A 144,179-nucleotide genomic window follows, 5' to 3' on the forward strand; every position below is an offset into this window, starting at 1 on the left:
TCTAACAAAGTAATCAAACCTGATGAGGGAAGCATGGAAACCCTGATTTATAGCTGGTCAGTCAGAAGCACACATCACAACCTGGGATTTGTCATTGGCATCTGGAGTGGGGGGCAGTCTTGTGGAACTGAGGCCTCAACTTGTGGGATCTAATGCTATCTCCAGTTAGGCAAGAGTTGGAATTGAATTGAACTGAAATGAATTGAAGTGAATAAGAGGACATCAAGCTGGTATCTGCTGGAGACTCTGATATCAGAAGTGTTGTGTTGAGTAACTGAGAATAGGACAATACAGCTTGTTTTTTGCACTTTGCTTTTTCTCTATATATCTCTACCAATCCCCTTCAGCACATTTGAGAACTACCTACAAGTTACTTAGTAAGTGTGATATTTAGTTACTATCATTTGATGCAATCTATGAAGACAATCTTACTCCCTTTGCAGCTGGTAAGCAAATTCCCCGCAGGGAGAGCTGCTTCTTTCTGGGAGGCTATGCAGGGTAAAACCCTGTCAGGGATGAAGGTGGCCTCCAAGCTAGGGGGTGCTGACTGGCTGTAGGGGCTGCTACTTATGGTGCATGCTCAGGAAAGCTCAAATGGTGTGGGTAAGGACCTTGGCAAAGGGCAGACTCTGAGAGATCAGGGCGAGGAGGAGGAAGAGCAATGTGATAGGTGTGATAGCCCAAGGCTAGGGTGGAGCATGGTGAGTGCTCTCCCCAGGAATCGTCATATCACTAGTCAATTTATACATTCAGGAACCTGCACCACATCTTTTGGAAACTGATGAAGGTGGTGGTATTCAGGTCACCAGCCCCCTACAGACACAGAAGTGGCAACATGGGCACCAGGAGGATGTAAAAAGTGGGGGCGGTAAATGTTTTCTTTCTTTCTTTTTTTTTTTTTTTTTTGAGACAGGATCTCACTCTGTCACCCAGCCTGGAGTGCAGTGGTACGATCTTGGCTCATTGCGACCTCTGCGTCCCTGGTTCAAGCAATTCTCCTGCCTCAGCCTCCCAAGTAGCTGGGATTGCAGACATGTACCACCATGCCCAGCTAATTTTTGTATTTTTGGTAGAGATGGGTTTTCACCATGTTGGCCAGGCTGGTCTCGAACTTCTGGCCTCAAGTGATCTGCTCGCCTTGGCCTCCCAAAATGCTGAGATAATAGGTGTGAACCACTGTGTCCAGCTGATGCTTTCTTACTGAGCAAAAACTAAATACTAAAATATATATATAAAATATACAGATATATACATATATGTGTACACACACACACACACACACACACACACACACTAGGCCACATAGAATTCCTCAATAAATTCCAAAAGGAACAATATCATTATATCATCTATACTATGTTCTCTGACCATAATTGTCAATAAAATTAGAAATCAATAACAGAAAACATTCATTATGTATGGAGTATGAAGGTCCCTCAACAAATTAGAAATAGAACTACCATATTATCTATGAATCCCACTTCTGGGTATATATTCAAAAGAAATAAAATCAGTATGTTAAAAAGGCATATGTGCCCTCAGGTTTATTGCAGCACTATTCACAATGGCCAAGATATGGGACCAACCTGTGTCCATCAATGGATGAATGGATAAAGAAAATGTGGTACATATACATAGTGGAGTATTATTCAGCCTTCAAAAAGAAGGAAATTCTGTCATTTGGAACAACATGAATGAACTTGGAGGATTTTATGTTAAGTGAAATAAGTCAGACACAGAAAGACAAATACCACATTATCTCACTTATATATGCAGCCAAAAAAAGTCAAACTCATGGAAATAGAATAGAATGGTGGTGACCAGAGGCTGGGGATGGTGGGGATTGGGCAGATGATATGATTTGGCTCTTCATCCTTACTCAAATCTCATGTTGAATTGTAATCCCTAGTGTTGGAAGAGGGGCCTGGTGGGAGGTGATTAAATCATGGGGGTGGACATCCCCCTTGCTTTTCTCATGATAGTGAGTGAGTTCTCTTGAGATCTGATTGTTCAAAAGTGTGTAGCACTTCCCCTTTCTCTCTTTCTTTCCCGTTCTACCATGTGAAGATGTGCCTGCTTCCCCTTCACCCTTCTCACCTGACTGTAAGTTTCCTGAGACTTCCCCAGCCATGCTTCCTGTACAGCCTGTGGAAGTGTGAGTCAATTAAACCTCCTTTCTCAAAAATTATGCAGTCTCAGGTAGTTCCTTACAGCAATGTGAGAATGGATTAATATAGGAGACGTTGGCCAAAGGGCACAAAATTTCAATTACACAAAAGCAGTAAATTCAAGAGATTTATTGTACATCATAGTGACTATAGTTATTAACAATATATTGTATATTTGAAAATCACTAAGAGAGTAGACTTGAAGTGTTCTCACAAAGAAATAAGTCACTGAGGTGATGCATCTGCTAATTTGCTTGATTTAGCTGTTCCACAATGTATACATATTTCAAAACATAATGTATACCCTAAATATATATTTGCAGTTGTCAATTAAAAAATAAAGATTGAAGGAAATCAATGACAGAAGAATAGCTTAAACATCTTATATGTTGGAAATCAAATAATGTTACTAAAGAAATTTTGGGCAGAGTGTAGTGGCTCACGCCTGTAATCCCAGCACTTTGGGAGACTGAGGTGGGTGGATTGCTTGAGACTAGGAGTTTGAGACCAGCCTGGATTACATGGAGAAACCTCATCTCTAGAAAAAACAAGAAAGCCCCAAAACATAAAAATTAGCCAGGTGTGGTGGTGCATACCTGTAGTCCCAGCTACTTGGGAGGCTGAGGTGGAGGATGCATTGAGTTTGGGAGGTTGAGGCTGTAGTCAGTCATGATTGCACCACTGCACTCCAGCCTGGGCAACAGAATGAGACTCGGTCTCAAAACAACAACAACAAAAGAAATCTTGGAATTAAAAATAAATCATAAAAAATTTTAAAATAGTTTGAAGTGAATTGGAGGTGAGGCAGTCCCAGATGTGGACCCTCATGGACTGAAGTCAGGTTGACCGAAATCTCTGAGACACAGAAAGGCCACAGCTGTCAGGAGTGTCTGTGCACTAGAATTAATGGGTTGCTAGATAATCCTGAGGCTACGCTGTCAGAATTTTACTGCCAATAATGTTGCAAAGTTCTTATTGAGCAAGTGTGTATCTAGATGCTTGGAATTCCCACACTTTTCTTGAAGGATGTGTTGTTTGTGAATTATCGCTTGGGTGACCATATGTACTAGATTGCCTGCGACAGTTTCGGTTCACGTCGGCTGTCCTGACAAAATTATTAAGGGCACCACTTTTTTCACAAGTGTCCTGGTATGAGTGATACATTATGTCATCACCCTAATCATCAGTTTTAACTTAAGTTGGCCATGATCTTAAAGGGTTGATATTTTTGCATTAAATAATGTGTTTGTAAATTATCATCACAGTATTCTTTTGGTCATTGTTTTGTTCTTGTATAATTACTGCATTACTACCATTTTGATTGATTTGTTCCTCTCCTCTAATTCATTGTTATCATGCTTTTTGTCCCATGGGAAAGTTAGAATGGATGAGATGGGCAAGCTGTAGGGGACGTTGTGTCCCCAAGTGGAGCACATTCAAAAGAGTTTGTGAGTCACATTTCTTTGAGGTCTGCTTCCTGCTGTGAAGCTGACTTCCTGTTTCAGTACATTCTCATTTCTCACCCAGAAGAAAACACATTTCAGGACACTTAACATTTAAATTCTATCAAGAAATTTATTTTCTTTGATGTGGATGCAGCCAATTTAAATTTCATCACAGGTGCAGAAGAACCAGAAGCAATAGAAAGAGGAGCAAATTGATCATCATCTAGTGCCTGCGAGCTGGATTTGGGTCACCTGGGTGCCTCCCTGTTTCGAGAGCCAACAACGTGGTGGTTTCAAGGACCTCTGCCTCTGGTTTGGGACCACAAATATTTCCTAATCTCTAGAAATGCTCTCAGTTTATGATCTGCTTTAGACATGCACTACTAAGTTTATATCAAAGGACATTCTGGTTTGAAATGTGCTCTGGTATCCGTCAATGAACATTTTTCTTCATGCTCAGTAGCAATGATGGTTGAAAACTGTTCTTGCCATTAATAAATCTGGAATAGGGGCCAGGTGCGGTGGCTCACGCCTGTAATCCCAACACTTTGGGAGGCTGAGCCAGGCGGATTACTTGAGGTCAGGAGTTTCAGACCAGCGTGGCCAACATGGTGAAACCCTGTCTCTGCTAAAAATACAAAAATTAGCTGGGTATGGTGGCAGGCGCCTGTAATCCCAGCTACTCAGGAGGCTAAGGCAGGAGAATTGCTTGAACCCGGGAGGCAGAGGTTGCAGTGAGCCAAGAACACACACCTGCACTCCAGCCTGGGCGGCACAGCAAGACTCCGTCTCAAAACATAAATAAGTAAGTAAGTAAATAAATAAATCTGGAATAGGCCTAACCAGCATATTTTGCAACCATAAAGACAGTCCTAGGTTATGTCCCCAGGGCCAAAAAGAAATCTGGGGTGGCATAAAGGAATTCAAAACGAGCGGAAAATAATGTGAGTTGCTTCTTCCTATTTCCTTTTCTGCTTGGGTCTCACAAAATTCACAGCATGTCTGCTGTGTGGTTTTTGTTCTTTAAGGTTCCTGCAGGGTAAAGGACAACCTATGGGCAAGATGCATGGAGGCCGGGCGCGGTGGCTCCCGCCTGTCATCCCAGCACTTTGGGAGGCCGAGGCAGGCAGGTCACATGAGACTAGGAGTTCTAGACCAGCCGGGCCAACATGATGAAACCCCATCTCTACTAAAAATACAGAAGTTAGCCAGGCATGGTGGTGCATGTCTGTCATCTCAGCTACTCGGGAGGCTGAGGCAGGAGAATTGCTTGAACCCGGGAGGTGGAGGTTGCAGTGAGCCGAGATCGCCCACTGCGCTCCAGCCTGGGAGACAGAGCAAGACTCCATCTCAAAAAATAAAAAAAAAATAAAAAAAAAAGATGGATGGAACATGTATGGCGTTTTAGGGTACATATGTTGATATACTACTTTGCTAGAGGGTAGACTTATAGCGGTCTGGAATGTTTAGAAACATGGTTAGAAACTGGAGGTTACTGGAAAACATCTTTGAACTCGGGAAATTAGTGCTATGAAGCACAGTACCTAAAAGCCACCAACTGTCCTCCTAGGAAAGACCTTTCGGTCATTTTCTCATAACACCTTGATATGGTCTTGGTGTGTGTCCCCTCCAAATCTCATGTTGAAGTGTGATCCCAGGTGCTGGAAGTGGGGCCCCAGGTCCTGGAAGTGGGGCCTCCTGGGAGGTGTTTAGTCATCGAGGTGGATCCTCATGAATGGCTTGGTGTTATCCTCTTGGTAATGAGTGAATTCTCGCTCTGGGTTCATGTGAGATGTGGTTGTTTAAAAGTGTGTGGCACCTCCCCCACCTCCTCTTGCTCCCTGTCTCACCATGCACTGCTTCCCCCTTCACCTTCAGTCATGATTATAAGCTCCCTGAGGCCCTCCCCAGAAGCAGATGCTGGTATCACACTTCCTGTACAGCCTGCAGAACTGTGAATCCACTAAACCTCTTTTCTTTATAAATTACCCAGTCTCAGGTATTCATTTATAGCAACACAAAAAATGGACTAATACGCACCTAGACTTGAATTTTGCTCATAAGTTTCCCTTACCCTTTTAAAGGGCCTAACAGTTTATAACCAGGGGCTAGTGAACCAGTTTGAATTCAACCATTTTACTTTCTTCTGATGTACACTCTCCTAAATGGGTGGTACTACAACCCCAAACCCACCACTAGAGATTTTAATTCAGGAAATCTGATAGCGGGGGTCTAAGGATCAGTTTCAACAAACATCCACCTCCCTCGGATTCTGTGGTGGGCGTTTCTTGAACCACACTGTTGTGGCGGGAAGGCCACGTCCTATGAAACAGCTGGGGAAGCACAGGGTACCAACTGGAAGAGCCCAAGCTGGGATCCTCCTCAGGCTGAATCCACGGTCTCGGATTTGTGAGATTCAGAGTGAGGGGCAGATCTGTTGCAGCAGGCCTGTATTTTCTCCACGGCCAGAGCAAGTCAGGTGAGCAGTGCACCTGTGACAGCTGGAAAGGCAGGTGAAACTTGCATACCTAGGAAAATGAGCACTTTTACCTTCAAGTGTTTCATCTTTGGAAAGGTTTATGATGGCTGCTTAAATTAGGGTTTCTTTGGATTATTGCAGTGTCCAGGTATTGTTGGGTGCTGTATTCATTATTGGTGCCAAATACCACGAAATAAATAATAAACATGATATACAAATGTTTATGCGATTCTAAATATTTAATAAAAACCAAATTCATGGGAGGAAAAAACTAAGTCCCATGCTTTTTCATTTCCTCAAACTAGAGTCTAAATAGCATGTGTATGTAGGAGGATAAACATCCGCGTGACACACTTCCAGGTTGAAAGGAAGCAGAATGGCCTAAAGTCAGTCCCCATTGTTCTATCCTGGCTGCTTGGCCTCTGGAAAATTACTTAATTTTGCTGTTTCAGGTACTGTTTGTGAAGCTGGAAGCAGGGGATGGGAGTGACATATTTTGTCCTTTATAAACTTCATGAGCTGATTTATTACCATTTACCCAAATGACAGGATGTCTTTCAAATGTACAAAGCATGAAGGTATTCAAACAAAAGGCTATAAAAATATTGATTTAGAAATGGTCGAACCTCCTATGTTTCCAGGAAGACCATGTGCCTTGTTCTACACATTCACTTGAGTAGCAGGTGTGGTCATGTGGAAATATTTACCTGGAGGAGAACCAAGTAGAAAGTTGACACTTTTCACACAAATCTACCTAAGCCATTGTACTTACTTATATTGGAGAAAATGCAGCTCCAGCGTTCTAGGTGCCATAATCAGAATATGGTTTTATGCTTTAAGTGTTTTATGGTTATCCTCATTTCATATTCATCACTACTTCCTCAGACAAAATTTAGCAAACTTTAATCTTTATTAAGGTTTTGTATAAAAATGGAGGCCAGGTACGGTGGCTCATGCCTGTAATCCCAACACTTTGGGAGGCTGAGGCAGGAGGATGGCTTGAGCCCAGGAGTTCAAGAATAGCCTGGGCAAAATAGTGAGATCCTGTCTCTACCAAACAAAACCAAAACCCAAAATTCGCTGGGCATGGTAGCATGGACTTGTAGTCCCAGCTATTCAGGAGGCTGCGGTGGAAGGATCTCTTGGGCCTGGGAGGGGGAGTCTGCAGTGAGCCAAAACTGAGCCACTGCACTCAGGCCTGGCTGACAGAGTGAGACTCTGTCTCAAATAAATGAATAATAAAAAAATAATGGGGCAGGGCATTGTGGCTCACACCTGTAATCCCAGCACTTTGGGAGGCCAAGGTGGGAGGATTACTTGAGGTCAGTAGTTCAAGACCAGTTTGGCCAACATGGTGAAACTCCATCGCTACTAAAAATAAAAAATTAGCCAGGCATAGTGGTACATGCCTGTAGGCCCAGCTACTTGGGAGGCTGAGGCAGGGGAATTGCTTGAACCCGGGAGGCAGAGGTTGCAGTGAGCAGAGATCACATCATTGCACTCCAGCCTAGGCAACAAGAGTAAAACTCCATCTTAAAAAAAAAAAAAAAAAAAAAAAAAGGAAGATTCTAGTTCCGAGTGAATCCAGCCATTTTCTTTCCTTCCCTGGCTACATCATGGGAGAATATATTTCCAAGATCCTTTTTTTTGAGACTGCAACTTGATGTAGAGTTTGAATTCCCACCTAATTTAATACTTTGCCCCTCAAAAGGAGAAATTACCCAATTGTTCAAGGCTTTGTAATTGCTCCAAATGACCACCAAATTCATCTCATTTTGGAGACCTGCTTTCATGTCATTTGTTCTTTGAAAGTAAGATTATTCTAGACATTGAAAACACAAGGAAAAAGATAAGTAACGTGAGGGAGCTCAAGCTCCTCCAAACGTCCATATATATCATTTTCTTATAAAACTTAAAGATCAATGTAGTCACAAGCCTACGAGACAGACCTACCTTGGGCTTAATTTGTTGCAGTGTTAGAGAAAATAGTGTTAGGGGAAAGCATCAATATCCTACACTACACACTGATTATACAAAAGGGTATAAAATACAATTGATAGTATCTTTTAAGGTTTCCCAGGAGTTAAAAAACAATGACAGCAAAAGGATATGTATGCCGACCCAAAGCTTATTCACTTCTTTTACCAAGACTGCCAAAAGGATTCTTTTCCTGGGGAGTCATTTGAGCCAGGATGGAGACTGATTTATTGGATTTGGCACACTAGGTCACTGGTGGACCAGGAGAGGCAGGTAGGAAGGTAGGAATCATCTTGTGTTTCACTGCTGAATGAATCTCTTTTCCTCCCTGTTATTTTTTTTCTCTAGGGTGACTTTAGGATTTATATAACATTTTATTTGGTTCAGCAGCCACTTGGCTTTGATTGTGTAATCAGTACTCTGCCTTTAATTTCCTTCTGTCAGTAAACTACTTCTCTGGAACAACTGCCTGGCAAACAAATTGGGTCACAATATGTTTGTCTGTAAAGCTGACAGCACATCACATCCTCCATGCAACGTTACCCCAATCAACTGTGTCAGAGCCCTGGCATTATCACGTGACTGTTGTTCTTTTCAGTTTAGCAAGAAATGACTTAATTTTCTATAGATGAGCTTAACCCTTGAATGGGAATTTGTCAGTCTTAAAAATGAAAGAATGTGCAGTGGAGGAAATGCAGATTTCTCATTCACCACTGTCCTCTCCTGAAGTAGTCAGCATAACCATTTAACACCAAGCAATCCAGGAAATATTTTCACACTCTCCAGACTGCTGACTAGCTCTGATGACTTCCTAACTGAGCAGTCGCTAAATAAATAACTTTTTTTTTTTTTTTTTTTAAAGTCAGGAAACAACAGGTGCTGGAGAGGATGTGGAGAAATAGGAATACTTTTACACTGTTGGTGGGATTGTAAACTAGTTCAACCATTATGGAAAGCAGTATGGCAATTCCTCAAGGATCTAGAACTAGATGTACCATATGACCCAGCCATCCCACTACTGGGTATATACCCAAAGGATTATAAATCATGCTGCTCTAAAGACACATGCACACGTATGTTTATTGTGGCACTATTCACAATAGCAAAGACTTGGAATCAACCCAAATGTCCATCTGTGACAGACTGGATTAAGAAAATGTGGCACATATACACCATGGAATATTATGCAGCCATAAAAAAGGATGAGTTTGCATCCTTTGTAGGGACATGGATGCAGCTGGAAACCATCATTCTTAGCAAACTATCACAAGAACAGAAAACCAAACACTCGGGAAGGGGAACATCACACATCGGGGCCTATCATGGGGAGGGGGGAGGGGGGAGGGATTGCATTGGGAGTTATACCTGATATAAATGATGAATTGATGGGTGCTGACGAGTTGATGGGTGCAGCACACCAACATGGCACAAGTATACATATGTAACAAACCTGCACGTTATGCACATGTACCCTAGAACTTAAAGTATAATAAAAAATAAAAATTAAAAAAAACCCTCACACACATACACACACACACACAAATAATAATTTTTTGTTTGATTTCTTTTCTTTTCTTCTTCTTTTTTTTTTTTTATTATACTTTAAGTTCTAGGGTACATGTGCACAACTTGCAGGTTTGTTACATATGTATGCATGTGCCATGTTGGTGTGCTGCACCCATTAACCCGTCATTTACATTAGGTATATCTCCTAATGCTATGCCTCCCACCCCCCTCTCCCCACAATAGCACCCGGTGTGTGATGATCCCCTTCCTGTGTCCAAGTGTTCTCTTTGTTCAATTGCCACCTATGAGTGAGAACATGCAGTATTTGGTTTTCTGTTCTTGTGATAGTTTGCTGAGAATGATGGTTTCCAGCTGCATCCATGTCCCTACAAAGGACACGAACTCATCTTTTTTTATGGCTGCATAGTATTCCATGGTGTATATGTGCCACATTTTCTTAATCCAGTCTGTCACTGATGGACATTTGGGTTGATTCCAAGTCTTTGCTATTGTGAATAGTGCCACAATAAACATACGTGTGCATGTGTCTTTATAGCAGCATGACTTATAATCCTTTGGGTATATCCCCAGCAATGGGATGGCTGGGTCAAATGGTATTTCTAGTTCTAGATCCTTGAGGAATTGCCACACTGTTTTCTGCAATGGTTGAACTAGTTTACAGTCCCACCAACAGGTAAAAGTGTTCCTATTTCTCCATATCCTCTCCAGCACCTGTTGTTTCCTGATTTTTTAATGATTGCCATTCTAACTGGTGTGAGATGGCATCTCATTGTAGTTTTGATTGCATTTCTCTGATGGCGAGTGATGATGAGCATTTTTTCATGTGTCTGTTGGCTGTATGAATGTCTTCTTTTGAGAAGTGTCTGTTCATATCCTTTGCCCACTTTTTGATGGGGTTGTTTGTTTATTTCTTGTAAATTTGTTTGAGTTCTTTGTAGGTTCTGGATATTAGCCCTTTGTCAGATGAGTAGATTACAAAAATTTTCTCCCATTCTGTAGGTTGCCTGTTCACTCTGATGGTAGTTTCTTTTGCTGTGCAGAAGCTCTTTAGTTTAATTAGATCCCATTTGTCAATTTTTGCTTTTGTTGCCATTGCTTTTGGTATTTTAGACATGAAGTCCTTGCCCATGCCTAGGTCCTGAATGGTATTACCTAGGTTTTCTTCTAGGGTTTTTATGGTTTTAGGTCTAACATTTAAGTCTCTAATCCATCTTAAATTAATTTTCGTATAAGGAGTAAGGAAAGGATCCAGTTTCAGCTTTCTACTTATGGCTAGCCAATTTTCCCAGCACCATTTATTAAATAGGGAATCCTTTCCCCATTTCTTGTTTCTCTCAGGTTTGTCAAAGATCAGATGGCTGTAGATGTGTGGTATTATTTCTGAGGACTCTGTTCTGTTCCATTGGTCTATAGCTCTGTTTTGGTACCAGTACCATGCTGTTTTGGTTACTATAGGCTTGTAGTATAGTTTGAAGTCAGGTAGCATGATGCCTCCAGTTTTGTTCTTTTGGCTTAGGATTGTCTTGGCAATGCGGGGTCTTTTTTGGTTCCATATGAACTTTAAAGCAGTTTTTTCCAATTCTGTGAAGAAAGTCATTGGTAGCTTAATGGGGATGGCATTGAATCTATAAATTACCTTGGGCAGTATGGCCATTTTCACAATATTGATTCTTCCTGTCCATGAGCATGGTATGTTCTTCCATTTGTTTGTATACTCTTTGATTTCACTGAGCAGTGGTTTGTGGTTCTCCTTGAAGAGGTCCTTTACATCCCTTGTAAGTTGGATTCCTAGGTATTTTATTCTCTTTGAAGCAATTGTGAATGGGAGTTCATTCCTGATTTGGCTCTCTGTTTGTTTGTTACTGGTGTATAAGAATGCTTGTGATTTTTGCACATTAATTTTGTATCCTGAGACTTTGCTGAAGTTTCTTATCAGCTTAAGGAGATTTTGGGTTGAGACAATGGGGTTTTCTAAATATACAATCATGTCATCTGCAAACAGGGACAATTTGACTTCTTCTTTTCCTAACTGAATACCTTTATTTCTTTCTCTTGCCTGATTGCCCTAGCCAGAACTTCCAACACTATGTTGAATAGGAGTGGTGAGAGAGGGCATCCCTGTCTTGTGCCAGTTTTCAAAGGGAATGCTTCCAGTTTTTGCCCATTCAGTATGATATTGGCTGTGGGTTTGTCATAAGTAGCTCTTATTATTTTGAGATGCGTTCCATCAAGACCGAATTTATTGAGAATTTTTAGCATGAAGGGCTGTTGAATTTTGTCAAAGGCATTTTCTGCATCTATTGAGATAATTATGTGGTTTTTGTCTTGGTTCTGTTTATATGCTGGATTACATTTATTGATTTGTGTATGTTGAACCAGCCTTGCATCCCAGGGATGAAGCCCACTTGATCATGGTGGATAAGCTTTTTGATGTGCTGCTGGATTCGGTTTGCCAGTATTTTATTGAGGATTTTTGCATCGATGTTCATCAGGGATATTGGTCTAAAATTCTCTTTTTTTGTTGTATCTCTGTCAGGCTTTGGTATCAGGATGATGTTGGCCTCATAAAATGAGTTAGGGAGGATTCCCTCTTTTTCTATTGATTGGAATAGATTGAAAAGGAATGGTACCAACTCCTCCTTATACCTCTGGTAGAATTTGGCTGTGAATCCATCTGGTCCTGGACTTTTTTTTGGTTGGTAGGCTATTAATTATTGCCTCAATTTCAGAGCTTGCTATTGGTCTATTCAGGGATTCAGCTTCTTCCTGGTTTAGTCTTGGGAGAGTGTAAGTGTCCAGGAATTTATCCATTTCTTCTAGGTTTTCTAGTTTATTTGCGTAGAGGTGTTTATAGTATTCTCTGATGGTAGTTTGTATTTCTGTGGGGTCGGTAGTGATATCCCTTTTATCATTTTTTATTGCGTCTATTTGATTCTTCTCTCTTTTCTTCTTTATTAGTCTTGCTAGTGGTCTATCAATTTTGTTGATCTTTTCAAAAAACCAGCTCCTGGATTCATTGATGTTTTGGAGGGGTTTTTTGTGTCTCTATCTCCTTCAGTTCTGCTCTGATCTTAGTTATTTCTTGCCTTCTGCTAGCTTTTGAATGTGTTTGCTCTTGCTTCTCTAGTTCTTTTAATTGTGATGTTAGGGTGTCAATTTTAGATCTTTCCTGCTTTCTCTTGTGGTCATTTAGTGCTATACATTTCCCTCTACACACTGCTTTACATGTGTCCCAGAGATTCTGGTATGTTGTATCTTTGTTCTCATTGGTTTCAAAGAACATCTTTATTTCTGCCTTCATTTCGTTATGTACCCAGTAGTCATTCAGGAGCAGGTTGTTCAGTTTCCATGTAGTTGAGCGGTTTTGATTGAGTTTCTTAGACCTGAGTTCTAGTTTGATTGCACTGTGGTCTGAGAGACCTTTTATAATTTCTGTTCTTTTACATTTGCTGAGGAGTGCTTTACTTCCAATTATGTGGTCAATTTTGGAATAAGTGTGATGTGGTGCTGAGAACAATGTATATTCTGTTGATTTGGGGTGGAGAGTTCTGTACGTATCTATTAGGTCTGCTTGGTGCACAGTTGAGTTCAATTCCTGGATATCCTTGTTAACTTTCTGTCTTGTTGATCTGTCTAATGTTGACAGTGGGGTGTTGAAGTCTCCCATTATTATTGTATGGGAGTCTAAGTCTCTTTGTAAGTCTCTAAGGACTTGCTTTATGAATCTGGGTGCTCCTGTATTGGGTGCATATATATTTAGGATAGTTAGCTCTTCCTGTTGAATTGATCCCTTTACCATTATGTAATGGCCTTCTTTGTCTCTTTTGATCTTTGATGGTTTAAAATCTGTTTTATCAGAGACTAGGATTGCAACTCCTGCTTTTTTTTGTTTTCCATTTGCTTGGTAGATCTTCCTCCATCTCTTTGTTTTGAGCCGATGTGTGTCTCTGCATGTGAGATGGGTCTCCTGAATACAGCAAACTGATGGGTCTTGACTCTGTATCCAATTTGCCAGTCCGTGTCTTTTAATTGGACCATGTAGTCCATTTACATTTAAGGTTAACATTGTTAGGTGTGAACTTGATCCTGTCATTATGATATTAGCTGGTTATTTTGCTCTCTAGTTGATGCAGTTTCTTCCTAGCATCGATGGACTTTACATTTTGACATGTTTTTGCAATGGCTGGTACCTGTTGTTCCTTTCCATGTTTAGTGTTTCCTTCAGGATCTCTTGTAGGGCAGGCCTGGTGGTGACCAAATCTCTAAGCATTTGCTTATCTGTATAGGATTTTATTTCTCCTTCACTTATGAAACTTAGTTTGGCTGGATATGAAATTCTGGGTTGAAAATTCTTTTCTCTAAGAATGTTGAATATTGACCTCCACTCTCTTCTGGCTTGGAGAGTTTCTGCTGAGAGATCTGCTGTTAGTCTGAGGGGCTTCCCTTTGTGGGTAACCCCACCTTTCTCTCTAGCTGCCCTTAACATTTTTTCCTTCATTTCAACTTTGGTGAATCTGACAATTATGTGTCTTGGAGTTGCTCTTCTCGAGGAGTATCTTTGTGGCGTTCTCTGTATTTCCTGAATTTGAATGTTGTCCTGCCTTACTAGGTTGGGGAAGTTCTCCTGGATGATATCCCGCAGAGCGTTTTCCAGCTTGGTTCCATTTTCCCCATCACTTTCAGGCACACCAATCAGACATAGATTTGGTCTTTTCACATAATCCCATATTTCTTGGAGGCTTTGTTCTTTTCTTTGTACTCTTTTTTTCTCTACACTTTTCTTCTTGCTTCATTTCATTCATTTGATTTTCAATCTCTGATACTCTTTCTTCCAGTTGATCAAGTTGGTTACTGAAGCTTGTGCATTTGTCACGTAGTTCTCGTGTTATGGTTTTCATCTCTATCAGTTCTTTTAAGGTCTTCTCTGCATTGATTATTCTGGTTATCCATTCATCCATTCTTTTTTCAAGGTTTTTAGTTTCTTTGCGCTGGTTACGTAGTTCCTCCTTTAGCTCTGAGAAGTTTGATCGACTGAAGCCTTCTTCTCTCAACTCGTCAAAGTCATTCTCTGTCCAGCTTTGTTCCGTTGCTGGCGATGAGCTGTGTTCCTTTGGAGGGGAAGATGCGCTCTGATTTTTTGAATTTCCAGCTTTTCTGCACTGCTTTTTCCCCATCTTTGTGGTTTTATCTGCCTTTGGTCTTTGATGATGGTGATGTACTGATGGGGTTTTGGTGTGGGTGTCCTTTCTGTTTGTTAGTTTTCCTTCTAACAGTCAGGACCCTCAGCTGCAGGTCTGTTAGAGTTTGTTTGAGGTCCACTCCATACCCTGTTTACCTGGGTATCAGCAGCGGAGGCTGCAGAAGATAGAATATTGCTGAACAGCAAGTGTTGCTGTCTGATTCTTGCTCTGGAAGCTTTGTCTCAGGGGTGTACCCTGCCATGTGAGGTGTGAGGTGTCAGTCTGCACCTCAGTTGGAAATGCAGAAATCACCCATCTTCTGTGTTGCTCACGCTGGGAGCTGGAAGCTGGAGCTGTTCCTATTCGACCATCTTGGGCGCCTAAATAAATAACTTTTAAACAAGTCCAGTGTTGACAGAGAGGCAGACTGTGAATATCTCAATTTTTTTTGTAAATGTGGCTATAAGAGATAGAGTCTTTGCTTTGTCTGCAATCTGAAATAACTCAAATGTTAATTTTCTGCTTTTTTTTTTTTCTTTTCATCGAGTCTCACTCTGTCACCCAGGCTGGAGTGCAATGGTGATCTTGGCTCATTACAACCTCTGTCTCCCAGGTTCATGTGATCCTCCCATCTCAGTCTCCCTAGTAGCTTGACTACAGGTGTGTGCCACCACATATGCTAATTTTTGTATTTTTAGTAGAGATGGGGTTTCACCATGTTGGCCAGGCTGGTCTCGAACCCCTGACCTTAGGTGATCTGCCCACTTTGGCCTCCCAAAGTGCTGGGATTATAGGCATGAGACACTGTACCTGGTTTTTTTTTTTTTTTTTTTTTTTTTTTTTTTTTTTTTTTTTTTTTTTTTTTTTTTTTTGAGACAGGCTCTTACTCTGTTGCTCAGGCTGGAGTGTAGTGGCATGATCATGGCTCACTGCAGCCTCAACCTCCTTGGCTCAAGCAATCCCTCAGCCTCCTGAGTAGCTGGAACAACAGGTGTGTGTCACCATGCCCGGCTAATGCTTGTATTTTCTGTAGAGATGGTTTTTTTCTTTGTCCAAGCTGACCTCTAACTCCTGGGCTCAAGTGATCCTCCTGCCTTGCCCTCCCAAAGTGCTGAGATTACAGGTGTGAGTCACTGAGCTCAGCCCAAATATTAATCTTTAAATAGAGAATAAATATGATTATTACCAAGTTTTGTTCTGGATTCACCCACACAGACTTCCCCTAAGGAAGGCTGACTCCACTGAGTGCCTAACGTGGCAACAGCAGACATTGTCACTGAGCCTGGATTTGTTGCCACTTCCCTGCAAATCAACAAGCCATGTGGTAGCAGGATGATTACATTGGACCTTTCCCCATTGGGGAAATAAATTTGTCTTCTTTGGGATAGGCCTACATTTTTGGTATTGATCTGCCTTCCTTGACTGTAGTGTTTCTGCTTTACTCGTTATCAATAGTGACTTCATATTCCATATTATATTGCTTCTAATCAAGAAAGTCATTTCATAGCAAAAGAAGTGTAGCAGTGGGCTTGTGCCTACTTGAATCCACTATTTTTACCATATTCTTCATTACCAAGATGCTGCTGACTTAGGGTGGTAGCATGACCTCCTGAAGCCTCTGTTAGGCCATCAGGATACACTCCATCTTAGAGGATGCAGTAGGTGCTATGAAGCAGAAGCTAATATTTGTGTGCCCTTTATCTAGCAGGAATGTATGGATCCAGGAGTCAAGTTTAGAGGTAGGAATGCTTCTCTCACTATGGATAGGGACAGGAGGCAGAGAAATTTGAGGCAGAAAAGGGTGGGGTACCTACCAAGGGCCCCACCCTCAAGCCTGGAACCACGGTCCAAGGTGAGAACTTTACATCCTTGTTTTCCTGCTCAAATGTTGCCTTTTCCGAAACCATCCCTGGCCTTCCCCGCCCCCCATCCTGTACCCATAAAGACCCCAGGCTCCACTGGCAGAGAGTAGAGAAGGGGAGAAGAGAAGAAACAGCTGAGTGTCAGATAGAAGCAGCTTGACTTCAGAGGGATGGCTTGATGGCGGGGTAGGACTTTGAAGAGTCATCTGGAGGTTGCTGGACTTCAGGGATCCCCTTTCCAGCTGAGAGCTACTTCCATCAGCACTAAAATCCTCTGCATTCACCTCCCTTCAATTTGTGCGACCTGATTTTTCCTAGACACTGAACAAGAGCTCGGTGCCACAAGTGCAGATGCTAAAGGCTGTCACATGGACCGTCTGTTCTCGCAGGTGGAGAGCAACCACCTCATGAAAAGGCAGAGGGCCCACTGAGCTGTTTAACACCTAAGTCATCTGCAGACAGCAAAGCTGAATGACCCACTGTAATGCATGCCCTCTGGGGCTTTGGGGGTTGCAGGTACTTCCCCACTAGTCATTGTCTTGGGCCCCCCTGGAATTTTGCTCCCATCAACACCCAGAAGCACTCGCTCTGGCTCCTGCACCCATTCACCTGTACGCTCCCTCTCCCATGAGGGGTTGAGAACTGTGGGCCGAGTAAGCGAGGCACTCCTGTCACTCCTGTTGTGAGGCCTGCAAAAGGGTCAGGGAAGATTCCCTGTTTCACTATTACAACTAAAAACCCATTTGCAGAATTCTGGCTTCCCATCTGTACAATTCTGAGTTCTGCTGGTTTGGAGGTTTTCATTTCCAAGGGAAGGATGCTTCCATGAGGGGACATAAAGGTTTCCACTGAAATGGAAGCTGAGACTTCCAAATATCCATTTTGGTCTACTTATGCTCTTGAACCAAAATAAGAAGAAGAAAAAGAAGAAGAAGAAGAACAAGAAGGAGAAAAAGGAAAAGAAGGAGAAGAAGAAGAAGGAAGGAAGGAGAAGAAGGAAGGAGAAGGAAGAAAAAATAGAGAAGGAAAGAAAAAGACATGACCACTGAGAATCCATACCCTTCATGAATAAAGATTTGGGTCATCCTTAACAGGTAAAGTATTGTGACAAGCTGAGTTTCTGTCTGAGGGCAAAGAAAAGATGAAATGAGTGATCGGAGAATAAAGATGGAAGAAGAAACATATTTTGTGATGAGTTACAGAAAGGAGAATTATAGCGGCTATGCATATTTTCTTCTCTTCCTTTGTGTGTGTGTGTGCGCACATGTGTGCACAAGCATGTGTATGTATGGTATATAGATTCTCAATGAATGTATGTTAGCTATTTTCTTTTCTCTTTTCCTTCCCTTTAGTGTTTTATACAAGTTTTGTTGATGGCTAACTTTACAATCTAGTCATTAGACTACAGAATATTCAGACGGCCTTATACCAAATTTGAAGAACAACTAATATAGCTGAGAGAGGAATGATGTGACTGCCTTCCAGAGACGCATACAATGAATGTTGGGAATTTGCATCTCTTCTTGAGGAAAATGTGAGAATGTCTTCCTTTGTATGAAGGATAATTACATCTTGTAAGAAATACAGAGTCTCCCTCCTTCTCTTATCTTTCTCTTGCTCTGCTGCCCAGGCTGCAGTGCAGTGGCATGATCTTGGTTCACTGCAACCTCCGCCTCCTGGGTTCAAGTGATTCTCCTGCCTCGGCCTCCTGAGTAGCTGGGATTACAGGTGCCCACCACCACACCCAGCTATTTTTTTTCTTTTTGATTTTTAGTAGACACACGTTTTCACCATGTTGGCCAGGCTGGTCTCAAACTCGTGACTTCAGATGACTTGCCCACCTCAGCCTCCCAATGTGTTGGGATTACAGGCATCAGCCACTGGGCCAGAGTTGTGTTTCTTGTTGCATGAGAGTTCAAATATTTGTAGAAGAGTGTGTGTGTGTGTGTGTGTGTGGATGCTGAATAGCCAAAGGAGTGAGTAATAACCAGTTAACTAAGCTGTTATTATCTCTGCTTGAAGCCCGGCTTTCTTACATTCTGCTTTGTGATGCTAATGCTGAATCTTGAAACTATATTTTCATTTTGCTAGTAGCTCTCTTAGATTCTGCCAATAGGGGGCACTAGAGAGAGAGAGATGGCTGGCACCTGTGAGGCTGGAGGGCAAGAAGGGGTTGCTCTTTTTTGTTCTCTCCCTAAGAACTTTTTGACTTCTTCTCGTTCTGGTGAGTTTGTCACCCTGACAAAGGCAGCTTATTTCTGTAAGCTGAATCCAGTTTGCAGTCTCCCCAACATTAGCAGAACCAGCCTCATTATGCCTCCTCTGCGACTTTACCACCACCTGGCTGTGCTCCTTCTTCAGAGGTTTGAGATTCAGCTGCAGGAAGCCCCTCCGCTGAGCTTCTAAACTGTTGTAATTTTGAGAAGTGACAACGTGCTAGCAGCCCTCGTTTGCTCTCGGCGCCTCCTCGGCCTTGGCGTCCACTCTGGCCGTGCTTGACAAGCCCTTCAGCCCTCCGTTGCACTGTGGGAGCCCCTCTCTGGGCTGGCCGAGGCCGGAGCTGGCTTCCTCTGCTTGTGGGGAGGTGTGGAGGGAGGGGCGTCCGTGGGAAGTGGGGGTGTGCCGGGTGCCCACGGGCCAGCGAGGGCTGGCCGGCAACATACTCCGAGTGACCAGCTGGCACTGCCAGCCCTGGGCAGTGAGGAGCTTAGCACCTGGGCCAGCAGCTGTGCAGGGTGCGCAGGGTCCCCTAAGCACTGCCGGCCTGCCTGTGCCGAGCTCGAATTTTCCCCGCGCCTCAGCCGCCTCCCCATGGGGCAGGGTTCAGTACCTGCAGCCTGCCATGCTGGAGCTGAGCCCCACCCCTGCCCCCATCCCCCACCCCCGTGGGCTCCCGTGCAGCCTGAGCCTCCCTGTGGGGCGCCACCCCATGCTCCGTGGTGTCAGGTCTCATCCACCGCCCAAGGGCTGAGGAGTGCGGGCATGCAGCGGGGAATTGGCAGGCAGCTCCGCCCAAGGCCCCAGCACTAGATCCACTAGGTGAAGCCAGCTGGGCTCCTGAGTCGGGTGGGGACTTGGAGAACTTTTATGTCTAGCTGGAGGATTGTAAATGCACCAAGCAGCACTTTGTGTCTAGCTCAAGGTTTGTAAATGCACCAATCAGCACTCTGTGTCTAGCTCAAGGTTTGTAAATGCACCAATCAGCACCCTGTCAAAATGGAGCACTCTGCTCTCTGTAAAATGGACCAATCAGCTCTCTGTAAAATGGACCAATCAGCAGGATGTGGGGGAGGGGGTCAGATAAGGGAATAAAAGCAGGCTGCCCCAACCAGCAGTGGCAACCCACTTAGGTCCCCTTCCATCTTGTGGAAGCTTGGCTTTTTCACTCTTCAGAATAAATTTTGCTGCTGCTCACTTTTTGGGTCCGCGCTGCGTTTGTGAGCTGTAGCACTCACCGCGAAGATCTGTAGCTTCACTCCTGAAGTCACCAAGATCATGAACGCACCAGAAGGAACAAACTCGGGACACACCATCTTTAAGAAGGGTAACACTCACCGTGAGGGTCCGCGGCTTCATTCTTGAAGTCAGTGAGACCAAGAACCACCAATTCCGAACACAGTTTCAGCCACTTCTCTTTTGTTCTCCCAAACCTAAATTTGCCACTTCCGTGCTTGCTTAGTGTTCTGTTTCCCTTTTCTGTTACCAAGTTAACAATTTTTTCTACTTGGTTCACAATTCTGGATGTTGAGTTTTCTGTGATGTGGGACTTCCATCTCCACTCAAGATGGAGTAACAGGTGCTAGATTTGACTTACCTGAAACAACCAAAAATCCCAGACAAAATATATGAAACGAATGGTGTTCAGAACACTGGGAATTAACTAGTGAAGGACAGTGATGTCTGAGAGAAGGGAAATAGTGGAGATGAGCCTCTGATTGCCCGGCTTACTGCATTGAGGGTTTTCAGGCTGCAGGGTAGGGAGGGGAACCCAGGCAGAGCCCAGGGATCTCCTTGAGCTCCAGAAATGGAGCTGGGAGTTGGCCAGGTGGTGGAGTTTGCATAATAGAGCATCAGAAAGAGCTTATCTTCGAAAGACATGAAGAGAATAAAAATACAAGCCAAGGTCTGGGAGAAAATAGTTGCAAATTGAATATCTGATAAAGGACTTTAGTCCGAAATATATAAAGAACTTTCAAAGCTCAATAATTAGAAAACAGTCCAGTAAAAAATGGGCAAAAGATTTAAACAGACCCTTTACCAAAGAAAATATACAGATAGCAAATAAGTCCATGAAGAGGTGCTCAACATTGACAGTCTTTAGAAAAATGCAAATTAAAACTACAATGAGATACCAGAACACACCTATATCACTATGTCTAAAATTTAAAAGATTGATATCATGTGTTGGTGAGGATATTGAGGAACTGGTGCTCTCACCCTGCTTGTGGAAATGTTAAATGGTATACTTTGAAAAAGCAATTTGGCAGTTTTTTCTGAAGTTAAACATATATATATATATATATATATATATATATATATATATATATATATATATTTTTTTTTTTTTTTTTTTTTTTTTTTTTTGAGACCGAGTCTCCCTCTGTTGCCCAGGCTGGAGTGCAGTGGCATGATTTTTTGGCTCACTGCAACCTCTGGCAACCGTGTTCAAGTGATTCTCGTGCCTCAGCCTATCGACTGGCTGGGAGTACAGGTTCGTGCCACCATACCCTGCTAATTTTTATATTTTTAGTAGAAATGGGGTTTCGCCATGTTGGCCAGGCTGGTTTCAAACTCCTGACCTCAAGCAATCTGCCCGCCCAAAGTGCTGGGTTTACAGATGTAAGCCACTGAGCCCAGCATTGAAGTTAAACATACACATATCATATGACCCAGCAACTCCACTCCCAAGAAAAATGAAAGTGCATATCCTTACAAAGACTGGTGCCAGATGTTCACAGCAGCTTTATTGGTATTAAGAACAACAAAAAACTAGGAACAACCCAAATATCCATCTACAGGCAAATGGATAAACAGTCTGTGTTATACACATGCAATGGAATACTGTTAAGCAATAAAAAGGCATAAACTATTGAAACATGCAAAAAATGGATAAATCTCAAAATAATTTTGTTGACAGAAAGAATCCAGACCAAAAAAAGAGTACATGTTATATGGCTCCACTTATATGAAATTCTAGAAAATGCAAACTAATCTACAGAGACAGAAGGCAGATCAGCAGTTGCTTAGAATGGAGAATGTAGGTAGGGGCACGAGAGAAGGATTGCAACATGGTTTCTCTAAGGGGTGATGGATGTTTATTATCTTGATTGTGGTGATGGTTTCTTGAGTACACATGTACATAAAAACATAAGATTGTATACATTAAGTATGTAGTTTATTGTATGTAAGTTATACATCAACAAAGGTGTTAAAAATGGAGAATAAAACAAATCAGAATACTGTTAGGATGGTGCTGTTAGATACTGTACAAGTATTCCTTTTAGCAGCCAACAAATCGGCTTCTCTCCTGCATCCGTGGCCTTGAACTGCATTTTCACTAGAGAACTTTTAGCTTGGGGCAAAAAGTATTTAGCTCTGGGTGTGGGGGAAGATTTTTGTTACTTCCTCCTGTGGCCTATATATGTGCAGAGAGGAAGAAATAGAGTTCACAGCCATAGTCCTCAAATGAAGAAGGAGCAAAGGAGTAATAGGGTCACTAACTGCACAGAGTCCGAGAATAAACGGACAAGAGCTTACGCAGGCAGATGGACGTCCTTCTGTCTATAATATGCTTAGCATAGGTGCAGTGGTGGCAGGGCAGAGGGATGCATGCTTCTCTGTATAACACGTTCTCTCACTTCCTTGTATCAGAAGAGGTTTTATAATCATAGTTGCTTTCAGAAAGAACAAAATGAAACTTTCTAGTGGCATTCATAAAGCCATAAAAATAATGGGTTGTGTAGCTCATCAAGATCCATTGAGGCAGGGCGCTGTGGCTCATGCCTGTAATTTCAGCACTTTGGGAGGCTGAGGTGGGCAGATCACTTGAGGTCAGGAGTTCGAGACCAGCCTGGCCAACATGGTGAAACCCCATCTCTACTAAAAAAACCCCCAAAATTAGCAGGGCATGGTGGCAGGCGCCCATAATCCTGGCTACTCAGGAGACTGAGGCAGGAGAATCGCTCGAACCCGGGCAGTGGAAGTTGTAGTGAGCTAAGATTGTACCACTGCACTCCAGCCTGCACAGTAGAGTGAGACTCTGTCTCAAAAACAACAAAACAAAACAAAAAACAAAACAAAACAAAACAAAACAAAAATGATCCATTAGTGAGTTTGTCTGTGAGAAGCAAGGGCCATTTTCCCCTTCCACTTTTCATTATCACTACTGAGATTATTGGTATTGTGGATGCTCCTTGTGTGTGTACAGAAAAAAAAGAGAGGCACTACATAGAGTGGTTAGAAACAGAGATAAGAGAAACTACAAGAGAGAAACAGAATCAGGTCTCCGTTTTTTTTTTTTTTTTTTTTTTCAAATTAGAAAAGGACTTAGCGTCTGGACACAACAAAGAAGTGCTGGAAATTCAGTGATCAAAGATGCTTCATGTAATGACTTTATTTTTTAGGCAAGAATCTGGTAGCATGATAGTAAATAGCAGGAAGAGGTGTAAAAGAAGCATATGAAAATAATATTACATCACTGGGCTCCTTTGTCAGTAGGTCAGGTTATGACGTCAAATGGCAGTATAACTATTACCGATGTGTAGAATTTTGACTTAAAAAATGCTTGAGAGTAAAATCACCTGAGCTATCCGTAACACATTAGTGTCCATATCCTTTAGATCACCAGAAACAAAAAAATAAGAAAGCATCACCTGCATTTTACTATTGTTAGGATACACAGATCAAAATAGCATATAAGACAACTCATATTTAAGTCAGAATTTTTTTTTTTTTGGCCTGACACCATGAATTTATGAACTTGTGTAAGACAAGGAAAAGGCATTTAAAAAATGTCTCTGAGCTGGGCGAGGTGGCTGACATTTGTAGGTGGATTGTTTGAGTCCGGGAGTTCCAGACCAGCCTGGGCAACATGGCGAAAACCTGTCTCTACTAAAAATACAAAAAATTAGCTGGGTGTGGTGGTGTGCACCTGTAGTCCCAGCTACTTGGGAGGCTGAGGTGAGAGGATGGGTTGGGAGGTAGAGGTTGCAGTGAGCTGAGATTGCACCACCCAGCCTGGGTGACGATAGAGTGAGACTCTGTCAGGGAAAAAAAAAAAAAAGTCTCTTGGTTGGTTTCAAGGAATTGCATAAATGAATACCTGGGAAATGCTTTGGAGTATTGTGGAGTATATATAGGAAGGTATCTTAAATGTTTAGCTTGAGAGGGTAACAATAATAATAATGGCATTTCCAGCTTATGGAAGATTGGTAATTTCTATTCACCAAAATAGTATGTATTTAATTATATTATAGATTAAAATATTAGAGTGCATAGAAATAGTATCACAACTGATAATCTTTTTAAGATTACACAAGTTTTGAAGGGCAAAACATATGGTGGACATTTGCTATTTGGCCATTCAGCATCTGAAACCCCTATGTTAGAATTCCCTACGTTTATAACCTAGTTGGTAGAGGCGTAAAAATCCCAGATGCTTGCTTTCCCTTGCCTGGTATGCTCATTAGTATGCAGGCTTAACCTGGATTTCACCATTTGGATCTAGCTGCACCAGATTGTCACTTGGAAGCTAGTAAAGGGAAATAAAACAAACAATAGAATCTGCAAAGCAGAAACAATAACTAAACCTAGGAATGGCAGAGCTCTCTTTTGCTTTGGATGAGTCAACTGTAGTGGTTGCTGGGAAATAAAGTTTCAGGTAAAGAACTGGCAGCCATGCTGTGGGGGTGGCAGCTGTGAGCTCTGATTCCCTGCAGAGAGTCACCCAATCTTTTAAATTAACTTATCTGATTAAAAAAAGGTAATGACTGTTCATTATACCAAATCTGTAGGATACAGAAAAGGTGTATGGGTTTCTGTGTATGTATGTATGTGTGTATATATATACATACACATTTAGGGTTTTCTTCCTAAAATTGGGATCATACCCTATAGTTTTACGTCTTTCAATGCAATTTTTGATATTTTGTATGTCGTTCTTTGACAATGCAATTTTAAATACATCATTTAACTGTTCTTCTACTGAATATTTAGACTCTCTAATAGTTTGCTGTCAGAGGTTTCAAAGAATATTCTTGTATATAAACTCTACTATACCTCTAATTGTTGCTTTAGGATAAATTCCTAGATGGCAGATTACTAAAACTCAGCGAAATCTGAGCCTTTTTGCGGTTCTTGATATGGTTATAGAGTTGTTCTCCAGAGGCGGCTGACCCACTCTTGAATCACTAATGGGTTTTGAATAGAAAGCATTGACACTGAACTTTAATAAAACTGTAATGTCAGACATGATTTTTTTTTTTTTTTTTTGAGACAGAGTCTCGCTTTGTCACCCAGGCTGGAGTGGCAGTGGCACGATCTAGGCTCACTGAAACCTCCACCTCCTGGGTTCAAGTGATTCTCCTGCCTCAGCCTCCCAGGTAGCTGGGACTAACGTTGCATAAAAATATTTTTTAAAATAATGACTATTGTAGCTGTTATGAAAGCATACTACTTGCCTGACATGGCTATGTGTTTTAGAGACATCATCACATTGACTGATTGACTGAGACAAGGTCTTGCTCTGTCACTCAGGTTAGAGTGCAATGGTGTGATCATGGCTCACTGCAGCTTCAGTCTCCCAGACTTCAGCAATTCTCCTGAGTAGCTGGGACTATAGGCATGCATCACCACACCTGGCTAATTTATTTTTATTTTTAGTAGAAATGGGATCTTGCTACATTGTCCAGGCTGATCTCAAACTCCTGAGCTCAAGCAATCCTCCTGCCTTGGCCTCCCAGAATGCTGGGATTATAGGCATGAGCCACTGCACCTGGCTGACATTATCACATTTAATCCTCACACTGATACTTTTTACTGGTACTTTCAACCTCATCAATAAAATGGGGGGATATGGCCAAATATTTTGCTAAAGGTCACATAACTCATGAAATGTGGACTGAGGAATCAAGCATTGTCTTTTTTTTCCTTTTTTTTTTTACTTCAAAGTTCATTTTCTTTCCTTTAAACCATTGTAACCCAAGAACTTAAATTCCTTTATCAGTTTTGAAATGAATACTTGGGAGGAAGGAAGTATAAGTGAGTTGGAAGCAGTAGATGGCAGGTGGAAAACAAGTTAAAAAGCATAGTAAGTCTTGGTTAAAAGAATTTACCAACTGACAAAACACAGTGTTAGCAGGGCGTTTCAACCAATGAGTATTTATTAAAAGCCAGAGGTGCACCAGGCACAGCTGTCCACTAGGCTAACAGACACAAACGATGTAACCAATTCACTTATTAGCTTATCTGATTAAATAAAATACATTTCATAGAAATGATTATCAAATGCATTGTGGATAGAAACAGAATATCCTTTATACTTACAGATCTTATGATACCCTAAACAATTATTAATAAAAACCAGCCAACCCATATGGTAAATAGCATACCACCAGTTATTTTATTTTAGTCAGCAAAAGATAAAAACATACAAATTTCATGCTGAAATGGATTTTAGCATTATTGAATGCTGAATACAGACATCCTGTTTCCAAACTACTATCATGGTCCACCTACGGTCTTAAAAATTCATTGTTTTTCATCCTGTATTAAATCACTATATACCTTTTGGCTTAAAAATTAGGTTTGGTTTCAAAATAAGTTTAATTTAGTACTTCAGTCACATGCCTCACAGATTCTTGACCAGTCCAATTAACTATTAGTTACAGCAACAAAACAAAACATAAATGGAATGTTAAATCCACCTTGCTTGATATTCTTGCCAAAAAGGAATTGAGAAATTAAGATACACAGGTGATTTAAACCAGAACATAACAGGAGGACTAAAAAAAAAAAAAAAAAGACAAAATGTAGATGTTACTTGTTTGAAGCAAACCTGTCCACTGAGAGCCATTTATTGCCTTTCTGAGACTTATGGCTAATTCTTGAAAGGACCACATTGAGCTCGTCGGTACACGATGTATCCTTTAGTTTGAAAGTCGTTAAGAAGGGTGTAAGGGAGAGGCAGGAGGGCGGGAAGGACGAACAAGGTACAGGGTGGAGTGTTTGCTGATGCCGTTACGGTAATTATCCAAGAGTGTGTCCGCTGGGCCCTTCCTGAGACCTCCAGAGATGGGTCTGTTTTCTTCAGGCAGCAGCAGCAAAATCTTCCTCAGAGAGTCAAGGTCAACTTTTATTGCACAAGAACCAAAATTATGTCCCTCCCCACTTTCCTGAACTGGAGACCTCCACATGCAATGTCTGGATTCTCATCTGTTTGCGCCTCTGACCAGCAGGGCGCACTCAAACAAAACGCCCCGGGAAGCACCTTCTTCAAAGGGGAAACATGAGGTATTCTGATGGTCCAAGCAATCTGGTTGATCAGTCACCATTCTCAAGCAGCTTCTGTAAGTTACTTTGTATCTTGAAATAAAAGAAAAGGAGCTCCTATTATTAAATAGAATGGAATATATTAAGGGCATATTTGCTATAGTCTATATAGCGTTCTAGATTATTCCACTTTCAATAAACTACAAAAGGGTTAAATTTAGATGAGGCAAATAGATGCTTTTTCATAAACTAGAACTCTGGCAATCCACTTTTTCTTTGGGACATGGTCTCGCTCTGTCACCCAGGCTTGAGTGCAGTGATGTGATCATGGTTCACTACAGCCCTGACTTCCCGGGCTCAACGGATCCTCCCACCTCAGCCTCCCAAGTAGCTGGGACTTCAGGTGTGCACCATCATGCCTGGCTAATTTTTGCACTTTTTGTATAGATGGAGTTTCATCATGTTTCTCAGGCTGATCTAGAACTCCTGGGTTCAAGTGATCCTCCTGCCCCAGCCTCCCAAAGTGTTGAGATTACAGGTGTGAGCTACCATGTCCAGCTTACAATCTACTTTAAAATGAGAGAATATAGTGCTTTTTAAAAAAAAGAGAGAATGGCAGAAAGATGAAAATGTCAGTAGAGACTGAGATAAATGAGACAAAAGAAAAAGAACAAGGAACTGGCAACACCAGTGTGACCCAAATGCATTAGAAGACAATAGGAAATTGGTCTTTACACAACCCATTTGATGGTTTTAATCAGACAAATGCCACGTAATAATGTTTAACACTCCTGTTACTCCAATTAGCTATTATTATTTAACATTTCCAAGAAGGTTGTGGATTTCACAGGGACAGACACCAACCACATCAGATGTTTGGATCTTAAGACAGGTCCAATGTTGGACATCAAAAATGTTCTCAGTAAATGTTGAATAAAGGAAATTGTAAGAATTCAGAGCGGCTGGGTGCTGTGGCTCACGCCTGTAATCCTAGCACTTTGGGAGGCCGAGGTGGGTAGATCACGAGGTCAGGGGTTCGAGACCAGCCTGGCCAACATGGTGAAACTCTGTCTCTACTAAAAATATACAAATTAGCTGGGTGTGGTGGCGGGCACCTGTAATCCCAGCTACTCGGGAGGCTGAGGCAGGAGAATTGCTTGAACCTGGGAGGTGGAGGTTGCAGTGAGCCAAGATTGTGGCACTGCACTCCAGGCTGGGTGACAGAGCAAGACTCTGTCTTGCAGGGAAAAAAAAAAAAGGAATTCAGAGCAAGGAATTCTCAACAACCAGCCCTGTGATGGGAGTAGAAACCTTGCAGATCAAAAGAAAGAACATATTGTTTATTAGAGGAACAGTCTGTGATGTCCTATGGGTGTTCTCAGGTGAGTGAGGAGGAAGGAGATCTGATATGTAAGTGCCAGCAAAGGCATGCCTGCTCCTGAGTCACACAACACCACACAAAGACAGGCTTTACACATGAAACCATGGGCCAGGGAGCCGAAGTAGCAGGATGAGTTATGTGGGTAGTAAGCGGTGGAGCAGGGATAAGAACAAAGGCCTGACTCCAATATTTATGCTCTTTCTACTATACTGTTCCACCATTAATTCCACTTCCAGAACTAAGAAAATAAGTGTTTACTTCAGTTCCCATAAAAGACATTGCCTTCTTCCCCCACTTTCCTGCTTTGTTTCTTCCTCATGTATCCCTCAGGACCAAAGATAAATGGAAAAACAGGAGTGGGAGGTAGAAAAAGGGATAAAACAAAGAACTGATATCCCAAATCCACAAAACACACCTACGATGACACACACACAAAAGCCAAAAGTAAAACAAAGGAGGAAAATAAGCAATTTACATAGGAAAACCCAAATGGCCAATAAATATATGAGATGTTCAGCCTCAGTAATAATTACGAAAACACAAGTAAAAACCACAATGAGATCCAGCTTCACCCTATCTGACTGGTAGTGGGAAGGCTGAATGGACTAGGATGGTACCTGTGGGGAGAAACTTTGAGGAAACATTTGAAGACAGACTTCACTGGATTTGCCAACTAGTCCATCAGTGGCAGGTGAAAAGAGGGAGTTAAAAATTATTCTTAGATTGCCAATGAGGATGACTAGAAAAGCAGTGATGCCATGAACAGAAATAGGGGAAGTTATAAGCAGAGAAATATCACGAGGCTTAGACATCACCGGCCCCCGAAGGCGAGAAGAAGGAATTGCTGGTATGGAGTATAAGACCTCCATGGTGTGGAGCTGCTATTTCACCGGCAGGCTGTGCTGCACTAGTGTCCAGCTGCCTCTGAGGAAAGGTACAGATGAATCAAAAAGAGCGTGGGTATGGCCTGGTACCTCTTTTTGAATACTTAGGTTCTTTTGAGCAATGTGTGCAACTTCTAACTTTTTAGAACATCGACACATGTATTTTGACCCCAAATCCACTTTTTACTGAATCAGTTTCTGCTTTGAGACAAAGGTGGTCTCCACTGGCGCTCCTGTAAACCTCCCCGGCCTCCCTGCTAGGCTGTCTGAACCCTGCACAAGACCCGAGGCTGCTGGCCTGCTGTGAACAAGCCCTTCTGTTTTCAGTTCCCTGATGACAGAATGTGGTGTCCTGGCGGGAGAGTGGGAAGAAACACAAAAGAAGGCAGCAGGATCCCATGTGTTTCTAATCCAAAGAGTATCATTGGTATGTCCGAGTGAACAAAATTGAAAATTAATACTCTCTGGGTTGCATGAAAGCCAAACATTTGTAAGCATTTCATTAAAAAAAAAAAAAATCATTTATCTTCAATTCTCAGAAACTAATGGTTTAGAAAGGAAAAAAAGCTAACCCATACCTTCTCTAGGTTGATTCTCGATGTAAGAACTTTCCACATTTGCCCATAAATACAATGATTTAATATGAATTATCTGGCCTGACTTGGTTTAGAATGTAAGTTTGGAAACTCCTTTGCTTTTAATACTTTAGCTGTTAAATACTAACATTGAGTGTAGAAAAACAAAGATAATTTTACTCATTTGTATTTAATGTGAAATTTTACTAATTTGTATTTAATATGAAGAAATACATCTTCCCAAGTAAGCATAACTGTACTATGATGTAAAGCTACCAAATACTGGGCATTTGTGATAGCAGTTCTAACGGAACACTGGATTCTTCTCTCTAAGCCTTTCCTGAAGGATTAGAGTAAAAACAAAGTAGTTATCAGATAAAGGAGAAGAAAATAAGACATGTAAATCAGGTTTATTTCTGGGATATTTCTGGCACGCCTATCTTCTTTTCCAGCTCACTCTCCTGCTGCCTTCTAAGAATGCCACAAGCTAAGGACAGATTTGCCTTAGCGTTGTTTGGACTGTAGACACTTTGAGATAAAGGTACATCTGTGGCCTTATCAACAAAGCCTAAAGCTGAATTCTGAGGAACAGTAAAGCAGAGAGCTTTTAAGCACAACTTTGCAGTCAGACAGGCCTGGTTCAGGTTCCAGATCTGCTGACTTTATTTACATATTTTTCTTTTAATGTTCTCTCAGCAGACTCACGTCTGCTGCCTTTCTAGGTGTGTTACCTTCAGCAAGCTAATTTGATACTCTGATTCTTAGCCTATCTTCCATGGTTCTAATAGGGCTTACATGCAATATTTTATGTATGGGAACGGTCAGCCTGGGTGGAGTTGGGGCTGTACTTTCTGGGCCAAGCCAGTGGTTGGTCTCCAGTTCACTCCCTACTATGTCCCTACACTGAGCTCTGATGTCAGAGGTCACTTACCATTGGGCCCTGTGCTATTAAGTAATATGTCTAATCAAGGAGGAAAAACAAAAGACCCGTAAGACCACGTATTTCAGGGAAAATGAGATTAAAACCTGTTTCTTTGTGGAAATAAAAAATATTGTTTCCCGTTTACTATGAAAAGCCCCCAGTCAGAATTGATCATGTAGGTTTATTGCGGCACACTAACGGCGTCTGAGTGTGTAATCCCTGACCTGACCTAGGGCAATCAATAGGCACTACTGTGACTGCCCCCATACACAGGAAAGAAATAGGTCACCTTTTCTAATTTCACTATGTTAGCTGTAAGCTCTTGACAGAGAACCTCCACATTGAATTGTACTTGTGATCCCAGGCCAGATGGTGCTGCCTGTCTGTAAGAAAAAAGAGAAAAATTATTTTGGGCAGGGATGACAAGGAAAGAAGTGGAATGAACACATTTAAAATTGATTTGAACAGAAAATTGGTTTATAATGGAAGAGAGTGAACATTTCATTTGTTAATATTAGACAAAGCCCTGCAGTAATCCGCAACTCCAGGCTAGATGTTTAGGGAACTAATTCTTAAAGGCTCAGCTGGAAATCTCTTAAGCTATTTTTAAGTGGATATGGTGTGTTTTGGCTTCCAAACAAAAATCAGGCAATTATTTTCAAGCACGTGGTTTCTTAGAACTCTTTTATTAACCCCTAATATCCTCTCTGTCTCCACCAGAGCATAAACTTACAGGAATTATTGCACTTTTCAGCTATCTATACTAGAACTTTAAAAGTTTAGGAATGTCTTTATCTAGTTAATCAAATGTCCCTTGAAATGTGAGACGTTTGTAGTTCCTTCTTTGAGATTTATCATACAGCTATAATTGTCCTTGTCTTATAATCAGGCATGAGCCACTGTGCCTGCTCTGGAGTCACTTCTTGTCTTTATGTATATTAACTTTTTGAACAAGATGGGAGAAAGTAAGGGCAGAGTATGAATCCATACCAAACTGTTTATTAGGCTTTTGTATTTTATTAGTTCAAGTGTATATTTATGCTTCAAAAATAACTTGTATACCTGCATACATGGAAGCCACCTAAAGGTAATGCCTACAGAGTAAAGAAAGGTCCTAGAATGGTATAACACAGTATTTCTCAAAGTATAGAGCTCAGACCATTGCCATCAGCACCACCTGGGAACTTGCTGGAAATGCAAATTCTCAGGCCTCATGCCAGACCTACTGTATCAGGCACTCTGGAGATGAGCCCTGAAATCTGTTTAAACGATTCTAGATAATTCTGAAGCAAATTAAAGTTTGAGAGCCACTGGTAGACTGAGGAGCCCATGGTTTTTGTAGTTATATACACCTGCAGCTGATTCTGCAAACTGTAAGACATTAAACTAATTATTACTCTGAGTCTCAGTTTCTTCATCTGTAAAATGGGAATAACAGCTCTATTCTAAAGTTGTGGTGAAAATGTAATGAGGAAAAATCATTTGTATTTGTATGTGTATATATTCATTCTAATAGAGTCTTTAGCATGTGGTGGATACTCTGCCAGGAAATATCTCTACTTCAAAAACTTGGGCTAAATGTACACTTTCTAACATAGCATAAATTATTTCACTTTTTAGGCAACATGTCAAAATCTTCATGTAAATAGGTTTAAAGAAAAGAGCTCTATGTCTGAAAAGGTTTAATTAGGCCAGTCATGTTAAAAAAAAGACTGATGGAAAATCTTCACAGACACATTCAACTAATTACTAGTCACATTGATCTTGACAGTGGTCAAGAGTTTTGTAAATAAGTGAGTTAATATAAAAAGTTATACATGATAAAATGTGCTGAGTTTCTTGAATTGCTTCTTTCTCTGAGTGTCCTGATTTACTGCCATTTTACTAAGGTAAACTTGCATAGTTTAATAAATGGGGCAAGGTCACAACTGCATCTTAGCATATTAGAGCAAGATAATATAAAATGAGGCTTGTTTCTTGCCTTCTTACTAGCAACATTACAACAACTCCAAAATAGTACAGGGTTAGGTCATCCATTTCTAGACCCTCCTACCTTTTTATTTTCCACATGTACACTTAACAAAATATCTCATACAGAATGTATCTCCAATTAATGTTTACTAAGAAGGATGCTAAATTCTGGTCAATTATTACATTAAGCAGAAAGGCAAGCAGATGACAGCACTAGAGGCAATTAGCTTACTCAGTATTATGGGTGTCCACAATGGAGGTTAGTAACCCCAGCTGCTCCTCCAGAGTATTAATTCTATATCTCATATAGAAGGTGGAGATGATTAGTGCACAGACACTGGAAAGGGATGAAAGAGAAACTTTCATTAGGTTAATGGCCAGGATCAACAACTCAGTGCCAATGTGGTACACTTGAGGCAAGGCATTTTCCAAAATAACTTGGTAAAGAGATTTTAAAAACATCCTTTCTAAACAGGCTGATGCTTGTTATAAAACTTACAGCTAGAAGAGACTTAAAATCCTCTAGCCCAAGTCCCTCAGTTTGCAAATAATGGCCCTTCTAATAGCATTGGTCAGAGCCAGACCCAAGTTGGAGTACCAAGCCAGCGTTCCTCCTCCCTGCGGTACTACCGTCCTCTGCTAGAAGAGCCTGGGCAGACAGTCCCCAGTCGTGTTCTCTGGTGACTCCCTCCTTTATCTGGAAACTAGACTGGGCATATTTTCCTTGGTTGGGAGGAACAGCCTAGAACTGGGTCAGGCTATTTTCAGAAGAACAATCGGTTACACACTGGAAGTTAAAAAAGTCGATGTCTACATTTTTGGTAAAGGGGATGAGGATAACATTTTCAAGTTGTGTTGGCCCCTGTTCAGGGGACATGGGACAGATGGCAAAACAAAATTACAGCTAGATAGAAGGAATAGGTTCTAGTGTTGAATACCACTGTAGAATGACTAAAGTTAACAATGATAGAGTTTCAAATAGCTAAAAGAGGATATTGAATGTTCTCAACACAAAGAGATGATAAGGGTGATGGATATGCTAATTACCCAGATCTGATGAGTATACATTATATGTATCAAAACATCACTATGTACTCCATAAATATGTACAATGATTATATGTCAAAAAAATAAAAACAATAACAAGGGTAAATATGTTTTATAATTTACAGAGCAATTTCCCAACTAATGGTACCCACTCAGAACTTAGTCCTCTGCAGGGTTTGGCACAACCACGAAAATGTGACCTAAGCCTAAGGAAAAAAAGCTGAAGTAGGAGACAGAAATTATCAAAGTAAAGATCTGGGTCACATTTCAGACAATTGAGATTGACAGTAGGTCTCGGCAATGTGAAGAGATTACTCCTTTAGTGAATGGAATCATTTTCTTAGTCACAGTAAATTCATGTACTTACACAATTGCATAGAATATAAGAATATGGTGAAGCATTGGACATTTCTGAGACTTGGCTTTATGTAAGATTCCAACAGTTTCTGACAGACCTGTTGGGTGGAAAACAAAAAACAACTGTTTAAAACCATAACACACTTCTTTTATCCAGCAATATCCCTATAGGGTACTTGAGAGAGGTAATTATTCCCAGGTAAAAGAAATCAGAGAAAATATCCACTGAAGCCTCCCAGTTGTCATTTTAACCAGTAGTTACAATTCCTTCCAACACAATTCATTGATTTACACACCTATCCACAGCCTTCTTTGTGTCAAGCATTGTGCTGGAATCAATGGTGAACAATATAACAATATCCTTGCTCTCTTACCAGTATAGCTAGTTATTAGAATAATAAGTAAGAAATTTGAGTTTTACTGGAAAATTTTTTGTTTTTTTGAGACAGTCTCACTCTGTTGCCCAGGTGACAGTGGCGTGATCACAGCTCATTGCAGCCTTGACCTCCTGGCCTCAAGCAATCCTCCTGCCTCAGCCTCCCAAGTAGCTAGAACTACAAACATGTACCACACCCAACTGATTTTTAAATTTTTTGTAGAGATAGGGTCTCACTATGTTGCCCAGGCTGGTCTTGAACTCCTTGGACCCAAGCAATCCTCCCACCTCAGCCTCAAAGTGCTGGGGTTACAGTAACAGAAATTTTTGAAACATAATCTCATGTATTCAGAATCATGAAGTGACCTCCATGAAGGCTATTCACTTTTGTATCCCCCACTGTAATCATGGAACTGGGTACTGTTTGCTAAATGAATAAGTGAATTAATATGCAAAGACCTATAATACAAAGGGAGGAAAGGGAACATGAAGAGCAGTCATAAGGCGAAACATGGGGACCCTTTAAAAGTTACAAATAGGCCGGGCGTGGTGGCTCACGCCTGTAATCCCAGCATTTTGGGAAGCCGAGGCAGGTGGATCACAAGGTCAGGAGTTCGAGACTACCCTGACCAACATGGTGAAACCCTGTCTCTACTAAAAATACAAAAATTAGCCAAGCATTAGCCGGCTCAGGAGGCTGAGGCATGAGAATCACTTGAACCCAAGAGTCAGAGGTTGCAGTGAGCCGAGATCGTGTCATTGCACTACAGCAGCCTGGGTGACAGAGCAAGACGCTGTCTAAAAAAAAAAAAAAAAAGTTACAAACAGACATCTCCAACCCTTCTAAAAAACCCCCTCACAAGACCTCCATTCCTTACCCTGTGCAGGGAGACTCTTGGCTTTTCCTTCAGGTACTCTGTTCACATGGGCATCTGCCCGAGTTGGCTTTGCTTCTCCCTTGGAGACATTCAGAACTGTTTGGGATTCTGTCACATGGAAATCTACTAAGCCAAATTGGAGCTGGGTAAGTTTTCTCTCCAATGTATTTAAAACAGGATTAATCATCAAGTAAATCAATCCCTTAACATGCATGATGGTCAAGAACATGAATGGATCATCTCACAAGTTAATTGCGGTGGCTGGGGGCTGAAACTGAATGCTTAAGCAAATAAGTAATAAAGTGATATAAGGATAGTCTTTCATTTTCCAACTAACTCACATAGATAATTTGAAAATACTATTGAAAATACTATTGAAATAAGAGGGAAGAAAATAGGCCAGGCATGGTTGCTCACGCTTGTAATCCCAGCACTTTGGGAGGCCAAGGTGGGTGGACCACGAGGTCAGGAGTTCGAGATCAGCCTGACCAACATGGTGAAACCCCGTCTCTACTATAAACATACAAAAATTAGCCGGGCTTGGTGGCACACATCTGTAATCCCAGCTACTTGGGAGGCTGAGACAGGAGAATCGGTTGAACCCGGGAGGTAGAGGTTGCAGGAGCCAAGATCGCGCCATTGCACTTAGGCCTGGGCAACAGAGAGAGAGACTCCGTCTCAAACAAACAAACAAACAAAAAAAAAGAGGGAAGAAAATATTATGTTTCTCTCTCTCAACTACCCCAATATTAGGTCTATTTAAGAGACCTCTGTTAAATGTGCATAAAAGGAAACGAATTTTTACCACATAGGCAATTCTTTTCCCTCGAACTCTCAAGGTATCCTTTCTCCAGATTCCATTCCTGATTTTTAGCTAGGAAGACAATGTGGCTTTTTCTTCTTTCTTTTCTTTCTTTCTTTCTTTTTTTTTTTTTTTTTTTTTTAAGGGGGTTGGGTGAGGATGTTTTGCGGGGAATTAAATTTTAGTCAAAATACAGCAATTTCCCAAACCTCGAGAGTTCTCAGATTCAGGAGTTTGAGAACCAGAACTGCTGTATCCTTCCATGTCTTGCCTTCTTTGTTGAACCACTCCATCCAGATCTGAGAATTCATCATTGAAATCCTGAAAGGAAACAGTGAAATGAAGACAGGCTGATTTTCCCTTAGTAAACAGGCAGGCCTTTGTAACTCCCAGCCCTTTCACCTAGGCCTGACCTATAAAACATAGAATAGAAGGAAGGATTACCCCATATGACTGGGATTTTCCCAACAGAGCGCCGAGTATCTGGTTGCTGAAACAGATTTTTCAGGCAGTTAAAATTCTGTCAACAAACAGTGGCCAACTTGTTTAAAACAACAAATGTCTGGAAAAATACCCAGAATGCTAATAATTGAGAGGCTTCCAGTGTGAAGCTGAAGAGGTTTCATTAGCACTTTGTAATGAGAAAACCTGATTACTATATACATATATAAGAGAAAAAAATAGAAAGCTTTAAATCCAAGTTCAAATATGTAGACAGAGAGAAAGATACTACAAAATTATAGTTTTTTTTTTTATTTTAAATAAGTATTGGAAACAGAAAAGGAAAAATGGCTTTAGCAAATTCGGCCCTGAAAGCAAAGTTTAAGCTTTTTTTATTCCCTCAACTAAATCAAAACAGGGTTAGTGATAGTACATTTACATTTTAGAAAGATGATGGAGGAGTAAGGGAAAAAGCACAGACATTCTACTTTGTATTCTATTGGTTCCCCAAAGTGCTTAAGAACGGAAGAGACAAATGGTGTCATTAAAATGTCCTGGCAAAGGTACAATTAGGCTGAGCTTTTAACAATTTAGTCAGCTGCCAAATGAAGAAGAGACTCATCTTGTAAACAAATTACCAACCTTTCACCATGAACTAGCTGTCTTTTGTTCATCTCAGCACTCACTTCAATTTCATACAAGGATTTATAGGAGAAGGAAAATTGAAAATTTCTTCAATTTAATGATTTCTTGAATGCCTATCTTGTATCAGGCAGTATGCAAAGCTCCTTACATACATGACTGCATTTAATCTTCACAGCCACATCACGAAGCTGGCATTTTAATGGATGAAGAAACTGAGTCAAAGCAGTTACAGAGCTTGCCTGATGATATAACATAGCTGGGTGGAGCAGATATGCCCTGTTTCTTCAACTGTACCTCAAATATTTTGGTCCTAAGCTCTTCCCACACCCTGGTCATGGTGTAAGCACAAGTGTAACTGTGGGACATATTCCCTTTCTTTTGCATTTAGATAGTTATATAGGCAACTTACCAGAGGCAGAGATGACGGGCGGTCTGCTCGGAAACTGTTTTCAGCAGAAGATGGATTGGGACTGTTACCAATACTTGTATTCTGAAATTATTGGAACAAAGCGAAAAACCAGATTAACTATGAAACCATAAGAAATACAGAAGAGAGATAGTAATTGAGGCTCAGGGACATCATACTCACTTCTAAGTGTCCACACACAGATTTTAGTAGTTTGTAAGTTGAATCTCTGGAGAGTAAGGAGACAAATATGTACTGAAAAACAAAACAGGATAATTATGAATAGATATTACCTGATGAGAAGTGAGAGTTGAGAGTTCAGAAAAGTATCCGTATACAGCTTTTTCACTTTCAAACAACATGGGCCTCTCTTTGATCTATATTCTCATTCCTCTCAGCCAAACACTCCATTTTTATTCCATTTCTGGAATAAAGCAAACATTCTCCCATAAAAACAACAAAATTTTCAAACCCAATGTAAGAGTAATAAATACACGTAGGGCAAAATGAAGGCGCCAGAAGCCTGTCATTGGTGCCTCAAACAAGCCCAGAGAAGAAAAGGCCTGGACATTAAGAAAAGGCTAGTGACATTCACTGGATCCCCTTTAAAATCTCTCTCCCTCTGTTTTTGTTGTTAAGGGTATTTAACAATTCCCGAGGGTCCGCCTTCTCTGCTCTGACCTAGATTTCCACTGAAAACTTCCCAGTGGCTCTAATAGGCTAGCTCTCTTTCATGCCACTTCCAGATTCTTCCTTGTACAAATATGGAGATTTTCTAGTGGAGGCTTCTAAGTGAGCAGGGAAAGAAGTCAAATCAAAGCTAGACGAATCGTGAAGGCAAATGACATGAGGAAAAATGATTTTACCATAAACAGTATGTTCCGAAAATATAAAAATCCACTTTTTTTCTCCATCTATTTATGCCATAGAATGTTTTCAGACCTCCTTTCCGTGAGTTTGTGATTATCCTTCTCATTTACCAATGAGGGAACTTGAATTATTTCCAAGCAAGTACTACATTCCAAAGTAATTAATATTGTGGGTTCTGGCATCAGGCAGATCCAGTTGCAAATTCTGGCTCTGACACTAAGTGGGTGACATTGGGAAAACTGCTTAACCCCTCTAACTTTCAGTTTGCTTAATAACAGTTATCCATTACAGGGTGGTAGCGAGAACATGCAAGAAAAGCATTAGTGTATGGCCTGACAAGGAGGAAATACTGATGACTGTTGGCTATTAGTATTTTTAAAAGATCCCCAAATAGATATTAACATATCTCCTAGCTTATCAGAACGGTCTCTTTTATCTTTCCTTCTTTCTTCTTCTCTCTACAAGTTTTCTAGTATGGTTAGAAAGGAAATGTATAGCCAGTCACGTTGGTTCATGCCTGTAATCCCAGCACTCTGGGAGGCTGAGGCGGGGGATCACTTGAGCCCAGGAATTTGAGACCAGCCCTTGGCAACATAGCAAGACCCCATCTCTATTAAAAAAAGAAAAAAGAAGAAAGGAAAAAGGAGAAATGAAATCTGTAGAATGTAGATTTTATGCTTTCATAGAAATAATAGGTAACAGATTAAAAAAATTTCACGTGAAGAGTAACCACTCCACTCCCTCTTTCTTGCCAAGCTGAAATAAACACCACTTTAATGTAAATTCTTCTGATTGCACATGTCTGGGGTAGCACAATAGTCAATTCAGCTCTGGAATTTCTATATAGAAGGTAGCTGAGGCAACCTGTTAGTAAAGCAGGTCTAAAAACTGATCCCGCACCTGCAGTTGCAGAGCAGGTGCAAGTTTTATTTATCTGGAATGGCTCTAGGGAGGTATTGACTGAGGTTATGGGGAGGCTGGCCACCCCCACACCAGGAACTCCTCACTATCAACCTGCTTGCCTCACCCTGTCAGTGAGGTGGTGTTTTGTTCTTCTTCTTCTTTATATATATTTATTACTGTTTTGAGACAGGCTCGCTCTGTCACCCAGGCTGGAGTGCAGTGGTGCTCGATCTCAGCTCACTGCAACCTTTGTCTCCTAGGCTCAAACAATCCGCCCACCTCAGCCTCCCCAGTAGCTGAGATCACAGGTGTGTGCCACCACACCCAGCTAATTTTTGTATTTTTTGAAGGCAGAGGGTTTTGCCATGTTGCCCAGGCTGGTCTTGAACTCCTGGACTCAAGCGATCCACCCGTTTGGGCCTCCCAAAGTGCTGAGATTACAGGTGTGAGCCACCATGCCTGGTCGTCTCCTTTTTCTTTTTCTTGGAGACAGGGTCTTGCTCTGTTGCCCAGGCTGGAGTGCAGTGGCACAATCATGGCTCACTGCAGCCTTTACCTCCTGGGTTCAAGTGATCCTCCTACCTCAGCCTCCCAAGTAGCTAGGATCACAGGCACACATCACCACACCTGGCTAATTTTTATATTTTTTGTAGAGACGGGGTTTCACCATGTTGCCTAGGCTGGTCCCCAACTCCTGGGCTTAAGCAATTCTCCCACCTCAGCCCTCAGCCTCCCAAAGTGCTGGGATTAAAGGCCTGGCCTCCCTTTTTTTTTTTTTTTTTTTTTTAAATTTTTTTCTTCTTTAAGACTATTAAAGGAACGGAATATACCAGTTTAGCCTGATCTAGCAGATGTTAGCCTGACCTAGCTGAAGTTGAGAAATAATTTTATTTTTTTGACCTTGGTCAGGCAAGTATAATTAAGTCAGCAGGAAATTCAAAATTGGCAACACTTTTATGAGAATAAATCACCTTGTGAAGGGAAACAGCACTACATGAATGTCTACAGGCTATAATTTTTAAAATTAGTCTTATAGAATTTTCCTGATTCACCAAAGGAGATATTTATGGTTTGGAGTCTTGGTCCTTGGCAAGAGGCCCCTCAGGCAGCAAAGCCCAGAGCAGGAGGACAAAGCGAAGGTGCCCTCACTCTGCTGCATACTCACCCTGTCTGTGACCGTCGCTATGATCAGGGCGTTTGGCACTAGAAGAGCAGTTTTGGTTTTCTTTATTAGGGTTACTGAGAAAGCTGGAATAGAGATCTGAAACAGAATCAGCAAGTTAATGCCAGTTCAGACTTGACAGAATAGCACTTCGAATCTTCACATTAAAGGAAAAAAAAAAGAAAAAAAGTAAACAGAAATCAAAACCAGCAGCAAGCTCCCCAGCCTCCATGAAGAAAAGTCAGTCTTACAGAGTGGCAGGAATATGTCACTGAGCTCCTCAAAATGGTGTTTACTGAGCCGGAGGATAGATCTGAATCATCAATTGGACTGAAGATCTTGGTGGGAAACCTTTATCTTCAGACATGGAAATAGAATGCAAAATGTATATTCATTTTAAAGATAAGCCCAAGGCTCTAAAGAAATTTCAAGCTTGTGGTCACCCACTTTGGGCTAACTTCCACATGCCCCACTCTCCTCTGTCTTTAGGTGCATGTTGCGGGGAAAATGTTAAAAAGCACTGGTATAATAGGACCATCACTCGAGAGAAAACCTGGGATCCGAATTCTTGGCTCAGTTCTTTTTTTTTTTTTTTTTTTTTTGAGACAGAGTCTAGCTTTGTCGCCCAGGCTAGAGTTCAGTGGTGCCATCTCAGCTACCGGCAAGCTCCGCCTCCCAGGTTCATGCCATTCTTCTGCCTCAGCCTCTCGAGTAGCTGGGACTACAGGTGCCCGCCACCACGCTCTGGCTAATTTTTTTGTATTTTTAGTAGAGATGGGATTTCACCGTGTTAGGCAGGATGGTCTGGAACTCCTGACCTTGTGATCCGCCCGCCTCGGCCTCCCAACTTGGCTTAGTTCTGTTACTACAGGTTGAGCATCCTTAATCTGAAAATCAGAAATCCAAACTATTCCAAAATCCAAAAGTTTTTGAATGCTGATATTGATGGATTGATGGTCAAAGGAAATGCTCACTGGAGCATTTCAGATTTTGGATTTTTGGATTAGGAATGCTCAGTCAGTTATATATTTGCAGATATTGCAAAATCTGAAATCCAAAACACTTCTGGTCCCAAGCATTTTGGATAGGGGATACTCAACCTGTATCTACATGACCTACTCCCCCTTGTAAGCCATCTGTTCTAGGCCTCAGTTTCTTGATTTATAAACTGGAGATAGTCTCATCTACTTCTCAGGATTTTCTGTGGATTAAGTAAGATAATATATGCAAAATGCCCAGGGATGAATACAAATTTCATTTACCTCCTCACTTGTTTATGAAATCAGGATGAGTGAAATAAAAGAACCCTAAATACTTTTCTGGTTCAACAAAGAATAACAACAACAGTAACTATAGAAGCTACGATTATTGATACCTGTTTACCAGGTAGAATTTAATTATGATGATCCTACATAGTCAATATTATAAGAAATAAAGAAATTTATTTAGAGAGGTGCATATCATACATAAGAAGTTACAAAGATGGAACTCAAGCCAGTCTGATTCAAAATGTGGGTTCTTTTCAATACAATGTGCTGTAAAATGTATCAAATGGCACAAAGAACAGAAGTTCATGATAATTTATGTTATACCTCTCCAACCAAATTTGATCTCAAAGGAAAATGGATCGCCATCACTTCAATCCCTGAAAATAGAGTTGCAGACAGCCATGGTAAAATGATCCGACTCCCTCCTTCCCTAGGAACTCATACTCATTTGAACATCTACTTCTTGAAAATGCCTCACATATTCTCAAAAAGTGGAGAAGAGATGTGCTTTATGTACGTACTGCCAGCTTGAAGGAAGCAGGCACAATGAGCTTTTTTTTTTTTTTTTTTTTTTTTTTTTTTTTTTTTTTTTTAAGACGGAGTTTTGCTCTTGTTGCCCAGGCTGGAGTGCAGTGGCGCGATCTCAGCTCACGGCAACCTCCTTCTCCCAGGTTCAAGTGATTCTCTTGCCTCAGCCTCCTGAGAAGTTGGGATTACAGACGTGCGCCACCACGCCCGGCTAATTTTTTTTTTTTTTTTTTTGAGATGGAGTTTCGTTCTTGTTGGCCAGGCTGGAGCGTAGTGGTGCGATCGCGGCTCACCGCAACTTCCACCTCCTGGATTCAAGGGATTCTCCTGCCTCAGCCTCCCGAGTAGCTGGGATAACAGGCATGTGCCACCATGCCTGGCTAATTTTTTTTTTTTTTTTTTTATAATACTACTGCATGGCAGAACTATGCCAAACGCAGAAGTTTATTTTTATTTATTTATTTATTTATTTATTTATTTATTTATTTATTTTGAGACGGAGTCTCGCTCTGTCGCCCAGGCTGGAGTGCAGTGGCCAGTTCTCGGCTCACTGCAAGCTCCGCCTCCCGGGTTTATACCATTCTCCTGCCTCAGCCTCCCAAGTAGCTGGGACTACAGGCGCCCGCCACCTCGCCTGGCTAGTTTTTTGTATTTTTTAGTAGAGACGGGGTTTCACCGAGTTAGCCAGGATGGTCTCGATCTCCTGACCTCGTGATCCGCCCGTCTCGGCCTCCCAAAGTGCTGGGATTACAGGCTTGAGCCACCGCGCCCGGCCTAATTTTGTATTTTTAGTAGAGACGGGGTTTCTCTATGTTGGTCAGGCTGGTCTCTAACTACTGACCCCAAGTGATCTGCCCGCCTCGGCCTCCCAAAGTGCTGGGATTATGGGTGTGAACCACCATGCCCAGCCACACCCAGCTAATTTTGTATTTTTAGTAGAGACGGGATTTCTCCATGTTGGTCAGGCTGGTCTCAAACTCCCAACCTCAGGTGATCCACCCGCATCGGCCTCCCAAAGTGCTGGGATCACAGGTGTGAGCCACTGTGCCTGACTGCAAAATGAGCTTTTAATTTTGAATATTTGCATTCACATCTGGGTTTATGAGATGGGCTTATTTATTGCCCTCAATGATCTAGGCAGGAAGACTATGGAAGAACAAGGAGTAATCCAATTGAGACATTTTCTAAAAACTATTTGCCAAAGAACTCCACTCACAATATTTTTCAAAGGCAGGAGGCAATTCAGAACTTACAAGTTGGGATAAATTTGGAAAAAAAGAATTTGAGATCTACTTAGATCATGATTTTAAAAAAATGAGTCTAATTTTGTTTCTGAGCAGCAGCAATACAAACATGCAGTGACAAAGGGCTATAAATTTAGATTTTTCATAATCTAAGGCATGGAACACCCTTAAGAAAGTTTTCAATCAATTGCTTCATGAGTATAAAATTACAACCAGATAACCTTTGTAAAATAAAGCTTAAATCACTTTTCAGTCTGAGCCTAGACAGAATGTGATATATGCATGCTAATTTTACTAGCATCTGAAAATACCAACAGGCTGACTAAAAAGGTCCTGATTAAATTAAGGCTACACTTTATTAATATTTTTCCAGGGTAAATGATAATATTTTTCCAGCATAATGGTAACATTTTTCCAGGGTAAACTGCTTTAGAAGGGGAACTTGATTAGAAAGTTCCCACGGTAGAGCAATTGTTTGGGTGCCTTCAGCTCATACTGGATCATGCTGGACTGAGGTCCATTGGCAGTGAGGAAATTCTGCAACATCTCTGAAGCCCAAATCTCCTTTGACACCATCCTTAGAAGGGATGGAACATACAAGTCACTATCATGGTTCTTATTCCCATGCCCTGCTAATTTTCAGTCTCCTGCCTCTGTAGGTTACACACTGTAAAAGCAATCTTAGTATATCCATGTCTTCAAAAAACCAGGGTCACTTCTTCTAACTTCTTTTTATCAGTTCTTAGGTAGAAGTAGAACTTTAAAACCATTGCTAGAATCATATCAGCTTGAAAGTGCACTGACTGCCTTTGTGGATCCCCCAGCCGCTTAACAAAGACTAATACTTTGTTCATTAGTGTCTTCAGTCCCTGCTGCTCTGCTCAGAGATGTTGGCTCTATATGAATTCCTGAGAACTATATCACATTGATCAGTACTACCCAATCCCCTTCCCCATTCCATGAACAAGACCTTTAATCCAGAAATGTAGAAATAGGTGAAATACTGCTTCATGTTGCTTTGTATTATACTGATTCAGATAATACTGTCAATCAAATAATGCTTATCTAAACATAGCTCTATATGATAAAAAATCAATATAAAAAGAATATGTTTTACCTAAAGAATAGTATGCTAGTCTTCAGCTCCAACACCAACAAAAGAAAATATTCCTATTAGATTTGTTAAGTGGTCTTTATGCAATTGCCAGTGGTTTTAGAGAGAATATTTAGATAAGGTACATCTACCACTCAAAACAAAAAGAAGTTTTAATCAGCTACTTCATGACTATGAGAGTTGCTTCTTCATACTCATGAATCAGAATGACTGAAAACTCACTGAGGTCATGCAAACCCAAGAAATGTTTCTCTGGTGTTATTCTGGAGGCCTGAATGAACTGTGATGTGACATCGTAGCTCAAAGGTAAAAAAAAGTCAGTGGGATAGAATTATCTTTTCCTTGATAGGCCACAGTCCCACGCTCCCCAGTTTAGAGGGCAGTGCCAATTCCTTTAGGCTGTTCTCCTTAATGTCTCAGGATGTCATGTGTTTCTACTCCCCCAAATCTGTGTTTAATAATGATGAAAAGATGTCATATCAGAGTACACTTGGGATCGAGGGTGTCTGACTTTCCCAGGCTAGGCCTTAACTGCTCCACTTCCTGCTCATTTTGTGCTGGTGAGGGTACAAAGGGAGTGCTAATAAGTAGTTTATTTATTGGCCTGCTGTCGTAGACATCACTGATAACTGGTATAAATATGGTATAAAAATGGATGTTTCTTAAAAGACATGATTTTGGTTTAAATGTATGTCTTTGAAAATCATGGTACACCCTCCATATAAACAACTTTGAGAGTTCGCTGGTGACATCTGAGTAAAAAGGATTTAGGGTATGGCTATGGGTGAGGTACATGTGTATATATGAGGTATATGTATATGAAGAAATGAGTGAGAAAATAATGTTTAGGGAAAAAGAGAAGTTAGTGTCATCTGGAGGCATTTAGAACCTGCAGTATTTGGAATCACAACAAAGGAAACTTGGCATAAAAGAATAACCATAATACAAATATCTATAAATATAGCTAAATTTAAGACGATTAATATTTACCATATACAATAAAGTATAGGGTTAGCGTGTTTTTTTTTTTTTTTAATTATACCAACCTTTGTGTCTTTTCCAAAGACCTTGGAATGAAAACAAATCCAGTTTTCTGATACAAAGAGCTTTCCTTGGTATAGTATTTCTTTCTGTAGAGCACAGGTAAAGCCTGGGAGAACACACACAGGTGCAGCATCATTTAGAATTTCCATTTAAAATAAAAACCGTGTATATATTTTGGTGACTCAAGGATGGGCAGAGAATACATTCATACTCAAAAGTTTTATTGCCTCTTCTTCTGTCATCTTTATGGAAAGCAAGCTGTGGCGACCAATTTGTTTTTAAATTCAAAGTCTTATCAACTTCAGTATAAATATCAGAATGAAAAGGCAAATCTACCATTGTACCTGAGAGACCAAGAATGGGGTTTTACAAGTCTCCTCTATCATGTGCTGATATTAGTACACCTGTTCCCCTTTTCCCCAGTATTTTCACTAATGACTGTTTTCGAAATAGATGGCCTCACTAGGGGAAGAGCATATAACCCACACCTTCTGTCTGAAGGTCATGGCAGGAACCCAGCATATTGCCTCAACTTTTGCACATCAAGAGAGGCTAGAATGGAACTTTGGGCCCCTTGATGAACCACTGCAGAGCCCAGTAGGCATGCTTAACTAGCATGCTGGGCAAGATATTTAGGTGACCATCACACCCTTCATAGTGGCATCAGCACATGTCTGTCCATGTCTAAGGAAGTGAGTTTTCTTTTAGTCTTCTCCTAGTGGCCTCTCTTGCCCCAGGCTTGTTATCCCAAATCTTAAAGCAATGTAAGCATGTGTATTTCAGCAATAAATAAAGAAGGGAAGGGTATCATGGAACCATCTTGGGTGACTCCATACCCCATGGAGAACTGTTTCTTTTTGTCCTTTGTGATCTTTTCACGCTGCCTGGTGAAAGCTGATTGAAGCTGGTGTTATTGTTATGTTATGACTTTCAGAAACCTGATCCCCTTGGTGACTCAGTCCATAGACTCTGCCCTCTTTCTTCCCCAAAACTAATGATCAACTTTTCAAATATATAGCTTAGAAAGTCAAACAGGTCAGAACTTACTTTGCTTCAGTGGTTCCTCCGTTGGGACACTAAGAAACAACTTGTGAAAGTGCATATTGGCCTTGTACTACAATGAGAACAAAATACAAGCATCACCACTCTCACTTTCTTGTGAAACATCACAAATTCAATTTCAACAACAAATTTTCCCTCCCTTAATAGTATCTTTAGGAATTCCTTCTCACTGATCTTACAGTCTCTGACACAAGCCTTCAGTAAAACACAGTGAAAGTCAGGGCACACAAGTTTCATTTTCTAACAAGTTTAATGCTTTGCTGGTTGGATATAATGATGCAGCTGCTGGTCAGCCTACTGCTGAGGTAACAGGGATGGACAAGGATGTCCCTAATCAGAAAGGGGATGAAATTCTAAGGAATCTCATTAGAGAGGGTACTGGATCCCAGGTACTAAACGTACCAGTAAGTACTCTCAGAAGCGTACAGTGGTTCAAAGCTTTGTAGTCAGGTAAACCTGAGTTGAAGTCTTGGCTGTAGTGGCTCTAGCTCTTGGTGTGTGACCACGGCTTAGTCCCTTAATCTCCCTGGGCCTTGGTTTCCTTTTCTGTACCACAGGGCAAAAACAGTACCTGCCTCAAGGTATGCCATAAGGCTTAAATGGGATAATACACAGAAAGGACCTATAGTCTAAGGCGACATATGGCCACTCTTCCTACTGTATTATTGTGAAGGCATTTCCTTAGCCAGTGACAGGAGCAGGATGCAGTAGGCTACTGTCAAGACAAGTAGGATTTCATACAAAGACTTCACTCTCCAGGGTAGCAGAAAGCCCAAGACTATGAAAGCTGCAAATCACTTCATTTTCAAGGGATCTGTTTTCACAACTGTGACAATAACAATGGATAGCCAGCAATTTACAGATTGTAAAACACTTTCATCTGCATCATACAGCTATTAAGCAGTAGAACTGTCAGCTGGATGTGGTGGCATGTGCCTGTAGTCTTAGCTACTTGGGAGGCCGAGGCAGGAGGATCTCTTGAGCCCAGGAGTTCAAGCCTGCAGTGAGCTACGGGGTATAACTGGATCCTCTCTCCACAACATCAGTCTGCCTCATACGATACTTCTGAAGAAAAATTCTTATAAGGAGAATGGGTAGGAGGCCCTGGATGGCTTATTATCCAAATCAAGAGTGGTCTCAATGGCAAAACTGGCCTTTTTTTTTTTTTTTTACCATAAAGAACTACAGACCAGGTCATAAAGACGATAGATGGCCCCTGCAAGTCAGCTATTTTATAGATAAACACCTTGTAGAAAGATACTTTGATTAAAGCTGGGTGTTCTATGGCTTCACTGAGCTTTTGTTTTCAATGGCTACAGTGAGCAATGGTTGCATGCTTGATTTAAAATATGCTAGGCCATAAAGTCTTCAAAAATGTCAATGTAAAAATTGGCAAAAGAGGTAGTGGGGCTGATTTCAATTAAAAGGGACATAGCAGGCTGAGTGTGGTGGCTCATGCTCCTAATCCCAGCACTTCAGGATGCAGAGGTGGGTGGATCGCCCGAGGCCAGGAACCCTGCCTAACACGGCAACACCCTGTCTGTACTAAAAATACAAAAATTAGCTGGGTGTGGTGGTGCACATCTATAATCTCAGCTACTCAGATGGTTGAGTCATGAGAATCACTTGAATCCGGGAGGTGGAGGTTGCAGTGAGCCGAGATCATGGCACTGCACTCCAGCCTGGGCAACAGAGCAAGACTCTGTCTCGAAAAAAAAAAAAGAAAAGAAAAGACATAGCAAATACATGCAGTATGTGACTCTTGATTGGATCCTGGAGAGGAAAAAAAACACCTTTATAAAGGGTATTTATTACCAGGACTACCATGGAAATTCAAAAGTGGATTTTATATTAATATTTTAATACATTTCATATTTAAATTTCTTGGGTGTGCCGATGGTTTTTGGTTTAGCTCTTATGAGGCACATATTCAAGTATTTAGAGGGGTGAAGAATTAAAAAAAACCCAAACTCCTGGCCCAGTACATGTATCACACTCTGATGACATAGAACTGAGTTTTGTTTCCTATCTGGGTGTATTTTAGAGCAGAACCAAAATTAGTTCTGGAGAATAATCCTGACCCTGTTCAAAGGTCTTACTCCTCTGTGTGCAGTTGGCTGGCCTACTACTCTTCAGGCAGATGCTTATCAGACTCTTCAATTTCAGCACAAGGATGTCACAACTCCCCTTGTCTTGTTAATTATTGGATAAGCACGTGACTCTGTGTTGGTCCCTGATCTCTGGGTATTTGTCAGAGTTCGAGGCCACAGCATAGAACTCACCACCATGCAATGTGCTGAAAAGTGAGTTGTGGGATATAACATTGATAAAAAACGGACTGGAGGAACTACTGCCTGTTTGTTCCTCTAAATTGTCTCAACTCTATGCCTATCTTAGTCCTGACCAGCAGGAAGGTGCGTACTTGAGTTCCTTCTTGTCACTGGCTTCAATAGTCTTGTCACCCCCTAAGACAATACAAATTCCATTCTCAAATTACCTGGCTGGAAGATGAAGACTTTTTTCTTTCAGTCTTAGGGTCATTTTTGCTTTCTGTTTTACAGTCGTTCTTATCACTTGCTAAAGAGGCACCATCAAAACTGGATTTTGACCTAAAGAAAGAAAGTCCAGGGTGTCTATAAGATAATTTTTTTTTTTGAGACAGTTTTGCTCTGTGGCCCAGGCTGAAGTGTAGCAGCATGATCACGGCTCACTGCAACCTCCCCATCTAGGACTCAAGCGATTCTCCCACCTCAGCCTCCCAAGTAGCTGGGACTACAGGTGTGTGCCACCATGCCCAGATCATTTTTTTGTAGAGATGGGGTTTCACCATGTTGCCCAGGCTGGTCTTGAACTCCTGGACTTAAGTGATTTACCCGCCTCAGCCTCCCAAAGTGCTGGGATTATAGACATGAGTCACCACACCTGGCCTATGAGATACATTTTTCATTAATTTATTGTAATAAATCTTGATTGTTATACTATCATCTTAAGAAAACCTGACATTTGTTTTTCTTTTCTGGATATCAAAAATCATTCATGATACTCTGAGAGCATTTACACAGCACATGCTTTAGGACACTGGAAGGATTTCAGCAGGCTGTAATCAAAAACTGTAGAAATAGTAACTTATAGAGGGTGAAATAATGATCAAGTTGTGAAAATAATTATGTCATTTTAAAAGTATTTTAATCAATATGTAAAAAAGGAGTACTTGAGGCAAACTACTAAATAGTATTGCGGCTATAGTTCAATCAAAGAATATTTTTGTTTCAGAATTCCACTAATATTTAACAAGTATTAATTGATTGGGGCATTGTGTTAAATCTCTTGGGGCCCATAACACAGTCTTTGTCCTTAAGGCGCCTGTGTACGCATGCATCAGACACTTTTTAAAAACGGCAGTACATGATTTAGCACCAAAAAAACAAACAAACAAAAAATATTACAGCAGTTAGGAGAAGGTATGGAGCCAATAAGTCTAACAGGAGGTGAGAGAAGAGGAAAACAGGCCGGGCACAGTGGCTCACGCCTGTAATCACAGCACTTTGGGAGGCCAAGGTGAGCAGACCACCTGAGGTCAGGTGTTTGAGACCAGCCTGGCCAACATAGTGAAATCCCATCTCTACTAAAAATACAAAAATTATCCGGGCATGGTGGTGCGCGCCTGTAGTCCCAGCTACTCGGGAGGCTGAGGCGGGAGAATCGCTTGAACCTGGGAGGCAGAGGTTGCAGTGAGCTGATATTGCACCACTGCGCTCTAGCCTGGGGGAGAGAGCAAGATTCTGTCTCAAAAAAATAAAAAAGTTAAATTTAAAAAGGTAAATAAAGAGAAGAGGAAAACAAGAGAATAACGTGGGCTTGAAATGCTGGGCCTAAGAGGATAAGCAAGAATCGGGTATGAGGAAAAGACACAACACATCCCGGAGTGGAAATACAAGTGAAATCAGAATAAAACAAAAATGAAACCAAAAAACATGTTTGAAGCCAAATCTTCCTTTTTCCTGTTAAGGACAGAGGTCAGAGCTCCAGAGTTTCTTTCTAAGGCGATTCTAGTCCTGGTTTTTCATTTTAGTAGATGTGTGCATTTGTATGTTTCTTCAACCCTATGGCTAAAAGCAGTCGCTTCAAAGCATGCACGGATGATTTTTGGAGTTATATATACGAATACGTTTTACGATCGTGAAGTTGCTTTAATGTTTCTGAGAGGAAATGGCACATAAAATCCATGATTTCACGATATTATTCCTTAAAATGAGGTTCAGTTAAAAAAAATTGGTTCAAAGTGGATTTAAGAACAATCTGAAGTAATTCAGGTGGTACATGGGTGTCACAGATAAACAGAAAGGACTGAAGTTAGAGAATTATGCTCTGGTTTTCTCAGCTGTGAAAAGATGGACTATATGAAGTCCTAGGCCTCTTCTAGCCACTACAGTGTATGATTCCACAGTGCTCAAATCACAGGTCAAATACCCCTCAGCTGTTCAAGGTAAATGAATTTAATTTCAGACACAGGCCATTTAAGCTATTCACAGATGTAAATTCCCAGGGAATTCTAGGGATTACTTTTTTTTGGAAGCTATGAAAAAACATTTGTTCTCTATTTGAAAATAAAATTATCTGTACAAATGTCCACTTACCTTTTATTTATACTATTCACAGATTTGAATTCATCATCTCTACTGATTCAAATTAATAAATGTTAATGGAACGGGCAAGGAAATGATCAGACTGTTTGAAGATCCATGGCCTGCAAGCAAATATGACAAGTAGGGTGGCTCTACCCTTGATAATTTCAAAAAGCAGAAGCAATAAGGGGCTTCATCTGCGTGGCACTGGCCCCTGTGGACAGGGTATGTACATAATATTGATTTCTTTGGGTCTCTTCAACCCTGTTATTCTCACTTCCTACAGGTGACAGGAAGCCCAGTGCAAAATGAAAATGTGGGGTCCCTTATATAAAAATTATTAATGAGTTAATCTTTTGAGACAAAGTCTCACACTGTTGCTGAGGCTGGAGTGGCACAGTCTCGGCTTACTGCAGCCTCTACTTCCTGGGTTCAAGCAATTCTCCTGCCTCAGCCTCCCGAGTGCATGCACCACCACACCTGGCTAATTTTTGTATTTTTAGTAGAGATGGGGTTTCACCATGATAGCCAGGCTGGTCTTGAACTCCTGACCTCAAGTTATCCACCTGCCTCACCCTCTCAAAGTGCTGGGATTACAGGTGTGAGCCACTGCGCCCGGCCCCCTTACATAAAAATTATTAAGCATTTCTGGATAGCAAGAGGGGAGCATTAAACCAAGTGTGGGCCCTTTCCAGCTGCACAGACCACATGCCCATGAAGTTTAGCAAGCATGCCCTGTGAGAGTGTATTATTATTACTGAAGCCTGGGGAAGTTGGAGTAAAACCAACAAAGTTTTTAAGGTGTCTGCTGTAGTCAGCCAACAGTGGTGAAAGACATGAGAAATAACGTGCCTTGTGCCTTTGTGAAGAGAAGCATTAGGTGAGGCTTTGAGGGGAAACAACTAGAGGAAAAAAAATGGTTACACTGAGATGCTGGCCAGGCGCAGTGGCTCACGCTTATAATCCCAGGACGTTGGGAGGCCGAGGCCAGTGGATCACCTGAGGTCAGGAGTTCAAGACTAGCCTGGTCAACATGATGAAACCCTGTCTCTACTAAAAGCACAAAAATTAGGTGGGCATGGTGGTGCACGCCTGTAGTCCCAGCTACTGGGGTGGCTGAGGGAGGAGGATCGCTTGAACCTGGGAGGTGGAGGCTGCTGTGAGCTAATGTGCCACTGCACTCCAGCCTGGGTGACAGAGCGAGACCCCAACTGAAAAAAACAAAAAAGGCCGGGCGCGGTGGCTCAAGCCTGTAATCCCAGCACTTTGGGAGGCCGAGACGGGTGGATCATGAGGTCAGGAGATCGAGACCATCCTGGGTAACATGGTGAAACCCCGTCTCTACTAAAAATACAAAAAAAAAAAAAACTAGCCGGGCGAGGTGGCGGGCGCCTGTAGTCCCAGCTACTCCGGAGGCTGAAGCAGGAGAATGGCATAAACCCGGGAGGCGTAGCTTGCAGTGAGCTGAGATCCAGCCACTGCACTCCAGCCTGGGCGACAGAGCGAGACTCCGTCTCAAAAAAAAAAAAAAAAAAAAGTGAGATGCCACAAAACAGCATGCAGGAAAGATGGAGAGATAATTGGGAATTAGAGTCAGAAGAGGAAAATTTGGGGAAGAGTTAAGACTTACTCTTGGTCCTGAATGAAGCATAGATTTGGAGAGAAGACATGGGCTGGTAAGCCAGGAAGGAAGCAAAAAGTGGAGTTAATAATCTTTCAGCAGAGACCAAAAGAAGTAGAAGGTAGCAGTTCTAAAAGTTCTAATAATGGTGAAGGACAACAATTATTTCTCTACTCAGTTTAGATAAACTGCACTTACCCCATCACACACTCTTGGTTTAACCGCTATCTTTTAAGTGCCCCAAAGCAACTTTAGTCTCTACCAAACGGTAGTTGGTGTCTCTGAGAATGATGAAGCTACGGCTACACATCTCAAAACCACCTGTCCCCTCCAGCCCCACAACCAAACTGCCCCTCCCTCTCTTAGTCTGTCACAGGAAACTGGTGGCCTGATGGGTCTCTGGGATGGGGATTCTTTTCCTTGGCTTTTTCATGGCCCCCAGGAAAATGAGACACCAGGTGGGCACACCCGAGGCTGGGCAGACACTCCAACCTGGCCAGCCTTCCCAGGTGCTTTCTAAACATATGCCTGAGAGTGGGCTACCCTGCCCTCATCACTTAGCAAAATCAGCGCTTTCAGAAAGGTGCAGATGCTCTGCTGAAGGTTGGGGCAGGAGGGAGAAAAAGATGCTGCCTGGGTATCGAGGAAAAATGTTCATTCTTTCTCAGGAGTATTATTTGTCTATAGTATTAATACATCCTCACTCTTAACAAAAAACCCCAGCTCCTCCCATAATGCCCTCTCCCCAAAAGACAAAAGAGAACAAAGAGAGTCAATGGAGGACTCACCGTAAGCTAATGATTTTCTTCTGGTCTGGGGAGTCGGCCTCCACAGATGGGGTAGGGGATTGGGCTGTTGGCGACCTGCAGGCTTTCTTTTTCTCCTCCACACCATTCTCAGCCTCTGAGCTGAAGAAGAAAGGAAAACGCTTCAACTTAGACATTCAGAGAGAGGTAGCTGGAAGGAAAACGATGAAGTAACCCGGTTTTCTAGAGTGGAATGATTTTCATTCCCCACTGATAGGCTAGTTAACTTTGACAGCTAGGCCCTTTCCCAATCTCCATTCTAACCCCTTGCCTGGTGCCCCAATGGCAGTAGCTGCAGGTCATACCTGTTTCACTTGTAAATGCCAAACTGTGTGGACTTGCTGGCTCCCAGGTCTGTGTTGCCCAGCTCTGCTGCTCTGCTTAGGCTGTGCTGGGGAAGTCAGATCACCTGGAGGCTGGGAGGGCCCTGCACACGTGCACACGCACACGCACACACACAGACACTCATGTGTGGCCTCCTCATGTGTGGCCTCCTGCAGGTGTGAGCCTTCCCTCTGGGAACCCCCACCCCTTTTGTTTGCACTTCTCTTATGTCACTTACATGTAGTTTAACCAAGCAGTTCCCTAAGCAATTTACAGTCTCTGATCTTTAAACCACCCAGACTAGGTAGGAATTACTACCCTCATTTTATAGATGAGGAATCTGAGGCTTTTGCTATCTTGCCTAAGTTCAGAGAGCTAGCATCTATCTTACTTGAGATTCAAACGCAGTATGTCTGTCTGCAAAGCCTTTGTGTTCTCTGTCTCCATCCATCCCCACAACCACCTACTCATCCATTTATCCCCATAATTAACTCTTCAGTGTGAGAGCTCCAGGGTGGGGTGGGAATCTTACTCATCTTTGTCCTAACCCTGGGGTCTAGGATAGTGTTGACCTACAGTCATGATCAATAGGCTTTGGAAAACCTAGGTCTGACCTAGATAAAAGAGAAGGTGGAAGGGAGTAGAGTGCAAGGTGAGTCAAGAGGGTTTGTGCATAGAACCAACAAACAGAGGACAACCAGCATGGGGGATGCAGAACTGGGCTCCATCAGTAGGCCAGTGAAGATTCTTGGGAAGCAGGGGAAACCATTTCCAATGGGAAAGTGGGAAAGGAAGGGAAGTTGAAGGAAAAATACAAAATGTTTTTTATGGATCAGAACTTCTTTGGTGTGTCAGCTCAGTAAAACACAAACGATACTTCTGAGGATGTGAGGACTCCATGGAGACTGAGCATAAAGAAAGACATGTTAAGATGGCATTGCTATGAGAAATTAGCTAATCTTCATTTTTATTTACCACCTATTTGGTATTCTCACCTGGATATGACTGTGCAGGCAGGAAATGCCACTGGATAATTTAAGCTGTCTGGTTGCTTTGCTGACCACTTTTCACAGCATATGAAAATTGCAGCCTAGGCGAGGAGTCCTATTGTAGTGTCAGAATCAAGGCCAGTATATCTGACAAGGGTATCTAACTAATAATCCCCACAAATGGTTGCTACTTTTTTTTTTTGAGATGGAGTTTCACTCTTGTTGCCCAGGTTGGAGTGCAGTGGCACGATCTCGGCTCACTGCAATCACTGCCTCCCAGGTTCAAGTGATTCTCCTGCCCGAGTAGCTGGGATTACAGGTGCACGCCACCATGCCTGGCTAATTTTTGTATTTTTAGTAGAGACGGGGTTTTGCCATGTTGGCCAGGCTGGTCTCGAACTGCTGACCTCAGGTGATCCTCCTACCTTGGCCTCCCAAAGTGCTGGGATTACAAGCGTGAGCCACTGTGCCTGGCCAAATGGTTGATGCTCTTAATTTTGTGGTAAGCATTTCTTTTTTCCTAGTAGATACATATCTGAGGACAGAGGTCCAACCTTCTATTTCTTCAATTCTTCTCAAAGTACTTAAAACAGTTACATACATTAAAAGGGCTCAGTGCATAACAGAATTGCATTATGTGACAAAGGTACATGGAAGGCCAAGGCCTTGAAATATTATTAGGAAAACCGTGTTTGGGTTTAAATAATAATTGGACTTTATTAAACTTAACACCATGTTTAATTTGTGGACTCAAAGAATTTTAGAATAGTTAAGAGGCCTTAAAGCACATCTCTGGCTTTTTTCTCTTCCCCCAAAACACACACACATTATCTCTCTTCTTCAACAGATTCAGGCAGAAATCTACTTGAGAAGCCCTCTTTAAGTAGAGACTGGGTATAGAACTTCAATAATCCATCTCAACATTTATTCAGATATTTACTGGATTTTATGCAGGATCAGATGAAGGCTTAGAGGGAGGGCCAGAGCTGTCCTGTACAGCATCTTTGTGTACAGAGAACCACTCTGCAAAAGGTGCTCCTGGCAGAGATAAGGTGCTCCTTGCTCTGGGCAGAAATGGCCCAGCACCAACGTCAGAAGGCAGCAAAACTGAGGCTAGATTTCAGTCCCTCTTTGACCCTGACTCATCTTGGTCAAGCTTTTGTGTGCAGCGCAGGTGACTAAGTGCTTAACCACATGAGGTGGTCCTGTTTTGGGACTCAGCTTAGCACTGAAAAGATTACAGTGCATGCCTCTAGATTGTCCTACTCAAACAATGTCTTTCAAGGATGGAACATACAGTTGTACTCAAAGTACCTTTTTCCTACATACTCTCCACTTTACTTCTCCTTCAGCTTGTGTCTTGTCTTCAGCACTGGTTCTCTCCTTGAAGGCCCTAGCCAGGGGGCACGTCTTCCACATTGCTTAAAAGTCTCTATGCTGCCTGCTGATTTTATAACTCACTAGGCATCTAATTAATACCTTGTACTGGTACCTTTTCTCCCAAAAATCTTAGTTATCCAGCACTAGACTAAGTTCCTCAAAGGCAGGAAATGTCTGTTTTTTTTTTCCACGGCACTCAGCTCAGTATTTGCTCACGGTGGTCATTTATAGGTTGAATGATACGGATTAATTATGTAGTATCTCAAAGAGGAAGTGAAATTCACCTACAGGTCAATTCGATCTTAGGTTTTTGCTTACTTAAAGATGCTACAGGCTCAAGCAAGTTAATTGCTCACACAGGCAAGATTATTCCTGCAAGCGTCCCTTACCTTGGAGGTCTTGTCAGCAGCAGACTGAAACTATGTAGAATTCAAGCAGCAGAGGCTAGCGTGTGTTTCAGTGAGCAGTGTGGGAGGGGAAATGGAATGCTTCCTCAAGGCCTTTTGGAAACTTTGAAGTCAATAAAGCTGAATCAGGCCTCTCAGCAACTGTAAAGCTACGGTCAACGAAGCTGAACAGGTTTCATTTAAATCATGAAAATAAGGAAATCAGTTTTTATTTATTTTTTAACCAGAAGACAAAGCCCTGTTATGGACTTTGACTAAAAGAGTCAACTGAAAAAACAAACCAAAAAAAACAATCCTCCTTTTTCAACAAATATTTACTGGACTGGTCCCTGCTGTCAGGGTGCTCAGAGCTTTGTAGGTGAGACAGGTAAGTGAGCTGGTGGTTGTTAAGTATCCATAGAAGCAGTAGAAGATGCTGGAGACACAGGACCAACCTTCACTTGGCCCTGGCAGGTTATTTCTCCTCCCATCTCCAACCCACTTTAAGCCTCAGTTATGGTCCCTGCCTGAAAGGTTTTTAGTAGAAATTTCAAAGCAGTGAGACAGTCATGCTTATAACAACTGAACCTGACTTCACCCATTAGGCGACAGCATTTTTATTTTTATTTATTTATTTTTTTGAGACAGAATTTCACTCTTGTCACCCAGGCTGAAGTGCAATGGCGTGATCTCCGCTCCCTGCAACCTCCACATCTCGGGTTCAAGTGATTCTCCTGCCTCAGCCTCCTGAGTAGCTGGGATTACAGGCACCTGCCACCATGGCTGGCTAATTTTTGTATTTGTAGTAGAAACGGGGTTTCACCATGTTGGCCAGGTTGGTCTCGAACTCCTGGTCTCAAGTGATTTGCCCACTTTGGCCTCCCAAAGTGCTGGGATTATAAAGCATAAGCCACCACGCCTGGCCAGGGGACAACATTTTTATTGCTGGCTAGGAAAACCTTGTTTCAATAAAACACTGCCACACACTGTTACACAATTTATAAATACAAAAACAGGTTGTACAATCTCTATCAATCATCTAATATTTGTCACTTCCCAGACCTCATTAGTTTGATGATGACTTAAATTTGGATTTCACAATTTTTCGGAATTAGAACTCTAATGTGGAGGCAACCATCATTCCTCCTGGAGACAGTATCTGTGAGTTTCAGGTAAACTCAATATGCCTTTCTCTTGTCACATCACTGGCCCTTTACCCCTCCCGCTGGGAATGTATTGTATTCAGGCACCATCACATGCAAGTCCAAGTAAATAAGTAGCTGAGGGCAGAAGTTATGATTAAGCTGTGTCTCAGGTGAAGGAAAACAAGTGTTTCACTGTGGTTCAGTCCAAGAAGGTGTGTTCCCTTCTACTTGCAGTGGTGAGTCCCTGTGTTTGAGTCTACTTACATGTTAATCTAAGCTAAAGGCATAAAAATATGTCACTAAGCTTCCTTATGGTAGCAGAAGTAGAGGTAGTTTTATATCTACCATTATTTTTTAAGAAGTCTGATCATTTTAAAGCCACAGTCTTGACCAACAAAGGTTTAGAAGAGTCTTGAAGATAAGATATGTTTCATCAGAGGGTCTTCATAGAATAAATTCCTGGAAATGGGATTGTTGTGGTCATGGGTGGGTCTCTGAAAGTAGAGTGTTGCTGAAACCCTGTAGTGAAAACCAGGTTGGCATCTTGATTCACCAAGATCTGGGGCCTCATAGGCATTTGTTTTCAGAGAGCTGCCTGCTCAGTGGCTCCGTGGCTGGCAGACACTCTTTGGAAAGCAAAGAGCTGGGCTACAGAGATGGAAGAGGGCTGGACGGCAGCCATAGTACAAATAAAGAGAGGCCTCACAGTGACCAAAAGAAGGAAATAGAATGGAGTGTGGAAGTACAAGAGTGAGCAATGGAGACAGGATGGCTGGGAAACCCTTTAGCTTCTCCAATTTCATAAACTCGGAATCTCCCAAATTAGATTTTTATAAGTCAAGAAGAATGACCTTCCATTTACAATTCTGATACATATATTTTTGTTTGGACAACTACACATTTCATTTATCTATCTACATATTTATTTCTGAATAGGCACTATAAGCATAAGTATAAAATTTAAAAGTTACAAATAGAAAAACAAATTTCTTTTTACCCCTGTTTCATGGTGACCCAGTTTCTCTCCACAAAGGCACCTACTCTTCCCAGCAACTTGTGTGTCCTTCCTGGGGGAGTCTGTGCACATATCAGCATGTGCATTTTTTGAAGTACAAATGATAGATAGCATGCTGTTCTACGCCTTGCTTTTTTTTTTTTTTTCTTTTTTTTTTACTTATTGTATCTTGGTGCTCTCCTGTCACTACCTAAAGATCTTCCTCATACTTTTAAATGACTGCATAAAGTTCCATTGTGAGGATGAATTGTTATTTAACCAGTTCCTTATTGACGGGGCATGTAGGTGGATTCCAGTCTTTTGCAAATACTAACAACATTGCACAAATGTCCTTATATGTTTATAACATGTGAATAATTTTCTGGAAATGGAACTGCTGCATCAAAAGGTATATGATAGAAAAAATGTTACAGCTATTGCCAAATTGCCCTCAGTAGACATTTTGTGATTCACACCCAAATATACAACAGTGTTTATATCTTCTCACTAATAAAGTGTTAGTCTTAAAAATATACATATTTTGAAGTACCTAATAGCTGGCACACAAAATAACAATAATCATTTTAATCATGACTAGTGCTAAACTTTTTGATCTTTGCAAATGTAAAAGGCTAAAAAATATTCCACTTACAGTTTTCATTTGCATTTTCTTCTTAAGAGTAAAGCTGAGTGTATTTCCATATATCTAAGCGCTTATTAAAATTTTTCTTGTTTTGTGAATTAGTTGTTTGTATGTACATTTTGCCAATTTATCTAATGGTTTGCTGTCACTCAGGCTGGAGTGCAGTACAGTAGCACAATCTCAGCTCACTACAACCTCTGCCTCCCAGGTTCAAGTGATTTTCTTGTCTCAGCCTCCTGAGTAGCTGGGATTACAGCTTGGGGGTTTGAGGCTGCAGTGAGCCATGATTGTGCCACTGCACTTTACCCTGGGTGACAGAGGGAGACCCTATCTCAACAACAAAAAGTGGTAGCTACTGAGGAGGCAGATAGGGGATGGGAGAGGTGGGATTGAGATCATTATACAATTTTAATGAATTATAGTATTTTGGTAAGCATTTAAACAATTTAAAAAGTTTTATTCATATCCTTGTAGCAAAGATGTAAGGTACAAAGTGGATAATAAAAATCAGTGGATTTACTATCTTCAAATGTTTGAGCTCTTACTATGTGTAAAACCTCATAGCAGATTTTATGTTCTCAAAGGACTTAGGCTTTACTGGGAACTTAAGTTTAGTACATAAATAAAGAACAAAACATGTCATAAAGGATATTGTGTCATAAAGAAGGTGTCTAAGGAATTCAGAAACCTCTTCTAATTGTAAAGAGGAGACTCAGAGAAGTTGTGTGGAAGAAATAAGCATGACACCCTTGTGTATGGGGAGGGCACTATGTCTTTTCTAGTTAAGTAGAAAAATATAGCTGTCAGAAATATATTTCAGTACGAGAAATGTAAATTATATTTCTATTTGTTGTATAAAACAGTAAAAATAAAACAGTCCTTTGGATTGGAGACATCAAAACTTTCGTTACTGCATCACAGCCATCGGTGCCACCTCTCTGCCCAAAGAAACGCTGCAGTTATACAATGATTATTGTGGAAGGATTGAGATTCGAGCTGGATACATACAATTTGGACTCATAGAGATGCCATAAGGTCATGAGAAACACAAGGAAAGGCAGAAGCAAAATATGCAGACAAGGAAAAGTCACTCTCACAAGGAAATCCAGTAATTTTTTTTTTGAAGTACAGGCAGCAGGAAGAAGCAGAAATTAAGTTGTGAAGTTTGACTCCTAACGAGAGAAGGCTACTTTTAGACTTCATTTGACTGGTGGCAGGTATTAATTGAAGATTTTTAAACAGAAGGAATGAAATGATGAGATATTAAATGCCCACCTTTTATACATCATGGACCTGATGAGCTATGGGCTTCTGGAGGACTATATTCCTATTTGTACAAGAACAAGGGAGGGTGGAAGCTAGAGACGAGAGAAAACAGAAAGGCAGGTAGGGAGGTGAATCTGAAGGCAAGAAGCAGACACTGCATTGGAGGGAAAATCCAGAGATAACATTGGAATGATTAGGGAGAGCACGCAATGGAGAGGAACATCCGAGAACACCAAGATTATCTGGGGGATGGAGAGGATGGCATTGCCACTAACAGTTATAGGGAACACGAGAGAAATTGTAGTTTGGTGGGAAGGATTTTGTAAATTTAGTTTTAGACATAATAGACGTTATGTTGATAGCAGGTAGAAAACTGTATCTAATAAAACCAAAAGAGCCCCAAATAGGTCAACAATAAAAAGAATATCAGATTTTGCAGAGGAGAGGTTCCGCCAGTTTGGAAACTAATTCCATTGAGTCTCAAGCATACTGCTGTAGCAAAAATGAATACCTAAACACCAGCAGCAATAGCAGGGCTAGAGAAATGGTTTAGCAGAGGCCACCATCTGGCTCCAGTAACTTCTTTAATATCGTCTCAAAGAAGACCCCTCTGTTCTCATGAAAGTGGACAAATCATTGTCCCATGAACAATTATGTGATTCATTCCTGCCTCTATATCTACTCCTAATTCTGTTTTCCTAAAATATTATGTCTCTTTGAAAGCCTAAGGCAACTCATATAACTCCAAAAAGCAATTAATTGTTAAGATTCTGATTCTGGAGAGACAGAAACCCAACTCAAACTAGCTTATGTTTTTTTAAAAAAGTAACCAAACACCCCCAAGGGTTTTTGTCACTGCTTTAAGATGAAGTCAACAGTAGAGAGTGGGTGCAGCTGCAGTGATTTCCCTTCCACCCTTGGAACGCACAGCAATGATCTCTAGGATCTTACTCTCCAAGACTTCTGGGACATCAATGTGCAATTCATCCTCCTAAGACACCGCCTCCATTATGTCATGCTCCAGAGTCAACAATGGCTTTCTATTGAGCACCAGATCGAGGCATCTGGACATGAGCCAAGACCCTCCAGTTTTGCAATCTCCCTCTGCTTTTCAAAAGGAATTCTCTGTTCCAGCCATGTTGGTCTTCTTACCTTGGCTGCACTTATATCATGTTCTGTCCTTCCTCTATGCATTGATTCTCAGTTCTCTGCTCCCTCCTCTCTACACACAGGAACCCATCATACCAGACTCTGAACAAATCCAGTTACATCCCCACTTTGATACTGACCTCCATCTCTTCATTATCAATAATATAAGAAATTATGCAATTAATACTTATTGCCTAGACATCTATTTGCAGTATAGGAAAACAATTAGCATTTTAAAAAGGTCTTGGGCTTAAATTTTATCTCAAAACCTACCTCATGAATGAACTCCTTCCCAAGTGTGGTTGACAAGTTTTGGAAGAGCGGGTGGGAGCAAGAGAAAAAGGTCAGTCGTTTCATTTTCCCCACCGCTGAATTGGCATTGTATGCAAACTTATTTTTTCAAACTGATTATTAGTTAGATGAGCAATAATTTGAAACCATATGGAAACTTGAAAAGACTGTCTTCATCAAACTAACTTCACAGCAGTAGCATTTTGAGGCCAAGCACAGTTGGAAAATAACAAAGTAAATTATAAAATGCAGCAAGGAGGTAGCAATGGACTTTTCTAGTTTCCAGCCAAGGAAGATTGATGCTGCTGATAGTGAATTCTCTTTTGCTATTTACAGCCTCAGTACATGAATGCTATTTTGCAATGCATAATACTACCAAACTTTCTAAAAACATATACTGAATAGATCTCCTCCAAACTAGACTATAACCTTTTTAGGGGCAGAGACTTTAAGCACTTTTTTTTTGAATTTCTGTCTTCATTCCTCTTTTTTTTTTTTTTTTTTTTTTTTTTAAAAAGCCTGTTGCACAGGCTAGAGTGCAGTAGTGTGATCTTGGCTCACTGCAACCTCCACCTCCTGGATTCAAACAATTCTCCTGTCTCAGTCTCCTGAATAGCTGGGATTACAGGCGTGTGCCACCATGCCCAGTTAATTTTTGTATTTTTAATAGAGACAGAATTTCACCATGTTGGCCAGGCTGGTCTCAAACTCCTGACCTCAGGTGATCCGCCCACCTTGGCCTCATATCTTCATTCCTTTGTGAAGCTCTTCTCCAGTAGCAGTTGGATGTCACAATGAGCCACTTTAATATACCTAAGATATATTAGAGGACATCTATTTGATTAAAGTTTTTGTCCTGAAGACTGTGTTTAGGAAAGAATTAGTTTTAAAGTCCAGAAAAACATATTTAGAGAAAATGAAAATTTTCATGACTCAGTGAGGTCTATCATAAAGGAGACCAATTTGGAACCTCACTTTAAAGGAATAGAAGATCAAAGAGAACAAAGCTATGGGGATGAGAACTTCAAGCAAGAGTCATAAAAGGTTCTATTACTAGTATACAAAGGAGGAGAAAGGAAAGAACTGACTTATATATCAGGAATGCCAAGGAGAAGTGGTATCTGTAGTACGAGAACTGCCAGGAGAGTAGAATGATAAGGAATAGAGTGGCTGAGGGGCCAGACTTACTGATGGACGGATAACGGTGCTTCTGAATTTAGGAGGGAATAACAGGCCCTGCCATGGTTTCCTGAGATGTGACAGTTTATGAACCTGATACTCATGAGAAAATTATCGTTTATCTTTTGATAGACGGGTATTGCAAGAGAGTAATGTCAGGGAAACTGGGTGCTATGGTCTGAATGTTTGTGTCCACCAAATATTGTTATGCTGATATTCTAACCCCTAAGGTGAAGGCATTAAGATGTGGGGCTTTTGGGAGGTGATTAGATTATGAGGGTAGAGCCCTCATGAATGGGATTAATGCCCTTGTAAGGAGCTCATTAGTCCCTTCCACCACATGAGGATCCAACAAAATGTAGCCATCCCTGAAACAGCAAATATGTCCTCACCAGATACTGAATTTGCTGATGACTTCATCTTGAACTTCCAGCCTCCAAAACTATGAGAAATAAATTTCTGTTGTTTACAAGAATATCAATCCATTTGCATTGCTATAGAGGAATACCTAAGACTGGGTAATTTATAAAGAAAAGAGGTTTAATTGGTTCACAGTTCTGCAGGCTGTCTAGGAAGCATAGTGCCGGCATCTGCTTCTGGTCAGGGTCTCAGGGAGCTTACAATCATGGTGGAAGGCGAAGGGGGAGCAGGCACGTCCCATGGTGAGAGTGGGAGCAACAGAGAGAAGGGGAAGTTCAAGATTCTTTCAAAAAACCAGATCTTATATGAACTGAGTGAGAACTCACTCATCACCAAGGTGATGGTGTGAACCCATTTGTGAGGGAACCACTGCCGTGATCCAATCACCTTCCACCAGGTCCCACCTCTGACACTGGGAATCACATTGGAACATGAGATTTGGAGGGGACAAACATCCAAACCATATCGTTCTGCCCCTGGCCCCTCACATCTCATCCTCACATTGCAAAATACAATCGTACTTTCCCCAAAGTCCCCAAAAGTCTTAACTTGTTCCAGCATCAAGTCTAAAGTACTAAGTCTCATATGAGACTCATCTCCTACCACCAATGAGCCTGTAAAATAAAAAAAGTTATGTACTTCCAAGATACAATGGTGATACAGGCACTGGATAAACATTCCCATTCCAGAAAGGAGAAGTCGGCCAAAAGAAAGGGGAAGTAGGCCCTACACAAGTCTGAAACCCAGCAAGGCAGTCATTAAGTCTTAAAGCTCCAAAACGATCTCTTTTGAGATTGTTTACACCATGCTTCCTGTATAGCCTGCAGAACTATGAACCAATTAAACCTCTTTTCTTTATAAATTACCCAGTGTCAGGTACTCTTTCATAGCAATGCAAATGGACTAACATACTTGTAAACAACAGAAATTTCTTTCTCATGGTTTTGGAGACTGGAAGTTCAAGACCAAGTCATGGAGCTCATTGGTGCAAGGAGTGAGCTCCCAAGGCCTTGGGCAGTTCTGTCTCTGCAGCTTTGCAGGGTGCAGCCTCTCTGGCTGCTCTCACAGGTTGGAGTTGAGCGCCTGTGGGTTTACCAGATGTAGGGTGCAAGCTGCCAGAGGCTCTACCATTCTGGGGTCTGGAGGACAGTGGCTCCCTTCCTACAGTTCCACTAGGCAGTGCTCCAGTGGGCACTCTGTGTGGGGGCACAACCTCACATTTCCCCTCAGCACTGCCCTTGTAGAGTTTTTGTGTTGGCTACGCTGCATGATAGGCTTCTGCCTGGGCACGTAGGCCTTCTGATATATCCTCTGAAATCTAGGTGGAAGTCGTCAAGCCTTCTTTACTCTTGCATTCTGTGTGTCTGCAGGATTAGCACCACACGGAAGCCACGAAGGCTTATAGCTTGCACCCTATGGAGTGGTAGCCTGAGCCATACCTGGGCCCCTTTGAGCTGAGGCTAGAGCCAGACTGGCCGGGACACAGGGAGCAACATTTTTTTTTTTTTTTTTTTTCAGCAGGCTGAATGGACTGACACCAGTTTTAGAGGTTCTCTTCTAGGACAGAGAATGAATGAGGACCAGGTGATAGGTGAGAAAGGAAATGGGACGAGTCAGAAATGATAACCCAGAGAGGCATTGCTAGTAAACTTCACAGCAGAATGTTTCATTATGTGAATACAAACTCCCCTTGAATTATACTTCAAATCTCTTGTCTGACCTTACAAAAATTATATTTATGCTAATATGCTAATAAATTTTATCCAGAGAGAGAGAATATATTATGCTAGAAATACATGTATGTGGTCAGAAGAGAATTTTTTTACCTATTAATAGTGCGATAACCTTTTAGCTTAAAACAGACAAAACCCAGGGCCATTAGAAGCCGACTTAGAAGAGAGAAATGTTTGCTTTTGTTTTCAGGCACCCCTCTCCACTCCCGTGGAGACAAGCTGTGCTCCTCTGGCCCTCAGCTAAGCCCCTGAAAGAAGAGCTGCCTCTTGCCACCCTGGCATTTGTGATGACTATAGCTCTTTCTTTCCTCTTATACCCTTCATTTCCTGTAACTCTGTCTTCTGTTTCATGTAGGAGTTAAAAAAAAAGATATCAAAAGCCAGAGAGAGCTTAAAAGACCAAGTACACGGGTGTTGCAGCAGAGTTAAAAGTTACTATGGGGGTCCAAAATAGTTCCAGAAACCTGTGCCTTTGTTTCTCCCTCACTCAAACTCCGCATTGCTACATCCTCAGTCTCCTGTGTTCTGATCTTACAGTGCAGAGCCGCACACACATGAGGACAGAGTAGGGTGTTCACAGGATGTGACATACAGGACTTTCCCAGAGGCCAGGTTCGGGTCTCAGGCCATATCCCACCAAGTGAATCAACATGGGCGTCAGCAGCACATGTGAAAATTCTCTTTGCTTAAATGCCAAGTATTATTAAAGCTAAGGATTCTTTTTCTAATAAAAAATTAATGGGACTCAACTTCTAGAGAAGAAAGACATTGTCACTTTAAAAAAGTGGAATATATCTGTATATTGGTGAAAGCAGTTTTATGTAAAAGGCTTTGGTTTAACCAAAACACCCTCAAATTAGACACACGTAAGGAAAAAGAAGTTCATGATATCCCATGGCAAAAAATAAAAGAGAGTGTAGTTTTAGTTATTTCAAATTGTGAGGTTTCAAAGGTGTTAATCTACCTAAGAATGTGAATGTCTCATATCTGTATTTGGCTTTCCCTAGAATGTATCCATGTGGTTTGTCATGTTAGTGTCAACAATATAGAATTATTCCATATTGTTATATAAAAATATATTATACATGATTTTAATTATTACAAGTATCAACATATGAAATAATTGTGGAACTAGTGACAACTCTTCACTGCTGTTAAAATGTTTACCCCAATATCTTAAATATAGCTAACTTTTACGGGATAGAATAATTAGATTGAATATAATTTGTACATGACAGCTAGTACCTCTTTCAAGGAAATAAGCAGTGGATCTAAAATATTTTAATTTTATATTTGACGTCTTTATTTACTGTCCTTAATTTTTCCCACCATAAATATGCATTTTCTCTATCTGCACTTTAAACGTGTTGCTTTGGAAAACACATCTCTGCCTCTTCTCTCTTCCTTGCCACTCCTTTCTATTGGATTTCCCGAATGACTTTATATTTGCATGGTGCTTTGCCATTTAAGGAGCATTCATACCCATGACACCACGATACCACACTAACCCTCACGCGGGCATGTAAGACAGGCATGTTAGACAGATGTTTGAGGCAGGCATGTAAGACAGGTGTTATCCACATTTCACAAATAAGGAAACAAAGATGAGTTCATTGAGGGCCCACACAACTCCAATCTCGGTGACTGAAGCCTCTATTACTCCCATACTATGACCAGCCCTCTCTTTCCAAGCCCGGCCAGACACCAAGACCTGTAGACTTTACCTTCTTAATATTTTCTAATTAAGTCCCCTCTTTTTCTTTCCCTCATTTAGTTGACTTAGCTAGGGTCCTCAATGCCTCCTGCCTGGACTGCTATACCTCCCTATCTCATTTGAGTTATATGTGACCTCTTCTCCTTCCATCTATATGGAAGATCACTTTGCTCTGTGATCTTTGCAAACCCCAAATATGATCACATCATTCCTTCTCCTCCTTTAAAACCCCTTTGGCTCTCTGTTGCCTACAGGATAAAGCTGAAGATGAGTACAGCAAACAGGTCCTCTGTAATGTGAAGCCTCCCTTTCTGGCTTTGAACCTCTTATGCTGCCCCCAAGCACCCTCCTCTTGAGCTGCCGTGCCTTCTCTGTGGTCCCTTGCACGCACTGCTTATCTTTCAAGATATAGCTCTTGCTGGGGTCACCTCCTACCTGGCGACTTCCCCAACCCCTTCTGGGTCCTAAGGACTGACCTCTTCTTCTTTGTGCTCCTTTCCAGTACCCTGTGACTGTCATGGAAACTGTACCACTTTAGTATGTGGTTTGTTTAAAAATTACAAATGGGGTCAGGTGCCGTGGCTCACACCTGTAATCCCAGCACTTTGGAAGGCTGAGGCGGGTGGGTTACTTGAGGTTAGGAGTTTGAGACCAGCCTGGTCAGTGAAACCCTCTCTCTACTAAAAATACAAACATTAGCTGAGTGTGGTGGTGCATGCCTGTAATTCCACCTACTCAGGAGGCTGAGGCCAAAGAATTGCTTGAACCTGGGAGGCAGAGGTTGCAGTAAGCCAAGATCATGCTACACTGTATTCCAACCTGGGCAACAGAGTGAGACTCTGTCTCAAAAAAAAAAAAAAAAAAAAAAAAAAATTATAAATGGGCTACTGTTTACTTGTCTTTGCCCTGCTTTGACCATAAGCCTCTGGAGGGCAGGATCCTGGTCTTCTCACATCTCTGTATCCCCACAAAGGGATTCAATTCATTTACCTTAAGGACTTCATGTTCCTTAAACCAGCTCCAAAGGCCAGGCTTTCTGATTTCTAGCCCAGAGCCCATTTTGGCTCTACCAGACAGTATAAATAGCAATAGGAATGGATGTACTTCACTTGGAATTCCTGGGTTTGGGAAAACTGGCATGGGAAAGGCCAGGAGTTTTCTGCTGGGGTTTGGATCCTGTTCTGGAACAACTCCCCATAGTTCAGTAGACTAAACTACTGAGGATGCTTTTGGTGAGGCAACGGTCTGCCCTTCCAATGCCTTCAGACAAACATTAGACAGATGGATCCTGTGAAGGTTATGGCTAAAGAAGGAACATTTCCATCGAGGGAGCTTTATCATTTCTTCCCACAAAACTAGGTGAAAGGTAGTGGAGCCTGCCTGGTTACTGAGGCCAAATGATCTCATCATTACTGCTGGGAGGGGCCACCATGCCTGAGTTTGCTTTACTTTGCTAGAGTTTAAAGGGCAATGCTTAGCTATTAGATTCCAAGAAATGGAAAGAAAACAGGATTGCTTTCCTTCGTTTTATGCCTTCTTGGAAATGGAAAAGGTTCCAGGAGAAGAATCTGTATTCCATGGTCTGTGGCTTCCTAAGAGTAGCTCACGTCCCAGTTTCTGGGAGTGGCATCTTCATAAGGATGTTTATCATATTTCAGTGTCTTAGTAAGGGCCCTGGTTTCCTCGCCTCCACACCAGATCCTCCTCTCACAGCCTGCGTCACAGAGCTGCTCTCTGTCACACCTTAGTCAAATTGAGAACACACAGAGTTTTTTTGTTGTTATTGTTAAATTTTTAAAAGCTTGGCGAATGTATGCATTTTCTACATGACCAATGACGCTAGGCATTGTTGATAAGAGAAGCAGTGAATGTTTTAAAATCAGTCATGGTTATTGCTGGATTTTATTAGAAACACTCAGACTGGTCTAGTTTTGGGGGTTAATATGAAATTCACAGCGCAGCTGAGTAAATAAGGGTACCCACTTATTTTCATAAATTATTTTTAAAGTTTTAAACCACTGACTATGAACATTTTATAACATATAAAACATGTACAAAGTAGACAGAATAGTATAAACAAGGCAATCTTGTTTCATCTATATACCTGTACCCCACCACTCCTACCTCCTACTGGTTTTGAGACAAATCCCAGACCATATTATCTTTTCATCTGTAATTACTGCAGTGCATAACTCTAGAAGATAAAGATTCTTTGAAAAAATAAACACAATACCAACATCAAACCTTAAGACAAAATTGTAATTGATTTTTAAAAAATGAGTGAAATATGGCTGTTTTTCAGGGAAACTATTAGCACGACGTAGTAGTATTTAGGATTGGAGTGGACTAAAGCATCTCTAGGCACACTGTTGGATATCTGGTTCCCCAGTAAGGGACTTGGGAGAGTTCCTCTTCTCACACTAGCCCACATGGCTCTTGCTAGCACAGCAGTAGGAGCTACCTACTTTGACATCACCAGGTACCAGGGTCCCTTTTCTCTTGCCCTTCCTGCTCTGGCTGTCCTGAAGAGAGGAAAAAATGGAAATGCCATTCCCCAGTCTCAACACCCGAGTCAGATTCAGCTTGAAGCTGAAGAAGAGAGATTCCCAATGACACGAATCAGCATGAAAGGAATTATGGCTGTGAACAGAATGTATCGAAGTGGGTATGTGTCCATGACTCTAGGTGGGATGATGGAGCCACTCTGCATCCTGTCTGTGCCTCAGGCTGCAGCTGCTCCTCTTTAATCTGCCCTCCCACCCCCTCCTCACCCCCCCAACCCCCCCACCACATACCCAAGAGACAGTGAGAGAAACCTGAGCAGCAGCAGACACAGGGTGTGATGTGACAGCCAGGCTGCCCACTTCCTCTGGCCCATCAATACTTTGTGTCAGCAAGTCCTCAGGCTGTGCTGGCCCTCAAGATTATCTGGGTTTTTCATATGAAAAAAAGCTCAACATCACTGATCATTAGAGAAATACAAATCAAAACCACAATGAGATACCATCTCACACCAGTCAGAATGGCGATGATTAAAAAGTGAAGAGAAAGCAGATGCTGGCAAGGCTGCAGAGAAAAAAAGAATGCTTTTACACTGCTAGTGGGAATGTAAATTAGTTCAATCATTGTGGAAGACAGTGTGGCGATTCCTCAAAGACTTAGAAGCAGAAACACCATTTGACCCAGCAATCCCATTACTGGGTATGTACCCAAAGGAATAGAAATCATTCTATTATAAAGATACAGGCACGAGTATGTTCACTGCAGCACTATTTACAATGGCAAAGTCATGGAATCAACCCAAATGCCCATCAATGATAGACTGGATAAAGAAAATGTGGTACATTATACACCATGGAATACTATGCAGCCATAAAAAAGACTGAGATCATGTCCTTTGCACGGACATGGATGGAGCTGGAAGCCACCATTCTCAGCAAACTAATGCAGGAAAAGAAAAATCAAACACTGCATGTTCTCACTCATAAGTGGGGGCTGAAAGATGAGAACACATGGACACAGGGAGAAGAACATCACACACTAAGCCCTGTCAGGAGAGGTGGGAGGGAGAGCATCAGGAAGAAGAGCTAATGGATGCTGGGCTTAATACCTAGGTGATGGGTTGATCGGTGCAGCAAGCCACCATGGCACCCATCTACCTATGTAACAAACCTGCACTTCCTGCACATGTACCCTTGAACTAAAAATAAAAGTTGAAGAAGGAGAAGAAAAAAAGATTGTCTGGGTTTTCATGTGAACATGCTCATTTATCTTGGATAATTTACAAGGTTTGTAACAATTCTGTATAGATCTAAAAGATGAACAGTATGTTTGAAACAAAATATGGAATTGTAGGTGCAAAAATCAGCTCTCTCAAAAGCATTAGATTCCCTGAATTGATCAATCATAAACATATACTTCAAAGGGCACCTGTCCCCTTATCCTTACAAAAGGTTCTTGCCAACTCTTAGAACAAAAAGTCTACAGAATTTGGTTCATAAAAAAACGGCTTTTACAAAACAATAATTCGTACCATCTCCTTGAATGGCTTCACATACCAAATAGGCAAGTTACCTTAGAGAGGGCACTGAAGAAATGTCTTTTCTAAGCTAGAAGGCCAGCTTGTTCTTAAGGCAGACAGACATCTGCACAGAATAGTGGGGGATAATGGGAACGGCTCCTGTCCTTAAATTCCATAAATTCTCTTACCACCTCCCTGGCCCCCTACCCCAGTGTGCTCCACCTGTTTTTCTCTTGGAATAATCTTCTTTGGAAAAGGTAGGCCAGGATTGGTGGTGGTGGAGTGCTGGAAGGCCTCTCTCTCTCTTTTTTTCTTTTTTTGAGATGGAGTTTCGCTCTTCTTGCCCAGGTTAGAGTGCAATGGTGCAATCTTGGCTCACTGCAACCTCTGCCTCCTGGGTCCAAGGGATTCTCCTGCCTCAGCTTCCCTAGCAGCTGGGATTACAGGTGCCCGCCACCACGCCCAGCTAATTTTTGTATTTTTAGTAGAGACGGGATTTCACTATGTTGGCCAGGCTGGTCTTGAACTCCTGACCTCAGGCGATCCACCTGCCTCAGCCTCCCAAAGTGTTGGGATTACAGGCATGAGCTACAGCGCCTGGCCGGCCTCTCTATCTTTTATAGCTCACTGTTTCCTGTTATGGATATAACAACATGCACGCATGAAATCACTGATGGAGTCTTTCCATCACAGCTGAGAGAAAGCCAGTTTTACTGAGAAAAGACAGAAAACTATTGTGCAGGAAAGTTCAATGTCAACATCTCTGTGGGGAGAGCAGAAGGTGGGCAAAGATGTCTTTGAAGATACAAAGGAAGGGAGATAATGAAAGAGGATGTGAGAGGACTCTGAAGCCTCAGGGTTTTGCCTGTAGGGGCCCTGTTTTATTTTAACTGATTAATAGGACCCTGGCTCTGCAGAGAAGTACACAGACTGAAACAACACTCACTAAAACTAGGAGTGAGAATATAAACAAAGCTGACGAATTTTCCTCTCTTCCATTAAAAGTCATTTCAGGTACGCCTGAGCCATACAGTTTCTGAAAAGATCAGTCTGTGAACTCCATAAACTAGAGGTTCTCAAACTGTGGCCTAAGAACTTTCTACGTCAGAACCATTTAGGTACGGGCCTTGTAAAAATGCAGTCCTTAGGTCTACTTCAGACCTTTTAAACACTTAAGTCTTTTTTTTTTTTTTTGAGACGGAGTCTCGCTCTGTCGCCCAGGCTGGAGTGCAGTGGCCGGATCTTAGCTCACTGCAAGCTGCAAGCTCCGCCTCCCGGGTTCACGCCATTCTCCTGCCTCACCCTCCCGAGTAGCTGGGACTACAGGCGCCTGCCACCTCGCCCGGCTAGTTTTTTGTATTTTTTTAGTAGAGACGGGGAAAAACTTAAGTCTTATACCCACCAAAATCTTGGAACTACTGAGCTGAGTGTCAACCAAGCCAAGATTACTGGGCTAATTGGGAAACGAGTCAATTACTGTTGTTACTTTCATCCAGCAATCTTCTAAGGAGGGCTGGGAGAGACTGGTAAGTTTATCAGTACTACTAGAAAAACAATCCCCATTAACCATCAATCTGTGATGCTACTTCAGGAAAGAAATTTCCAAATACTTAGTAATTTTGGATTTTGGATGATTAGTTAGATACATTATCCAAAATCAAAATATGAGCCACATCTGAGTTTTCTTTGGGAAATACAATTACTGGTGTTTTTTTATTTTATTTTTTGCTATGATCTGTGTTTGTCAAGGTTTCTACAATGAGCTTTGTAGAATCATAGATTTTAATTAAAAAAAATCTTTAAAGAAGGGAAGTAATAGAGATCACATTTAATTGTGAGACACCAGTTGTACATGGTATCTTAAACTAGACCAGATTTCAAGGAAATATTTAGAGAGGGATTTTAAGCAGGAGGTTCACAGAAAAATCTAGAAGTTTTATAATGCATACATGTAAATACACATTAGAAAAAGCATTTTAGGCCGGGTGCAGAGGCTCACGCCTGTAATCCCAGCACTTTGGGAGGCCAAGGCGGGTGGATCATTTGCGGTCAGGAGTTTGAGACCAGCCTGGCCAACATGGTGAAACCCCAGCTCTAGTAAAAATACAAAAATTAGCTGGGCATGGTGGTGGGTGCCAGAAATCCCAGCTACTAGGGAGACTCAGGCAGGAGAATTGCTTGAACCCGAGAGGCGGAGGTTGTAGTGAGCCAAGATCACACCATTACACTCCAGCCTGGGTGGCAGAGCGAGACTCCATCTCAAAAAAAAAAAAGCATTTTAGGATTTTAGGGAGGGGTTTGAATGAGCTTGCTTCAAAATTATGACTGATGTAAATATTCAGGTGAAGAACATGAAGATGAGATTAGGAGTTAGTGGGTTAATGTGCTGAATTCAGATCCTATCTGTTTTTACTTTTGTTGTGTCTGGTATTCAGTGGGATAGTTAGCCCTCTTGTTGAAGTATCTTCATAGGCATATTAGGAATACTAATTCCTTCTTAGGATGTTGTGAGACTTTAGTAACATTCATAGATTTTTTACATAAAAAGGTATGCACAAATACACTAAAACAAGGCTTAAACATTTGTTTTAGCCAGAAAAGAAGTGTTTTGATTTGATTTGAAAATTTTTAGTGTGAGGAAACAGATTTCAGCAGATATAATCCTGTGACCATCTAAGACTGTCACAATTATCAGGTAGGTTCTGTCTCCTATTTACCATTGAAATGCCTGCAATTCGGAAGTATATTTTATCAAGAACCTCTAATGAGCTGGTTCCTATATTCCTAAAAAAATCCTCACCGGAGGAGCTCTGCTCACTAGAATTAAAACCATATTATCTGTTTTAGCAAAAAAAAATCTTGTATCAGGACTAGTCATTGCAGTGGTAATTGTGAAATATTGCTGTGTGCCAGCATTATTATTTATAGTTCTCGACCTTGTATGGCATGATCAAATGGCCTAAATAAAGAGAAGGAGTATGGGAAGAAGAGGAGAAAGGCTGGGAGCCTACTGATTGTCCTTTGAGCACCTGCGTAGTTTTCAGGCTATAAAAGGCTAGGAAGATAATCATTGAAACAGTGTGAAGGTGACAAAGTAGAGGAGGGGGCCCTGAGTCATTCCTGAAAGTGGTTGCAAACAGCCTGCTTTCCTCTGCAGCACCAATGAGGGCCCAGTCTGTAGTTTGGAGCAATCCATAGCCCAGAGCCTACATGCTTCTGTGTACCTAATTTCACAGTATGAAGTTAGATTTAATTTCAGGGACAATGATTACAACATTACAAAGTTGTCTTCATGCTGTTACATTTCAGAGAAGCCCAGCTAACAGTATTTTCATGTCTAAAAGGTATCTATCTCCTCTGCAAAGTAGGGGATCTTCACTGTAAGAAAAAATATATATATAATTATGTTTTTAATATTTTTTCCTCTGCCATAATACATGCTCATTCTAGAAAATTCAAACATTACCAACACCACGAAAAAAAAATAAGAAAACATAATTTAGAGAATATCATCATTTTTAACATTTTGGGGAACATTTTTCCAGGCCTATTTCAATAAATAGAAATGTCAATATAGAATTTTGTATAATAGGATCATTTTATACATGTTATATGCAATTAAAAAAAAGTCAAAGATAGTCCTGAGACTATTCTACCCCCATGATTAGAGATAAATGCCACCTTTCATGAATGCTACAAAATATACCAATGTGTTAATGTGTAGTTCATTAATCTAATACAGAATTGACGGTCCTTTGTAATGTCTTATTTTATTATCTCACATAATTTTTTCATTTTGGTTAAATTTATCAGTCTTCCCCTTTATAACTTCTGAATTTAATTCCATGCATTGTAAGACTTCCTACTTCTATATTATATAGTAGTTCTTGTTTTCTTCTAGTACTTTTATGGTTTCTTTTTTTCTGTGTTTAAATACTTGATAGATCAGGGGCTTATTTTAATTATGGAATGGAGTAGATTTCCAGCTCTAGTTTTTCCCAAATGCCTAACCAGTTGTTCCATCTTTTCCCCATGGATTTGAAAATACCTCCAAATATCTTTGGATTTCCTTCTGAACCTTCATTAGGATAGCTTCATCATGATAAGCTGTAGGTCTATATTTTTATTATTCAGATTTGACCTGGATATTTCTGAATGCTTCAATCTTTCAGAATAATTTTAGAATCATTCTGAAATGTTTTCTCAAGAGAGTCACTGAGATTTTGTTTGGAGTTGCAGTGAACTTACACATTTAGGAAATGCTTTATAAGTTTTCCTTTTGAGGAAGGTAAACTCCATTTATTCAAGTTTTCTCCTTTAGTAGGTGTATTGTTTTACTTTAAGTCTTATTAAATAGATTTCTGGGTGTTTTATATTTTTGGATGCTAGTCTGTAACTTTCTCCAATTTATTTTATTAACTTTTTATTGTAGTTAAGAAAGGTAATTGACTGTATTAGTCCATTTTCATACTGCTATGAAGAAACATCCAAGACTGGGTAATTTATACAAAAAAAAAAAAGAGTTTTAATGGAGTCACTGTTCCACATGACTGGGAAGGCCTCACAATCACGGTGGAAGGTGAAGGAGGAGCAAAGGCACAGCTTACATGGCGGCAGACCAGAGTGTGTGTGCAGGGGGAACTGCCCTTTATAAAACCATCAGTTCTGATGAGACTTATTCACCACCATGAAAATAGCATGGGAAAAACCTGCTCCCATGATTCAACTACCTCCCACTGGCCCCCTCCCATGACATGTAGGGATTATGGGACCTGCAGTTAAGATGAGATTTGGGTGGGGACTCAGCCAAACCATATCACTGACTTATAGTTTTTCTGATAATCAGTCAGCTCACTAAGTACTATTATTTCGAATTGCTTTTGTGTTTGTTCACTTGAGTTTTAAAAATACAATCAATTTTGGCCAGGCGCGGCTTCTGTAATCCCAGCACTTTGGGAACTGAGGCGGGATGATCACTTGAGGTCAGGAATTCAAGATCAGCCTGGTGAACAGGGTGAAACCCTATCTCTACAAAAATATAAAAATTAGCTGGGCATGGTGGCATGTGCCTGTAATCCCAGCTACTCGGGTGGCTGATGCACGAGAATCACTTGAGTCCAGGAGGTGGAAGTTGCAGTGAGCCAAGATCGTGCCACTGCACTGCCTGGGCAACAGAGTGATTCTGTCTAAAAAAATTAAAAAAAAAAAGCAAAACCAAAAAACAAACAATCAATTTTATCTGTATTCAACAAATAGACATATATGAAATATCTATATATTTCAACATACAGAAAATCCAACGTCTTGCAGGTTACTTTTGATACACTTCTCTTTAGTGTTCCTATTGCATTCGTCCTCTGACATACTTCTTTCTTGAGGACTTTGGCACATGGACTCTTAAATGTCCATGTGGATGGCATCCAGTAATAATGGCCTTATCACCAGCAACCTTTACTGACATTTCACATAATCCCTTGTGGTCAACACCGGGCTTGCATCATGGCTCAGACTGCTGTGTACAGGAATGTTCTTTGTCAATATGTCATCTCTAATGTCCCCATATCTGCCTGTGATCTCCTATTCTTCCAATTCTCATCCTTTGCCATTCTCACCATCTGTGTGTTTCAGCCTCAGAGAAAAGCATCAGCTATTGATGTTTCCATATTCTCATTGTCAATCAATCAACCTCTTCTGGACTTATTTCCTGAGGCAGCTCAGGCCATATATGTGATTGTTCACCCTTAATTTCCAATCATGCTAATCGTTCTGCCATGCCCACTCAGATAAAATCCCCAAATCACCCTTTAAATCTTCTAATACCAAGATTCTGAGCACATTGTAGGGAAAAAAAAAAACCTATCTTTATTGTAGATCAGTCACTTTGCTGGGCCCTCAACGGTGCCCGGACATCCTGTTTTATTTCATCAGCTCGTATTTCAAACACTCTCCATGTTCCTCAAGCCCCTGATGAAACACAACTCATCCTTCTTGGTGAAAGGGGCCTTGTCATGACTTCACTAAGAAAACTGAAACTTGAAGTCATTATACGAGAGCACCCACATTTCTTCCCCAGACCTCTACTTATATCTGCATCGACTGCATCTATTCATTCCTCCACTTTGAGAAGGCAAGGCCTCTCTCTTACTCATGTTCAAGCCCATTTCTGACACCTCTGGGCTTGTTCTATCACTTATCGGGTGTGCCCCTTCATATTCTCCCTCTCTGCAGGCTGTTTCTCCGAGGTTATGTACAGGCTCACAAGGCTCTCTCTCACCTAAAAAACAAAACCTTTCATTGACTTCACTCCTCCAGTTACCTTTCTCTCTTTTCTTCACTTCTCAGACAAACTTCTTAAAGCCTACATAGCTTCCTGAGCCACCTAGGAAATAAGTCCAGAAGGGGCTGATAGCCTAGGAGAACATGGAAACATCAAGAGCTTATGCTTCTCTCTGAGGCTGAAAAGCACAGGTCGTGAGAATGGCAAGGGATGAGAACTGGAAGGATAGGAGATTACAGGCAGACATGGGGACATGAGAGATGCCATACTGACGAAGAAGATTCCAGTATGCACCAATCTGAACCGTGATGTAAGCCAGGCAGGCATTGACAGTGAAGGGTTATGTGAAATGGCAGTAAAGTCTACACAGGCTATGTTGGCTTCCTCATTTCCCATTTACCCACAGAGTCTGGCCCTCATGATCATCGTGCCACTAAAATTTATTTGGAAAGGTTCTCTGGTGATTTCTCTATTTCCAAATGCCAAAGGCAGTTTAGTAGCTGCTCTTGGTTGTACTTGCCACTGGTGACTATCTTGTTTGTTTTTTCATGATTCTGTTCCTCTGTTTTATTTTGTTTGGTTGTTTTTGTTTTGTTTTATTCTCTGCTGTGCTGTTTATTCCCCCATCACCTTTGTGGCCTCTTCCTTTTTTGACCTTCATCCTAACACAGAATCATTCCCAGGTTCTGTCTTTGGTTTCCTAATCTTCTTATTGGGAAATTGGATCCACTCTCATTATTTTAACTCTCACCTATAGGCCAACAATTGCCACATCTATCTGCTAGCTCTAAACTCTATCCTCTAACTATTAAAAAAGGGAACTCATTTTTTAATACCCCAAATCTCCTTCCATGGCATAATGCAATGGCATCATAATCCACACAACCTTTCTGAAGAGAAAAACTAAGTCATTCTGGCTTCCTTGCTCTATCGATCCATTCCATCACCTGGTCCTTCCAATTTTTCCTCAAAATTTCTCAAACTCATTCTCCCCCTCCCCTACCAGAATAATCTTACCTGGATTGTTTTATAGCCAGCTAATTCCTGCTTCCCGCTTTGTTCTCCAACAAATCTATCTTCAACTGTTACTAGCATTATCTCAAAAAAACTCAAACCTGGCTATATCACATCCCTGGGTAAACCCTGTTAGTGGCCCCTGTGCCTTATAGATAAACCCAACCTCCTTCTCATCACAAAAACATGTCCTCTGGGACCTTCTTCCATCCTACTGCGTCTGCCTTATGTGCTGCCCTTCAAGTTTATACATTTTATCTTCTAGTAATATTAATTCTTAATAGTCACCTGGCTGTTTCACATCACTGTATCTTAATTTAGGCTACTTTTTCCAGTTAGAATGATTTCTGTCTCTTTTTGGCAGAGTAGGCAACTGACTCCTATTCCTCCTTCAAAACTTCTCTCAGATACCATCATTTCTTCCAGGAGGTCTTCATTCAATTCCCATGCTGGGCTAGTTTCTTCCCCACTATTCTCTTAAAAATGCCTGTACATAGCACAGTAGATTGAAATTCATAGTTAATGTAATAGCAAGACATTGCTCAAATTTTAGTGAACCTGACCAAATTATTTCTTTTTTTTTAAATTAAGAGACAGGGTCCTCAGGCTGAAGTACAGTACAGTGGCATGATAAGAGCTCACTGCAGCTTTGAACTCCTGGGCTCAAGTGATCCTTCCACCTCAGCCTTCCAAGTAGCTGGAACTATAGGCTTGTACCACCGCACCCGTCTAATTTCTATATTATTTGTGGTAGAGGCAGGGTCTTGTCATGTTGCCCAGGTTGACCTCAAACTCCTGGCCTCAAGTGATCCTCCCATCTCGGCCTCCCAAAGTGCTGGGATTATAGGTGTGAGTCACTGCACTGGGCCTAATGTTCTAGGGGACACAGTTCATGCCTAATACATCCTAATAATCTATAATTTTTAATGTCTAAAAATAGTAGGTCCTCAAAAAGTGTGCATTAAATTCAATTATTGTGGAAATATAAGTACTTAAATGAATATAAAGTAAATTCAAATGCTAATATAATTATTAAGTTCCCAAGTGGGAAACTGGTATCTCTTAGGTATTCCCCAATTTCATTTCTGAGGAAAAGGGCTTTTTAACCTAAAATTGTATTCTCTATTTAAGTACAACCTTTGATTATTTTCAGACATTAAGTATATCAGAGAAGCTTGCAACTCTACTAATAATGAATTTGGTCTCCATTTGTGTTACAGGTTTAAATTATGTTACTCCATTAGGCATCTCTGCTAGGAACCAATCCAGAAGGCATTGTGGGAAAGTGGGGTTGTCTGATGCAATGCGAATGCTGATATGTCTCTATAAACATGTAAGAGGATAGTTTAGGTATGTTCCAGCGGCAGTCCTGCTTTAAACAGGTATATGTTTACCGAGGGAAAGAAATAAAAGGAAATAAAAAAAATAAAGAGGACAAACCACATAAGAAAGCAAGGACTCTATTCATATTAAAAAGGCTTTCCTTCGTTTGTTCAGTCCGATAGAATTCTTTATACAAAAACTACAGAAGTGCGCAGAGAAGTAGGGCAGTTCTCAAAGACTCTTCAGGTTGGAAGGGATCTAACAAATCAGGTCATTCAGCCCTCTCTTTACAGAGAAGGAAACTGAAGACCAAAGAGGAGAACGACTTCCCTAAAGTTTCAAAGAGTCAGTAGTAGAGCCAAAGCTGTACAAGAAGGAGAGAGCAAAGCAAGAGGGGGCACCTAACCGGGGGCTCCGAGTCCTTCCCCCTTCTGCTCTCACTGCGAGTCCTGCCAGCCCCAGCCAGTCACGCCACAGGAGATCCGTAAGTGCCCATCAAGAACACGCATTTGAACTTTCAAGTATCCTCTCCTTGTTCCTCCCTCTGCCTGAAATAATTTTCTCCCTCCAGTTAAAGGCACATTCTTCCTTGTCCCTCAACCTCACTTCAAACAGCACCTCTTATCTCACCCCACAAAACACAAATTGCCTGCATCTCTGTCCTCACAACATTTAATTACTGTGGAATTCTTATCACATGGTATTAGTTATGTGGGAATGCATCCCGCTCCCCTCTCCCCAGACTGGACACTCTTAAAGGGCATCACACAAACCTCATTTAGCCTTGTATTCCCTGCACAGAGTAAGCACCAGGTGACTGCTTGCTGAATTACTTATTTTGGATTAGAGAAGAGTGAAGACATAGCACCTAAAAGTTACTGAACAGTACAGTGTTAAAATTAGATCTTAGATAAAATGGTTGTGTAACACTGCTGTGCTAATGAGTCCTTTCTGACCCAAAGTCAGGAACAGAATATGCTTGTCCGTCGGTATGCTCAGGAACTTCTCAGGGAGTAAACCAGTCAGCTAACAGAGGTTAACTATCAGGTGCCAGACAAAAATGGAAAGCTTAATGCTAAAAATTGATAATTATCATGTGGGAAAGTCAGGGGTAGTGTCTTATAGACAGTGAAAGAAAGGCCATTTGGAATATGGGCAGGGGGTTTGAAAAAGTGTGACTTCTACACAAATTACCATAATGTGCAATAGAGTAGAAGCTAGTACAAGAAGATTGTGATAGCTGAACTTTCACTGCCTAAGCTCATGGACATTTAAAAAAAATAATTTTTAATTTAAAAATAATTTTTAATACTTATGACACACCAACACCTACCTGAGTATATTATAAACACTGAAAAAGAATAATCACTATAAAATTTTACTATTTTCATAATATGGTTACAAAGTAATAAATGTTGAATTGGATGTATAGAAATTAGTTTGTTAAGGATTGCCAAAACTCAGTCTTATTTTATAGTCACATCTTGTTTTTCATAAAAAATGATCTTATCCACAGAGTGGTTTAAAGATGTTTAAACTATTCTTATTCACCAAATTTGGCTTCAAGTAACTCCAGGTTGTTTTTCAAAACCTGAATTCACTCTCAAAAGAAGATTTGCCAACCTTATGACTATTGCAAGAATTGGCTCCAGGCTTTGAAAGTAACACTACAAGAAGAATTTCAAGAAGATTTTGTGCAATTGCAGCATTGTTGGAAAAGTTCTTGGGTTCCTTTGGTGACTACTTTTAAAGATACAACATTCACATGCTTTTAAAACACATCAGTCACATCACTTTATAGAAACACTCTGTACTTGTGCAAAGAAGAACCCATTTATGGTTTTTAAAAATTGGAATCCATGAATGACTGCTCTGCCAATTACGATGTAGAGCTTCAACCGAAAAAATGAACTTCTCTACTGCTAGGTTGGAGCACAGATGAATATGCAAGTATCCAAAGAGATACCTGTGTTTGACAATACAGAGAAAGCACAAGTGCTCAACTGACAGCTAATCTTGTCTTCTACAGAGCATTATAAATTCTTTCAATGTTAGAATTGTAGAATGGAAATGAGTGTTTGTTCTATAAAGATTAGAAAACACACATACAAAAGTTAAGAGAGCTACACAGGGTTGCACAGACTTTAACAGGAGGTACTTTGTCTTCTGCATCTTTGCCCTTCCTAAATCTAGTGCGATTGTATAATGAATGATTTTAGGAGGCTGGTTCAGTTTAGACTGCCTGGCTTTCTATTTTGACTTCAACACTTTAACAGCTGTTATGACTTGGGCAAGTCACCGTGTCTCTCCTACATATAAAACGTGATGAAAATAGTACCTACCTTATTATATGTATATCTGTAAAAGCACTTTGAATAGTGTCTAATGAATAGCAATGATATTACTTCATCTTGTCTAAGCTTTGACATATTTTCTGGAGCTACTTAGTGTCTTCTTTGAAAGAAGATCAAATCTCAAAACAAAATATTTCTTTCCTCTCTATTCCATTTTCCTTATGGTAAAGGCTTTACGTGTTTCATCCTGGTAATATTGAAGACACTTAGCATGGTACCTATGGCACAGGAGTACTTAGTAAATGTCACTTGAGTACTCAATCAAGTCTCTCTGGTCATCATCAACTGTCAAATACTGCTTTTCTCTTAGCTCATATGCTTTTTATTATTCTGATGCAAGGTCTGATATTTTGTGATTTTAGAATTTGAGAAAAGGTGCTGTGATTCTTTGTAAAATGTTCAGAAAAGATCCTGATTAAATCAAGAACACACCTAAGAAATCTACCAACTTCACATCAAGAGAGGTCCAACTTTATATACTATGCAACTTTGTTATTAAGGAAGGAAGGGAGAGCCAGAGGAAAAGAAATATATTCTTAACAATAAACATAGGCTTTTTGAGGACCACACCATATAGTACGTAGAGCATCCTACATAATATTTAAGGATTAAATAGATCAAATGAGGTGTTATTTTCTAATGAATTACAGAAACAATGTAGTGATAATAAAAGTTGTTCTGATGAATTGACAGTTTTTCATCACTATCGATATACAGCAATTCAACTCACAATACACATTTTACAGCAATACACACTAAAGGTTTCAGAATCATTTGTAGGAACACAACTGTTTCAGAAAATAATCCTTAATTATTATAAAGGACACAAAAACTAGCATACTGTTTTTCCAAGGTTCTTCCTAGTTTTTAACTCACTGCACAAGCTGGGCATAATGTGAAAGACAACAATATGCATATAATCATCCACCTGATATATATGGACTTTAAGAAAACACCAACACGTATACACAGATCAACATCTCCACTAGGGCTGGGTACGGTGGCTCATGCCTGTAATCCCAGCACTTGGGAGGCTGAGGTGGGCAAATCTCTTGAATCCAGGAGTTCAAGACCAGTCTGGGCAACATGGTGAAACCCTGTCTCAACAAAAAAATAAGAAAAATAGCCAGGCCTGGTGGTGCATGCCTGTAGTCCCAGCTACTCCAGAGGCTGAGGTGGGGGGACCACCTGAGCCGAGAGGCTGAGACTGCAGTGAACTGTGATCACGCCACTGGACTCCAGCCTGGGTGACAGAATGAGACCCTGTCTCAAAAAACAAAACAAAACAAAAATCTCCATTAGGGAAGAAGAGGCATGTCAACACCCCATTTTATTGCCTGAGACAAGACAAGAATAGAATACAGAGAGAAGAGAAGGAATATCTTCCAGGGCAGAACAGGAAGATTTTGTAGGTTAATGGTAAATTAGCCAATTTTTTCTTTCTCTTTTCAATATAACTCAGTATTATTTCCCCCTCTCTTCTCCCAACTCTCTTCCATTTTCTCATCTCTTTACTCACTTTCTCCAACTTCACATTTCCGTTTCTCTCACCTTGGTCTCTTCCTTTTTAAAACAGGTCTCATCACCACTGTGCCCTATATTTAATAGTTCAGAGGGTGGCCCAGATATCACTACCTCATTTAATTAGGGGGTCTGTCTAGGATCATCCAGACTAGAAGAGAGGAACAGAAGAGATCAAGAAAATGAATTGGCAGGATGGCTCAGTCACAATTCCTCTGTTTAACACTGGGGGTCTACCTTACTAAGGTCATCACCATAAGATCGTATTCTAATGGGTTTGTTTACTACTGTTAAAACTATGAATTCATTTTATGGGTGGATAACTATTCTGCACAGAAGCTTGGAAAAAACAGTATTTGAGAGTAATGCCTGCCACTTATTGAGCTCTCCTATGGTGTGGAGCTACTGTGTGATCACACTTAATCATAACAATCTCACGAGATGCTTCATGTCGCCAAGTTCAACACGTGTATAGGTATACTGGAAGTTGGATAGTCTAAAAAAAAGGAAACTAATCAACAAAAAACTTGATTCTGGCCTTAAAATGACAATAGCATAAGAAAAAAGACCAAAACATTGGGAAGTGTTACCTTTGAGACAAGGAACTGTAAGGTAGGAGACAGGATGAAAGCCTCCATTTTTCATTTTGTATCTATCTATATTGTTTTACTTTCTGACTTTATACATGTATTGCTTTAAAAAACATCAACACATATGGGAAGACTATGTTCCAGGTGTCACTTAAAAAAACCAGTTATAAATATTAGATGCAAAATAAATTTTAAGAGGTCGTAAAAAAAAGTACCCAAATATCGCAGCCTGAGTTATCTTTGATGTTGTGGTTTGGGAAGTTTTCAAAATCTTAAGTATGAATGTCACTTAGTCAACATTCAACAGATGTTTATTGTTACAAAGTATAAAGCACTGACCTGTCTTTAAGACCCATCTTGTTTCTCTTGCTACATGAAAGCCCTTTCTTTCTTTCCTTTTTTTTTGTGTGTGTGAAAAGACATGTATTTATGAAGTAAAAGGCTTAGTAAAAGATCTAATCTAATTGTCTTTAAATCTAAGCCTATGGAACAAAGATTTCTATGAAATGCCCAGAAAAGGCAGATTTACAGAGATAGGGAGTAGATAGTGATTGCCTAGAGCTGGGGTTGGGAGTTGAAATAAGGATTTAAGAATAAATGTACCTCAGGGACCTCATTGGAGGGATGAAAATGTTCTTAAACTGGGTTATGGTGATGGTGCATCACTTGGTAATGTTACTAAGAGTCACAGAATTATACCTGGAAATGGGTAAATTTTATGAGGTAAAATCTCAATAAAGTTGTTACAAATACTATGCATCTTGGGACATCATGTCCATTATAAATACAGAAACCTTTGACACACATGCAGTTACCAATGACAGCTACGTATGTCTATCTTAGGGAATGTAAATTATTCTACTTTAGGAAATGTAGTTTCAGTTGGTTCTGCTTCTCTTCTCAAGGTGACGAATCAAACTTTGGATAAAACACTCCTCTTTAAGGATAAAGAAGCAGTCATTGAGGTGGCTGAGGAGGAATCCCTCTCAAGCATCTTTGCTCTATTACATTTGAAAATGTGCAAAGTGGCTAAAGCTGAGCATTTTAAAATTTAGAAAGGTGTTAAAGGACAGTTCTGTTGAAGTTTAGCAAATGGAAACAAAACTGCAGTTTAAAGCTGAGGGTCCAGGAAGCAGAATGAGGAATCAATGGTTGATGGATAGAAGTACTGGACAACAAGTGTATAACACCAAATCAGTAAGCAATATTGAAATTAGCTGGAAGGTCCCAAAATACTCATGGCATGAGATCCTTTGAGCATAAAGTAAAAACCAACACACCTGGTTAGATTCAAAGAAATGCTCAGGTGCCGTCACAAGAGTCCTCAGGGTCACTTTACAGAACATTACTGCAGGCTGCTGTAAGCATTTGACCTCTTTGAAGTTTGTCCATTTCGTTTAATTACATTTTATGTCATCCTCCCACCTCCATCCCACAGCATGTCCCAGATGTTAAAAAGTGAGGATTAATACAGCTACAGTTTATGGAGAGCTGATAATATGTAGGCACTAGGTGAAGTACATTTCTTTATTATTTTACTTTTTTCTTTAACATTGATTTTAAGTTCAGGGGTACGTATGCAGGTGTGTCATACAGGCAAACTTGTGTCATGGGGGTTTGTTATACAGATTATTTTGTCACTCAGCTATTAAACCTAGTACCCATTAGTTATTTTTCCTGATTTTCTCCCTCCTCCCACTCTCCACCCTCCAATAGATCCCAGTGTGTGTTGTTCCCCTCTATGTGTCCATGTGTTCTCATCATTTAGCTCTCACTTATAAGTGAGAACATGTGGTATTTGGTTTTCTGTTCCTGCATTAGTGTGCTAAAGATAATGGCCTGCAGCTCCATTCATGTTTATGCAAAGGACGTGATCTCGTTTTTATGGCTGGATAGTATTCCATGGTGTATATGTACCACATTTTCTTTATGCAATCTATCATTGATGGGCATTTAGGTTGATTCCATGTCTTTGCTATTGTGAATAGTGCAGCAATGAACATACACATGCATGTGTCTTTATAAAAGAACAATTTATATTTCTCTGGGTATATACCCAGTAAAGGGATTGCTGAATTGAATGGTATTTCTGTCCTTGGGTATTTGAGAAACTGCCATACTGCCTTCCACAATGGTCAAACTAATTTACACCCCCACCAGCAGTGTATAAGCATTCCTTTTTCTCTGCAACCTCACCAGCATCTGTTATTTTTTTGACTTTTTAATAACTGCCATCCTGACTGGTGTGAGATGGAATTTCATTGTAGTTTTGATTTGCGTTTCTCTAATGATGAGTGACGTTGAGCTTTTTTTCATGATTGTTGGCTGTATATATGTCTTCTTTTGAAAAGTGTCTGTTCTTATGTTTCCCATTTAAACTTCAAAGCAAGCCTGCATCAAACAGCTGACTTAAGTATTCCCCATTATAGATAATGAAACAGAGACTTAGAGGTGCTGAGTAACTTGCCAGAGTCACACCTGTAGGAGACAGGAAAGCCAGAATTCAAATACTAGTTTCCTACAGCCTGCATTCTTAACTACTTCATATAACTGCCCCGATAAATCAGCAATTTTCTGTGATATTAACCTCCAGTCATAGAGCTGATTTGGTTCACTATATATATTTTTCAAAACCTTTCAAACCAGAGCACACCGTTTATTTTTCTCCATTTTTAAAACTCCTCCATTGGGTGTTATACTTTAATATAATTTGTTTAATATAATTTATAAATATAATATGCTATGTATGACATTTTAAAATATGAGTTTTCATACATTGAAGGCCCATATTTAATGGATTAGTGGGTGAATTAATATATGTTAAAACATGTTATACATTATTCTTTCCTACCCCAAAGTTTGTAATGAAAAGTGAACTGGATCTTGCTATGTTGCCCAGGCTGGAGTACAGTGGCACAATCCACGATCTTGGCTCACTGCAACCTCTGCCTCCCAGGCCTCTCCCCTCAGCCTCCCTAGTAGTTGGGATTACAGGCATGAGCCATCACTCCTGGTTAACTTTTGTATTTATGGTAGAGACGGGGTTTCACCATATTGGCCAGGCTGGTCTCAAACTCTTGGCCTCAAGTAATCCACCTGCCTCGGCCTCCCAAAATGCTGGGATTATAGTGAGCTACCACACCCAGCCTGTCAGATCTGATGACCTGGAAATTAAAAAAAAAAAAAAATTATATGCACACCCATACACAGATAGGGAGATAATCTTCTTTTGCTAAATGGGAGCTTTCAAAGTTTGGAATTAAGTAAGCACTAAGTAAGAAACTGAGTTAGGTCCAACAATTATTTGCCTTTATTTCTCTTGCTTCTAATTCAAGATCAGTTCCTAACTTCAACCTGTGTTCCGTTTGTCAGGTACTCCAACATGCCATGCACAAAGACAGATAGTTTAGATGAGCGATGTTGCCACTGCAGGTCATTTATTTTTGCTTGAATTCACGATTTTAAGTAAAAATATATACTAAAAATAACCAACCTTTACTGATAATACCAGAGAGCTTCCTTTTAAGGTAAATGTTCTTGTTGCCCACATCTATCCTTTTTCTACATACATATGGAGTTGGACAAATTTCTAAAATTCTTACACCTTAAGTTATTAAAGTTCAAATGTTAAAAATTCAAATTGCAATTTGAATGATATTACATGTAATTTAATTCATTATTTGAAACATGAATCAAGATAACTTTTGCTCAAAATATATCAGCATTCATTTTGGGTACTTGTTGAAATTCATTAAAAGTAACCTGGACATTACTAAATGAGATCCAGAAGAAGCTTTAAGAAATAAAGGTGTGTTTCATAAAATGTGTAAAAAGCATGGGGGTTTGGGGGAGGGACAGCATTAGGAGAAATACCTAATGTAAATGATGAGTTGATGGGTGCAGCAAACCAACATGGCACATGTATACCTATGTAACAAACCTGCACGTTGTGCACAGGTACCCCAGAACTTAAATAACACACAAACAAACAAAAGTTAGAGCAAGGGTATTCCGGCCTCTTGAAGGAAAAAAAAATGTGTGTCAAAAAATGTCAGGCTATGCTATGACTGTTCAAGTACTGGGAACATAAAATTCAGAATAGAAAAGGTAATAAAAGCAGAGAAAGTTAGGATTTCAAAAGGAAATATAGAGCTAAAGTACTTATTCTTGGTCAGAAAGGGATTCATTGTATTTTTTTCATCAAATATGCACTTTGGTGAGGAGTGTACCAGCAGCTTCACCTTCTTCTAGCAGAAAGATGAACAAATTAGCCACAGCTCTTGGGCAAGTGAATGTACCTAGAAAGTCTAACCGCTACTGATAGGAAATGTGATTAAGAAAAATTTTAAACATAGAATTTCCCCTGACATAGTCAAGCTGATTGTCAGCTACACGCATATTACAGTATATATCTTAATTAGTGGGTCTGGGGTCTTAGCTTCCCCAGCTCACCAACAGATGGTTATCGAAAGTGACTGTTGCTTGGGCCTCTGAGAAATTCAATAAGGAAAAATGTAATCCGAGTCTGCAGCCTATTTAGAGGAAAGATAACTAATACAACTGGATTAGTGGGTGAATGAATATATGTTAACAACTTGAAACAGTACTTTGTACAAACTAAACTGTCAATAAACATTAATTGTTAATTAATCATCATAGTAACAGCAGCTAAATTCTATGAGATGGAAGCCACATGTGTACAAGGTGAATACTAGTAAAGAAGAGATGAGTATGGCCAGTAATGAAGGAAGGCTTCACATGAAGGAAAACTTGAGTTGATTTCTAGAAGTAGATGAAGAGAGAGGAGAGAGGGGAAAGGAATAGCGGTAAGGAAAAGTGAAGACAGAAGGGGATTCATTCGGTCCTATGTTTGACATACCAGTTCCTTATTCCTTCTGCATATCACTTCTTTTTTTGAGTTTTATAAGAAAAATATTTTTAAATTATTTTAAAATTAATATTATTTTTAATTGACAAATCATAATTGCTTACATTTATGGGGTACAAGATAATGTTTTGGTGTATGTATACAATGTGACATGATTAAATCAAGCAACATACCTATGGTCTTGCTTACCTATCATTTTTATGGTGAGACATTTGAAATTTACTCTTAGTTATTTTGAAACATACAATACATTGTTATTCACTAATCACCTTGCTGTGCAATAGATCTCAAAACTTATTCCTTCTAACTGAAACTTTTTACCCTCTGATCAACTCCCTATTCCCTCCTTCCCCACCCTTTCCACCTTCCAGCACCTGGCAACCACCATTCTACTATTTCTGTGAATCCAACTTTTAAATTTATTTTTAAATTAAATTATAGTTTTGAGACAGGGTCTCACTCTGCATCCAGGCTGGAATGCAGTGGCAAGAACATGGCTCACTGAACCTCAACTGCCTGGGCTCAAGTGATTCTCCCACCTCAGCCTCCTGAGACCACTGGGACCACAGGTGTGCGCCATCATGCTTAACTTTTTTTTTTTTTTTTCTGTAGAGATAGGGTCTCACTTTGTTGCCCAGGCTGCTCTTAAACTCCTGGGCTCAAGTGATCCTCCAGCCGCGGCCTCCCAAAGTGTTGGGATTATGGGCATGAGCCACAGTCCCAGGCCTGAGTCAACCTTTTTTAGATGTCACACACAAGTGAGATCATGCAGTGTTTGTTTTTCTATTCCTGGCTTATTGTGCCTAACATATGTCCTCTAGGTTCATCCATGTCACAAATGACAGGATCTTTCTTTTTAAAGGCTGAATAATATTGTGTATATATGCCACATTTTCTTATCCATTTATCCATTGATAGACAACTTAGATTGATTTCGTATCTTGTGTACACATAGCACATTTTCTTATCCATTCATCTGTTGATGGACACTTAGGCTGATTTCATATCTTGGCTATTATGAGTAATCTGCAATGAACACGGGAGTGCTGCATTTCACCCCTTTAAGTATAGGGCTGCTAGTATGATTGTTTGGCTATAAAAGATGTGCCTGCTGACTAGTATTAGGAAGTGAGGTTGCAATGGTCTGTGTGGGTCCAGATCATGAAGGATCTGAAAATCTTGGCAGAAGATCCCATTTTTAATAGTAGGCCATGGAAGGCCATCATAGATTCTGGAACAGAGGAACCGGTGCACAGCATAGTGGTTATAAGTTCATGCTGTAAAGTTAGGAGACCTGGGTTTGAATCCTGGATGCTCTTTTATTAACTATGTGACTCTGCCTAGTCTCAGAGCTTCAGTGCTTTTATCTGCAACATGGAAATAATAGCACCTGCCTCATTCTTTGTGAGAATGCATTTCAAGTGTTGAGCACACTCCCTGTCACATAGTAAGCATTCTCAGTAAGTGCCAGCTACTATTACTTAGGAGGCTAAGGCTCTAGGTGGCAAGGCCTACATGTGTGCAGTTACAGACGCAGGGAAATTGCGAGGAGCAAGTCATTCTAATCCATTGGGACACCCAGACTTCAACAAGACTTTGAGCTTAGTGATAATTAATCTAAGTTATGAAGTTCAAAACAGAAGTTAGACCAGGTTTCTAAGCACAAAAATTTGGCAACTTAAAATGATTTCAAAGTGGAATGATCACATCAGTATATCCTTATGATAATATATATTCCTCCTTCCTAAATTACTTTTTTGTTTGTTTGTTTGTTTGTTTGTTTGTTTTGAGACGGAGTCTCGCTCTGTCGCCCAGGCTGGAGTGCAGTGGCGGGATCTCAGCTCACTGCAAGCTCCGCCTCCCGGGTTTAGGCCATTCTCCTGCCTCAGCCTCCCAAGTAGCTGGGACTACAGGCGCCCGCCAACTCGCCCGGCTAGTTTTTTGTATTTTTTAGTAGAGACGGGGTTTCGCCGTGTTAGCTAGGTTGGTCTCGATCTCCTGACCTCGCGATCCACCCGTCTCGGCCTCCCAAAGTGCTGGGATTACAGGCTTGAGCCACCGCGCCCGGCCGATCCTAAATTACTCTTATCCTGATACCAAAACAAGAGTTTTAGAGCTCAGAAGGGTTAGTGTCTAAAATCATAGACTGAATTAGAGGTGACTTCAGTAGGCTTAGAAAATACCACTTTGTAGGAAAAAACAAACAACTCCTCCTCCCAAACTAATTTTACCAAAGCCTGCAAAATAGATAAATATTTTAACAGTAGAGAAGACTCAGTTATAGGCTAAACTCTTTATCATACCTTGTCTGTGTGTTTAATGTGGCAATGGTCACCAAAGTCCCTTGAAGTACAGTAATACTCATTTGTGCCTCCCCCATCCCCACTCTGCTCTTGAAGTTCCAGAAGGGCAGATCCAAAATAACATTTATCCTTGATTGCCCATCGTTATCGAACAAGGAGATACTCAGTTATCTGAACTAAAATGAATTTGTGAAAATGGTCATTCTAAACGAAGGACTGTGTTGGGACTTTGAGCTTCAATGTGGTTAGGCTTATTTTCTACAAAATTATTTTCCCAACATCCAGTGAGTTTTGAATTAAGAGAATTTGTTTAAATCCTACAGTAGACTTTTCAATCAATCTAAACCGTCTCCTTAACTGAGTATCTAGACAGAGAGAGAGAGAGAGAGAGAGATAGAGAGAGAGAGAGAGAGAGAGAGAGAGAGAGAGAGAGAGAGAGAGAGAGAGAGAGAGAGAGAGACACAAGATTGTCCATGTAGAAACTCCAGAAATCCGCATCCACCCAAAACGCGTCCCGGGGCAGAGAAGTTTGGGTTGCGCTCCTCCCACCTCCTTGGATGGGTCCCAGCTGAGAATACTCACTGGGCTGAACTAACTTTGCTCTCCCTCTTCCCGAGCACTTTCGCAGGCTTTGTGTCTTCCACATCTTGCTGTAATTCAGTCATCGGGGCCGTGTCTGGAGGGCACCTTCAGACTTCCGCGCGCCTGACTCTCCCCCGGCTCGTCCCGGCTGCTAGGTCCCGGGGCGCAGGCCAACCAAGCGGCGCCGTGCCCTCCCCTGTCCCCTCTGCCCCGCGCATCCAGGCCCGGCCGCGCCAAGCTCTCTGGGCTGCGGACCTGGACACGTCGGAGCGGGCGCGATTGGTCCGACCCAGTGTGGAAGAGCCCAGAGGGAGGGAAGGGGAGGGTCGAAGCGAAGTGACAGCCTCTTTCCCCAACCCAGGAGGCAGAGAAGAGAAAAAGGAAACCTGTTGAACGAGTCTTTCGGGAGAGGAAGCTAATTGGCCAAGCAGGTGGAGCATTTGCCTAAGAAGGCAGAATCTGTGTAGCCTCCTGGTAAATTAGGCTTTTTGTTTTCTATCCCGACTGTAACAGGGGGATTTTTAAAGAGGGCAGCCGGCTCTAGATACCGGAAATGGAGACGTCTGAGTGGGACGCCCTGTCACACAAATGCGCTGTGTGGGCTGGCCTATGCCCCATCCTAAATTATTCAAACAGGATATTGCTTCATTGAGGGACTGTCTCTTCTGCTTAAACAATAGCTCTGCTCAATTTTTTATGTGGGAATAACAAAGGTAATAAGTGGTTGCCTTTGGTGCTGTTTTGGTTAACCCTTCATCGTTCTCTGGGGGGCTTAGAGGGGAAAAGAAGAAGCAACCATCAAAATCTTCAAATATTGGGTTATGACTGTTCTCATCAAAATCAAAATTGGTGTTTTATAATTCCCAAGCCGTCTCTTCGTTGCCCACAGTTGTGCAAGTACCTTATTTACTATGCACTCAACCAGTACCATGAATGCCTCTTCTTTCCACCTTTTGGTGACATTTTGACTTGCCAGTTCTAAGGTTTTGCATTGGAAGCATCTGTTCATTCATTCATTGAACGAACTTTTGAGAGCAACCAAGTTCCAGGCATTGTTCTCAACCAGGGGTGTCCAATCTTTTGGCTTCCCTGGGCCACATCGGAAGAAGACGAAGTGTCTTGGGCCACACATAAAATACACTAACACTAAGGATAGATGATGAGCTTTAAAAAAGGCCCATGCAGGGGCCAGGCATGGTGGCTTACGCCTGAAATCCCAGCAGTTTGGGAGGTCGAGGCTGGTGGATCATTTGAGGTCAGGAGTTCGAGACTAGCATGGCCAACATAGTGAAACCCCGTCTCTACTAAAAATACAAAAATTAGCTGGGTGAGGTGGCACAGGCGCCTGTAATCCCAACAGTTTGGGAGGCCGAGGCAGGAGAACTGCTTGAGCCTGGGAGGTGGAGGTTGTGGTGGGCCAGGATGCACCACTGCACTCCAGTGTGGGTGACAGAGTGAGACCCTGTCTCAAAAAAAAAAAAAAAAAAAAAAAAAAAATCCATGCATACATGTCACAACGTTGTAAGACAGTTTATGAATTTGTATTGGGCTGTATTTAGAGCTGTCCTGGGCTGCAGGTTGGGCAAGCTTGTATAAACATTGATTTGTTATAGCAAATAACATTTGTGTTGGTGGTTTTCTAATTTGCTATGGAGTAGTTGACAATTAGAATAATTAATATAAAACGTTATTATTGGAAGCCTGACTTGACTTTAAAACAATTACAAATGGCAACAGTAGAGCATGACATGCCTGGGAAAAAACTACTAACTGTGTTCTGGGGCTGCAAATCCTTCATTTTTCTTTTAAAATAAAGTTTAGATTTAAGAGTATTACAAAGACTATGCAACCATAGTATGTACATGTATATATGTATGTTTGTAGGGTGTATGTGTGTGTGTAAAACACCTAACCTAAATAACTTCAAACATTTTGGAGGTGCAAGTTCTTTCCAAAGTTTTCTTATTCCTTCTCTTTCTACATATGTATCATTAGGTTGAGAGAACAAAAGCATCTTTTTATAGCCTGCTTGCTCCAAAATTGATTCTTGTGACATTTGAAAAATAAGCAAAAGAAAAAGGCTTATACAAATTCCAGAAAAGTTGGCCTAGTCAGGCCTCTCTCTCTTTTATCTTCCTGATCACTGACCACAGGAGCTGTGCTAGATGGGATTGGGAAAGCTCTGGGTGACCTGAAAACTTGAAGGCTGTCTCCTTGGTGCCCATAGTTGTCTCTTCCTGGGGACATTCCTGATGCCTTCACCTCTAGGTCTTTGCTTGAGATCCCCACCCTCCTCAGGATAGGGATAGGTTTGGAATAGAGATGAGGTTGTCAATTTCCCAGACTTTAGATGGGGACTCTAAAATCTCAGGTGCCCTCCAAGTTCTCATTACAGATCTCAGATCAGACTGACTTTTCCCCCCTAAGTAATTTTTTTATTGTGGCAAAATACACACAACATTACTATTTATCATTTTAATAAGTGTATAATTCAGTGGCATGCAACACTTTCACAGTGTTATTTAACTATCACCACTTATCTGTACCCAAAACTTTTTTTATCATCCGTAGCATAAACTCCCATTAAACCCATTAAACAATAAGTGTCTCTTTCCCACCTCCTCCCAGCCTCTGGTAGCCTCTATTTTACTTTCTGTCTCTATAAATTTGTTTGTTTTAGCTACCTCATATAAGTGGAATCATACAATATTTTTCCTTTTGTGCCTGGCTTATTTCACTCAGTGTAATGTTTTCAAGGTCAATCCATGTCACAGCATATATCCAAACTTCATTTGTTTTGTGGCTGAATGATATTCCATTGCATGTATATATACCACATTTGGGTTGCCCATTTATCTGTTGATGGATCCTTGGGTTGTTGCCAGCTTTTGTTGATTGTGAATGATGCTGCTAAGAACATGGGTGTGCAAATGTTTGTCTGAGTCCCTGATTGCATTTCTTTTGGATATATACCCAGGAGTAGACTTGCTGGGTCATATGGTAGTCTATGTTTACCCTTTTGAGAAATTATGGTCAGGACTCTTTTAATGCATGAGTAAGGGCAAGTATTCAAAGCAGTCTTAGTGTGGGTTACGGCTCAGTTAAAGTGTGCTCAGTTACCCTGAAATAGTTGGAAGTTCTTTAGTGCATGGTATGAGGTCTTCCAGTGGTGTGGTTTTAAGTGAGAAGGAGCAGCTAAGGTTGAAGTGGAAGGCAGGGCAGGTAGGGAAAATATCAGTCTTTTCCTAGAGTGGAAGACTTAGAAAGAAGAAAGTAAGCTACATTATTTTACGTACTGATGTTTGCTTACATTTAAAAGGTATTGTTAAACAACTGCCTAATTTGTTTATTCTTGGGGCTATTCTACAGTAATATATGGAATATAGTATTCAAGAGGCACAGCAGATAAACAATAAAGGAAATGTCATTGCCATGTGACAAAATAGAGATATAAGATTATGCCTATGATACTTGAGAGAGGAGACAAGAAAAAAAGATTATGTCTAAAATACGTTTTAGGATGCCCTTTGATATTGCACCAATAAGAGACATTATTTTTCTTCCTGTAAGTCTCTGGGAATCTAAATTCTTGTTTTCAAAAGCAAAGAAGATTTCTTTTCTTTTCTTTCTTTCTTTCTTTTTTTTTTCTTTGAGAAAGAGTCTCGCTCTGTTGCCCAGGCTGGAGTGCAGTGGCACGATCTCAGCTCACTGTAACCTCTGCCTCCCAGGTTCAAGCAATTCTCCTGCCTCAGCTTCTCGAGTAGCTGGGAATACAGGCACACACCACCACGCCCGGCTAATTTTTGTATTTATAGTAGAGATGAGGTTTCACCATATTGGCCAGGCTGGTCTCAAATTTCTGACCTGGTGATCCACCCACCTTGGCCTTCCAAAGTGCTGGGATTACAGGCGTGAGTCACCGCATGTGGAAAAAGCAAAGAAGATTTCTAGCTGATATTTTTTCTAGTTTTTGAAACCACTTTGGTAGAAGATGCCAGACATAACACCTTTGGTGGGTGGGAGCTTCTATGCAAATAGCTTTGATGTTTGATATTGGTCAGATATTGGCCTTCCTTAACATTGAGTTCATACACTGTGCATCTGTTCATAGTCTCGTGGGAAAAGTACAAATAATGTGCTTGGAGACTTGAGTGGAGATTTGGTTGCAAGCTGATATGGTTTGGCTCTGTGTCCCCACCCAAATCTCATGTTGAATTGGGATCCCGAGTGTTGGAGGTGGGAAGTGATTGTATCATGGTGGTGGTTTCTAATGGTTTAGCACCACCCTCCTAGTGCTGTCTTGTGATAGAGTTCTCATGAGATCTGGTTGTTTGAAAGTGTGTAGCACCTCCCCCTTTGCTCTCTCGCTCTCTCTCTCCCCGCTCCTTGCTTCACCATGTAAGGATGGTGCCTTGCTTCCCCTTTGCCTTCCACCATGATTGTAAGTTTCCTGAGGCCTTCCCAGAAGCAGAAGTCTGCACTGCCCACAGAACCATGAGTTGATTAAACCTCTTTTCTTCATAAATTACCCAATCTCAGGTAATTCCTTATAGCAGTGTGAGAATGGACTAATACACAATGCATGGTCAAATATTATAGTTACCTAACTTAAAACATGTGGTGAGGTGAGTATTTATTAACCAATATAAGTATAGGTAAGTATCATCACATGCCTGTAATTTTTTGCATATTGTCTGATGATAGGTTTTAGAAGATGTTGGTGACCTTATCAAGATGAAACCTGGAAGCTCTGTAATAACTTAACTATGCATGATATTTTATAAGTAAAAGGATTCCAGGAACACTTCTCAGACCATTCCTGTTTTCAATTAAAGCCAGTATCTAAAGAAGAAAATGGGGGGGGGGGGGAATGGAGAGTTCAGAAGAGAAACACACAGTGATAATGAAGAACTTAATTCTAAGAATTTCAAAAAAATTGTAAGAATGAAAGTTGAGAAGCATTATCTGAATGGGTGCCTTTGTTGAATGATTTATGTCAATAGAAGAAAAGGTCTCCAATGAATATAACCATGAAACATTGGAATGGAACTCTGTAGTAGATTATGGAATCTTCTATGCTGGAGGGTTTTGAAAATAAGATTAAAAAATTTAGTAGAGTAGTTTTAAACCAATGTTTCCAAAGCCAAGTGATACTGCAGATTGGGATATTTGAAATCTTCTATTTCTCTTCCTAGAGATGAAGCAACCACTATGCTTAGCACTCATGTTCAGAGGAATAGGCAAGATGGCAAGGGATTGCTGGTCCAGGGACCAGAGGGTAGTTTTGAAACACTAATTTAAATCTGGTTCATTGAGAAAGCAGAAGCAGTAAAAAACTCTTCCAGTTCATGTTATTTTTTAAGAATTAAAATAAATGATGCCACAGAAACAATACAGTAATATCTATCTCAAAGTTTTAAAATACATGCCCATTTTGTATATGGCAAATGTTACAGATCACCATGTGTGAACTGGGAGGGCCCCTGCCATCATCCAGCATGGTGGTTTTCACGCTGGGTTCTGCAGGAGGCCAGGGCTCTTTGGTCTAGTGAGGGGAGGACCCAGCACTTGAACTTAGGTGTTCTGACTCCTGGGCCTATTTCCTGCTACTATTTCAATGCAGTCTCTCCTGCTTCAATTAGGACTCTTCTACTTGTATCTGTTTAATATATTTGTTTTCTTTCTTACTTTCTATTTGGCCTGCTGCACACTGAACACAATTTCAAAATAAAATTCCACCATGATTTTTCAGAGCAAAGCCCAAGCTTTCAGAGAGTTCAGTGACTTGGAGAAAAATTACAGTGGTCTCATGAGAACAAAGATCCAGTTTTCCTGACTTGCAGGGGTGTGCTTTTAGGGTTGTAGGAGAGTGAACAGTGTAAAACAAATTTTGTTGGTAGCAAAGATACACATCTTGTAGGAGAGTGTGTTGGAGAGAAAGCCCAAGGACCTTCAGGTGTGAATACAATGTTTGTGGGGAAAGAAATGTTTGAATCTAGAGCTTTCTTTGGTGGCTGCATTTTGCAGTTATCTGTTGCTGGATAACTAACCACCTCAAAACCTGCTAGCTTAAAACAATAATTTATTATTACCTCTCGTGGTTCTGTGGATTGACGGGGCTCAGCTGAATGGTTGTCACTTGTGGTCACTCATGCATTTGCACTCAGATAAAGGCTGGGTTTGAAGTCATTTGAAGACTCAGCTAAGCTGGATGTGCAAGATGAAATTTTCATTCCCAGGTCTGGTGCTTCAGCTGGGATGGCTGGAAGAGCTGAGGGCCAGCTGAGCATTTCAGTGTCTGTGCAGCACTCCACGTGACTAGCTTTGGCTGCCTTACAGCATGGCCATCTCAGTACAGTTGGATTTTTTTGACTTGTTCTCTGGCATCCTCCAGACCATGTGTCCTATAACACCAAGGTAGAATCTACAAGGCTTCCTGTGAGACAGTTGGAGGTCATGCAGCTTTTCCTATGCTGCATTCTCTTGGTCAAAGGTGAGCCATAGGGCTAGCCCAGATTCAAGGTGAGAGAACTATACAAGATGTGAATACCAGCTCACTGGGGGCCATCTAGGGAGACCAGATATCACAGTGCAGATAATAGATTAGACCCTCTGACTATAGATACTTTGTCATTAGGCATGTGGGTAAATGGACATTTCTAACAGTACTGTTGTAAATGCATGATATATAGAAGTGAACAAAACAGGCAAAACCCATGTTGTTGTGGATCTTACATTCTAGTGGGAGAGACTGAAAATTTAACAAGTCAGTACATAAATAACACAGTTTCAATGGGTAAGAGGTATAAAGAAAATAAAATAGAAAAGGATAGAACTTGAGGGAGGCCTGTTTTACGGGATGATCAGGGAGGCTTCTTTGAGAGATGACATCTTGGCTGAGCCTTCAGTGAGGAGGAAGCAATGGGAAGGTCTGGTTGCAGAGCTTGCCAGCCAGAGGGAAGAGTGAAGGTACAGACCCTGAGCCAGGACTGGGCTTGGCATATTTTAAGAATGGAAAGAAGGCCAGTGTTCTCCACTGTGCCTGGAGTATAAGGGAGGAGGAGAAGGTTGGTGGGAGAAGGATGGCATCTCACAGAAAATATGTTTTCTGTCCTTTGGTTTATTATCTGTCCTCTCCCACAAGAATGGAATCTTCTCAAAGACAAGAACCTTGTTGGTCATGTTCACCCCTGCGTTCACAGTGCCTAGTTCATGTTAGAGGCTCAATAAATATTTGTTGAGTGAATGAATCACTGAGTGGTTGTTTCTAACCACTGAATTTCAACCATACTCCTATGGAACTCTTACCGATCTGAGATGTTCTAATGTTGAATAATTACTCTTTTTTCACTTTGCAGGAAGAAAAGAAGTGAAAAAGAACTATGATAACAATTTCCTCCCTGTAACAAAAAGGAAAATATTTGGTTCATGCTGCTTACCAGATGACTCCTAGTGGAGTGCAAGTGCCTCTACCAGATTAGAAAGGTCCCATGACTCTCAGATGGTTTAGACTTGGAGCAAGCCCAAAAATCACTGTTTATAATCCACAGGCAACAATTTAGAGTTATGGAATCTCTCACATTTTCTCAGAGAAACATTCATACTGCTACTTCCTTGCCTTGTTTTGGGAACTGATGATCACACCATCAATATTAGTCCTGGCCTTTCTCTTTCCTCCTGCCATGATTGGCATGTTCTTTTTCTCCGTGTGAAATGTTTTAACAATGCAATCCATGCATTGCAACTGACAGATCATTTTGAAGTAGTTAATATTTAATCATGGTTAGTGTCTGTATATTACACATTTTCTTTCTATCATGTATATACTTTTTATTGCTTCTTCTGACTTTTGTCTTTTTAAATATATTTTCTTTTTCTTTTTTGACAATTTCTGTTATTATAGCATTTTGTTATCGTTTCTTCAGTCTTTTCTCTATGTAGCACTATTCATTTTTAAAAATCATTCGAAACAAATAAGTTGAAACAAGGAAGGAAAGGGGGAACAAGACAGAAGGGAATGCAGAAGACTTCTACTCCTCAGGCACATAAGAAAGTTTTTCTACTTTTCTCAAGTAGCCATAGATTTTCTTTACTTTCACTTTTTGGTTGAATCTTTTAAATAGAACTTTCATTTGAGGCAAATTGTGTAGCCCTCCTTCTTTCCCTCCCTCCCACCCTTCCTTCCTTCCTGGCTTCCTTCCTTCCAACAAACATTTTGCATGTCTTTTACGTGTCAGGCCATATTCTGGGTGATGGAGATATAAAAATATATAAGCACCATGATTACTATAAGTGAGTTTGCAGTCCAGTAGGAGGTACATATTAATAAACAGATATTTACAAAACATACACACACAGAACCTTACTCAGAAACCATATTACAAACAGACACTTAGTGCCAGGTGACATCATGGTGTTAAATGAAGAGAAGGGAAAAGGGCTGCTCATTTGATGCTTTGTGTTCTTTTGTTCTGGGTCACGCACAAACCTCTCATTTCCAGTTGTCCACCCCCTGCATCCTCCATGCATCTGAACAACTTTTAGAACAGGCTCTAGGCTGGAAGTCAGGAGAACTGGGCTCTAGTCCAAGCTCTGTGCTTTGTACTGGAATGTGATTCTATTAATGGAATACAGCGCTGAAGTAACAGAACTACTGACCCTAAGGAAAGGGCCCCAGATTGCATAGTTATAGCAGTATCTCTTCTTTCTGTCTTTATATAGACAAACTACAGGAATGGGATAGGGGAGACTTTTTACATAGAAATGTTGTATAAACCAATTTCAAAACCTTAAAAACATTTTCATGAGGAGAGGGTAGTTATTGAAGTCTATTCACCTGAGAAGATAAGTGCATTTACCATCTTCCTATAGGGCTCTGTCATTTGCATTAGCTTCTACATTTAAACACATACCAAGTGGGGCATGGTGGCTCATGCCTGTAATCCCAGCACTTTGGGAGGCTGAGGTAGGAAGATCGCTTGAGCCCCAGAGTTTGAGCTTAGCCTGGGCAGCATAGTGAGACACTGTCTCTACAAAAAAAGAAATTAAAACAATTAGCCAGGCATGGTGGCATGTGCCTATAGTCCCAGCTATTTGGGAGGCTGAGACAGGAGGATCACTTGAGTCCAGAAGATCAAAGGTAGAGTGAGCCGTGACTGACTGAGCCATTGCACTGCAACCTGGGTGATGAGTGAGACCCTGTCTCAACAACAACATACAAGAATACCAGATGAAAACAGAACATTTCCCTGTGTGTTAAAATCCCAGACAAATTAAAATCAGAATTTAGTTTTTATTTTTAGTAGTTGAGGAAATCAAATTAAAAAGTTATCTTTATTACATATCAACAAATATATAATAAGCTGTCTAATAAGACACCTATCAGAGGGTGATTCAGACATTGGAAATAGACAGACATTGGTCTTATAGAATCTGAAGCCCCCAGATTTTGAAAAAATATTATATAAATTTGCAGTAGACACTACAAAGAATCAGGTGGTGAGAACTGGTTGGAATAGTCTTGATTTCTGGCTTCTTAGCTGTATTTCCCAGGTGGTCCTACAGTATTTACTTTTCTGCACTGGATGTCTAAGGGATTGTTAATGGTTTTTTTTTAGTAAACAACTCTCCTTGTTTGAGCTAGTTGAGGGAGTTGTCCTGGAGATAAGAGAGTCCTGACTGGGGGTAGAATAAGGCAATGGTTAAGAGTCAGATTAATCTGAGAATCCTAATATGCACTTTACTACCTTGGGCAAGTGACTTATCTTCTCTAAGCCACAATTTTTCTTATCTATGGGGAAAAACTGGAATAGTAGTAGCAACTGTTTTATAGAATCATTAGGGATAAAAGGTTCAATTCAATGAGAAATCTTAACTATCCTAAATATATGCTCACACAGCATTGGAGCACCACCAGATTCATAAAACAAGTACCTCTAGGCCTACAAAAAGACGTAGACAGTCACACAATCCTAGTGGAGCACTTCAACATCCCACTGACAGCCTTAGACAGATCATCAAGGCAGAAAACTAACAGAGACATTTCTGGACTTAAATTCAATACCTGACTAATTGGACCTAAGAGACGTCTACAGAACACCCCACCCATGTACCACAGAATATATATTCTCATCTGCACATGGAACATACTCCAGGATTGATCCCATGCTCAACCTCATGCTCAGTCTCAATAAATTAAAAGAAAATTGAAACCATACCCACCATACTCAGAATGCAGTAGAATAAAAACGAAAATTGATTCCAAGAAGATCTCTCAAAACTACACAATTACATGGAAATTAAAAAACTTGCTTCTTAATTACTTTTGGATAAACAACAAAATTAAGGCAGAAATCAAAAAATTATTTGAAAGAAATGTAAACAGAGACACAATATACCAAAATGTCTGGGATGCAGCAAAAGCAATGTTACGAGGAAAGTTTATAGTGCTAAATGCCCACCTCAAAAAGTTAGATCTCAAATTCATGATCTAATATCACCCCTAGGGAAACTAGAAAAACAAGAACAAACCCCTAAGTTAGTAGAAGAAAATAAATAACTAAAATCAGACAAGAACTGAACAAAATGGAGACTAAATTCCATTCAAAGAATCAATGAAACCAAAAGTTGTCTTTTTGAAAAGTTAAGCAAGATCAACAAACTGCTAGCTAGATTAACAAAGAAAAAAGAGAGAAGATCTAAATAAGCACAATCAGAAATGACAAAGGTGACATTACAGTCTATCCCACAGAAATGCAGAAGATCCTCAGAGACTATGATAAACACCTCCATGCATATAAACTAAAAAACTCTAGAGGATGTGGCTAAATTCCTGGAAACACATAGTCCCCAAGATTGATTCAGGAAGAAATTGAAACCCTGAATAGACCAATATCAAGTTCTGAAATTGAAATCAGCAATAAAAAAACCTGCTAACCAGAAAAAGCCCTGGATCAGATGGAGTTATAGCCAAATTCTACTAGAAGTACAAAGAAGAACTGGTACCAATCCTACTGAAACTATTCCAAAAAATCAAGGAGAAAGGACTCTTTTCTAACTCGTTCTATAAAGCCAGCATCACCCTGATACCAAAACCTGGCAAAGACACAACAAAAACAGAAAACTATAGGTCAATATCCCTGAAGAACATAGATGCAAACATTTTTAAGACAATACTAGCAAACTGAATCCAGCAGCATATCCAAAAGTTAATTCTTCATAAACAAATAGGCTTCATTCCTGGGATGTAAGTTTCCTTCATTATATGCAAATCAATAAATGTGGTTCATCACATAAACATAATTTAAAACAAAAACCATATGATTATCTTAATAGATGCAGCAAAAGCTTTTGATAAAATCCAACATTCTTTCATGATAAAAACTCTTAAGAAACTAGGCATCAAAGGAACTTACCTCAAAATAATAAGAGCCATCTATGACAAAGCCATAGCCAACATCAGATTGAACAGGCAAAAACTGGAAGCATTTTCCTTGAGAACTGGAACAAACAAGGATTCCCAGTGTCACTACTCCTATTCAACATAGTACTGGAAGTCCTCGTCAGAGCAATCAGGCAAAAGAAAGATATAAAAGGCATCCAAATAGGAAAAGATGAAGTCAAATTATCTCTCTTTGCTGATGAAATAATTCTATACTTAGAAAACCCTAAAGATTCTGCCTAAAGACTCCTGGAACTTATAAATGACTTAGTAAAGTTTCAGGATACAAAATCAATGTACAAAAATCAGTAGCATTTCTATACACAAATAATGTTCAAGTTGACAGCCAAATCAAGAATGCAGTCTCATTTAAAATAGACACACACACACATACACACACCAGAAATACATCTAACCAATGAGGTGAAAGATCTCTACAAGGAGAACTATAAAACACTGCAGCAAGAAAGCATAAATGACACAAACAAATGGAAAAACACTCCATGTTCATGAATTGGAAGAATCAATGTTGTTAAAATGGCCATACTACCCAAAGGAATATACAGATTCAATGCTATTCCTATCAAGCTATCAACATCATTTTTAACAGAATAAGAAAAACATACTCTAAAATTCACATGGAACCAAAAAAGAGCCTAAATAGCCAAGAAAATTGTAAGCAAAAAGAACAAAGCTGGAGACATCAAATCACCTAATTTCAAGCTATACTATAATGTTACAGTAACTGAAACAGCATGGAACTGGTACAGAAACAGGCACATAGACCAGTAGAACAGAATAGAGAACCCATAAATCAAGCCACACACCTACAATCATCTGATCTTTGACAAAGTTGTCAAAAATAAGCAATGGGGAAAGGACTCCCTTTTCAATAAATGGTGCTAGGATAGCTGGCTAGCCATATGTAGAAGAATGAAACTGGACCCCTATCTTTAACCATATACACAAATTAACTCAAGATGGATAAAATATTTTAATGTAAGACCTCAAACTGCAAGAATCTAGAAGAAAACCTAGGAAACACCATTTTGGACATTGGCCTTGGGAAAGAATTTATGATTATCCTCAAAAGCAACTGCAACACAAACAAAAACTGACAAGTGGGACCTAATTAAAGAGCTCTGCACAGCAATACAAACTATTAACAGAGTACACAGACAACTTACAGAATGGGAGAAAATGCTCACAAACTATGCATCTGACAAAGATCTAATATGTAGAATCTAGAAGGAACTTACATAATTGAACAAGCAAAAAGCAAATAACCCTATTTAAAAATGAGCAAAAGACGTGACCAGATACTTCTCAAAAGAAGACATACAAACAGTCAACAAACACAGGAAAAAACGTTCCACATCACTGACATCAGAGAAATGCAAATCAAAACCGCAAGGAGATACCATATACCAGTTGGAATGGTTATTATGAAAAAGTCAAAAAACAACAGATGCTGGTGAGGCTATGGAGAAAGGGGAATGTTGTTGTGTATAATAACAACAGTTGTTACACTGTTAGTGGGAATGTAAATTAGTTCAGCCACTGTGGAAAGAAGTTTGGAGATTTCTCAAAGGACTTAAAACAGAACTACCATTTCGACCCAGCAATTCCATTACTGAGTATATATCCAAAAGAAAATTAATCATTCTACCAAAAAGACGCACGCACTTGTATGTTCCTTGCAGCACTATTCACAATAGCAAAGACATGGAATCAACCTAGGTGCCCATTGATGGTGGACTGGATAAAGAAAATGTGGCACATAGATACCATAGAATACTATGCAGCCATAAAAAGTATGAAATCGTGTCCTTTGCAGCAACACGAACGCAGCTCGAAGTCATTATCCTAAGTGAATGAACACAGGAACAGAAAACCAAATATCACATGTTTTCACTTATATGTGGGACCTTAACATCAGTTACTTATGGACATAAAGATGGCAACAGTGGACACTGCGAACTAATAGAGCAGGGAAGGAGGGGGGCAAGGGTTGAAAAACAAACCTCTGGGTACTATGCTCAGGACCTGGGTGATGAGATCAATCGTACCCCAAACCTCTGCATCAGGCAATATGCAGGTAACAAGCCTGCATACCTCAAGTCTAAAATAAAAGTTGAAATTATAAAAAATAGAAAGATAATCATTAAAAAACCCAAAATAGAATCATTAAGCAATATAAAGAGATAATATATACAAAGGACTTAGCACACTATACCAGGCACATAACACTCAATTCATATCCATTATTGATTATCACCACTATCACATCATTATTAACCAGAGTAGTAGTTTTACAAATTGAGAATATTGCCCTCCCTTAGTTCATCAGTCCTCTTAATGGCAACCCACAGTGTGTGGAGTATTATGCCATGTGCTAGAGGAAGTTACTAAAGATATACGAGATGTGACCTCTGTCCCCATCTGAATCCTCAACCCTATTTATGCTGAATCCTTGTCAGAAGTTAAGCCTGTATATTTAGATCAGAGTCATTTTTATGTTTAACTTGCTATATTCAGCCATAATCTCTCTTGTCTATTTGTTTTTTCTTCCTCTTGTGAGAGGAAGGAAAGGAAGATGCTTTTGCCACCCCAAAGTAGTAAAAGAGTCATTGGAATGAAGAGTTAATCAATATGAACTCTAACGGAATAGAGGCTTATGATAGCTAGGGTGACTGTATGTCCTGGTTTTCTTAGGACAGTGTTGATTTAGTTCTGCTGTTCTGGCATGTTTATAATAGAGACTCTTTTCCATCTTAACAGGTATCCCTGTCTGTAACATTCGCTGACAGCCAATCTATAGTAGGGACCCAACTAAAATATCATATTAGCTCAGTTGTTTAGACTACGCACCTAATGAACCAAAATCTTGGATCTGATTGCCTTGCTGTCCAAGTAGGCTACTTATCTCTGTCACTCACTGTACTTCGTACTTCTATTAAATGGCTTGAAATTTATCAGAAAGGTGGGGTGAAAGCAAATGTGGCAAGAATGTAAAATTATCACAATTACTTGAAAAACACTCAAGCTCATGCTCCATTGATGTCAAATCAGAAGCATTTCTTTATGCACAGAGCAGATAGCTTTATGACCCAATAAAGAATTCGTTATTGTTATTACTTACCTTGGCTTTTAGAACCACAAAACAGAATTTGTGTTCAAACTTCATTGAAAACCATGTTGACAGTGAGGTTGTAAGCTATCTGGCTTATTTCTCCAGATGCTTTCTTTACCTATTTTTCTCTAGAAGAAAGAAATCATCAGTAATCTGATTCTTCCACAGTAAAAACCTAAAGGCTGCTTCTCTTAAGCCCCCAGCTATGATTTTTCAGTTTTTCACCCAGTGACCTAATTCCTTAAAGCCTTGGGTATCCAGGGGTTACTTAACCTCCAATAAGTAAGCTCTGTAAATAGTACACAGCAGAAAACTTAACGAAATCAAATTTAGGATTTCTTTTTCATTTTCTGCTTTTGTTATCTTCTCTGTTTAAAAGTTTAGATAGTGATTGCCTTGGGGCTGTAGACTGAGAAGTGGGTAGAGGACTTTTAGAGGCATTGGAAATGTTCTACATATTGATCTAGGTGGTGGTTAGTTACATGGGTATATGCATATATAAAAATTGAGTGTATGCTTGAGATTTATGCATTTTAATATATATAAGTTAAATCTCAATTTTAAAAAGTAAAAAGAAAAGCCTCAAACTTCTTTAGCCAGAGCTGGTAAAAAAATGTATTCTGAATTAGTAAAATAATAGAATGAAGGTCTAAACAACAACACACATATCCTTTTTCTTTTAGACACAAATATGATCTTTGTCTCTATATTTACTTTTTTTCTGTGGATAAATGCCTCCTTTTCTCTGCCTTTACTTAGTCTTTGACAATAAAGCTTCAAATTATGACAAATGAGTTTTTAGGCAGGACTTTTTCTGCCTACTTTTATTCAAATATTTATTTCAGTATGTAACACTAGAACATTTTAAACTCTTAACTACACTTTTCTTTGGCTTTATATAATCTATGTAATATCTGTTGAAAACCTCCTAGGCCATATCAGTCATGGTTTATGAATGGTATGCATCTTTACTACTTGGTTCCTAGCTTATCGTGTGACTGTTTACTAAGTTTGTTGAGTTGTATAATCAAAAGAACCAAGGAAAGCAAATGATGTTTTAATATAAAACAGCACTATTTCCAAATTTTTCCAGTTAACGACTCCATCAAGTATGGAACCCAAGACTCCCCTGTCATAATCTGCCACTCTTGAGGATCCTGATGTTGATTTCCAGGATGGCAACTTAGAACTTTCTAGATTAAAAAAAAAAGGGTATCCTCAAGGAGACTATCTTTTGCTATCTACTGACAAAGGGTATTCTAATAATGTGCAGCTAATCATATAATGATCTGGTTCACTAGATTTAGGTGAATTCAAGGACTGAGATTATATGCAATTAAAGAAAAAGAAAGGGAGTGGGGAAATCAATTGAGTGCTTCCTCTGTGCCAGGCACTGTGCCTCGCACAGATTATTTAATCTTTACAACTCTGTGAGGATTGTCTTAGTGTACCATTGAGGAAGTTTAGGTTCAGGAATGGCAAATAACTCACCCAAATCACACAACTAATAATTTAGTTGTGTTGGTTTTCAAAGGTTGCTCCTTTCCCACAATGTACTATCTCTGGTGATGTCACAGATGAATTAAGAAGTAATTAAAAGAGCCAAAGGGATTTTAGAGATAATGTCATCAATCCCATTTGTTTGGAGATAAACAGGTCCAGGGAGGTTATATTGGGTCCAAATGGGCAACATAGAACTCAACTACCAGTTCTTCCCAGAAGCTTCCTCTACTCCTCTTCCTACCTCCGCACCTTATTCTGCATCTCCAGTCATAGTCAGGATTAAAATCTTTTGTGTGTCTCATTATGGGTGGTTAAGAGTAAGCAGCCTCTGGAACCTGGGTTTAAATCCATGATCTAAGTTGTGTGACCTTGAGTGAGTAACTTAACGTCTCTGAGCTTTGGTTTCCTCAGTGTAGAAAATGAAAGAGTGGTTGTGATAATTAAAACATGGAGAGTGTTTAGAATGGGATATGACCTGTAGAAAGTGTCCTATGAGTATTCATGATTTATTTTTTGTTGTTACGTTGTATAATTATTCTTCTGTGATTTATTGTTACATGTGTACAGGGTTGTACGGATATGGTGTCTTATACACCTTTGTAATGCACTCCTCTTCCTCTCCTCCTCTTAGTGCCAAGATCAATGCTTAATCATTCTAGACGTGGAACAAAGGCCTATTGGATGAATTTGGTTTTCCCAGTTAATGAATTTCCAAATTTTTCCAGTTAACGACTCCATCAAGTATGGAACCCAAGACTCCCCTGTCATAATCTGCCACTCTTGAGGATCCTGATGTTGATTTCCAGGCTAGCATTTTCTGCCTATATTCCTCATTTCTTTTAGGAATCTGAAAATAGAGGAGTAGTTGCATATGCCCATGATTTCACTTAGGAATTGGTTATTTCTTTGTTGTTCCTTTAGGGGGCTAATATCAAGCATGGACTGACTTTCCATTCTTGGCATCATGTTCTTGATGCAAACTCGTCTAAGGTAACAAGTGATCCTAATATGTGCTTTTTACCCACAGCTTCCCATTCTGTTGACCTTGGTACTTTTAACTCCCTCTACTAGCTACCAGAAAGAAAACTAAGGGGCTTAACTTTTTTTGCTTTCCTTGACATTTTTCCTGTCTACCAGATATTAGAATCACAAAAAGGTTTCATTTCCTAGGGTTGGGACTGTACAATCCTGGGATTTCCTGATTTCAGGGGAGGTAGCTATTGTCTTTTGATTTCCACTCAGAGAATTTAACATTAGCATTTCAATAGCAGCACAATTGTTTTCAAAAGTATGGCATGCAGCATTTTGTGACAAACTTTCTAAAAATGTGGACAATACTTATCAGACTTTAGCATTCCATCCTCTTTTGGCAAAGTGGTGGATTTTTTTAAAAACAACAAATTTCATCTATATTATTTTAAGATTTAAATACTGCTCAACATCTAATGCTTGAAAAAATGATGCTATTATTCCACCGTGAACGTCATAAGTTGTTTTATTCTAGATAGCCTCTTCCTTATTAGCAGAACTTGGGGGATAATTATATGTATTTAGAAAATCTTTCTGACCTTTGTGAAAGTTTAGAGACTTTTATGTTCCTTTATGTAAGTCTTTCAGTGTGTGGAGATATAAGTTGCCTTAAGTAAGAGGAAACTCAGTATAGGAAGGTTTTGAATAAAATTACAACAAAATATGTAACTTTATTAAATACTTAATTTTACATTAAGATGAGTTTATTTTAAACTGTTTAATTTTTTTCCCTGTTCTTTTTTGCCCCTAGAGCCTAAACTTCATACAGCATGCTTCATTTTCTTTTCTGTTGAGCCCTTTATTCCTAGTACCTATTACAAGTGCTCAATAAATATTTCTGAGTAACAAGTGATGACTTAATCAGAAAAACACTCTGGATAGCACAGGCAACAGCCAATGCAGAAGTGCATTGTGTTCCACATGGCATTTTGTAATTCATTATTAGGATGCCAAATATATTTTCCTACATAAAGAGTAATGTGAAAAGAACTCAGATTCCTAGATTTGCTCATACAATGAATTTATCACATATTGCAAATTCTAATATTTTAATTACTCTAGTAGCAAACTTTTCTGGGTTAGCTTGGAAATCAAATCATTTTTAAAAAACTTGCTTATGTGGAGAAGGTACTTCTTATCCCAAGGTGACCTCTACACTGAATTAAGAAATATATTTCTTTCTTTGTGAATATCAGTCACATGGTATTCAGAGAGATGGAGAACTGGCTGCCAAGGAGGAAATGGTGTCTTCTTCATTGCTTTGGAAAGACTTGATCCTAACTCCTGGCTCTATAAAAATACTTGCCTCCCACTAAATTCCCCATTACATTATGAAGATTTCTAATTCCTTATGTGACCTTCTCCTTTTAGCCACATATCCTACATAATTACCTCAGCCCCTATGGAAAATAGAAGGAATACTCTAGAACAAATTCTGAATTTACTACAGATTCCTAGGCCTTTATCCAAAACTCATGGGGACAGATGTGTTTTGGAGTTCAGAGATATTTTTGGATCTTAGAAAGGTAATATGACACATATGCTGTATATTACATAATATCCTTGGCCTATAATTCAACACAATAATATTTCTTTGGCTAAATGTAAGACTATTCCCACAAAGTGAGATAAATAGATACTGCTCATAGCCTTACACCACATAAATTCAGGTTCTGCTTGTAAAATTATGAAAGTTGTTTGGTGCTCAGTATCCCTTCTATCTCAGAATTGTGGGTAAGGGATTGTGGACCTGTCAAAGAGATAACGTATCAAAGAAGAAAATTATAAAGGTGGTTCCAGTCTTCAGACTGAGTTCTGAGCTGCAGGGACCCTACTCAGAGACAGAGCAGAATTACATTCTTTGAAGAGGTTGGTGCTGTACCTGGAATGAAGGCTCAGTTTATAATTCAAGGTGGTATTTACCAAGGTAGTATTTGCCTCCTAGGTTAGCCAACCCTTGGGCTCATTAGCCCTAAGTGTTATTATTAGTGGGCTTATTTCTTAGTAAGCCAGACTTTCTGCATTGGCTAAAAGAATGGTTACACTTGGAGAGAAAACTCTTTCACTTTTCCTTTTTCCACTTAGGGTGGGGTGACAGGAAACCACAGTGATGGCCTGGAGTCCCAGCGAGGATGCTGGTAGAAGCCCTGCAAATACATAAAAAGGAAGGATGCTATTGAAGGCACTGGATAGGAGTGCTGATACTAGAACAGGATGGAGGCTGAAAACCAATTCAGCTGGGTCTCCCTACCTAGGTTTTTGATTTTCCCTGTGGCTAATTCAGCAGTCACAAAATAGACTCTCAGCTATATATGACCAGTAAGTTTGTTTTGTTAGAACTTGAAAGCCTACCAGTGAACCAGACACTTTCCAATTTGCTGTGTCACTTGCTGGGATTAGAGTGACCCCTGTATATGACCTGGGATGACAGGGTTACCTCAACATTTAATTGTCTGAGTCAATGAGCAGCAATGATATCTTGACTAAGCTGAATAGGTATGGTCTACTCAAGATACAGTATTTAATGTCTACCCAAAACACTGTATAATAATGTAAGCTATCATTTTTCTATATGGTAGTAAACTTTTCTAAGTGCTAGGTAAAGCAGATCTATATTCAGATGTTTCCATAAAACACTCCTTGTTGGAACAAGAGAAGTGGAGCAGGTGCATCCATAGAAAAGATTTAAGAGGCCCTGCAGATTTCTAGCTTGGATGACTGGTAAAATCTTTCTCTCTTGAAGCCAGTCAGTAAAGACTGGAGGAGCTAACTGATTCTTCAAATGTGAAGATAGTAATGAAAGACTTCAAAGAACATGAAAAAAAAATCAAGAAAACATGATTCCACCAAAGGAACACAATAATATTCCAGTAACTGAACCCAAAGAAATGGAGATCTATGAACTTTCTGACAAATAATTAAAAAAAATTATTTTAAGAAAGCTCAGTGAGCTATAAAACACCACAGATAGACAACTTACTGACTCAGGAAAATAATACATGAACAAAATCAGAAGTTTAACAACAAGATAGAAATAATAAAAAAGAACCAAATTCTGGAGCTGAACACAATTACTGGACTGAAAAATTCAATACAGAGTTTAAGCAACAAACTTGATCAAGCATGAGAAAGAATCTGTGAACTCAAAGACACATCATATGTTATTTTTCAATCCAAGGAGATTGAAAAAAGAAAGAAAAAAGAATTTTAAAAATAAAGAAAGCCTAAGAGATTTATAAAACACCATCAACCAAACCTATATGCATTATGAGAGCCTCTGAAAGAAAAGAGAAATGGGAAGAAATCTTATTTTTTAAAAATTGGCTGAAAACTTCCCAAATCTTGGGGAGGGATATAGACATCAGGTTCATGAACCTGAAAAGTTTGCAAACAGGATCAACCTGAAGAAGATTATATGGAGACCCATTATGATCAGAAGTCAATGACAGAGTGTTTTGAATACAGCAAGAGAAAAGTTACCTGTCACATACAAGGAAATATACATAAGACTATCAGAAGATTTATCAGCAGAAACTAGCACGCCAGGAGAGAGTAGGATGATATTTTCAAAGTGCTGAAAGAAAAAACTGCCAACCAAGAATACCATATCTGACAAAGCTGTCCTTCAGAAATAAAGGAGAGACAGACTTTCCTAGACAAACAAAAGTGGGAGTTCATCACCATTAGACCTGATTTATAAGAAAAGTAAAGGGCATTCTTCATATTGAAATGAAAGATGCTAATTAGTAACATGAAAACATATGAAAATATGTAACTCACTGGTAAAGATAAGTATATAGTAAAATTCAGAATACTCTAATCCTGTAATTGGCAGTGTGCACATCACTTCTAACTCTAGTATAAAAATACAATAGACAAAAGTATTAAAAATAACTAAAGCCATAATAATTTGTTAATAGATACATGATATTAATAGATATAATTTGACATTAATAACATAAACTGTATGTGTTAGAACTAAAAGTATAGAGTTTTTGTATGAAATTGAAGTTATTATCAGCTTAAAATAAGCTAACTGTTATAACATAATTATAAGATGTTCCTTGTGATTACAATGAAATTTAGATTTAAAATCTATTTTTTCTTCTATAGTCACTCCTGCTTTCTTTTGGTTATCATTTGCATGAAGTATCTTTTTTTATCTTTTCACTTTCATGTGTGTCTTTAAATCTAAGAAAAACTTCTAGTAGACATATGCAAGATAAAGAGAGAGAAATCAAAGCATACCACTATAAAAAAAAAATCAAATCACAAAGAAAGGAACAAAGGAACCATAAAACAGAAAATAACTAACAAAATGGCAATAATAAGTCCTGTGTTATAGATAATTACCATGAATGTAAATGGATTAAACTCATCAATAAAAAGACATAGAGTGGCTGAATGGATTAAGAAAATGGGATCCAGTAATATTCTGTTTACAAGAGACTCACTTTAGATTTAAAGACACACATGAAAGTGAATGGCTAAAAAAAGATATTTCATGCAAATGGTAACCAAAAGAAAGCAGGAATGACAATAGAAGAAAAAATACATTTGAAATATAGAACTGTCTTTAGAGTGAAAGACCACTGTATAATGTTAAAAGGGTCAATTCAACAGAAAGATATAGCAACTATAAATATATTGTATTAGTCCATTTTCACACTGCTATAAAGAACTGCCTGAGACTGGGTAATTTACAAACAAAAGCGGTTTAATTAACTCACAGTTCTTTATGGCTGAGGAGGCCTCAGGCAACTTACAATCATGGTGGAAGGTGAAGGGGAAGGAAGGTGTGTCTTATGTGGTGGGAGGAGTGAGCAAAAGGAACTGGCAAACACTTTTAAACTTGTGAGAACTCACACACTATTATAAGAGCAGCATGGGGGAAACTGCCTCCATGATCCAATTACCTCCACTAGATGCCTCCCTCGACATGTGGGGATTACAATTTGAGATGAGATTTGGATGGAGACACACAGGCAAACCATATCATTATATACAAAACATCAGAGGACCTAAATATATTATATTAAGCAAATATTGACAGATCTAAAGACAGAAATTAACAGCAATACTGCAATAGTAGGATACTTCAATACCCAACTTACACTAATGGATAGAACACCCAAACAGAAAATTCATAATGAAACATCTGACTTGAAAAACACTGTAGACCAAATGTACCTAACAGACTTACATAGAACTTTCCACTCAACAGCACCAGAATACTCATTTTTCACAAGTGTACATGGAACATTCTCCAGGATAGATCACATATTAGGTCACAAAGTAAGTCTTAACAAATTCAATAAAGTCAAAATCATTCCAAGAATCTTTTCCAACTACAATGGAATGAAACTAGAGATAACAGCAAGAAAACTGTAAAATTCACAAATATGTGGAAATTAAATTACACAGTCCTAAATCATCATTGAGTGTAAAAGAAACTCAAAAGATAACTTAAAAAGTATCTCCAGACAAAGGAAAATGAAATACAACATACCAAAACCTATGAGATACAGAAAAAACAGTTCTAAAAGGAAAGTTTATAGTGATGAATGCCTACATTAAAGAAGAAAGATTTTGCATAAGCAACCTAACTTTATACCTTAAGAAACTAGAAAAAAACCCCAACTAATTAAGCTCAAAGTTAGCAGAAGGTAGGAAATCATAAAGATTAGAGTTGATTTAAGTCAAATAGAGAATTAAAAGAAGAAAGAAAATCAATGAAACTGAGAGTTGGTTTTTAAAAAGTTAAACAAAATTGAAAAAGTAGAGTAACCAAGAAAAAAAGACAGAAGACTCAAATAATTAAAATCAGAATTGGGAGAGGAGACATTACAACAAACACCTAAGAAATAATAGGGACCATATAAGATTATTATGAACAATTATATGCCAAAAAACTGGGTAAATTAGAAGAAATTCCTAGAAATATACAATCTACCAAAACTGAATCATGAAGATACGGAAAACCTGAGCATACCACTAGCAAATAAGGAGATTGAATCAGTATTAAGAAATCTTCCGCTGAGATGGGAGGATTGCTTGAGCTCAGGAGTTCAGGACCAGCCTGGGCAACATAGAGAGACCTGTCTCTACAATGATAAAAAAATTAGTTGGGCATGGTGGTGCATGCCTGTGGTGCCTGATACTTGGAAGGCTGAGGTGAGAGGATCACTTGAGCCTGGAAGGTTGAGGCTGCAGTGAACCATGGTCATACCACCGCACTCCATCCTGGGTGACAAAGCAAGACCCCATCTCGAAACAAACAAACAAACAAAACCTCCCAACAACGAAAAAAAATTCAAGGACCAATGACTTCATAGGTAATTCTACTGAACATTCAATGAAGACTTAATAGCAGTCCATCTTAAATTCCTCCAAAAAAATAGAAGAAGGAACACTTCCAAATTTTTTCTATGAGGTCATCATCATCTTGATACCAAACCCAGACAATGACACTATATGAAAATAATCCTACAGGCCAACATTCCTGATGAACACAGATACAAAAATTTTCAACTAGCAAGCAAAATTTTATAGTATATTAAAAGGATCATATATCATGATTAAGTGGGATTTATCCCTGGGATGCAAGGTTAGTTCAACATATGCAAATCAATAAATGTGATACAACACATTAACAAAATGAAAGAAGAAAACCACACGATCATCTCAATAGGCACAGAAAAAGCATTTGACACAGTTCAACATCCTTTCATGATTAAAACTGTCAATAAAATACGTATAGAAGGAACTTAAGAAAATAAAGATCAAAGCCAGGTGTGTGACTCACACCTATAATCCCAGCAATTTGGGAGGCTGAGGTGAGTGGATTGCTTGAGCTCAGGAGTTGAAGACCAGTCTGGGCAACATGGAAAAACTCCATTTCAACAAAAAATACAAAAGTTAGCCAGGTGTGGTAGTGCATGCCTGTAGTCCCAGCTACTCAAGAGGCTGAGATGGGAGCATGGCTTGAGCCTGGAAGGTGAAGGTTGCAGTGAGCCAAGATCACACCACTGTGCTTCAGACTGGATGATAGAGCCAGACTCTGTCTCAAAAATAAATAAATAAATAAAATAAAAGTCAATATGAAAACCACACAGCTAATATCCTAAACAATGGGGAAAAACTGAAAGCTTTCCCTTTAAGAAACTATCAACAGAATGAACAGACAACCTACAGAATGGGAGAAAATTTTTGCAAACTACACATCTGACAAAGGTCTGATATCCAGCACCCACAAGGAACTTAAATTTACAAGCAACAGACAACCCCACTAAAAAGTAGGCAAAGGACATGAACTGACACTTTTCAAAAGAAGACATACATGCAGCCAAGAATCATGTGAAAAAAAGGTCAATATCACTGATCATTAGAGAAATGCAAATCAAAATCACAGTGAGATACCATCTCATGCCAGTCACAATGGCTATTATAAAAAGTCAAAAAATACCAGATGCTGGTGAGTTTGCTGAGAAAAAGGAATGCTTCTATATTGTTGGTGGTAGTGTAAATTAGTTCAACTATTGTGGAAGATGGTGTGGCAGTTCCTCAAAGACCTAAAGACAGAAATACCATTCGACCTACCAATCCATTACTGGGTATATAAAGGAATATAAATTACTCTATTACAAAGATACATGCACATGTATGTTCATTGCAGCACTTTTCACAATAGCAAAGACATGGAATCAACATCAATGCCCCTCAATGATAGACTGCATAAAGAAAATGTGCTACATATGCACCATGGAATACTATGCAGTAATAAAAAAGAATGAGATCATGTCCTTTGCAGGAACATGGATGGAGCTGGAGGCCATTATCCTTAGCAAACTAACACAGGAACAGAAAACTAAATACTCCATTTTCTTACTTATAAGTGGGAGCTAAATGATGAGAACACATGGACACATAGAGGGGAACAACACACACTGGGGCTTATTGGTGGGTGGAAGGTGGGAGTAGGGAGAGGATCAGGAAAAATAATGAGTACTAGGCTTAATATTTGGGTGACAACATAATCATACAACAAACCCCCATGACATAAGTTTACCTAGGTAACAAGCCTGCACACGTACCCCTGAACTTAAAATAAAAGTTAAATTTAAAAAAAGAAAGAAAGTTTGCTCAACAACACTAATCGTCAAGGAAATGCAAATAAAACCATGATGAGATATTACCCAACACCTATTAGGATGGCTTTTATAAAAATGTCAAAATATAAGTGTTAGTGAGGATGTGGAGAAAACAGAACCCTTGTCACTGTAGGTATATTGTATACTTCAAATTTGCTAAGACAGTGGACTTAATATGTTCTTATCACACACACACAAATCAAAGGTAACTATGTGAGGTAATGGATATGTTAATTAGCTCAATCATGGTAATCATTTCACAAAGTATGTGTATATCAAAAGATCACATCATACACTATATATATATATATATATATATGTACACACAGACATACATATACAATTTAATTTGTCAACTATTCCTCAAGGCTGAAACACACACACACACACACACACACACACACACACACACACACACACACAGACACTCCCTCCCTCTTGTTCTGGAAACTGAGTAGCAGGCTCTCTCTTGCTGCTTTTGACTTTTCAGTCCCCAACATTTGTTCTTTTTCTCTTTTAAACTTCTGGCATTCTAAAATTGATTAATACATAGTTTACTAATAGATTTTTTGGATTAGTCTTAGCAATTTCCAAAAGCATAAAAAATAAAGTGAGTGTTTGCTAATGCAAGTCAATTTCGCATGAAGACATGTTTGTGAATTCTGTGTTGCCTGGAGCCATGCTGGGAGGTTCAGTGAGAGTCACCTCTGGAATTTCCCCATTGCTTCTCTCCCCAGCCTTGTGTCAGACCAGGCAAACTATGAGGGCTTTCATCCACAAGACAGCATAATTCCAAACCAGCCTGGGAGTTCAGCCTCAGACCATAGTTGTTTAATTCAGATTAAAGTGATCACATCTTGAAATATGCTGATTAAGAGATGATTAAAAAGTGAACTTCACTAATTATAACTAACAGGCAAGAATAGATTGTACTTAAGCAGTTTTGTGTATTAATTTAATTCTGAGACTAAATGTTACCCATATTTTAAAAATCCCTTTTCGTGTGTTTTTAACCAGTGTTATGTTTCTTTTCTAATTATAAAACATTATTATTCTATTTTTCTGAAGGAAAAGTATCTTCTAATCAAAAAACATGTGTAACTCTAACTTATAAGAACTGCAACCAAAAGCAAAAGGCTGACAATAACTGGCTCACTTTAAGAGAATGGTTTTGAGTCTTCTTCATTATTATACTTTGGAGATCCACAGTTATAACTTTAATGCCCAAATTTCAATAGTATCTCAAATAATCTCTGAGCTAGCTGTAGGGTGTTTCATAGCTAAGCGTTATTAGTTTGGCTGGCTCACTCTTGGAAATAAAAAAAAACGTATTTGTGGTACTCCAAATGTAGAAAAACCCATGGCTTTTATTTCATAGATTTACAGTTTCTTGAGTTACAAAACATTTCACAGGTCCTATCTGTATGTATATTTAAATTTCCTCTAAAGATCTGAAATCACACCATCAGAATCTAAGTTAGTTGAGAGCAGGAACCATGACTATTTCACTCACGTGTGTAGAGCCAATGTCCAGTCTCCAGAGTAAAGATTGCATGGAATGCAGAATATTGAAATGGAATGCAGAATACTGAATGAATCAATCAAAAACTTTAACATTTCTAGCTACAGGCAGCTCATTATGGCTCAAAGCAGCCAGGCCATCCTTGGGCAGTTCTGGTTGCTGAGAGTTCTTTTTTATGATTGGACTGTCAATCTCTTCGCACTTGTTTCTTCCAGTTTTAGCTCATCAGGCCATGTAGACTTGCTCTACCACATAACAAACCTTTAAATACCTGAACTGATACTCATGCCCTACTTTCTCTACCTGACCTCTGAGCTTTGCCTCTGCAGACTAATATCCCTAGTTTTTCTTTTTTTTTTTTCAGACGGAGTCTTACTCTGTCGCCCAGGCTGGAGTGCGGTGGCGCCATCTCGGCTCACTACAAGCTCTGCCTCCCAGGTTCACGCCATTCTCCTGCCTCAGCCTCCGGAGTATCTGGGACTACAGGCACCTGCCACCATATCTGGCTAATTTTTTTTGCATTTTTAGTAGAGACAGGCTTTCACCGTGTTGGCCAGGATGGTCTCGATCTCCTGACCTTGTGATCTGCCCGCCTTGGCCTCCAAAAGTGCTGGGATAACAGGCGTGAGCCACCGCGCCCGGCCTAATAGCCCTAGGTTTTTTTTTTTGTTTTTTTTTTTTTGTTTTTTTTTTTTTAAATAATCACCACTTCCTAAAATTTACTGCACAAAACGAATGGAGGAAGGGAGAAAAGAGTATAGTACATCCACTTTAGATAGGCTTGTAAAGATTTATTGGGCCTAGAGAGCAATCTGTAGTCTAATAAATTGGCATTTGAGGGGGTGTCACAAATAATAATGTGTTACATCTTGCACTACAATGCACAGGTGTCCAAAGGCTATTACAATCCAAGCATTGCACTAAAATTGTATGAATGTAATAGCATGGCCACTATGAGAATGGTACTCAGAAAAGAGCTTTTTAAAAAAATCTATTTAGTACAATCACTGCTACCTTTAGTCCAATAAAGCCAGAGCAACTCAAGAAATTAAATTTTCTGCTCCCAATTCAGCCACTACTTCTTTAAATAATAAGTGCAGGATAAAATAATTGTATGTCAGAAGGGTGTCTGCAACTTTGCGCTTATTAGTTTAAAACGTGTATGAGGGATTGTTGAAACCTGCCTGAAGATCTAGAGGATACTGGGCCTCTCCAAATTAGGCTGTTTTTAGAATGAGTTAAATGAACCATTTCCGGTATGAATTTTGTATGAAATATTATTTTAGAATACTTTGTTTGGAATATCCTTTAGGTCGCATGCACAGACATGGGGTATTTAATGCATAGTTTTTGGTAGATTGTGTTCTTTATCAGTTTTAGAGTAATGTTTTTATTAAGTTCAGCTAATTAATTAGTTAAAATTTCCCACAAACACAGGTTAATAGCCCTAGTTTTTTAACAACTGACATAGGTATGAGTGTCTTGTGATACTCTCAGATGCTCCCTTCTGAGCACATTAGATTGCCACCTTTGCATGGTACTCAGGATGGTTCAGGGAAGGCCCGGCCTGCATGGGATTATGATCTTAAACGCTTTCTAGTGTCTGTTCATGCTCTTTGCTATCAAATTAACTTTTTCATTTTTTTTTTTTTAGGAAACGTTTTTTCCAGTGCTTTAGGGAGAATCATTTTACTCTTAATAGAACCCTGCCTCAGTGCAAGGCAATTGAAATGGGAGATAATTATCTGCCATTATTGGAGGCTGGTATAGTCTGCAAATGGTTCCATATGTTGTGTCTTGCTTCCAAGTTGACTTATTTGGAGATTCCAGATAATTGACCACCAAGTCTGGTTCTGGGGAAGTTGGGTTTCCGCATGCCTTATGGGTAAGGTGGAACTCTGAAGATTTTGAAATGTTGTAGTATTTAAATGCTGCTGCTAAATAAGAATTTACTATATATTTTTTCGAAGGGCTGAAGCTGCAATTTGGCAAAAAAATTTTATTTATTTCCATGAACTTTGATATTTTCTGAAGATAATTTTTAAATCAAGCTATTAATTTGGAAGATGCAGGTACATGTATATGCAAACATGTAAAAAGTTTTATGAGAATTCATCTATTAGTGAGATAATATTTTACACTTGGAAAACTTGTGAAATAAAATTGTAGAAGGAAACAATTTTTACATTGATTTGAATGTTTTGAAATTACAGTCATTTTATAATTGGGGAGATGGTCATGATGGAAAAAGGGAAAACGAAAAAGATGCAGCTGATGGGTGAAAGCAGGGAAGGGAAAGAGAGGAAGGCGAGAAAAAAGGAAAAAAGTAGTGAAGGTAGGTTGTCTAAGAAATTCCAAGTAGCCACTCAGTCCTTAAATATTTTCTTGCATGAACTTTGAGTCCTGCGGTGTAATTATGTATTTTGTAACAAACTGTTCGGAAGTTAAAAAATTCCTATGAAACAGAAACTTACTGTTCTGGGAAGAAAGATGACCTTCCACTTTATTTTTCAAATAGATTCTAATTCAGGGGTCCTCAGCCTTCAGCTCACAGACGGGTATCTGTCTGTGGCCTGTTAGGAACCTGGCCGCACAGCAGGAGGTGAGTGGCGGGTGAGCAAGCATTACTGCCCGAGCGTGGCTTCCCGTCAGATCAGTGGCGGCATTAGATTCTCATAGGAGCACAAACCCTATTGCGAACTATACATGCGAGAGATCTAGGGTGAGTGCTCCTTATGAGAATCTAACTAATGCCTGATGATCTGAGGTGGAACAGTTTTATCCTGAAACCGTTTCCCATCCTGCACCCCCCGCCCCCACCTCACCCTCCCGTGAAAGAAAAATAATTTGAAAAAAGAAAAAGAACTTTAATTTCGTGGAAGAAAAATTGTCTTCCCAAAAACCAATCCCTGGTGCCAAAAAGGTTGGGGATCACTTGTCTAAACTATGCAAATAATAGGATTTATGTTGAACCCCTGCTTTCATTCTGGGAGTTCAAATTCGAGGTATGTATTGGGCAGAGAGTGCCTGTGTGACCAGCTTCCGATAAAAATATTCGGTTCTGAGTTGCTAATGGGCATCTCTGAGCAGAAATATTGCACACATATTGCTACATTTTTGTTGCTGGTGCAAAAATGTGCCCCATCACGGGAGGGAAAGAGCCTAAGGAAGCCTGTACATGGATTCGTGCAGACTCCACTTGTGTCTTTCCCCCTGTGATCCACCTTACTATGTCACTGTAAGAAATCTTAGCCATGAGTCCAATGATGCTGAGTTCTATGAGTCCTTCTAGTGAATCTCTGAGTGTGGGTGGTCTTGGGGAACACAGCCCCTTTTCTTGCAGTACTCATCCTGATACATCCCTTTTGTAGTGTTACGCAATTTTAGTGAAAAGAGAAAAGGGAAGTGTTTCTGAAAAGTTAAATGTCAAATAAAATACGGATCCAGAAGATATAGTTTAGCAAAGGCGTGTCAATCTTTTTGAAAATCATCAAGCCAATTTAGTCATGGAAAAATTATTTACTTACTTTGTACTTACAGAATATGAACTTCCAAGAAAGAAATGGTTTGTAAGGATCTTTCTTACCTTTTAAAAAATAATAGTTTTATTGAGATATAATTCACTATACTACAAAATTCACCCCTTTGAAGGGTAAAATTTGGTGATTTTATACCACAAACAGAATTGTGTAACTTTCCCCACCAATTCTAGAACATTTTCAACACCCTCCCCAAAAAACTCGGTACCCATTAGTAATCAATCCCCATCATTCCTTCCCTGCAGTTCCTGGGAACTAATTGACCTGCCATCTCTATGGATTTGCCTATTCTTCATATAAATGGAATCATGTGGCCTTTTATGACTAGCTTCTTTCATTTGTGTTGTGGCATATAATAGTACTTCATTCCTTTTTATTGCCAAATAATATTCCATTGCATGGACATACCACATTTTATTTTATCTATTCATCAGTAGATGCCATTTGAATTGTTTCCATTTTTTGGCCATTATGAATAATACTGCTATGAACATCCATGTACAAGTGTTATTGTTACTTGGACAGGTTTTATTTCAGCTTTGTTGAGCTATAACTGGCAAATAACCACGTACAGGGTCTTTTTTTTTTTTTTTTTTATTTTGAGACAGAGTCTCCAGCTTTTGCCCAGGCTAGAGTGCAGTGGCGTGATCCTCCTGGGTTCAAGTGATTCTCCTGCCTCAGCCTCCCGAGTAGCTGGGACTACAGGTGTGTGCCATTACACCTGGCTAGTTTTTGTATTTTTAGTAGAAATGGGGTTTTACCATGTTGGCCAGGCTGGTCTCAAACTCCTGACCTCAACTGATTCATTTATTTTTCACTCATGCTTTTGGTGCCACATCTAACTCCTGTACCAGATTTTAAATCATCCCACTAACATTAGGAGGTCTACATCTTTAAGCCCAGTCTGTTACTATATGATGGATGGAAATTAAAGGTGGGAGGAGTTGGAGTACAGTAAAGTGGCTAGAGTATGGAATTTAGAATTTTCATATAGAGTTCAACTCTTTTATTATGGGAATTAGGCAGAATATTTTTAAGCCTCGGTTTCTTACATGGAAAATGGAGTAATAATAGTTCCTATTTCATAAGGTTATTGTGAAGTTTAAATTAGCCAATTTGTGAAAAGGGTTTAGGAGGAGATGTCTGGCACACAGAAGACATCTGAGAGTAAATGTTAGGTTGTTATCATTTTATCAAGAGATTATGGAGCTGGTTGGACCAACTCAAGAATTGCCTAGCAGAATTAAAGTTATCACTCTTCCAACTGCATTTATGAAAGGCTGCTGAAATTATTTTACTTATGGTTATATAACTTTCTGGCAGCATAAAAAGTCCTGACAGATATACAGCAGAATGATTTTATTTCTTCTGGTTTCAGCAATCAACAATGATATTCCTCTTTGGGGTCTAAAGAAGAGTCCTAGGCCAAAAAACTGTAGTGTCAGCCTAACTGTACATTTCATCATGCTGTACGCTTATTATTGTTTATCATTAATTAATGGCCATTTATATAACTACGTAGAAAATAACAAACAAAACTCCTTTCCTGTCAGTTGGATATAAGACCTTAGGAAAAGTCACTTGATATTTCAGTTAAATATTTACCTTGCTTTACAGCATGACTTCAGAACTTTTATATACATGTCTCAATCATTTGGTGTCCATGGGTACAGAAGCAGGTTAGGGCCATAATAAACACATTCTGTTTTATTATTATAAACCTAGATATCAGTGACAGTTCAAAGTCAAGTCATCTCAGTTCGGCCTATTCCTGTGTGGCATGTAGACTAATCAATGAGGAGGCACCTTCCAGTAGAGATATGCTTATTTATATGTACTATAAAGACATCTTTCAGTAATTTTTATATAAACAACTCAACCTAAAATTTTACTACTTTATTCATCATCAAAAGTAAAACCCTTTGTTAGCAATTGGCACAGTTATATTTCCCAATGTGGACAATTTAACAATTTTTTTTTTTTTTTTGAGATGGAGTCTCACTCTGTTGCCCAGGTTGGAGTGTAGTGGCATGATCTTGGCTTACTGCAACCTCCACCTCCCAGGTTCAAGCAATTCTCTTGCCTCAGCCTCCCAAGTAGCTGGGAGTACAGGCGCACACCACCACACCCAGCTAATGTTTGTATTTTTAGTAGGAAGGAAGTTTTACTATGTTGGCCAGTCTGGTCTCAAACTCCTGACTTCAGGTGATCCACCCACCTCAGCCTCCCAAAGTGCTGGGATTACAGGTATGAGCCACCACGCCCAGCGCAATTGAACAAATATTAAAACATCTTTTGAAAAAACAATATTATGCTGTGAAACATTTATTTTAAGCACACAGTTTTCTATTTTAGTTTTTCCTGTGTTAACTTGCAATTAAAAAAAAAAATTAGGGACTCTTAGTAAGAAGAGAAGACTATAAAAACAATACCTTAGGAGGATACAAGGATGAGTAATATAATTTCTTCCAGTACAAGTGTGGCAATTCAGGAGGTGAACTAGGAGCAAGGTGTCCTTGCTCATGGAAGAATGACAGTGGGAGAGAAGATCGAAATCATTATCCAGGTTAATAAAGCAATACGTGAGATGACAGCCTAAGTTAGAAACCAGCCAAAGGTATTCCAAGTGACACTTATAGTGCTCATATGTGCTAGGTAGTTTTCTAAGCACTTCACAGATGAGGTGATTCATTTAATCCTTACAATAACCCTGTGAGGGGGAAGCTTTCAGCCTTCCTTTAACAGCAGAACAAACTAAAGGGCAACACGATAAGTAACATAGATGGCATTAGAACGCAGGCAGGCTGGCTAAGAATTTGGGGCTCTTCACTACTATCCTATGCTACTTCTCCATGCAGATAAGAATTATTGTTAGTAAAGTCACTTCGGGTTGTTTTGTATTTTTAAATTTTTATCTATTTAGGAGGTACGAGTCAGGTTTCTTACATGCATATATTGCCAAGTGGAGATGTCTGGACTTCTGGCATGCCCATCAGCCTTATAGTAAATATTGTACCTAATAGATAATTTTTCAATTCTCACCCCAACCCCACCCTCTAGGGTAACTTTTGGATTTTTGGAAGCTTTAGTTCTTCAAAACCTCCCAAATGTGGTATATAATAATGTAGATAAATAAAAGATTCAATAGGTTTTTTTCTCTCTTAACAAGGAAAATAAAGATATATTTATCCATAATTTACTCTAAAATAAAATTCTGCATTACAAATATGTTGTATAATCTAGTGTGCTGAATTACATGGCTTATACAATGTGATCATCTTACATTACATTAAGATGAATATTCCCAAAAAAGTTATGTTCGTGTAGGGAATAAATTTCATGTTCATATTTTCCAGGAATCAATGATTGATTCCAAAATGGTATAAACGTTTCATAGCATAATGATAGCTTCTTATATAGGTTTGTTAAACTGCATGTTAGTAAATAATCTCACTTACTGGCATAAAATCTTCATTATAATATTTAGAAAATTTGTCTTGGTTGAAAACAGCATCTTTATTTAATTAATTTATTTGTTTGTTTATTTTTTGAGATAAGAGTTCGCTTTGTCACCCAGGCTGGAGTGCAGTGGCATGAATATGGCTCACTGCAGCCTCAATCTCCTGGGTTCAAGAGATACTCCTGCCTCAACTCCCTAAGCAGTTGGGACCACAGGCAGGAACCACCACACCTGGCTAATTTTTGTATTTTTTGTAGAGATGGGGTTTCACCATGTTGGTCAGGCTGGTCTCAAACTCCTGGGCTCAAGTGATTCACCTGCCTTGGCCTCCTAAAGTACTGAGAGTATAGGCGTGAGCCACTGTGCCCGGCCTGAAAATTGCATCTTTAAGTTAACAGCAGCAGCAACTGGGACAGACTCAGTTTTATAGGGCCTGAAGCTAATATACTATGGGGGGTTTCTTTAATACAAAACCCACAAAATTAGGTGAACAATGAATATTGAATTAGAAGTTCATTCAAGTGACAAACTCTGAAGTTTCAGCTTCATTAGCTTCGTGGTAAATGTAGCACTTCAGATAGTGACTATATAAGAATTTTTGTAAATGCCAAAAGAATGAAATAGTCCCTAAAGACAATTCTTCATTTTTCCCCAGAAGGAACTCATACATTTATGTGTATATATAATCTCCATTGATTTTTTTCTCTCTTCTTTCTGTTTCTCCGTTGTCTACTAAAATTCTGTTTACAATTTGTTCTCCATTTGTGAGATAAGAAAAAAGAGAGACTTAGTGCTTTGCCACAGGAAACAAAAGCCTGCCAGGACCAGGTCTGTACCCTTTCCACTTATACTCTCAGCATATGAATTTGGAGAAATTATATACATATATAATTATAAATGCATAAATATATATATTTTCTTGTATAGGAGCAATAAGAGAGAAATAATATTTTGAGTATACAGATGGAGAACCATCTTCTCTTAGTGTCTTTATTCTTATGTTTCCAGAAAATAAACTAAGCCCAGAGACATTTAAAACCAAGCCAAAGCACAGTCCTCAAATTTCTGAGTACGGAACATTTGTTTAGCCTTGTAAACCAGTAGCCATGTTGGGAAAAAAAGTTTTGTTTTGACTTGAGACAGAACTTGTCTTTTTATAAAAAGAGATCATCCATTTTGTTTTTTTTCAGAAGAGTTAAAATTTTGAGAAACCCACTTAGCTCAGTATTGGTAGTTTTTATTTCCCCTACTATTTTCTTTATTTTTATTTATTTATTTCCATGTTTACTTAAGGTCATCAAAATACGGACTTCAGTCATATGGGAGAACTGAAATCGCTTGATAGTTTTTTGACTCTTCAAGTTTGACCCTTAAAGTTCTATGGTTTTTACATGTATTCAAATACACAAAAGTAAATACTTTTTAAAAGCTTCATGTACCTTTTCTTTTCCCTTTGTTTGTCTCTCACTAGGTTATAAAAGAATGTATTGTGATAATAAAACAAATAGGTAAAACAAAACCTTAGAATTTGACATAGGGTTGTATGGATAATGACTTCCAACTGTGTTTCTATAGTAACAATTCATCTACATTGTAGCTATAATGACAACAATTCTTCAGTGCCTCCAACTTGCCAGCCTCCCTAATTATCCATACCTAATCCTCACAATAGTGCAACAAGCTAGATGCTATTAGCCTCATCTGACAAATGAGAAAGCTGGAATTTAGAAAGATTAGTTAACGGGGCTAAGGTGGCGCAGTAAGTGGCAGAGTTGTGATTCAAATACAGATCCAAGTAACTCCAAGACTAATGTCCTTTCACCAAATACTGCCTTTCAGATTAGAAATATTCAGAGCTTTTGTGGTGGCCAGCCTCCAAGATGGTCCCCAGTGATCGCCCTTCTTGGTATTCTCAGCCTTGAATTGTCCACCTAATGGGAGTCCCTGAGCCAGAGCTACCTAGCCAATTTACTTCCAGATTCAGAACCCACAGATACTCTGTAAGATAACACATGCTCATTGTTTAAGACACTAAGATTTGGCATAATATACTGTGAAGCAATTGATAACTTATCTAACCCTTATCATTCTTACTCAGCTTGGGAAGCACTCCTTGGGGATTTCATGTTCATATCAATGACCGATTTGGAATTTGGATTTGCCTTTGAATGTTGGAGAGCATGGAATCATGCAAGGATCAGCAGACAGATCCTGGGTGGTGATCGTGATGTACAGGTACACAAGAGAAATGAATATCTTTTTTTTCCCAAAAGATGACGTATTACAAGAGTCACTACTAACTCAGCATCTATGTCAACCGAATACAATCTCTAAAAGAAAAACAAATAGGATGATATTAATCCTGGAGAGTTTTATTTTGTTTACAATTTGGGATAATTACGCTTTGGAGTTTCATGTTTACTCTTTGAGGAAAGTGTGTCTGCGATTTACCTCATTTCCTCCAACCCTCTCTCCCTCTCTCTGGTCCAGAGACCCAGTGTTCTTTCAGCAACTTGAAATGTGTTATCTCCTCCACAGAGAATAGCAAATGCTATTTCTGCAAATGGGATTCTATCTCTCCCTCTTCCTCTGTTCCAGTCTCAGGTTCTGTCTCATTTCCTCAGAGACTGCTGCTTTTTGACTCCATGGACTGGGTTGCCCCTGCATTGCTCCCTCTGCCTTCACTCTGCCTTCTCAGTATGCAAGACAGTCAGAATCCTCTTTAATGCCTGTCTTCCTCTGACTATAAGCAACATAAGAACTTGCCACACTGGTTTTATTCACCAACGGGTCTCTAGTACCTTATTACACAATAAATACTTTTTGACCAAGTATTGTTTGAGGAAAATGTTATTTCCGGCGCAGAGAAAATAAGAGCAGAGGCATGAAGATATGAAAGTGTGCGGCATGTGTAAGGGAATATTAAATTAAAAATGGATATTTTCTTTAAGTAAATGCTTATCTCTTTCATATGTAACTTAATTCAACTTCACTGTAATTAATTTTTAAACTTAAATGAATTTGATGTGAAATTAAGCTCAAATTAATTGACATTTACATTTATGGAGGTAAAAATTTCAGCCTATATTGCTCAGGGTGTCCTTTTTGTTGTGTAATTTTTTCCCCTCTCTTTTCCCAGTTGCAAGAATAAAATATTTGGGATTGCTGAGAGTCAAATCCCAATTCAGATCGATTAATAAATCCCTGTGGAGTAGTGGAAAGTTCCTGGACTATGAATCAGAAGGTCTGCGGTATCATTTGATTTGCCACTTGCTGTTCTCCCTACATTGAGCATATTAGTGACTTGTGTGCCCTGAATGTTCTGCTGAGCTTCAGCCCTCCTGGGGTGAAGTCAGCAGCACTCCCAGCAAGGGTCAGCCTTGCTTGTCAACCAGGGGAGGTCTTCATTCATCCATGACCTACCTGAAATTTATTCATCCGTCTAATATTTATTGTTGTCTACTTTATGCCAAGAACTGTGCTCAGTGATCGGTTAGAAACAAAAGGCAGCACAGTGAGGAAGAAGGACAAATATAACAAGTATAATTTAATGTAGAATGAATGTTACACCAAAGATAAATAAAAGGCACAATGTGAGCACAGAGAAAGGGAGATTGGTGCCAGGGCAGGCTTTCTGAAGGCAGTGATACCTAGCCCAGGTTTGAAGGACAGCTCCAAATTTACCCTGCCAGAGTATTGTAGGCAAAGAAGGTGCAAAGGCCCTGAACCAGACTGCGTGCATAGAGTGTGCACTTCTTGAGCACAAGGAAGGGCAACAGATATGACTGGGGAAGCTGACTGGGTCACAGTTAATTCTCCTTAAGAGGCCAAAGGACAACTCTGTGAGATCACTAAAGATACCTGTTCTGCTTCCCCGTTCCTGCTTCCAGATTTCTTTTCCCTCCACACAGGAGTATGTTTGAAGTGAGACCTGCTCATGGAATATTACCCTTCCCTTATGGGGCTATTTGAAGGAATAAATAGAAACTTTCCCTTTCTCTGGGATCATACTGGCAACTGTTAGTTTTTTTACGTTAGGTAAGGTTTATTTTGTTGCACTAAGCATTGGAAATGTGCAGTTTATTTCTAGATCTAAATATGGCATTTTGAGGATGAGCAAGAAACATGTTGTGGAAAATGATAGTTTGGAGAGCTATGCTCATAATTTAATTTTCAAAGTGTGTGTACATTGTCTGCCTTCTATAGTATCCTGGATCTGTGTCAGTCACCAACAGAGATTTCAGCTCCTGGAAGCAGGATCTAAGCCTTATTTACTCAAGAAGAATCTATTCTTCTTAAAGAATAGATTTAAGATCTATTGAAGAATACGCTCAAGATTCTGCTTTAGTAAAGTAGTTTTTTCGTATGTGCTAAGTACTAGGGCTAGAGAGGAAAGAATGTATTTGCTAGCTTCTAGGAGCTCTGGGTGATGAGTAATATACCATTATTTCTCTGTGGATCTCCCTCGTTGTCCTGTAACAGTCACAACTAGCACTAGAACATTTAAGCCTACAGAATCATATAATGAGTCAGTGTAGAATTAGGAATCTCACGTAGTTCTCCCTGACCTTCTCTTTCAAAGAGTTATCAGGTCTACTTCTGAAATCTTTGTATGCTCTGGCGCTCTAGAAGGCACCCTGAGTGAGATAAAGAAATGGAATTAAATGACCCTTGATTGTGGGTTTGATTTTTGAAAATAGCCCAAATAATTTGAAGCTGAGCTGGGTGAGTAAATTGGTCCATGAACTTGGATAATGCCATTTTGGTCATGTACCTGGCTGTATATGTACTTCCTGGACTAATTTGTTCGCATAGTTTTGCCATACAGCAACAACAGAAAACTTTTTTTTTTCTGTAATCTGCTTACTTCATCTAAGTAGTGCAGAGAATAACTGTAATCCATCTACCACAGCAAAGGCCAGCAAGGTTTATAAGGTAATGCCTATAAAAAGTTCCCATGAGTAAGGCACTGTGCAAATAGAAGAGATGATTGTTGTTACTGCTGGGCTATATATCAGCACTCATTCATCACTTACGTGCTTCTTGGCAGGGCTTCCCAATTTGCCCCATGTAGCTCCGTGCTAGGTCTTCTACATAATTACAGAAGGATGCAACTACTAGAAACTTCAATTCAATTACATTTGCCTGGTTTTGTTTTTATAAAATATGAAGCCTAAATATCTTTAGCGGTGAAAGCACATAAATAAACCTGATTGAACTTTTTATCTGTTCAAAAATCAAAAGCTTTTAATGAAAGTGAGGACTTTAAACTGAATTCATCCAAAATAAATTTCCGTGAAATTTAAAACTTCATTTAAAAAGTAAGTCACAGAGTTTACTTCACTCCCCTGCCACCAGAGTAGGAGCTGGTATCCATGGCTGACAGACCTGAAGACGGATCACGATACAGGACACTTTGCAGACATTCCTCAGTATCGGCCCGGAGCCTGGTAGCTCGGCTGAGTGGCTACACCCAGAAGAGAAATAATAATCACTGCAGTTTGGCTCTCAGGAAGCCCCATCCCTAGGGGAAGGGGGAGAGCAGCACATGAAGGAATCACCCTGTGGGACAAAAGAATCTGAACAGCAGCCCTTGAGTCCCAGATCTTCCCTCTGATATTGTCTACCCAAATGAGAAGGAACCAGAAAAATGATTCTGGTAATATGACAAAACAAGATTTTTTAACACCCCCAAAAGATCATACTAGTTCACTAGCAATGGATCCAAACCAGAAGAAATCTCTGAATTGCCAGAAAAAGAATTCAGAAGGTTGATTATTAAGCTACAAGGAGCCTCCAGAGAAAGGTAAATACCAACTTAAAGAACTTTTTAAAAATGTTACAGGATATGGTCAGAAAAATCTCCAGAGAAACAGATAGCTTAAATAAAAAACAATCACAACTTCTGGAAATGAAGGACACACTTAGAGAAACGCAAAATACACGGGAATGTCTCAACAATAGAATCAAACAAGTAGAAGAAAGAGCTTCAGAGCTTGAAGACAAGTTTTTGAATTAACCCAATCCAACAAAGACAAAGAAAAAAGAATTTAAAAAGTGAACAAAGCCTCCAAGAAGTTTGGGATTATGTTAAACGACCAAACCTAACAATAATTTGTGTTCCCAAGGAAGAAGAGAAATCTAAAAGTTTGGAAAATATATTTGAGGGAATAACTGAGGAAAACTTCCCTGGCCTTGCTAGAGGTCTAGACACCCAAATACAGGAAGCTCAAAGAACATGTGGGAAATTAATCACAAAAATATAATCGACTACGCACATAGTCATCAGATTATCTAAAGTCAAGATGAAGGAAAGAATCTTAAGAACTGTGAGTCAAAAGCATCAGGTAACCTAATAAAAGAAAATCTTTCAGATTAACAGCAGATTTCTCAGCATAAAACCTACAAGCTAGAAGGGAGTCTTATCTTTAGCCTCCTTAAACAAGACAATTATCAGCCAAGAATTTTGTACCCAGCAAAACTAAGCTTCATAAATGAAGGAAAGATAAAGACTTTTTTTCAGACAAATGCTGAGAGAATTCACCAGTACCAAGCCAACACTACAAGAGCAGCTAAAGGAGTTCTAAATAGTGAAACAAATCCTCAAAATATGCCAAAATAGAACCTCTTTAAAACATAAATCTCACAGGACCTATAAAACAATAACACAATGAAAAAAACCCCAAGGTATTCAGGCCACAAACAGCACAACGAGTAGAATAGTACCTGACATCGCAATACTAATGTTGAATGTAAATGGCCTAAATGCTCCAGTTAAAAGATACAGATTGGCAGAATGGATAAGATGTCACCAACCAAGTATCTGCTGTCTTTAAGAGACTCACCTAACACATAAGGACTCACATAAACCCAAGGTAAACGGGTGGAAAAAGATATTCCATGCAAATGGAAACCAAAAGTGAGCAGGAGTAGCTATTCTTATACCAGACAAAGCTAACTTTAAAGCAACAGCAGTTAAAAGAGACAAAGACGGACATTACATAATGATAAAAGGACTAGTTGAACAGGAAAATACCATCCCAATACCAAAACCAGGAAAGAACATATCAAAAAAGAAAACTACAGACCAATATCCCTGATGAACATAGATGAGAAAATCCTCAACAAAATACTAGCTGACTGAATCCAACAGTATATCAAAAAGATAATTTACCATGATCAAGTGGGTTTATACCAGGGATGCAAGGATGGTTTAACATCCACAAGTCAATAAATGTGATATACCACATAAACAGAATTAAAAACAAAAATCACATGATCATCTCCATAGATGCAGAAAAAGTATTTGACAAAATCTAGCATCCCTTTATGATTAAAACTCTCAGCAAAATTGGCATACAAGGGACATGTTTAAGATAATAAAAGCCATCTATGACAAACCCTAGCCAACATTATACTGAACGGTGAAAAGTTGAAAGCATTCCCCTGAGAACTGGCACAGCAAAAGGATGTCCACTCTCACTAATTCTATTCAACATAGTGCTGAAAGTCCCAGCCAGAGCAATCAGAAAATAGAAGGAAATAAAGAGCATCCCAATTGGTAAAGAGGAAGTCAAACTGTCACTGTTAGCCTGTGATATGATCATAGACCTAGAAAATCCTAAAAACTCATCCAAAAAGCTCCTAACACAGATAAATGAATTCAGCAGAGTTTCCAGATACAAAATTAATGTACACAAATCTGTAGCTTTGCTATACACCAACAGTGACCAAGCTGAGAATCAAATCAATAACTCAACCACTTTTACAATAGCTGCAAAAAAAAAAAAAAAAAAAAAAAAAAAAAAAAAAAAATACTTAGGAATATAACTAACCAAGAAGGTGAAAGACCTCTTCAAGGAAAACTACAAAACATTGCTGAAAAAAAATCATAGACAACACAAACAAATGAAAATATATCCCATGCTCATGGATAGGTAGAATCAATATTGTGAAAATGACCATACTGCCAAAAGCAATTTACAAATTCAATGTAATTTCTATCAAAATACCACTATCATTCTTCACAGAACTAGAAAAAAACCCCTAAAATTCATATGGAACCAGCCCACATAGCCAAAGCAAGGCTAAGCGAAAAGAACAATTCTGGAGGCATCACATTACCTGACTTCAAACTATACTATAAGGCCATAGTCACCAAAATACCATGGTACTGGTATAAAAACAGGCACATAGACCAATGGAACAGAATAAAAAATGCAGAAATAAAGCCAAATGCTTACAACCAACTGATCTTTGACAAAGCAAACAAAACAAAAAGTAGGTAAAGGACACTCTATGCAACAAATGGTGCTGGGGTAATTGGTAAGCCACATGCAGAAGAATGAAACTGGATCCTCATCTCCCACCTTATATAAAAATCTACTCAAGATGGATCAAAGGCTTTATTCTAAGACCTGACACCATAAAAATTCTAGAATGTAACATCAGAAAAACCCTTCCAGACATTGGCTTAGGCAAAGGCTTCATGACTAAGAACCCAAAAGCCAATGCAACAAAAACAAAGATAAATAGGTGGGACTTAAGTAAACTAAAAAGCTTCTGAAAAGCAAAATAAATAATCAGCAGAGTAAACAGACAACCCACACAGTGGGAGAAAATCTTCAAAATCTATACATCTGACTAAGGACAATATCCAGAATGTATAAGGAAATCAGTCAAATAAGCAAGAAAAAAAACAAACAATCCCATCAAAAAGTGGGCTAAGGACATGAATAGACACGTCTCAAAAGAAGATATACAAATGGTTAACAAACATATGAAAAAATGCTCAGCATTACTAATAATCAGGGAAATGTGAATCAAAACCACAATGTGATACCATCTTACTCCTGCAAGAATGGCCATAATCAAAAAATCAAAAAATAATAGATGTTGGTGTGGATGTGGTGAAAAGGAACACTTTTACACTGTTCGTGGGAATGTAAACTAGTACCACCACTATGGCAAACAGTGTGGAGATTCCTTAAAGAACTAAAAATACATCTACCATTTGATCCAGCAATCCCACTCCTGGGTATCCACCCAGAGGAAAAGAAGTCATTATATGAAAAAGATACTTGCACATACATGTTTATAGCAACACAATTCACAATTGCAAAAATATGGAACCAGCCCAAATGCCCATCAATCAATGAGTGGATACAGAAAATAAAGTATATATCTACCATGAGATACTACTCAGCCACAAAAAGGAATGAAATAATGGTGTTTGCAGCAACCTGGATGGAATTGGAGACAATTATTCTAAGTGAAATAACTCGGAATGGAAAATCAAATATTGTATGTTCTGACTTATAAGTGGGAGCTAAGATATGAGGACAGAAAGGCTTAAGAATGATACGATGGACTCTGGGGACTTGGGGGAAAGGGTAGGATGGGGGTGAGGGATAAAGGACTACAGATTGGGTATAGTGCACACTGCTTGGGTGATGGGTGCATCAAAATCTCAGAAATCACCTCTAAGGAACTTATCGTTGTAACCAAACACTACCCGTTTCCCAAAAACATATTGAAATAGAAAAAGTGGGTCAAATATTATAGAATAGGTAATCGAATAGTGTGTATTTTTTAAAATAACAATTTTTGGTGGTCTGAAAAAATTGGCAAAGTAAAAACGACTCAAAACCATTTGTGTAAAATCAGTTTTCCTACAATATTTTCAAAATGTCCAAAAATGAGGAGCTAATAACAGGCAGTCACAAGCCAACATCCTTTCCCCTTGGGAATTCATTCCCCTAGCTGGGAGAACCACATTCATTCCTTCACTCAGTGCTGCAAAGTACACAGTGTGTATCAAGCTCTACAAATAGAAAACACAGATCTGTTGGAGACCACGGGCATAGAAGGAGTTATAATCAGAGGGCAGATCCAGGTTTTATGGGCCTGAAGCTTATACAATTTTAGAGTCTTCTTTAAGAAAAGTATGAACAAGAAATTAGGCATGAAAGTGATTATACATTTAAATGAGGAAAACATCAAATTATGAATTGGAAAGAGTTTACAGATTCCATAAACACCTTCAAATCCAGAAAAGTAATATAGTGCTCTTATGAATTAACTGTCTGACATAGTCTGTGATATTTTCTTATAATTTATAGCTGATACTCATTGATCTCTTCATATGGCAACAACTTCATAATATTTTCAGTAAAGAGAAAAGAAAGTGGTTTAGTTTTTTTCTCTAGAAGAAATACTTACCTTTATATTGATAGGTTAAAGATTTATTTCAAATTCAAACCCAGTTTTGATGATGTCATGATAATCTACTATATGACACAAACACAAATGCAGTGGGTGTTTTTAGTATTATTTTGGGTTTGTGCCTTATAAACACAAGAATTCTGATAAAGTCTATTATGCACAATTACCACCAAAAAAAAACCAAAAAGAATAAGGTTGGTATAATTATAACAGCTGCATTTTTGAGTATATAGTCCTAATAGGAGAGAACTGTGTTGATTAGGCAAATAAAAAGAATAGAATCTACCACTTTATATATTTATATATCTGATGATTTATGTATCTGATGATTTATGTATCTGATGATTGGAAAAATTTGTCAGAAACTAATTTCTGGTTCTGTACATTTCAAACTCATTTTCTTTTCCACTACCCACACACTTCTGATGCATGGCACCATGTTCATATCATGATCCCATCTCTGGCTCTGCACCACGCCCCAGAGCAGGGTATATTGGCTTAGAGGGTGGTAGGAGTATTCCTGGAAGCCATTCCAATACCATACAGCCAGTGAGAACTTATGTGCACATAGAAATGAAGGCAAATCACATGAATAGATTCCACAAATACCAAACTAAATGTATCTCTGAACAACTTCCCCTTAGTTCAGAATGCCAAAAATGCCTTTGGCTACATATCTGACCGGAGGAAAAGTTTGAAAGAGGAAAAATAGGAGTGGAAAGAGACAGAAATTATAATTGCAGTTGAAATGCTATCTGTGAATTTTTCAAGAATGTAGGACTATCTGCGCACCTTACTAGTGGCCCTCCATGTCCTTGGACAGTAGAAGCTGTCTTATAAGTGAGGGTAGAAGCTTAAGCTGCATTGGCTTTATAACAAGTACATCCTGTCAGCAATACATTCTGATAAGTGGTTTAAATAGGATATAGTGCCAACAATTAAGAAAAGGCTGCTAGTTCTGAGGGACGAGAGTAGGGGTGTGGGCGGCACAGGGAAGTTACCCAGAGCTTAAACTAGACCTTCCAGGATGTGCATCTTGAAAGGGCATAGGAATTTTTGAGGCCATCAAAGAGGACTTCCAGCATGTTCAACAGCCTCACAACTAGATAGAACATGTGCATTGAGAAAATACTGAATGTGGGGAAGTATCTGGTGAAGTTTGGGAAAGAGACAAGAAGTCCTTTCGCTCCTTGCAATGACAGCTGCTGGGGAGTTTTATTCTTTCCTGCTGGGAAAATTCTAACTCTCCTAAGAAAGCCTAGTCCTCCAATTTAACCTTCTCGTTTTAACTTCCATAGCCATGTCTCACTTCATCCTGGTGCAATTTATTCTTTCTCTGCCTCCCATCTTAGCCTGCCCCTCACTCTCCTCTGTGAAGCTCTGCAGGGTTCACAAGTCCTGCTGCCCCGACCTCGCCCATTTGCTGAAATATCTGCTCCACACTCAGAAGACTAATGCCATTATATTTCTCCTTAAAACAGTGCTGCTTCCTGTGAATGCTTCTGTCTCATCCCTGCTCTTGGAGAAGAAACCTCATTTCCCAGGCCTTGGCCCCACTCCAGCCTCTACATACCACTCTTGTGAACAGGTGCTGAGCCTATGGTGTTGACTAGTGAAAATGGGTCATGGCACAGAGTCTGCTGTGTGCCTGTTCATCTGGTGCCATAGAGTGCTCCTGTCCTTTCTGTAACAGCAGGAGAAGTGGAGTTGGCTAAGAAAAGACAAGCTCTTGAGAGAAGAGGGCAGAAGGAAAGAAGGGCAGACATTTTCTCTCCTACCCACTGGTGGCAGCTAGAATAGAGAAGACACAGATGCATTGGAGCCACTAAGTGGAGGCATAATGAGTGTGACTGTGGGGCTGCCTTGGACACCCAGGTTATCGTTGACTGCAGCCTAGAGTGGTCCCCATCCCAGAACACAGAAGGACTTTGAGCACCCTCCTAACATTTCCGATTAGTTCTGCCTCATTTTTGTCCTTTCAGTTCCCATCTTGGGCCTTGTTTGTACTCCCAAAGGCCATGGTGTCCTATTCTACACACTAACTACACTGGGCAACTTTCACTTTTGCCTAATGGCTAATTTGCATAATAAATCTCCAAAAGCTTCTTGATCCAATAGAGGTTTTTGATTTTTTAAATTTCCCGAGTGACTAATTTATGGAACTCTTAATTCCAAAGCCTTTCCCAGTCAACTACCTATAGAGGTTACAGCAATTCATGTTTTTCCAAGTCTGCTTAATGTTCTGTGTATTTTGAGAAATGATGATTTCTGCAAATTTTGAATTTTGAGGTACTGTGCACGTTATGAATGTCAAAGATTTTCAAATGGGGATTAACTCAATGGAGGCTGGCAAAGCACTGAATAACTTTAATAACTTCTTGGAAAACTTTAACTAGAAGGAAACTTTTAATCTGAAAACAACTGATAAATCCTGAAATATTAAGAGCATTCCCTTTAAAATCAGGAATACAAGGATGTCTAGAATTATTGCATCTACTCAACATTATACTAGTGTCCTTGCTTGTGTAATAAAGCAAAAAAAGATTTAAAGGAGTAAATTTTGGAAAGGTAAAAATAAAATTTTTATTATTTCAAATATTATTGTCTACAAAGAAAATCTCTTAAAGTCTACAGATTTATTATTAAAAGTTTAGCAAGGATGTTGAACATAAGATCAATTTAGAAATCTAATTATATTTCTGTACATTAACAAAAGAAAATACAATGTAAAATATATTTACAATAACAACAAAGGTATAAAATATCTAGGAATAAATGTAACATGATGTATAAGATCTTTATGCAGAATATTCTAAAACTGTATTGAAGGACATTAAAGGAAACCTAAATAAATGGAAAGATATACCATGTTTATGAATTGGTATATTTAACATCGTAAAGATGTTGAATTTTCTCAACAATGAACAATAGGCTCAATGTAATTTCATTTAAAAACAGTTTTACTTGATAAGCTAATTCTAAAATTTAACTGGAAGAACAAAGGGTCAACGTAATGAAACACTTCTGAACTGGGTAAGGAGTCTTGTCTTAGCAGGTTTTTTATTATAAAGTGATAGTAATTAAGACAGTGATGTATGACAGAGCTGGCATTACAGATTAGTGATGAAAGGACAGTCTATTCAATAAATAATATGGGACAATTTATTATCTCTACAAATAACTTAGAATGATGCCCTAATTCATACCAGAAAAGGAAATGCACTCCAAACACAGTACGAACCCTAGATTGAAAGAAAAACATACTTCTAGCAGAAAATACATATGTTCTTATGACCTCAGGGTATGGAAGGATTTCTTAAGTCATAAACAATTCATAAAGAAAATAATTAATAAGTTGACAAATTAAAATAACTCAGACATAATAGAGAGTGCAAACAGACAAGTCATATGTTGGAATAAAATACTTGCAACACATATAACAAAAGATCCGTGTCTGGAGTATTTTAAAAAACTATCTCAAAAGAAGAAAAAGATAGTGACCTCTTTCCCCCAAAAGGGATATCAATTCATAAGCAGGCATTTTATAGAAGAGAAAACAAAAAAGACCACTAAACATGTTGAAAAGATGTTCCTCCTCTTAGTTTAACATATATTAAACCCACATTGAGTTACCATTTCACACCTTCCAGATTGAAAAAAGTAAAAAATCAGACAATTCCAATGTTGCTGAGGCAGCAGCATAACTGCTAGTAGCAGCGTAAATGACACAGAACTTTGGAAAACAGAATGACATTAGCAAAGAAAGTTAATCATGTTCATAATCTATGATGAGCATTTCCTCTAGGTAGGCGCCTTAAAGACACCCTTTCACAGTGTACCAGGGGAAACGGGCAAGATGTAGCATTGCTTGAATGCGCAGACAACTGGAAATAACCCACAAGTGGGCCAGAGTGCTCTTTTAAAGTGAACGTCACATTATGACACTCTTTTAAACCCTCAGTGGCTTCCTGTCACAATTAGAATAGAACTCCAACCCCCCTCATCATCTGTTTATCTCTCTGATTTCATGGGTGTCACTCTCCGCAGGTTCCTCTAGACTTCTTCCCTATCTTCCCTACTGCGGGCAACCACGCTCCTTCTCAGTCTTTTGATGACTGGTTCTAAGTCAGCCTGAATATCACTTCCTTGGAGAGTCCTTTAGTTACCACCCCATCTAAATGAGTTTTCTCTATCCTACTCTCTGCCTCAGCTTTGTTTCCTATAAAACATATTAATTTTTGAATTATGTATTTATGTATGCACATAAGCATTCATTCATTTTTTGGCCTGTCTTAAACATTAAACTAATAATCTCCATGAGAGCAGGGACTAAGTCTATCTCACTCATGATTGTAACCTCTGTGCCTTCTACATAGCCTGGCGTATAATAGTTACTCAATAAACTTTGTTGTATTGAGTGATTGAATAAAAACATTGTGTAAATTTTATCTGTGCCTATTTGAAGTGGCTTGTTGATCTGCAAATACATTTTATTAGCTCTAGTTCATTGAAAGGATAATGTGATACTAAAACAGTCACATAAATTCTCAATACTTATTTAGAAGGTAAAGGAAGTGTTTACCTCGTCTTGTTTTTTATCTCAAAGATTTAACCAATTTGTGTCTGAATGCTTCCACCAAGTATTTTCAATGATTTTCTACACAATACATTAAATAGATCTTTCAACTAGACTAAAAGTCCTTCAATGCCTATTTAGAGATATATTAAAAATTTTTAGGTTGATTCTAATACACATTTTTAAAAACCACTTATAGATGCTAACATAGAAATTTGATATTGAACACTCAAATATGCAGGTGACATAGGCTGGAGCTTTTTTTGCAAGAGGCTTGAATTTAGGTTGATGCAGGTTTTATTTTACTTTTATTCTATTTATCTATAATTATGAAAATCATATTTATTTTATTTCAATTATGCTTTATGTATTTTACGTTTGTTTTAATATTTGTTTGTTGATACATTTTGATTTGATTTAATTTAATTTAATTTTTCCTGGTTAGAGCTTAAGCTCCAAAGAAGAATTTGCATGACAGTCTACTTAAGAGATGGATTCCACAGACAAAGCAATTCGAGAGGCACTTGAGGCTCAGCAAAGTATGGAAATAATGCATGAGTTTTACATTTTATTTTATTTTTATGTTTTCCCTTTGTTCTTTGTTCATCTAAGTTTTACATTTTAAATCACAGAATTATACCTTTGCTCAACTACTAATGCAAGTAAGATAGATTCATTTTAATAATGGATAGAAAAATTAAGTAACTTGGAAATAGATATATTATGAAACAATTTTCACACGTTCACTTTTTTAGTCTCTAAAACTTCTTCTTAAAAGTATTTAATTTATTTTCATAACCTGGCATTCTGATATGTGAATGCAATGGAATTTCTTTGTTTTCTATTAAATTTTTGAAAGCTGTAATTTAAAGTAGTTTTTGTGTAAATGATTTAAAACAATTTAAAAAAGAAAACAAGGATCATATTTAACTTTTGAATTTCTGGATATGGTACTGTCAAAAAGTAAAGTTTGGGTGTGGGGGTTATTCTGAGAAGTTTACATGAATACTGCATTAAAGTTTACATGAAAGTTGGATGGAAAAACTTTCTTTTGAATACGTGATTTCGACTTATACTTAATTTATACATTCTATGAATTGCTAGATAATTATAATGAGATAGATTGAATAAAGCATTGAAAAATAAATTTTCATGAAAAATATGTAATTATTAGAGTGGTGTTGATGTGGATATTAATGTGTTGATTTGGATATTGATGTTTGTAGCTAAAATGAATATGTTCTGAAATTGGCCGAAACTGCTATGAATCACTATGCAGTAAATACTTGAACTAGAGCACAGTTGGTACTATTTTAAATTTAAATTGGAAAGGCAAAAAGAAGGCAATTATCTTAATATTTTAATAATTATTATTTTAATAATAGTTCAGGTAATTTTGATACCAAAGTCAATTTGGGGTTAAACGATTTGTTTACACTTCCTATAAACCTGAAAGTAAGTTAAGAATTGAGGAATTGCATAGTGGCCAGTTATCCAGTACTAAGAAAGTACTACAGAAGGCACTAAAAATTATTTTTCCTTAATAGTAGTAATAGTTCTATTTGCTCAGAAGAGCACATCCCTTATTATATACCCCCTTTGAATCCACTGGTCAGGACGCCTAGGCAGTACTTTCTCCTCCCATGGCTGATCCCTACCTCCGGGAATGAAAAAGGAGCTCTCCAAGGGTCACCAGTTGGGTAGCTGAGGCCACCAGGTGGGCAGATGTGGATGGCCAGGCCCAGGCTGTACCCACCTGAGGAACACCGAGCTGGGGCTGTCTGTGGAGCTGCGTGGGGCCTCCACGTTGGCCTTCCTTGGGCTGCCCGGAGTCTCAAACTGGAACATCGTGTCACTAGAAGGCTTTCTTTTCTTCACCATTGTGCGCTTATTGATCCCCAAGTCAAGGAACAACCTTAAAAGCTCATTTCTGAGTCTCCCAAATAGTATGAAAATCTCTGCGTTTCAGCTTTGCACAGTCCTTGCATTGCAGGAAGCTCTTTCTTCATGTGACTCTTAATCTAGCTGAGGCTATTTTTTTTACAGTCAGTTAATGAGTAACATATCAGTGTGACACAGGGAGGTTTTCATCCTACCTATATTTGCTCTAAAGAAATAAATGTGTTTGGGAAATTCAACTTTTAGTTCACTAAGATGAACACCACTAAATCTGAATGTAGTCAGAAAAGCATGGAAAAGTAAACACCTAAACAAAACAATGAGGTGCAGAGACTGGCAGCATCTAAACAGGAAAAGCAGGATGCTTTTTCTAACCACCTGATCCTGACCAACAGGGTCAGCAATGTGAATGTGCTTTATGCCTATACTCACACAGGAAATAACCAGCACACTGTGTGTTGTAGCCAATGTTTGGCAGATGCCCAGCAGTTTTAAGGCTGCATTCCTTGGTCCTTGGGACCCGAAGAGTTCTGGAGTTCTTATGGAAGTGATATACACAAAGTCAAGGGAGTCTCAACATCCAGGTTGCATATTTTGCTGGGTTACAGGAGGCTGTGGCTTGTACTCAAACAACAACAACAAATACAAACTAACAGTAGGAGACGAGAGTTCGAATTTGTCTCTGTTGCTTGCTGGCTGGGCAACCACAGGTGATCCCGACTCTGCTCTGTTTTATATCTGTTATGCTGATTTCACAGGATTAGAATGAAATACATAGGAGAGTATGCAACAGAGATTTGCAATTGTGTGTCATTATTGTTACCTAGATATGCATTTTGCTAACAAGTTCAGAAAATGACTTTCTTCATGCAACAAATGTTCATGCACGAGGAAAACATCAGTGTCCCTCCACCCTCGTTACTAGCACCAGGGAAGGATTTGTTCCACAGTAGCTATGCTCTCTCTCCTTGTTCCACTTGTGATTAGTCAGTGACATTGCAGAATGGCTGGCCTAAGAGAAGTACATAGTTTCTGATTGTGGAAGAGAGCAAAGTTTCCTGGGAAATCAAAGCAGACCTTTAGCCTTGGACTCATTAGCATTTTGCTCTAACCAACTGCTAACCTGGCACGGACAGGTCTGTGCTGCTCTATGTGCTGTA

At 39.6% G+C, this 144,179-nt stretch overlaps 1 protein-coding gene across 6 annotated transcripts; it reads right to left on the minus strand.

Moving 5' to 3' along the window:
- Positions 1–25,797: 25,797 nt before the first annotated feature.
- GRAMD2B (GRAM domain containing 2B) lies at positions 25,798–93,093 on the minus strand. Of its 6 annotated transcripts, none has more exons than XM_010382442.2 (15): positions 92,545–93,093; positions 54,041–54,160; positions 53,262–53,304; positions 49,504–49,615; positions 46,992–47,058; positions 45,947–46,050; positions 40,750–40,845; positions 37,995–38,066; positions 37,815–37,895; positions 36,529–36,640; positions 35,518–35,640; positions 34,274–34,361; positions 33,092–33,196; positions 31,178–31,271; positions 25,990–27,219 (listed from the first exon to the last, which is right to left on the minus strand). In XM_010382442.2, the coding sequence occupies exons 1-15, from the start codon at positions 92,606–92,608 to the stop codon at positions 27,178–27,180; spliced, it is 1,323 nt and encodes a 440-aa protein (XP_010380744.1). In that variant the 5' UTR covers positions 92,609–93,093; the 3' UTR covers positions 25,990–27,177. The 6 variants fall into 6 exon arrangements, with proteins under 6 accessions (XP_010380745.1, XP_030783272.1, XP_010380744.1 ...); XM_030927411.1 differs by having other exon boundaries at positions 35,518–35,643; XM_010382443.2 differs by lacking the exon at positions 53,262–53,304 and having other exon boundaries at positions 25,798–27,219.
- Between the last annotated feature and the right edge of the window lie 51,086 nt (positions 93,094–144,179).

Source organism: Rhinopithecus roxellana, chromosome 3 (genome assembly GCF_007565055.1).
Source record: "Rhinopithecus roxellana isolate Shanxi Qingling chromosome 3, ASM756505v1, whole genome shotgun sequence".
In the NCBI taxonomy this organism is placed as follows: Eukaryota; Metazoa; Chordata; class Mammalia; order Primates; family Cercopithecidae; genus Rhinopithecus; species Rhinopithecus roxellana.

Bases quoted from the DNA above. Each gene is read 5' to 3' on its own strand.
- GRAMD2B (XM_030927411.1), bottom strand. From the start codon at position 92,608: ATGTGGAAGACACAAAGCCTGCGAAAGTGCTCGGGAAGAGGGAGAGCA. The intron at 54,161-92,544 runs GTGAGTATTCTC...TTTCTTCTTCAG, and splicing joins AGCAAAGTTAGTTCAGCCCA to CTCAGAGGCTGAGAATGGTG. The intron at 35,644-36,528 runs GTTTGGGAAATT...AATTTGGCTTAG, and splicing joins TGAATCTGAGAACTCTCGAG to TAGATTTCCATGTGACAGAA.